This window comes from Rhinolophus ferrumequinum, chromosome 7 (assembly GCF_004115265.2).
Source record: "Rhinolophus ferrumequinum isolate MPI-CBG mRhiFer1 chromosome 7, mRhiFer1_v1.p, whole genome shotgun sequence".
NCBI lineage: Eukaryota > Metazoa > Chordata > Mammalia > Chiroptera > Rhinolophidae > Rhinolophus > Rhinolophus ferrumequinum.
The window spans coordinates 21,513,877-21,658,055 of record NC_046290.1 but is presented as its reverse complement, the minus strand read 5'-3'; the positions used below and the strand labels follow the sequence as shown (position 1 = coordinate 21,658,055).

The window sequence follows — 144,179 nt, the reverse complement described above, 5'->3', positions numbered from 1 at the left end:
GATGTTGCCCACTATTACTTCTTTGCCTAACATTATAATGTGTTTTCCAACTTTGACTTAGTTGACAGTATTTAAAAATGGGAAGATTTCATGTGAAAATATGGATTTGAGGGTGGCCCCTCAGTGACAGCTGGCTGCCATGTCTACATAGTGTTTGTCTTCTAGCCACAGCTAGTTTATGTTACTTGCTTGGCCCCCGTATAATTATTTGAATTTGACAACCATGTTCTACATCTTTTCCTATTCTCCCCTCAGCTCTGTAACTAAATACTTATTTTTCTCTATTTCTAATTTTGCCTTTCTTATACCTGTAAGAATTCACCAACTACCAGAGCCTGAAATTGCCTCTCCTCCTCTCTTTGTATCACTATAGCACAGTAAAATTAGCATACGTCTTCCAGAAATCAGATCAGCGTTGTACTCTTTCACTTTTCTCATTTCTTCAGTAGGTAAAGTAAGGTTCCAGAAAAGTGGCCAGTGGTATTCTCACAAATGGTGATTGACAGTACTGGCATTCCAGCCCAAGTCCTATGATTTCAGGTTTTGTCCTTTTTCTTAATGGTGAGTTCTTGCTTTACCGGTTTGTGCTGTCTTCTGCCCTGCAATCCAACTTAGTTCAGCAAACATGTATTGAGTACTTAATATGTTCAAGTAACACACTGCTCTCTGACCTGGTGTCATTAAACATTCTCACCTAATTATTGAGAATTCTCATTCTTTGACTGGATACCTACCCATAGAGTGAAGATAGTACAGATAAAGTCTCTCCTTTTCTTAATATGTAATGAGCATCTACCTTGTTTAAGCACCATGCTATATCCTAGGCATACAGTGGTAAATAAACCGAATATTTCCTTGCCCTCATCGGACTTCAAATATATTTGCCTTTAAATGTATGTTCTGTTTTTCTAACAAATTACAAATTCCTATAAGTTAGGAGCTGAGCCTTGATTCTCTTTGAATTATGCAATGGACTGGATTATTCTTTAGGCGCTTACTTTTTGTTATTGATGACAAGCGTCCTCAGTTACCAGGTGGAAGCTGTGGTTGTCCCTTCCTTCTCTGCTGCCCTCCAAAGCCTTCCTCTGATGACTAGCCGCTCGGGTCCTTATAGAACCAGGATTCCCAATCCTAAGAACAAGAATAGGTCGTTCCAGCCTCATGTGCACATAACAAGTGCTGTCCTCCAGGGTCCTGTACTCAGACTGGCCCTGTGCCTGGCTTTATGCTCTGCTGCTACCATCTTGAAATTCTTTAACAGTTGGTAAATTGGTAAATTGGTCAATTTCATGGCCTGTCCTGATAACAGAGTTGGGAATGTCAGCTGATACAACGTTAATATCAACACCACGAGTTTGCCAGTAGGCTCATCTTCAGTGTATCTTTAGTCCTGCTCAAATGCAGAAAACCAGTAGGACATAGTTTGAAAGATGTGTCCATATTTAAAGCTATGGATATTCCCTGGTGCCTCACAGAGTGCTATGTTTTAAAGACCCAGGAGAAACAACGATGGCAGATAAGATAATGATGTCATTTTTGTTCCTCTAGAGTACTAGCATCGTTAAGTTCAGTATGACAATGGTTCCCAGACCAGCCGCATAAGCATCGCCTGGGAACTTGTTAGGCATGCAAACTCTTGGGCCCTACCCCAGACTTAGTGAATAAGAGATTCTAAAGGTAGGACCCAGTTACCTGTGTTTTAACAATCCCTTCAGATGATTCTGGTGTGGGCTGAAAATAGGCAATACTGGGTTGTGGCATTGTCGAGAGCACAATTAGTCTCCTGCTACCTTCTACTGTTTGTCAACCAGGTAGGGATTATTCAGGACAGACCCATTGAAAGACAACTGGGAGATGTGGGCTTAGAGAACTTTAATGAGTTTGTATGCATAGAGGGGAAAACAGCAGAAGTGATTGGGCTTGTTTATCCTGCTCCTTTGAAGTCAGAGCCAATAATGTAGAAGGCTTTGGTGGCTAAAATTTGACATCTGAGCAAAATAGAGAAGCCTTCTTTTAATTGCTCCCTCACACACATTTTGGAGAAAACACCACAGAGTCCTTTTGCTAAGGCCACTTTGCAAATGAGAAAAATCAAGGCCCAGAGAGATTAACTAACTGGCCAGAGGTCACGCAATTTTTCCCCTGGCATTCACTAAGAGGGAAAGGTGTATTAAGGTAAAAGTCAGAGTCACCTTGCTCACAGTTTGGTGCCGCCCTTGGTGGCTGGGCCCTTAGGAAAGCAGCCACCCTATGCAGAAGCTCCGTTAATTACATTGCCATTGAGCATTCGTTTTCTCTGCTTTTAGGTGGTATGATCTCAGAACACATACGTATTTATAAAGAGACACCCTTCACATTCTCCTCTACTTTTGAATGTTCAGTTTTTCCTTTGCAGTTGAACATCTTACCTCAGGAAGACAAGACGATGGCCAGTTGATGACCAACTCTCACCTTTTGGGAGGAAGATGAGCCCTGCTTGTAGGTGGCCGAGCTCAGCTCCAAGCTGCCTCTCTCCACACCTGGTTCTCATTTGGAACACCGAAAGTATTTCATGCTTATTAAGCATCATCTGGACCCAATTTTTAAGCCACAAGTTTGGCTTGGTTTGTTTTTAATAAGCGGTTACAACGGAGTCCACCTTTTCAGTGTGGTGATGTCTCTTAGACCGAGCTATTGGCATCTTGGAGATTTAGATTAATGTGGTTGTTTGTTATGGGAGGTTAAAAACATGAAGAACACGAATCCTGACATTTCTGACTTTATTCTCCCTAGATATGACATTTATTTTCAACACATGTATTTGAAGAAAAGGATAATCGTGTTTAAAGGAAAGTGTGTAATGGTCTTTACTTTTGTGTGGTAGTCCACATCTCCATTTTTCTTCCCCAAGTTTGAATTGAAAGAATTCCTAGATTTTGTGCAAAATGAGTTTTAGGGGGATAAAGTCAATAGAACTCTTGATCATTGCTCAATTTCTAGTTCTCCATGTTTTATAATTGGTATCGCTTCGTTTTTTGACAGCCAATGGTTCTTTATGTGGTATTTTGTCACTGCACTTGGCCAGCATAAGAGAGCAGAGTTAAGACATTCATCTTTTAAGAAGAGTGAGTCAGGAGTCTGTTAGTTCCAAGTTAAATATAATTGTAAAGTCACAAGTTTTAAAAAGGATATGTAACTGATAGTTAAATTTTAACAGGATTTTCCAGGTTTCTTTATAATGCATTTTTAAATGCCTGTTGCCTAGTATTAAACACCATAACCATTCATGTATTGAGCAAGAATATTTTAATTCTAGCATGTGAAATTTTTTGATGTTGGGTTAGTATCACAGGTTTGGGCCAGCGTGGCGCAAGTGTGAAGCCATCTCGATTCTCTTTCCTTAAATCAAAGGCCAACCTGGATTGGTGGAAATATTTACTTTTTCTTCTAAAATAACTGTAACGGATATTTCCAAGTTCTCCTACCCTCAGAAGAAACAACCTCCATATGAATGACCAATAACTGAGTCTAAATTCTCTTCCTGTGTGATTTCAAAAGCTTAGTCCTCTTCATGAGTATTTCAATAAGCTCTAAAACACGCTTATATGTTTCACAGGTCTGTCCTACTTTATTCTACCCTATTGTTCTGATTTAATGGTCCAGTGCCGTACACTCTAAGCTACAAGAGGTCAAAGTCCTTTTCTACCTCTTTACTACTGTATCCTCAATGCCTAGAAAAGTGTCAGGCACATAATAGGTAATAGATTAACCTCTTGGGTAATGGACTGAATGAGTGATTAAATGAATGAGTGAATGCTTTAGAAACAGCTATCATGGTGATCTATCCTCAAAATTCAAAATTTAGATTTTATATGAGAATAGGAAAAAAGTAGGGAAATAACATGAACAGTAATCTAAATTTCTATATTATTCCTAGGGACTGTCTCTAAATTAATATTACCATTCAGTAATAATACATTAATTGAATTTATTATTAGATTATATGCTCTAATTATCATTGCAGTAATTCCTATAGATAGGGGATTTGTTTCTTCAGTGTTTATGAACTGCTGTGTGGTATTTTGTTCATAGCTAATCTCTTAATATATTTTCTCATGGGCAAAATCCAAATTGTATTTTCCTTTCCCAATGGGTTGTGCAAATTAGTGGAGGGATACAAGAGCTTTACAACTGTTCAATAACATGTTTATATTTTTGTTCCTTTTGACAGTCTTACTTAATGGCTAAAAACGATCACAAAGAAATTGTCTTTTTTATGTCTGTCTATCCTTTTACATTTCAAAATTCCAAATTAGCAAATCAAGAAGACCAAAAAAGATTATTGCTATTATCTTTCTTTGTGATAGATTCCTCTATCAGTACTGTCAATAAGTACTCTACAGTATGTGTCAAGCTCTTGAATCTTTGAATAAAATATGTTCCTGCTAGTCTCAACTTTACACTTCTAGATATTGGCATTCAAGGTATTTCTTATCTCTGGAGCATATATGGAAGATATTTTCAAAACTGTTTTTTCTTTTAATATTCACCAGAACTTTCAGGGTGATTTTAATCCCAGTAAGAAATGAAATTGTCCTCTTTTGGGAAGGATTCTGATTTTAGATGTTGGCTCTTGTAAATTCTGCTCTCTTCTGTATCTACTGTATCTTTAGGGGAAATCCTAATCTTTATGTACAATTAAGTTCACGAACTCACACTGGAAAAAGTGCTACATTCCTCATTGCTAACTATCACTATGTTCACTTTTGAAATACTCCCCTTGGGAAGCTATGCACCAATGCCAGCTCCTAGTCCATCTTTCAAAGCAATTTTGGAACTCTCTTTCTGTAATGGCCATCAGAGCTGTAGTCATATTACCCTTGATGTCCTGAATGTCATCAGAATGTCTTCCTTTCAACATTTCCTTTTTCTTCGGGTAAAGAAAAAAGTCTTTGGGGGCCAGATCAGATGAGTAGGGAGGGTGTTCCAATACAGTCATTTGTTTACTGGCTCAAAACTCCCTCAGACAGTGCCGTGTGAGCTGGTGCATTGTCGTGATGCAAGAGCCATAAATTGTTGGCGAAAAGTTCAGTCCGTCTAACTTTTTCATGCAGCCTTTTCAGCACTTCCAAATAGTGAACTTGGTTAACTGTTTGTCCAGTTGGTACAAATCCATAATGAATAATCCCTCTGATATCAAAAAAAGGCTAGCAATAGTGTTGCAACAAGTTCACGAACTTAATTGTCAGACCCCATATTTCACGTTAGTGGCCAGAATAGAACATGATGAGTCAGCTCAAAATATCCAAATACCTAAAAAGAATCAGATTTGCAATAAGGCACTGGAAAAGTCTATTAAAGTATATTAAAATATCTTCTCAAGTAGTATGATGACTTCCTGTATTCCCACTCAAGACTCGACTTTTTTTTTTTTCACTGACCCTTCTTGGTGTCTTACATTCTTACGAGCACACAGTGCTTTTCCATATATTGTCTCATTTGACTGCAGTACGGTTCTGTAAATTATAATGACAACATACCATAATGGTTAGGGGCATAGGGTTTGCGGTAAAACTGAGGTTTTACCTCTGATTAGTTTTGTGAATTTGAGCAAATTAATTAACCTCTCTGAGCTCAGTTTTTTCATTGTAAATAAATAAGAATAATACTATTTATCCCATATAATAATTAAGAGAGTTGGGTAGAGGAAGTGAATGGATCACAGGGGCTACATCTGTTGAAGATGAGGTTCAGTTATTACCTACATGTAAATTTGTTCAATATGTGCTTTGGCTTCAACAGTGTGGCTTTTTCACTCCAGTATATTTTAGAACTTTATGCATGTTGATACAAAGAGCTTGCCCTCCTGCCTTTTAAACAGCCATATAAATATTTCAGAATATAAAAGCGCTCCCATTTGGTTTTGTTTATGTTTATGTTTTTGCTTTTGCTTTTATTTTTGGCCGTTCCCCTATGGATAGCCATTTAGGTTGCTGCTAACATTTAGCTATCACAACAATAATGCAATGAACCTCTTATGCATATTGCCTTGCAAATCTGTGCTAGCATTTAATAGGGTAAGTGCCAACAAATGAATTTCTTAGCGTAAGGTGTACACATTTTTAGATTCGATAGATAAACTGCTCTCCAGAAAGGCCCTTCACAATGCATTTCACCTCATCTTTAACACGTCAAATGTCAGACAATTATCAAAAATCTTATACCGAACATAACAAACTAGGAGTAGAAGAAATGTAGCTGAACATAATAAAGGTCATTCACGAGAAGCCACAGCTAACATCGTACTCAGTGGTGAAAGGCTGAGAGCTTTCCTTCTAAAGGAGCAAGGTAAAGATGCTTTCATTCCACAGAATATTGGAAGTCCTAGCCAGAGCAATTAGGTAACAAAAAGAAATAAAAGGCATCCAAGTGGGAAAGAAAGAAGTAAAACTATCCCTGTTCACAGATGACATAAAACCCTAAAGATTCCCCACGAAAAACCTTAAAAATTGTACACACAAAAAATAAATTAGTAAACAAATTTGGCAAAGTTTAAGGATGCAAAATCAGCACACACACACAAAAAGAAAAAATAGTTGCATTTCTATAATTTAACAATGAATAATCCAAAAAGAAAAATTTAAAAACAATTCCACTTATGATAGCACCAAAAAGAATAAAATACTTAGGAATAAACCTAACCAAGAAGGTAAAAGACTTATACACTAATATACAAAACATTACTGAAAGGAATTAAAGAAGACTCAAATAAATGGAAAGACTTATTTGGAAAATTCAATGTTATTAAGATGTCCATATTACCCAAAGTGATTTACAGATTCAGTGCAATCTGTAAAATTGCACTATCAAATTTCCAATGTCATTTTTTGCAGAAATAGAAAAATTCATCCTAAAATTCATATGGGATCTCAAGGGAGCTAGAAAAGTCAAAACAATTTTGAAAAAGAAAAGCTAAGTTCCTAATTTCCTAATTTCAAAACATATTACAAAGGTACAGTAATCAAACCAGTGTGATACTGGCATAAAAACAGACAGATAGATCAATAGAATAGAATACAGAGCCCAGAAATAAACCCTCCCATATGTGATCAAATGATCTTCAACAAGGGTGCCAAGACCACTCAATGGGGAAAGGACAGTCTTTTCAACAAATGGTATTGGGAAAACTAAGTATTCACATGCAAAAAGGTGAAGTTGGATCTTTATCTTAACCCATATACAAAAATTAACTCAAAACAGTAAGACCTACATATAAGACCTAAAATTACAAAATTCTTAGGAAAAAATATAGAGAGAAATCTTCATGACATTGAACTTGGAAATGATTTCTTAGATATGACAAAAAAAAGCACAGGCAACAAAAGCAAAAATAGACAAATGGAACTACATCAAACTTAAAAACTTTTGCATCAAAGAACACAATTAACAGAGGGAAAAGGCAACCTATGGAATGGGAGAAAATATTTGCAAATCGTATATTTGATAGCGTGTTAGTATCCAGAATACGGAAAGAACTCCTACAACTCAACAACAAAAGATCAAATTTAAAAATGGCAATATGGCTCTTCCCTTAAGCGGCCTGAGGTGACCTCTAAAAATGGTTTGCTACACCCTTGACCCAGAGAGAACCCCACAAAATCATGTAAATCAAGAGGTTCAGATCTTCATGTTCACTGTAAGAACACCCATGAAACTGCCCAGGCCATCAAGGGTATGCATACCCGAAAAGCCACAAGTATCTAAAGGATGTCACGTTACAAAAGCAATGTGTACCATTCTGTCGTTACAATGGTAGAGTTGGTAGTTGTGCCCAGGTCAGACACTGGGGTTGGACACAGGGTCAGTGGCCCAAAAAGAGTGCAGAATTTTTGCTGCACGTGCTTAAAAATGCAGAGAGTAATGCTGAACTTAAGGGTTTAGATGTAGATTCTCTGGTCATTGAGCACATCCAGGTGAACCAAGCTCCCCAGACACGGCACAGGATTTACAGAGCTCACGGGTGGATTAACCCACACACAAGCTCTCCCTGCCACACTGAGATGGTCCTATCTGAAAACGAGCAGATTGCTCCTAAACCAGAATGGGAGGTTGCACGGAAGAAAAAGATATCCCAGAAGAAACTGAAGAAACAAAAGTTTATGGCCCCAGAGTAAATTCACCATCAAATAAATGCTAATTAGAGTTAAAAGAAAAAATGGCAATGTGATTCCACTTATATGAAGTACTTCCAGTAGTCAAAATCATAGAGACAAAAAGTAAAATGTTGGTTGTCAGGAGCTGGGGGCAGGAGGGAATGGGGAGTTATTTAATGGGTCCAGAGTTTCAGTTTTGCAAGATTAAAAGACTTCTAAAGATAGAAGGCAGTGATGGTAACACAACAATAAGAATGTACACTTTAAAATGGTTAAGACAGTAATTTTTATGTTAGGTATATTTTATCACAATAAAAAAAAACTGAGGGAGAATTGTGCAAAGGACTTGAATAGACATTTCGCCACAGAAGTTACACAGATGAACAATAAGCTCATGAAAAAAATTAAAAAGATGCTGAGTTTGTCAAGTAGCATTAAAAACGTTTTTAGGGGATTTTGACTGTTATCTCACTGATTTTATTGATTAACTTGAGGAAAACCGACACCTTTACAATATTAAATGGTTCCATCCACAAACATGATATACAGCTCTTTTTCTTCAGATCTTCTTTCATGGTCTTTGATAAACTTTTATAGTTTTTTCTGTAAAGTCATGCGCACCTATTGTTAGACGTACTTCTAGGCACTTTCAAGTTGTTGCTATTATGAATTAGATCTTTATTATGTTTTTAATTTACTATTGCTGGTGCATAGTGCTTTTTATGTGTTTAATTTCTTTTCTGGCTAACTCAGTCTATTTTCTTACTAGTTCTAATAGTTTGTTCATTGATTATCTTGGGTTTTCCAGATGGATGATAATATCAAAGTTCTCACAAGACTGCCATCAAGGTGTCAGCCAGGCTGCATTCTCCTCTGGAGACTCAAGTGAAGAAGAATCGCATCTCACGCGGGTTGGCAGAATTCATTTCTTTGTGGATGTGGGACTGAGGGCGGAGTTTCTTGTGTGGGCTGTCATGTCTGCCTGCAGTTCCTGTAGGTTAGCCACAGGGCCTCGCCAAGTGGGCTTTTCTAACGTGGCCGCTCACTTCATCAGGCCAGCAGCAGGAAGGTGTAACTAGAGTCTGCTGGTAAGACGGAGTCATGTGTAATGTAACATAGTTATGGGAGTGATGACCATTAATTTTTTGCCGTATTCTATGAGGATTACAGGTCCTGCGCACAATCCAGGGGAGGGAATTACACAAAGGCATGAACACCAAACGTCAGGGATATTATAAAGGGAACTGCCTTAGACTCTCCCTAGCATAGCCTGTATATGATATCAAATTAATAGAATTTGTTAAGATTGCCTACTTAGGCTACTATTTAGATGATATTTTGTAAATAGTATATTATATGTATTTAAAGATAATGTGTAGTTAAGTTTGAAATTCTACATTCAATGATCAGATCATGGTTATTCAAATCCTCTCTAGCCTTACTTATCTTGTTTGCTTGATCTGTGAGTTTCTGAGAGGTTTTATAAAGGTGCCTAATTATTATTGTGAGTTTACAAAATTATTATTGTAGTCATTTTTTTCTTGATAAATACTTAGAAGTTATGTGGTTAGTTATGTTGTTTGGGATGGCTCTGTCTCCATGGTGGGTTATTCCTTTTATCTGAACTCTCTCTTTTAATACTCTTAGTCTATGTGTTGGCTTTTGCCTGGTGTTGATATTACCATGCTTTTTTATTCCTTTTCGTTACAAGGAAATATGGATGTATTAATTTATTAATAATTAGATTTTAGTTCTTTTTTCCCCTAAAGCCAAATCTTTATTCTCCAGTTTGAAAAGGAGGCTAAGTGGTTGTCTGTTTAAGATTTTGATTGTTTTTCATCAAAGATATATTTTCATATGATTCAAAAAGCCAAATGTTCCCACAACACGCTTGTGAAGATACTCAGTCCCTCCTACTTCCCCCCCACACTCACTATTTTAGGGTCCGTAACCCCTTTCAACTACTTTTCATTCAATAGCATACTCATAATGCTACTTCTTTACTTTTCTGTTTTAGTTATAAAAATGAAAATATTTCTACACACACACACACCCCTCATCCTCATCACTTGGATACACTCTTACTTCCTTTTCCCTTAATAGAGCTAAATCATACTATTGATTAAATCAATTTTTAGTGTTTACATTATTCTGACAATGTAAATGCTACTTAGAATTATATATTATACTATAATGAGCTTTTCTTATTTAGACTGCTTTTGATTTTTCCTGGAGTTAATAATTGCCTTGTATTTCCACCTACTCATTATTTATCACCAAACTCTCCTGCAATTTGATAAATCCCTCTGGATGCACTTATAACCTTTTATTCCATTTTCCTTCTTGAGAATTTCTCTCCCAGAGCCTCTAACATACCCTAATCTGGGCTTGTTGAGCTTTCAGCCTGTCACAAGGCTGTCCTCATAAATGACCTCTTGGTGTATCACTCCCTTCCCCATCCGTGGGACTACTTTCCCTTCTCTCTTGTTTAGGTGTCCTGTTCCCTACATCACAATCTTCCTCTTTCTTCATTATTCCCACTTTTTAATGGATGGAACAGTGTCTTCCAGCTTCTTTACAAAAGGTGAATAAGTAGTAAATTTTTTGAATCCTTGAGTATCTGAGAAAGTTGAAAGGGCACTGTGCAAGACAGGATGTCAGTAAGAATTCTGGACTTGAGTCAGAAGCCTTCTTCTCTTCTACTCACCGTCTCTTGGGCAAACCACAGAACTCCCTGGGCGTAGATTTTTCTTTCTGTAATGGCTAATAATCAAGCTGTGCCTGCTCAGAGAGTGCATGGGAAGGTGCTTTGTATGGTGAAAGGTATGTACAAACAGCATGTGCTAGAACCAACTCATGTTGGCCAATTGTTAAACTACTGATAGCTGGAAGTCGACCATGGTGGGAATATTTATACTGTGGAAATTGGCAGCTGTTACTGAGACTTTTTTTTTCTCTTTTTTGAGAAGAACTGTTTATGAGCACACCATTTGAAATGATTATCACAACTGTTTTTATTGCTGTGCCCTCCTGGGCATTGCCTAATGTACAGCTCAGTTGTAGCAGTGATCACATTGTAACACTTTTATATAACAGACCATGAACTCCTTGAGACATGAGACTGTGTCATGCAGGGATATGTCTCCCCGGCACCCTACTTCTCCTAGTACCTAACAAATCGACTGGTACTTAGTTAATATTTAATTCTGTATTTGTTGAATGAGTGGCAATAAATGTTTATTTGTTTTTATGAGTTGGAGACAAGAATAAGGAGAGGAGACTTGAGGAAAGGGGTTAGGAAAGGTGTAGCACATGAAATATATTTTAAGAAGAGTACCCTGAATAGCTGTCCTTAATGGGGAGTTTTCTATGAGCCAGCCATCATTCTAGGTGCTCTATAGATATGATCTTATATAATCTCCATGATGACTTATGAGGTAATTGTTACAATCATTTCACCGATGAGAAAGACGTCTGGAGTTAAGTAATGTGCCCTCCATCACACAGGCTGTGGTTCAAATCTAATGAATGCCTGTGTTACTTAACCATATCCCTGACTGGAGAGTAGCAAACCACAATATCTATGAAAATATAGATTTTTAAAAACTTGAGTGAAACAAATCCATTTAAATTAAGGCAGAGTGGTGAGGACTATAGCAACCTCAAGAGCCCAGTCCATACCTAAAGGGAATAATAGCTTTATGACATGAGGAAATGTGCCCATTGAAGGTAGAACTTTGGATTTTTTGTTTCATGAGAAGCTGAGAATCTAAACTTTCGCTTCCTGAATTTCAAATGTTAGTAACTAGTTCTAATTAAAAATTTAAAAGACTCTTGGGATAAAACATCTGTGAACAGGCTATCAGTTTGCAAACTTTAATATACTGCCTCCCCCCAAATAAGTTTTGAGCAGCCAGGGGGCAGCATGAGGGTGTAAGTGCCATTGGAGGACAAAAGGGATAAATTGAAAAGCAAGTCTCGTCGTCCACTTCACAGTTTGGCACAGAGTGCAGACGCAGGGAGCAGGGAAGTCCAGCTATCACACTGCACAGCGAGGGCCCACAGAGGCTGGAGGAGGATGACGTAAGGTCCCGCTGTCGGTGCACATTCCGGCTTCTCCAGGCGTCCCTGGGGAGGGCACATTCCTCGTGGTCAAGCAGCAGAGCTGTTGATTTAAAAGATTCTTAGAATATTCTGTGCAATACCCCAGTAGGTTTTTCTTACCTTAGAAACAATATACCTAGACCATACCTTAGACTGTGGGACCTCCGTAAAAGTGAGAGGGAAGTGTCACGACTCCAGGCCCCTACGCAGGATTTCCTGGACCTGGCAGCTCCTTTCCCCATTGATTTCTTTTTTCCTTCCCGGGGAAGGGTACTGGTCACACCACCAAGTCACAAGCTAATTCTCCATTCTTTCCCATAAATTTTAGCTTCTGCAGAAAATTGGAGATTGACTATCGCCATGTAGTGAATCTGCAATTTCTTTTTCAATGAACTTTTAAAATAGTTGCAAAGTTACTTACAATTACCTCTTGAAAATATAAGTAGCCGACCCATAAGTCCATCCTTTCTGAATGCAACTGGCTCTCTGAGATTGTTTAGGGAATTTGGGTTAAAGACCAGATGAGAGATGATGAGGACTGCAAAGAGAAGTTTTCGACAGGTCCAGGTATGAGAAAAGAACCACCTGACTCAGAGATTTGACTGCCAGTTGTGAAAGGAAAGATTAGGCCTGGATGTGATCAACTGCTTCTCTCAGTGGGGGACCAGTTATCAAAGCCCACTTACATAGGCTGCAGGCATGTGTGTTTGAAAAAAGCTTCTCTGCTATTTCTGGTAGCTTCTCTCCCCCCTCCCCACCCCTCCAAACCCCCCAGCCCCCCTCCCCACCCTCACCCCCCACCCCTGCCGGAAAGCCCAACTGAGAATCCCTGTAGTAAAAGACAAGAGAGATGAAAACGTCATCATGGGGTAGCAGGGCTGTGGATTGGCCAAGCTGGATTCAAACTGACGAGTGAAATGGCTCCTAGGAAAAATGTGAAACATCCTTACTGTTTACTACAATCTCACTGTGACTCGGTTGTGTCCTTGTAGTCCCTAGGCAGATGACAACTAGATACAGTGCTTTACAAAGCAATACTCTTATTGTTCCCTACAGCACAAGGCTCCTCAGAGACGGTGCCCTAGGGCTGTAACCCTAATTTCTTTTTAACATTCACAACCAACCCAATCGTGCTCACAGATAAAGACCCCAAAGACATTGTGCTACTTTCTCAGGGAAAAAGAAGAATTGAGGCTATGCTAAGTTCCGCTGCAGAACAGAGCACAGAATAATACATTCCATTATGCATTTATCCCCTCTGCTGTGGGCATGTTCCCTAAGCATGGTCCCAACATGCACACGCTCTCCTCCTCCATCGGTGCTCCTCCCATGCCCTCTCCATCCCACCTTCCTGCTCCAGTGCGGTCCAGACAATGACCAGCAGAGGCTGTGTCCCCACTGCCTCCGTGCACCCCCTGATCCCTCTGGCCGGCAGCAGCACCAGCACTCTCCTTTATGACTCTCCTTTGTGGATTCCCCTACTCTAGGCCTTAACCGCATTCTCTCATTTAATCCTCATACCCGTCTTAGGAGGCAAGACCGCTCTCATTTTACAAATGAGGAAATTGAGGCTGAGAAGTTAAGGGAGTAATTTATCCGGAATTACAATTTGTTCAGAATGCAAATCCAAGTCAAGTAAGACCCCAAAGCATCCCTTTTCCCATCAACTTGCACACCCAGCCCCTTCCTGTCTGTTACACACCTCTGCTCGCTCAGCAAACACACTCTCTTTTCAACATTCAGTCACACTTTCTCTGACCCCTTTCTCTTTGCTTCCTCTTGCTTAGTTCCCTGATAAAAGTCCTCTTAGTTTTTTCATTCCTTCTTCCTTGACTTGTTCTATGTTTGAAGAAGTGGTACTAGGCAGGTACCTATCAAAGAAAACGAAAGTTGTGCCTTTACAAGTAAAAATAAACATCATAAACAACAGCAGTATTCAAAGATTGAGGGATACCAACAATTCTTCTAGAATTTCTACAGGAATGTACATCCACTTTGTCCTCCTTCTCAAATGAAATACTCGTCCCTTAACCATCAGCAGTAAGTTGTATTATTTTCAGCTTGGTTTAGTGTTTCCTCCAAAATTCTGATATTTCGGGTTGAAGAGACCTTTGCAGGCTGATCTCGGAACCCAACCACCAAACATGCCATGATAACTCAGGGGGAAAAGAATTTCAAAACCCCATTTTAGTGGGTGATTGTGTGCACAGTTTGTGGAAATGTGTATGTATAAGGTCTTTCATGAAAGTTTGTTTAAGTCAGTACAGCAAACCTCCCCTTTCCCATAATCTTACACACCAAAGAGTCATCACTTATTTTCTTCCACAAGGGTACTTTTCTAAATGTGTTTATCCTCTTATCCCTTTCAATGATCTGCCTCCTTGATCAATTGCACAGTTCATGCTCCTTCCCTTAGTTTCCTGTTCTTCCTCATTACTTCAGTCCTGCTCTGTCACTGACGAGCTTGCCCACACAGCAAGGTGGGGAGGGGCAGAGCGTGCAGGACATTATAAGTAATTGAGAGATGAAATGAGATCCAGAATTTCATTTCTTACACCCTGACTCTTATTTCTTAGTTTGGTGTCAGGAAGACACGCTTTGGTGTCCTAAGAAACTACATTTTGTCATAGATGTATTTTTATAAAGGTCTCTTTTATTTATTAATTCAGCCTCTACTTTTTGGGTACCTTTTGTAGTACTCAAAAATGGTACTTGCTCAAAAATGGACTTCTGGCCTAGGATTTATGAGAACTTGATGCAGTTCTGTTTCAGGACCGTTTGTGTGACCTCAGGCAATAAAATAATTCTGTCATCCTCTCTGTGAATAAAACACAGTTGCTTTCCTCAAAAGGAACCTGGCACCATGGACTTGTGTTTCAGCCTCTGCCCTCATAAATCTGCTTACACTTTATGTGGAAAGATTAAATGCATACGTGAAAAACAGAGAACAAGTCAATACAAACTAGAATCAAACTCTAAAAATAGTCATGTCTCTAAAAGTGCTATGGAACGCCAGAGGATGCACGTCCCTGTAGGCTCACATGCTCAGCAATGACTTTAATGGAGGAGGGGGGTTTGAGATCAGTCTAGAAGCAACGGGGGGGGGGGGGGGGGGCGGTGTTCGCCTGCTAGGGCTGCCACAGCAAACCACCAGGAGTTTATTTCTCATAGATCTGGAAGCTACAAGTCCAAGATCAAGGTGCCAGCCAATTCAGTTCCTAGTGAGGCCTCTCTTTCTGGCGTATAGACGGCCACCTTCTCATTGTGTGCTCACGTGGCCTTTCCTCGGGGTGTGAGTGAGAACAGAAAAAGCGAGCAAGTTCGCTGTTGTCTCTTCGTAAGGACTAATCCTAAAAGATCGGGTTCCCATCTTTATGACCTCATTGAACCTTAATTACTTTCTTAGAGATGTCCTAACATAGATGACATATGAATCTGGCAGGGGGATACAAACATTTAGCTCATAAAAATAAGGTATGACTAAAAAGTTGTGAGGGGGACGTGGTTCGGACCAAGGACAGCATGAGAGAAAATGAGGAGGTTAAAAAAAAAAATGTGTGTGTGTGTGTGTGTGTGCACGTGCATGCATAAGAAGTCATTAATTATTTCTGAACAAATACTTATTGAGCACCTGCTCTGGACCAGGCACCGTTCAAGGCGCATGGTCTGTCCTTAACGGAGTTATTTCCAGCAGGAGAAAACACACATAAGCATGACAAGTCAATTATTTAATAAATGTTATTGGATGTGTAAAAGTGATGAGTGTTGTGGAAATAAGAAGAAAGTAGAGCCGGAAATGGGGGTCAGAGGTGGAAATGGTGAGGGGAGACACTGAGAAGTTTAATTAGTGTGGTGAACATAGGCCTCCTTGAAAAGAAGAGCCCTGAGCAAAGATTTGAGGGAGTTAGTGAGGTGGATACGTTGTAAAAAGCATTCCGGACAGAGGGGGGAAAAGCAAAGGCCTGAGAAGCAGAAAATTCTTGACGTTCAATAAAGAACGAAGATGTCGTGTGGCCAGAAGGGAGTGAGGGAGGGCGGGACCTGTAGGAAAGGTCAGAGTGGCCTCAAAGGCCACTACAAGGGCTTTGGAGGTTACTCTGCACTGAGGGTCTGAACAAAGAGTGACAAGATCTGACTTTTTAAAGGCTCGTGTTAGCTGATGTGTGCAGGGTTAGAGCCAGCAAGCCTATAGGTGTTTATTGCCATGAGCCAGACAAGACATGATGGTGGTTCAGACCAAAGTGGGAGCAGTGGTCTGACTGTGGGTCTGTACTGACAGCAGAGCCAAGGGAATTCACTGACAGACTGTGAAAGAAGGGGAGAAATCAAGAATGAGTTTGAGTATTATGTCCATATGTTACACGAGATCATTTCACTATAGTTACACCACTTCTACCTTCTCTTTCCCAACTCCTCCTCTGTTACCTGATAGGTGAGAAATGCAGGACTCAGAGAATCTCACTGTGTCATCTAAAGTCTCTGTGTTAAAGGACTTAGAACCTTCGTAATAAATGGTGCTTGCTCAAAAATGGAGTTTCATTTCATATTGGCTTACTGCAATCTATATCATTACATAAGGGCATTCCTTATTCACTTTGAAAAACTGCAACCCACTTCTCCCTATTTCCCTTTCTTAGTTTATTTTTCTCTCAAGCAATTGCCAACATCTAATGGGCTGTATACTTTATTTATATATCTTATTTATTGTCTGCCTCCTCCCACTAGAATATAATATAATGTTTTTCTCATTTTGTTCATTGCTAGATCTCTACTGCCTAAAAGAGTGCCTGGTATATGAAGGGTATTTACAAATATGTATTAAATAAATGCATGCATGCATGTATGTATGAATGTGTGGGAAAAGGAGAGAGGCAGAGCGAGCGAGGGAGGGAGGTCGGGAGGGAGGGAGGAAAGAAGGAAGGAAGGAAGGAAGGAAGGAAGGAAGGAAGGAAGGAAGGAAGGAAGGAAGGAAGGAAGGAAGGAAGAGAGGGAAGGAAGGAAGGAAGGGAGGGAGGGAGGAGGGAAGGAGGGAGGGGTAGAGGAAAAGGGTAAAACTGCATTAGGAGCACACATTTCACAGTTCCCGTTGCTAAGGGACAAAGGAAATTCAAACTCTCTAGCTTTTTAGGCCTCATATATCCACCCAGATATACAGAAACAAAATAATAGAATGAAAATTAAAAAGGAATAAAAATAAATTAAATAAAAGAATTGCTAGTTTTAAAAACTAAATTCAACTTTTATGTATTCATTTCCCACAAACAATATTGAGTCTGGGCACATTTTTCTTTACCCAAAAAGGTTTGAAATCCTGCCAGTTTCCATTGGGTGGGAGATGAAAGCTATAGTAGGAGTTAGAGAAGCTATGATATAGATTTTTTTTTTTAGTGAGCACTGAGCAGATAAATCACGTGACACCATTCTTCCAAATAATGCTGAGCTGTATCAGCAGCATTTAGTGGCTCAGAACTCTGAAGTCCCTCACAGAAGAAAATGTGCCATGTGCTTGTGTATGAACCGAAGAACTGAAATTCCAGAGCACAAGGTCATGACTCCAAAAGCTGGCCTTTCCAACCTCTACCCCCTTCATTAATCAAAATGTAGTATAGCCAGGAGGCATGGGAGTGATTTCCTGCTACTGAATCAGTAACACTCTGCTGCAATTCTTCCTAGATTTGGAAACAATTCTTCCTAGAATTGTATGAAGACCTACCCTTGGGAACTGTTTAAGTGAATATTTTCAATTAAACCATATGTAAGGCATGTATTTCAGTTTGCAGTTTACAAAGCATGTTTTATGTATCTTACCCATCTAGTGGGCTAGGCGGAACTCCCTTCCCCGGGTTAGAGGCAAATCACTTAAACTCTTGAGTCTTTCCATGGTCCCTGTGCTGAGTATCTCCTTTGCCGTTCCACACCATTCTCCACCCCTCATCCCCACCCCCTTCTCTGCCTTCTGTGTCTGGAAAGCCATTGGCCTGAAGTAAGGACATGTTGGGCTTCTGGCTTCTCACCAGGCGAGGCCAGTGGGAGATACCGGTAGGAGAGGGGAGGATGATGGAGGCTGCCCTCCTGCCAGGTCACAGCGAATGAGCTGTATCCCTCTAGGCAAGCCGCAGTTCCTTCTGGTGGCCCCTCTGGGTTCCAGACTGACCGCTTCCCCCTGCCCCTTTAGACCTAGAGATGGCATCATATCAATTGCCCCAACTACTGCACTATTTGTTGCTTTCCTTGAATTCGGCCCTTGCTTTGTACATAGTCCCACTATTAAACTGCCCTCATATGGTATCACCTGGTTTTAGTGTGTCCTCTATTTCCTGCTAGAATCCAGACACACACACACACACACACACACACACACACACACGCTTAATAAATAAGAGGAAGAGCAAGATTTGCGCCCAGATCGGCTAACTCCTAGTCCTGGCCTCTTCCCCTGCTTGATAGTCGAGGTGATTAGATGATAAAGCCATACGCCTTCTGGAGGAACCTGATGCCCCCTTCATCCTCTAACAACACCAAACGCCTCTACCACTTTCAATCTCATTTATTCAACCTGCCCACCACCACTTACTAACAGCACACTCTGTGCCAGGAACTTCCCTGGGAGCTGGAAATACAAAGATGAATAAGGCACACACCCTGACCTCAAGTTGCTCAGATCAGGTGGAGGTAGGTGTGACACACTGGGATCCTTGGCAGCCGGTTCTGAGAGGGAGATCAGCGTGCAGGAGATGAGTGAGGGGGTCTTAGAACCAACACACGTGGAAGGGCAAGAGGGAAGCAGGATTAGGAGCAGGGAGAAGACGAGCTGTGATGCAGTCTCGGTGGAAGCCACAGCCGACCCTGCAGAGAGCTCCGAAGCTCAGGTTGTTTCAGACTTGAACCCAATGAAAGGGCTGAGGCACTTCTGTGCTGACTCGTCACTGGAGTCTGACCACCCCAGAGAAGGGACATGATAGCTCAGGCAGCTCTTTTCAACAAGACCAATCCCTGCAGGGAACTGAAGGCTGTCTCCAGTGACACTTCCAGCATCTCAAGGAATCTATTCTGCATTCCTGAACAGGAATCAGTGTTCTTCGCAGTAGGGAAAGGACAAGAGACAGATAATTATACAAAGATGTCATTAAGTCAGCCATGGCGTCATGCACAGAGTATTATGGATGCCCAGAAAGGGAATCCTATTCAGTCTTGGGAGTCTTGAAGAAACTTCCTCAACAAGATGATATTTAACCTGAATCCTACAGGCTAAAGAAGACATTAGACAAAAGAGGCGTGCACGCAAGGCCATCGCTGGCGTCGTGGACAAAGACAGAGCCTGAAAAAAAAAAAAAAAGACAGAGCCTGAAGGTGACATGGTTCATCTGAAGAAGGGATGCTGGTGCATAAAGTTTGAGACTGGAAAGGCAGGAACTTAAGCTGGGAAAATCAGCACGACCATTTCAGGGAGGCTCCGAATGCTGTGCCAGAGGGCTGGGGCTTTAGACCACAGGCCGAAGGGAGGCAGCGTGAAGGGAGAAGAAGGCCTCCCCAGGACACTGCCTTTCTTCAGAATATGCAGTGGCCGGGGAGGCCCTGGTTAGGACGTGTTTCAAGTTCTCCTCAGCCCAATCCATATTTATGCTATGATCACATGCAGCTTGTCCCTTTGCTGAACTCCGTCTTCTCTACTTCAAAGGATGTCCTTATTGAGAAGGTGTCTGCACAGTGGAGGGCTTTTATCTAAATGTCCATCTCCAGACTCAGGTCTAGGTTCAGCCCAAGGGGGTGCATGCAGGATGAGGCACAAGTACAGACTAGTGGGAGCTCGGAGGGCTCGATCATTCCGGAGGAACCACCGTTCCTTTCCGTGCAGTGGCATGCGTGTAAATCAGTCCCACCTACGATGCCCAGAAGGAAAGGATTCCTGATTCTCATGCTTTTGCTCTTCCCCGACAATAACCAAGCCCAGCACGTTAAATTCTTCTCTATACGATGCAAAACTGGAGTGAGGAGATTTAATCTGAATAGAAAGGATGTCAGGATCCTATGGTAGCACCTGTCAAACACAAAAAGATCTCTTGGTAAACCAGGTGCAAGCACGGTCCTGTGCTCTGACACATTCAGTCACAGCCATGGAGACAGCCTGACATGTTCACGCCTGACATACATTTTGTTCCTTCATAAATGTTCCTGTCATGTCAGATTGGCTTGTGGAAGAGTGTTACTCTGGACAGCCAAATCTTCTCATGACTCTATTTCTAAATGACTGTTTAGAAATGCGTATGACAGATGACTGTGGCCTTTAATTCTTGTTAACAATCTTGATTTTAGTTGAACTGTAGAGGATTTGTTTGTCCAAACATAAGTTTTTTTTCCCAAGTTAGACAAAGGCTCCACATTCAGTGTGTTTGATTGAGACGATTAAAGTGTTAAATATTATATGTCTATGAAACTGTGAAAAAGAACAGACTGCACACCTGGAGCCCTCCACTTTCCCGAGACATGGCCTTGAGCTCTCCACACTGGCCACAGAAACTGAAAGATAAAATTCCATGCAGAACATTTTGCTCTCTTCCAGGGAGTAAAATGAGAACGCCAGGGGGGAAAGGAAAGCAGCTTTCGCCAGGGAGGAGCCCTGCGAGGGTCAGAGTTGAGAACAACCTCAATTTGTCCAAGCTGTTGCTATTGATATAAAATATATAGCCATGCAGTATTTTTGGCTGATTTCCCAGGGGTATATATGCTCCAAATTCCTAGCCCATCTATCAAGAGCTGTAAGTTGTTTAACGTTGCTTAAGACACTTTGGGTGCTGCCAAACATTCTTCCCTTCAGGGAGCATTTTTCCCCTTGAATATTTTCATCTTGGCTTGTTTGAGGCAAAAGCCTTAAAAATACATCAAGTGCTTTGCTCTGGGGGTCACCACACCCTGACTGCTCCTCCTTATTCTATACTCACCACATATAGAAACGAGTCTTTTCGTTCTTTCTTTCATTCACTAAGTCTTTAAGGATTGTATTTGTTCCAGATACTAAGCTTAGAGGACTGAGACAAGTGAAAAAGATCAACAAGTCAACACAAAACCAGAATCCACGTTGGTTATTGCTAAGATATTTAAAACAAAGTACTTTAGGAATATTTTTCAACAGTCTTCTCCTCAACTAAATTATGGGCTCGTCCCAGTGATTTTGCCTTCTCAGACTCTTCACTGTGCCCCAACTATAAATACCTCTCCTTGAGTGCAGTTCTTTCCAGAAGAGAGAACATTATTGTCTATGCTTTCTGAAGGATGAGCCTAGAAAATCTAAGTATGTTGTATACAAAGCTATTAATTCCTCCTTCTATTATAGTTCTGTTATGGTCCCCATAAAGGTCATTGGGAGATTTTTGACTCTCTCCACTAAGGTACCATGTTATTACAAATAACAGTAAAGAAGCACATGGGCTTTTTGCCATGAAATTCACTCAAGATGAGGAGAGGCCTTCGTCTTCAAGGATTTTGGGCAGAATATTGGAGATGTGAATTCAGCCATCGGCCTCCGAAGCAGAGGGTTCTTTCAAAACAGGAAGGAATGGCAGCTAAATGTTCTTCCAGTTAAATCGTCTGAAAGCATAAACACAGGAATTCCACTTCCTTATCAATTTATTTCCAACGCCTCTGATGGACAAAAAGAGGTGATCTCATATTATTCATTTGGATAGGTAACTATTTTACTTGACCTCTCTTGCAGCAAGACATTATTTGGAGTACGTTAGAGGAAAGAAAAAGTAATGCCTATTCTTTAGAACAATTATGGAGGAGCTGGCATTTCTTTGTAAACAGTTGGCTTCAAATGGTCCAGAGATTAATCGACTGGAAGCAGGAATGGCCTCATCAGCTTTCACCTTGACGTCAGGAAACCACTATTGCTTGCTCTTCCCTCCCTCAGAGGGACTCAAAGCTCTTGGGGAGTTTATATCCCTATTCTCCTCCCCAAAAGCCCTCGTACATTTAAATGACAGTGCCTCTCTCAAGGGCACCCAGCCCTGCTGAACCAGGAAGAGGGAGAGCAAACAGACGCTTATCTGACGGACCAGAGGAACAAACTGCTCCCTGCTCTGAACCTGAGTCTGCAGCTGAGCCGGCACCACAAGGATACTGTCTGGCAGGAGGCCATTGTGCGGCCCTCTGCGGAGGCCCGGCGCCCTGAAAGACTTCATTCACTCCACATGGGTGAGCAATTTCCTCCCAAGTGGCTACTCACCAATGGCAGACCCAATTACAGACAAGATTGATGGGTCTGCCTGGCATGCCGAATCTACCTTAACTCTTTTTCCTTTTTGAAAAAAAAAAATCCTCACACACAAGAACTGAAACTCGGGGACAAATCTTGTCTCAAATAATGGGACGATTTCTTTAAATGGAAGGGAATAGGAACAAAGAAGAAAGCCACAAGAAATATTGTAGAAAATGACTCAGGACTTCCACACCTCCCCTCTCCTACACACACACACACACACACACACACACACACACACACACTCACGAAGGGCAGTAATTCTCAGGGCCAAGAGTTGAAGCCACTTTCTTACCAGTGTGGGAAAAGCCATAAGCTCTGCCCACTGGAATGCCATGGGCTCTGTGTGCATTCTCTCCCTTTCTGGCTGGATTCCTGCAGCCTGGGCCTGAAACTGAGGGGGTGAGTTTGCCTGTGTCCTGTTTTATCTAGAATGACTACTCAGTAAAGCGGTATTAAAACCCCAAGCCCTCTGAATTTCATGTACTCACATTTTTCTTTCCAAGGCTTGCTATATGATTTATGGGGCCCTGTGCAACATGCCAGTGTGGGCCCCTTATCCACAAAAGCAGGAACAGAATTTGTCTTTCTTTTGATACCTCTCTTTCAGCCTGTCGAAAAACACCTGTGAAGGTGTTTTTTTTTTTTTTAATTTGCTATTAAGTGCTACTCCCTTGAGTGCAACAGAGAACTCCAGGGCAAGTGGAGACCTTCACAGGTGTCCAGGCCTCACCCCGCAATGTGGAGTGCATATGTTTGACCCAACCCCCTCTCTACCCACACCCCTACCCCACCAGGGGTAGAAGACAGCAGCAGTAACTGAGCAGTCTCAGGGAGTGGGAGGCAGAGAACACAGCCAACAGGGGCTCCAAATCCCCTGTGCATGCTTGATTGTCCCATCGGTTACAAAACACAGATTCAAAGATGAAATTATTAAGAATTTCACGATGATGACCACAGAGCATTAAACCCCAAGCACGAACCCTTTTCTGAGCACGGAAATCTATGCAACTGCACCGGTCGCCAACTCATGAAGCCAGTCCTGTTTTCCTGTAATACAGGAAATGTGGATATGAAGGTAAAAATACAAGAGTTTCCCCAAACATGGAGATTTACATAAACAGAGGATACGCGCACACATACATTTACGTGTGTGTGTGTAACCAGCTCTTCCCTGCATTGTTTTCTTAAACTGGCTGCTCAGATGCAGGATTACTGAGACAAAGGTATAAACATTGTTGGCGCTCTTGATTCCCATTGGCAGATTACTTGGCTGAAGGGTGTGGTGACTTCCAGCAAATCCTGGCAGGACAGGTTGAATATCCGTTTAGGCACTGGACGGTGGCGGGGGCAGGGGGAGTAAACAGTTTTGTGTGCTGGTAAACAGTTTTGTTCATTTAATATGAAAAAAAGGTAGCCTAATTTCATTGGGGTTAAAATATTGTTATATTATTATCTGAAATATTTTGCAATCTTTAAAAACCATCAAAACTTTTTAAAACATACTCTGTTTAAGGATGTCATACAACGGATGTTATTTTAAAATGTCTCCTTTAGTGTTGATCTTAATGGACAGGTCTGTGTCCAGCAAAAAAGGAGAGGAGAGGAGAGGAAAAGAGAAAAACGGAAAGGAAAGGGAAATTTAACCTCAATCGGAAAGTATCTTACCTTAAAGTTATCATTGTGAAATGTGTCGGATGGATGTATCAGTTTATCATTGTGCTGGACAAACAGATCTGGTCCCACAGCATGCATTATTGGTGTTCATCATAAATCCTTTATCACGCGCTGCTTTTACTCTGGTTACTTTTATGTATGTTTTATTCCCCGTCCTTCCACCCTCAAACAAATCATAAGCCCCTTGGGTTTTATGAAGTTTTGCATGATCTGACAATGCTTCGCACAGTGATAGGTACATAGTCGTCAGCAGAGTTTCTGAAAGCAAAAGGGAAATTCGGACAGCTTAGCGGTGGTCCCACATCCTCTGTCACCCTCAGGTGTAGCTGTGACTAGATTTGAGTTTCAGGTAGAATCACATAGTAACCATGAAGTAAAACATAAAGAGACAAATCCAGAAACATTTGTGATATATATATATATATATATATATATATATATATATATATATATATATATATATATATGATATATGCATATACATATATACATTTGTGTGTGTTTGTGTATACAGATACAAGAGAATGACATTTTGTAAAACTTCAATACCTGCATTATTCAGAGGACACAATATTTGCATTTTTACCTAAATTATTTCCTAATTAACATCTAAACTCAGGAAATTTAGTATGTAAGGGAAGAATGGTTACTTTTTTACTCAGCAAGTAAAACTGTATATATTAAAAGTTTACAATACATTATACATTAAAAATTTACAATTATTATGATGAAGCTAACAGAAAATTGAATTTAAACATGTATATTCAAGTATTTCAAAACTGAATACTTTCCTTTTTCTTAAGCCAGAGCTGAAATCAATAATAATAAATATAGACAACTTAATGCAAAACACTTTACAAATGGAGAAAAATATTTTTTTAAAGGCGATTCATCAGACAATGTGCTTCTACTAGATGCAAGTGTCCTGGCCAGTAAGAAACTCCACATATAGATACAGATGCTATCGACAGAGAGCAATTATGGATAATTCAAAGGATTAGCATCACTATGTTCTCTGGGAAGAGGAGGTACTGTGTGAAAATACTAACGTAAACACAAAGTTCATTGAGCATTTATCATGTGAAAAGTATTCTAGATTATTTTATTTATTTCTCACAACAATCCTAACGAAGAGACTTGTTATCTGTTGTTTTAAAGAAAAGGGAACTGAGACTCAGGAAGGGGAGGTAAGCTAGTAAGGAATGGAACAAGAGTATGACCCCAAGCACCAGTCCAGCTTTAGCTTCTACATTTGCCCGCCTCCCGCGGTGTCATTAGTGGATTCATTCTCCATCAAGCTTGGACCAGGCCACCAACTGCTTCTTGCCTACTAGGAGACCAGCTGATAGGGTTGCCAGATTTAGCAAATTTAAAAATACAGGATGCCCAGTTAAAATTGAACTTCAGGTAAACAATGAATCTGTTTTTAGCATAAGAATGTCTCAATATGGCATGGGACATACTTACATTTTAAAATGATGCATTGTTTATCAAAAGTTCAAATTATCGAATATATGGTGATGGAAGGAGAACTGACTCTGAGTAGTGAACACACAATATGATATATAGCTGATGTTTTACATAATTGTACACTTGAAACCTATGTAATTTTACTAACTATTGTCACCCCAATAAATTTTAATTAAAATAAAAAAAGTTCAAATTTAACAGGGTGGCCTATATTTTATCCGGCAGCCCTAGTGGCTTGCCATCTCCGAGTACCGCTGAGTGACTATCACAGTTTCTGAATTGGCAGCGATGTGGCGTTTTGAGAAAGATACAAGAGTAATTCTAGGTTGAAGTTGGCATCAGAGACAAGGACAGACCCTGTTTCATAGACAAAATCCCCACTTAATAGCAGCCAAAATGAACATCTCTCTTAAGCTTGCAGATTGGGTGAAACCGCACCAGTGAACCCCTGTGTTCCTAGACCCTGTAAACCTTAATCAATATTTACAGAGTGAGGGCCTTCTGACCTTCAGACTTCTCACCTTGTAAATAATGATAATATTTCACTGAGTTGTTTTGAAGGTCAAGTGAGGTTATGTATGTAAACATTTACCGTGAATGCTGTTTGGGGACTCATGTTTTTGGACATATGAAATTAAGAAGTTATGTTATTTTTTTCCAAGAACCAAGAATAAATGCTGTTAATCCAAGCAACTTTCAGTGAACATATAAACCAGGAAGCCTAATATTTAAACAGATAAAGATAAAAACTAACATACTTGAAAGTATGTTTTTCAAAGATTTATATTTTGAAATCAGCTGTAAAAATCACTTAGCATCTGTTCAGCCAGTTATGTACAAGTAAAAATAGTCCTTTATATATGATATATATATCCTTTATTTCCATTGTTATGCAATGTCCACTGTTTTTAAATGATATATCAAAACCAAGTAATATTATTAAAGATCATCTTTTTTCTCTTTTTAATTGAAAAGTAACCAAAAATAATTACATATAACAAAAATTACATAAAAACTATGAGTAGCCAAGAGTATTAAATGAGAAGAGGGAAACTAAACATATGTATACACACAGGATGATAATGAAACAATGATTGTTGAGTGACTATTTTAATTTACCAATATCTTTCAAACATTTGCTCAAGTTGTTTTTTAGAATCTTTTGTTTATATATATAAACCTCCTCTTATCTGCAAATAGGAATTTCAGAGACTCTTTTTTGTTCAGAAGGAGGCATTTTTCTTTAAGAAAAAGAAAACACCTCTGAACAAAAGTTAATTGTACAGAAGACTCAAATATTCAAGCTGGATTGATTGGCCAAAGCAATGTGTTCCCCAGAATTCCTTTGTAAATGAGCAACCCTCAGTCTAACCAGAGTCATATTAATTGAAATATAACTCTACTGATAGATACTTCTGAAAGAGTTTGGAGAGACGCTAAGGAGTTTGAACAGAAATGATGGAGATAGAGAGAAAAATCGTTGAGAGAACTATAGAGAGAAATAGTTGAAGCTGATAGATCTGCGTGTAGTCCTGAGACAGCTGAAAAGATAGGGTTGTGAGGAAAATAATACAGACCTTGCAAGGCAGCAAAATCTGAATTCTTGTCCTGGCTCCACTACTAACTTGCTGTGTGATACTGGATGAATTACTCAACCCCTTCTGGGCCTCCATTTCCCCATTTTCAAAATGAAGACCGAAATACCTCACAGAGATATTGTGAGGACAAAATGAGGTAATGTGGCAAAAAAAAAAAAAAAAAAAAAAAAAAAAGCACTTATTTAAGGTTAATAAGTGGTTGTTATAAAAATAGAATGCTTAGAACATTTTCAAGGGAGTAAAACCTAAAAGCTAGATAGATTCATTGAGGGGAGATATCACAGGCAGAATTCAAGAACTTAATACACTGGAGTTCATTTAGGTGCAGGGAGAGGAAATGGGATGGAAAAGTAGCTATGGAGTCCAGAAAAAGATTTATAGTTCCATAAAGCTCTGATGTTAACTGGAACATAGACCTAGAAATTGTTGTAAAGGCTTCCATTGTCTGTGCACTCACAGCTAAAGTCATTGTACATGTAGCTTATCCTACAAAATCACTCCACCCAATAATAACAACCTTATTTGTGCTGTGCCTGAGTCTGTTAAGTGGAGACACCCAGAATGGGAGCAATGATTCAGGAGAATATAAAGGAAAGTGTATAGGTTGGGAGGAGAAATCCATGATTGGATGTGATAGAGGAAGGTTTCCCAAGTGTCAACCAAACCAGATAGATGCATTCTGTCTGGATGATTTCACATTTTGCAATGGCTCCAATTAGAAACTGTTGGCAGACAGTCAGAGAGGCAATCAAGTCAAATAAAATCAAATTATAAGTTCAGTCTCATCTCTTCCTTCTGCTGTCTTGCAAGTACGAATATGGGATGAATGAGGTACCAGGCACTGCATTCCCCAAATTCCAGTGGATGCATATAAAGTTGTCTGAGTGATTTTCTTGAAGTCCTTTCCCCACTTGGTTTAGGGTAAAAAGGAAGTGTTCCCTGCCCCCACCCCAAGATAGGGGTTCTCCCCGCCATGCTAAAAGTGTTCCCCTGAGATGTGCTCCTATTGACCTTGTCAACCTTCTCATTAATTCAGAGCCTTTTTTAATATAACTTTTTATATGAACTAATAATGGCAGACCTAGATCACTCACACCACAAATCCTGCATAACTATTCTGGTAACCTCACTCTAGAATACAAGTGTTGGCACTTACTGTTTTATTCTTGACTATATAGGCCTCTAGCAAAACCAAGACATCAAGAAAATTCTCAGTTAACACCCCATTTCATTAGTATGTTTGTAGAAAAATCTAAAGGAATATGCACAAAAGTATATACAGTGATTTTCAATGAAGTGAGGGTGATCACAATGGACTTTAACTTTCTACATGACATAGTTCTACAAAGGTCAGACTTGTTGTATGTACATTTCTTACTTTTGCATTGGGGAAAAAATCGTTAATATGATGTCCCCAGGATCTTAGGTTAAGGTATTCACAGAGAATGTTGAATTGAATACGTCGTCCAAGGAGAAAGTGGACTCTGGCTTCAAGGCATAGTGACTCTGTAGGTTCAAAAGATGGTGTCAGCTCCCCACCCTCTCCCCCTTCAGTACTCACCTTTACTTTCCTCTGAGTTGGCTTCATTCCCAGGCAGACTGTCTCCACGGGAAGCAAATGTGCCTCCCAGAAGTTCCAAGTTCACCTGGTTTCTTGATGCTCACAAAGTCAAGAATAGAGAGAGTCTCTCCTTCATAGAGTTCATATTGAAATCCCCCACCCCAAAGATTCTCAGTGGCCCTGCTAGGACCTTCAGATCAATCACTGTGTCCAGGGAGTGGAACACTTTGATTGGCCAGGCTGGATTGTAGCTACCAAATGGAAGGTGAGAAAGGATTCACTTTATTGTCAGCCTCGTCTAAATACTCATACATGTAAAGGGGAAGAGGATGTTCCCTAAAGTGATATACGGCAGACAAAAAAAGAAAGGAAGAGAGGGAGGAAAGAAGGAAGGAGAAAAAGGAAGGAAGGAAGGAAGGAAGGAAAGAAAAAAAGAAGGAAAGGAAAGGAGGGAGAGAGGGAAAGAGGGAAGGAAGAAGGAAGAAAAGTAAAAAATGACTACTACCTCAGAGACTCAGCATCTATAGGGAGTATTTATTGACTGCTTACTGCATGCATGGTACTGTGGATCCCTGGAAATCTAGAATTTGACATTGAAAGTTTTAGCTATAAGGGACTTCAAAGATCCAAGCTATGATGGTATATAATCAATTATATGGTGGTAATGTTTACTACGTCAGTGGTCCCCAAATTTTAGAGTGTGTCACAAGTGCTTGGAGGGCTTGCTGAAACACAGATTGCTGGCCAGGAAGTCTGCGGTGGGGCATCAGGATGTCTAGCAAGTTCTCAGGTAATGCTGAGATTGTCAGGACCACACTTTGAGAATCTCTGCCCTACATCAAAGGGTTTCATGACAACAAATTGGATACTATAAGTAAGGTGGCTACTACTAATTTGAATCTCAGGTTCAGCAAAAAATGGTAACCTTACTTGGTGAACAAGTCAATTCAACTTCCGTATCTTTTAAGATCACCCTGAAGTTGATTGCTGTATTCTTCACAATTATCAGGGTTTGGTGTTCAAGGAAGTTTAACCAGGGGTCCACCCTAGAAAACAGTGCAATTTAAAGTCAATTGCAAGTTTTCAGACTGAAGCTTAAAGCTTGATGCAAATGGCCCATCCTGACCTTTCCCCCGTGCTGCCCCAGTCTGTGAAAAACAATGCAAAGCATGGCCAGTTCAGGGACACCATTAGAAAGAAGCCAGTAAAACAGGCAGAAAAGACACAAAGAGCTTTAAACTCAAGACACTTTCATCTCCAAAACAGCATGTCCTTTCTCTTTGGTTCGCCCAGGATTTCTGACGGAAGTGAAATTCTTCTCTGGCATCCAAGAAAGATTTATGACTGAAAAAAAAACAGATTTTACCTGGCAGCGGGTGCCTGTGAGGTTTGTTCTCTTTCATAGCAGGCCCAATTGCTCTTTATTTTGCAGATGCTAATATTAGACTCAGTTAATCATTGCACATTCCTTTTATTAGGTGAGGAGCTACATTCTTGAAACCACTCTCAGGAAAACAATCCTTTACTTCCAGACCACCCTGAGTTGTAGACTTGGGGTTTCGGCAGCGGTAGCACTGCTGGGCCATGTGGCAGACGTCTGGGCAGCCCAGAGACATCTGCTCTTCAGCCCCAACCCTTTGCAAGTGGTTCGGGAACTTCCTCTTTTCTTGTTCACTTGGCCCAAGGTTGCTCCTTCTATAAACATCCAGAAGGTGTTAGTACCACCAGAGTATCAGACTTTATTGCTTCTTTTCCCATGGGCAAATTGGCCTGTAATGAGGGCACGGCTGTTGGAATAGGATGCATTCAATATACTTTATTGGAAGGCCCTCATTCAGGCAAGTTAGATCCATCTGAGTTCTGTGCAAAATCTGAAATATGAAATTGTTAGACCATATTCAGTTTCATTAGTTCTCAGTGGCTATGCTTGATTCTCATAGTCATTTCTAAGTCAATTATTGGCAAATTAGTAGCCAATTTGCCATAGAAACATTGTGGTTAGATCCGGAGCCAACCCCCAGATGCTGCCTTAACTCATTTTGTGCCTGGAGTATAGTACTGCACTAATGCTACCGTGAAATCTCATCACCGCTTCCAACTCTGCTTTTGAAATTAAAACACCCCAAGTTCCCACTCAGGACTTCAGTGGCTGGTTGCTGGGGTTCTCCTTCATTCCCTTCTGTTCTAGTCAGGGTCGTCTACAGAGCTCCCAACAGTGAGATGGGGAGCCCAGAAAGCAGAAAGAGGATTCTAGGGGGAGATTTGGGGTGATAGCAGAAGTCTAGGTCTTCAGTGAACATTGGCAAGCAGTAGAAGTTGTACACATTTTACATGGTGGTCCCAGTTCTTGCTGAGTGACAATGGTGGTGGAAATGGGAAGTGAGGAAAGACGAGGAGAAAAAGGTGGCCCCTCAGAGAAGCCAGGATGCCCGCAGAGAGATAAGCCTCTGGCTTGGACTCCAATTCATAAGAAGAATATAGCTGGGAGCCTTGAAAAAGGAAGTGGCCTATATGCTGACCACAGTGGAACCAAAAATATGTTGCCAACAAGATCCTTAGAAGACCCGCTTAATAATAATAATAATAATAATAATAATAATAATAATTTGTAACTGACACATCAACTCGAAACATAAATTCCAAATATGCTTCAAAATCATTTATTCCCTTAAGTCTTTCATCACCTACTTCTCTGCTTACTCCAAGTTCCATTATCAAACCACACCCAGCAACTGTTTACTGAGTACCTACTCTGTGCCAAGACCGACCTCATGGATCCACTATTAGTTTATACAACGTACAGAGCATTTGCTGTGTATCTGAAATAAACTCATTTTCCTCTTTGTTTCCCACATAATGCCTTCTGGGCCCCTTTTTCTCTCCTCGCTTTCTCTTTCTCTTACCTCTCTAAGATTCACTCAACCTGACTGGGCCTCCTCGGAGGACCTAATGGTTACTGCTGATTTCCGAACTCCATTCTAGTCATATGCCAAGCTCAGATAGATAAGTTCTGCCCTGCTCCCAGGACATCAGTCCTGCTTCTGACTGTGATGAAACAGGATAAATGAAGCCTACCATTGTTTGGAGGTAGGCAACTAGGTGTGAGAGGAATAGTAAGATGTGCTTTTTCTCTTAGTCAAGGAAGGAGGAAGGAATGGAGGGAGGGAGGGAGGGAGGGATGGGAGGGAGGGAGGGAGGGAGGGAGGGAGGGAAGGAAGGTTCCTTTTCTTCTTCTTCTTCTTTCTTTCTTTTTTTTCTTCCTTTCCTTCCTTCTTCTTTCCTTTTCTTTTCCTTTTCCTTTCTTTCTTTCTTTCTTTCTTTCTCTCTCCTCTCCCCTCCCCCCCCTCCCTCCCTCCCCCCTCCTTCCTCCCTCCCCTCCCTCCCTTCCTTCTTCCCTTTCTTCCATCCTTTCTTCCTTCTCTTCCTTCCCTCCTTCTCTTCTTCCCTCCCTTCCTATTTCCCTTCTCTTCCTTTCCCTTCCCCTTCCATCTTTCTTTCTTTCTTTTTTTCTTTCTTTCTTTCTTTTCTTTCTTTCCTTTACTTCCATTTTGTTCTTATATCCTTTCTTTCTCCTTCCCTTTTATTCTTCCTCACTTCCAACCTTTATCTATGAAACTCTTGCATCCTGCTAAGTGGTATGGTGGAGCAGGGAAGATGTTAAATATATACATGCCCAACTCACACCGATGAGAAATGCACATATTTGGCTGCAAGTAATGAAAACGGGAATCCAGAATTACATTCCCAAAACAATTCTACTTGGGAAAGACTCCTTACAGGCATTCATGGAAGGCTCCAACCTCTTAGATTTCATCTACATTTCATAGAGTTTACTGAATTTTCTTCAACTGTCTCTCCAAACATCCTTCTCTTGTCCATAAACCATTTCCAGTGAAACTTGGATCATATTTGGTATAATTCCTGTAACGTTGTGAGAGTCTGAAACAGAGCATTCATTCCTAAGCAAACCTCTCTGTTTAGGTCATGCTGGCCACGCCTCAGTCAGCAGTGCCAATACCATCCTTCCTCCTTCTGATAATCATGGTGGCCCGTATCTCCCTAAAATGGTACTTCCTGGGACCCTGCTTGCCACTTTTAATTCACTGCTTCTTTATAGATACATACTTCTTTATTAAGCCATGAACAAGTCCAAACTGCAAGGGGCCAAACATTGGAGAAATGCTAATACCCTTGGATATTCTCAGCCTTCCCCTACCTATTCCTTTTAAGTAAAATTCTTTCATACTAAAATTTATATAACAGGTAAGACTTAGAGGTGACTTCTTCCAGTATATTGTATTTCAGTTGTGGAATGTCAGAGAGGGAGCATCAAGATTATGTTCTGAAAGTCTTGATGGAATACAAGGTAATCACTTCCTAGCGTCATGAGTGCTCTGAGAAGTCAGAGGAATTGCTCACTGGCCCACTGCTTCCTAGAGTTTCACTTTTAAAATGATCAGGAAGTAGTTAGGAGGCAGCCTGATCCTTGAAGACCACCTGAGACATGGAACTTCACCTGTAGGAGCGGCACCAGCTCTGACTTCACCTCTCCTGAGACGAGAACACACAGAGGCAAGCGCCTCTCTAAGCCACCTGGGAGAAAGTCAGACTTTCTCCTGGAGTCTAGCCAAGGAAAAGAACATTTTGTTGATCATTACTCATTATCAATTTGGCCAAAGAATTGTGGGGTTTTTTTGTTTTGTTTTGTTTTTCTATCTGGGTGGCACAGACTCTGGGCAAATTTCATCACATCAATAGCCCATTTACGATTCTGGGTGGTTTCCCTGGGGCAGAGACTCTCAGACTTGTTCTTCTGAATTACCAGTGGGATCTCTTTCACCTTAAACCGGTGATAGACTTAGTATTTTCAGTGATCTTCTTGACTTGGTAAAGTGGAATTCTCCATGCATCTTTTCAGAGCTTTCTGGCAAGCAAAAAAAAAAAAAAAAAAAAAGTTTCTGCAACCATTTTCCTATACATTTACCCTAAAATGGAATAATCACTAAAAATACTTCTGTGAGTTCTGCTCCTATCACCTGGTGCCATAGACTCAAGGGCTCAGTGTGCCGTTGGGGATAGGAAATGCTTTGCAACACTAGTAGTGGGTCTAGTTTGTCTTCCTCAAGATTAGTTGTTCAAACAATGACCTTATTTGATTTAAACAAGCCACGTTGGTTCTTGTGCCTTCAACAAATAGAAAAGTCCAGTAGGAAATCCACGTTTTCTCCTGTGGATGACAGATATGCATTATTAATGACTCTACTCCTCCGAAGCACTTAGAAACACTGAGTCAAGTTTTCATCTCTTATAATGGTCCCTGGGAAAATCTCAGGCAAAAGCCATTTGCTTAGATAGGCAGGAAACAGTTGTTAGTATTTCATTTTGTTTCATTTCCTGAGAGGACTTGGAAAAACTGAGACACTTCCACTCCTCTGATATAGGATATAGAAAAAAAATCAAAATATTCTGCTTAGAACCCACCACAAGGCAGGCTGAACTAGCCAAGATTGTTCCTATTCTAAGAGAAAGCCAACTCAGTCAGGCAAAATCAAATTGTACTTTTCTGTAAGTTAACTTAAGACAGCATTTGTCAAACTTTTGTTTTTACTACAATCTACAGCAAAAATATATTTTATATCATTTACGCACACATACGTATTTACCTGAAATATGTTTTCTGAAATATAACTCCCTTACTGCCATGAACTCTGATATTTTCACCTCTTCTATTCCAGTCTATTTAATTCTATTTTATTCTGCTAGCTGTGACCTATAAAGTTCATTTCCCAATTCACAACCCCCAGTGTTAAAAAAAAGCCTTGAAGGTCAGGGGTACAGAAGTGAATCCTTTTCACAAATCCTCCCACTTCTACTGAAGATGCTCAAAATTTCCCATTGAGAACTGCCTTGGTGAATGGTGTTCTCTCTTATTAAAATGTAAATGCAGCCTGAGACAGTAAGAGATTAAAGCTGGTCCATCATTTACACTTTTATGATGCTGAGTATATTACATCACAGTCACATCACATCACAGTAGAAAAAGGAAGTCAGGTTGGATAAGGGAGGGGGTGGGAGTGAGATAATAATTGCTCCGTATAAGGAGATGGTACAGGGCCTCTTCTGAGGTTAGATCATCCTAGATGATCCTAGACCTTTGCCCTGTCCCCGTAAAGGGTGGCAAGAACCTAGACTGAATGTCTCCTCCCTCAGCACACCCAGAGTTCCCTGGCCCCCGTACACTCCTGCACGTGTCATGAGGCAGAAATGGGAAGTGCAGTGTGGAAATGGAAGGGACCGAATCAGAGTACCTGAGGCCTGCAGGAGGCTTCCATCAGGCTCTGGAGAGATCCAGGAGCAGGAGGCCCCACCTGGCCCTCCCTCTTTCCCTTCAGTACACTGTCCCTCTGGGAATGTTCCTCCCATTCCTCTCCACCTCGTTCACCTTTTCCATGAAGAAGTTTCCAGCTTTGCCAGCCCTTCTCTGAGCCCCACGAGCACGTTCTGCTGTACTTTCAAAGCCACCTGTGCACACGTCCATCAGAGCACTGCACACAGAGCGTCATCAATGTTATTAGATTGTCAGTTCCTTGAGGATCCTATGTACCCAACACAGTGACCTTCCCCCTCACGCATTCATTTATCTTTTATGCACATAATAAATATTAACAGTGCTAGTACACTGGGCCAGGTGTAGGGAGGGCAGTGAGGGCTGCTCTTGTAGAACTTGTTGTCTGTTTGCTCATGCTGTCTATTTGTTGGCTGATAAATATTTGTGGCAGGGATGAAGGAGTGAATAATAGAAACCTATGCTGCCATATAGTATCTCACTGCTTTAGCATACACACCCATCCATCCCAGGACAGTTTTAATTCTGAGGAAGTCCTCATACTGAATCAAAGTCTGTAGCCCTGAAGTTTTGTGTATTAGTCCACAAAGAACAGGAGCTGCCAGTGACAGCTGCTGTGTCCCCAGGCTCCACCTCTCCAGTGTAAACATCTTCAGTGCTTTCACTGCTCAAGATAGATACATCAGCAATAACATGGAATGGTTTGAGTTGACCCAGCAGATCTACTTGCTTCCCTCAAAACGCCCTCCATTTGGCCAAGAATCTTCTGTAAGTGTAATGAATAATGAAACCCTAGTTTCCAGGTGTGCTAAGCTGCTACAGCCTAAACTCTACATCCACAAAGCTCCATTGTAGAACAGAAAGAGTTCATCCATCCTGCACTAGCAGAGCCAAACACTAAACACCGAGAATTACAGAGGAGAAATACCGGTTATTTTGTTATGAATGGTGCCATCCAGGAGAATGAGAAGCCAATGCTCAAAAGCCTGAACTCCCCAGTGGCGAGCAGGTTACAAATTCTATGGGGCAAAATCACAAGACACCATAGGTTAGGGGTTCAAGGTCGTGCTGGGAGCTTATTGGTTGGAGGCGATGAAATAAATCATTTCTTCAGGCCTTGAGGACAGCTCTGAGGTCTTTTCCAGCGTCCCTCTGTCTTGTCTCCCTCTGTCCAGTCTCATGGGAAAGTAGCCAGGGGAGTCGTTCCAACTTAGGGGTCAGGAGCTGAAACATAACTTAGGGCAAGATGTTACCTTCAGCCTGGGAGAGGTCAGGACTGTGTGCCCATTAGTCAGGTTCCGGCTACTGTCACCTGCTGCCTTGGGGGTTGCTGATTATGGGAAAGGCTGGTCTCTGAGGGGCATGGAGGTGGAGGGGGTATGATTTCTAGAGCTAGGATTTAAAACTAAATTTAGTCAAAGTCATAAGGACGCTCGGTTTCACTGTCACATCAGCTGCTCTGAAAAGCACGTTCTCTCACTGACTTAATAATATTTGCAACGCAGACCACCCAGTTATACTTGGGCCGTGTAGGGTGATTTACCCAGTAATTCCCTTTACTTCTTGAAATTTAGTAATGACCCTCCTCTTTCCCCGTCCCCATAAGTACATTTAAACGGCTATTTGAAAACTGACCTTTTTCACAAGATTGTGTTTTACTGGCTACGGGAGAGCCCTTACCCGGTTTCCTAACAGAATTCTTCCACAGAATTTGTCTGAGCCCCTCTCAAGTCCAGTAGCAAAAGTCAGAAGAGGTTACACTCACAGCATTTAAGGGCCATAACCCTGCCTGGTATGGTGGGATGATCTGCCGTAAAAGAAGAAAACCCAAGGAGAGAATGCCACCCAAAGAGAAGTGGTGGAGACTAGACTAGAGAGCCCCAGGGCTTTTGTGTCCCTTACCCCATTTATTCCTGAAATCCAGCAGCCTCCCTTCCCTCAGTCTGGTTGTTCTTGGATTCCAGGAGCCAATAAATTCCCTTTTTGCCCTTTTGCCTAATTCCAGTTGGATCTCTGTAAGTTGTAACCAAAAAATTCCTGACTAATACAACCCCTAATTTTTTCTTCCTGAGTGCTGCCTTGTTGTTCCTAAACCAAATATCCGCATCCTGTACTTACGTGTTTTTTAACTGAAAGGCAGGAGCTTATGTTTACTGCTGTGGAACATCACCTTGTTTTATTTGATTCATAATGCTAGTGTAGCTGGTCACAAATTCGCACACACTACTGTCAGTTGTGCTAAGAAAATCTGGCTATTGTAAACTTTTGGTAATAGAGTAGTCACCCTCATAAGACGGCCGAGTGGCAAGAAAAAAATAAATTTTCCAGTAATGGTGTCTCGTTCAAAAAAGACTTTTAAGACAGAAGAAATTGATTTGGTTCTTTTGAGTGAGTTGTCAGTCCTTTGGAGACTCCAGTCCTACTCCAAGATGTAGACTGGCTGAAGGAGGGAATCATGAGACCTCATGATGATGGCAAAGGGGCCCCAACTCCAAGCGGCATCCTCTGGTTCTTATTGATCTGTATGGTGAAGGAACTTGAACCATCTCGTCCCTGAGCTGTCAGTGACCCACTCTGAGCCTTGGCTTCTCATACTGGCCTGCATCAGTGGCCTGGCCATTTGCCTCTGATCATAAATTTACCACATGCTGTTGTCAAATGAAAACAAACCTGGAATTAGGAAGGAGAGACTTTATTCAGAAGGATTGTTGCAAAAGGGGGCAGGCTATTGCAGTAGGAGGACAGGCTATTGTAATAGGGCTGACGCCTTACCCGTAAGATCTACAAGTATCTCAAGAGTTCAGCAAAAAGTGTTTTTCTTTTATAGAGAGGAGTCAACAGGCCAAAAAGAACTGGATGTGGGGAGGTGGAATGAAAGGGTGGTGTGATAGAGTTGCAGATCAGAGAATATTTTACCCTGAGGCCAGCCTATTCTTAAAAGGAGTTGTATGCTAGCTCAGGCTGAGGGTGAGCCAGAGTTCAGAGACGTGGGGGAAGGAGAGCGTCCTAACTCTAACTCAAGTTTGGCTAGCCAGTATTTTGTTCCCATTGATCAGTGGACAAAAGCAGTTCAGCTAATCATTTATGAGGCAACATGGGAATTTCAAAGGTGTCTGTCTGGCTTTCTGGTAGGTAACTAGGTGGCATCAGAGTCTTATCTAGGTCTTATGGGAGACGGTGGTCCTTTGCAGTGAGCCCTTTCCTGGAACACAAAAGGATGGGGGATTTCTTACCCTGCACTTGTTTTCTAGGATCACAGGGGTCCAGGTAAAGTCCAACATTATCACTTCAAGCCCTCTCAGCATCTCCATGTGCCCTCCCTGGGGTTTATAAGGTTTTCTGGGCTCCAAGAATGATACAAACAGGTCACAGGAGGCTGGAAGTGGTGCCTTGGGTCCATCTATCAAGCCACCTCTCAGTCAGTGATACACCACATTGGAAATTATGGCTGCCCACCAATTGTGAGACCAATTCCAGAAGTTTGCAGGTTAGCTCAGGCTACACCTAAGTAAACTGACCAGTCATTCCAATGTGACTACAATATGACTGGGTTTCCATATACCCACCTATCTGGATATTTCTGGAGCCCTTGAATTGTTAGCCTTGAACAAGTTCCCTACGGGCCCTAACACCTGACCTCCATGTGCTGCACTGGCTCCGTTCTCCTTCCCACAGCCCTCTGAGATTGCACGGATAGCTTTCTTTCCTTCCTTAATGGCAGAGGCTTCTGTGACATCATACCTAAGTTCCCTCTGCCATTATTTATATTAAAATCCAATGATAAAACGTATTACTGGTAGCTAAAGAAGTTTAAAAAGTCTATTCTCTCTCACCAAAGCCTGTCTTTCAAAATACCATCAGTCTGTGAACTCAAAACTCCCATTTTGGAATTTATAGGTTTAGCATTGCTTTTGTCCTTGCATTCCTGCTGCAAAAATCCCAATTTTCCCCAAGTCAAATGGATGCCTCTGGCAGAACAAGAAGTCATATACAAGGAAATTCAAATACAAAAATCATTTTAATGTAAATAAAAAATATTATTCCCCATTATGCTAGGATAGAAATAAAAATGGAATCTAATTATGTCATCCAAATTATTTGCTAACACTCTGATCTCATTCACCCATAAATTTGAAAAACTTGTCTTTTGTATCTTCATAAAGTCATTGATAAAAAGGATGAAATTATTGAATGAGATAGAGCATAGAGCTTAGAGACACACTGCTAGAAACATGTTTGCAACTTGACGCTGATCCATAGTGAAAATGTTGCTTGCCTGGAATTTATTCCTATGTTAGCCCTGGGGTTGTACTGGACACAACGAAACGATCCTCGTCTTCTGATACGCATGCCCTTGTTTGGGTGCTATGTGTGAGTTGCTTCTAACCAATAGAATATGACAACAGTGATGCAATGTCTCTCTCCTTGGTTATGTTAAGTTATGTGAGACTCTAGCTTGCTAGACACTTTCTCCTTTGCTGGCTTTGAAGAAGTGAATGGGCATGTTGGAATGCTCACATGTCAAGGGGCTAAGGATGGCGTCTAGGAGCTGAGGACAGCCTCCGGCCAACCACCAGAAGGAAGCTCAGGCCCTCAGTCTCATGGCCACAAGGAAATAAATTCTGCCAACAACTTGAGAGCTTGGAAGAGGAGACTTCTCCAGTTGGGCCTCTCCATGAGAACACAGCCTGGCTGATACTTTGATTGTTGCAGCCTGAATCCAGAGAATCAGGCTAAGCCTTGGTCAGATTCCTGACCCTCAGAAATAGTAAGATATACACAGTACAGAATATGTATATAGTATAACATATATTATAACATAATATATAATAGTGAAATAGTAAATATATATTGTTTTAAGACACTGTGTGTGGCGATGTTACATAGCATGGAAAACTAATACAGGGTCATGCCATGAGGAAACAAACTCTTCAGACGTGTGCATTTGTTCTGATCCCTGGAGCAGGGTCTGTTATTGTCTTTTATTGCCTCTTTAAGCAGTACTCAGAAGATCTAAGCTCTAAAACCAATCCCATTAAATTATGACCAGGAATTCCTGTTCCTTCTCTGTGCCTCATTTTTCTCATCTGTAAAATGAAGACATCCTAGTAGGTGAACTCTAAGGGATCTTTCATTTCAGCTCAAAGATTTTATGTCCTACGTTATCCCCCCGCCCCCTGCCCAAAAAAAAAACAGACAGCCTTGAAATGCATTTGAACTGAGGTGAATCCCAAAGGAATGAGTTTGGAAATAATGGAACAGAAATGAGCAAGTATTGAAGACTTGCTTCATCAAAAGGAAATTCAGCTCTAAATAGAAACTTCAAAAGGCCCACATACTGATATCCCCATAGAAGTCGATGAAATGAAATGTCTCAGACAAGTTACAGACTTGATGCTGGCCCGCCAGCCAAGTAAGCAAGGGGATCCTTCAGTACCTCCCAGATGGGTTTTGTGTATTTCATTCTGAAGATATCTATTGTTTGTTTTTATTTTTTTTTAAGAAAAAAAAACTATCTCAAATCTTTTCCAGTGAAAGAAAAAAGAACTTCCCCTCACCCCAACTCTAAGAAACTTAGCGTGGAATTTCTCTTCATGTTCTCCACCCCTAATAACAGACATTGCTCAGTTATTAAACCGCTGTCATGACTTCTGGTTTGTCTGAAGAGCAGAGCCAATGTTCTTAGAAGTAAACCAGAGCAACAAACTCATGTGAAATAGTTTTGTGGGTCTCCATTTTCTCATGCTACATAAAGTAAGGCTTTGAATCGTGCTGGGTTCTGGGAAGAACCATGGTGAGTATTTTCTAAGATTTCAAAGTCAATGGGGTATATAACTGAGAACATAAATTCTAAAACCATCATAAGCTGAATGTTAGAAAAAGAGAAGCAAGTGTTCTTTTCAGCATGAAAAAAAAAAATCCTGTTCATTAGAGCCTTAGAATGAATCTACTCTTACAAGTCTAATCCATGAATAAACTAAGAACTAGAACTTTGCTGAAAAATTCCTCATGGATTTACAAGTTGCTATAAGTCCCCAAGGAGTGGGGTTTGAGCTGTAAAATTTCCAGAGATATACAGGTCTGTACAGTGTAGTGAGAATTTGAAAACTGACATCTTTCCACAACAAAGACACTACTGATACCAAAAAAAAAAAAAACAGACTTATCTGGCTTTCTGTCCCCTGTGTTAAAATAGTACTTAGTTTGAGTTTAAGAATAACTTAATGGTTGCTGGCTTAAGAAAGAGAGAATTTTTGAGGGACTGTTGGATATGTGAAAGCAGAAGAGCCAATCTAGATTTATTAATTTTATTTTAAGTTGATCATTATAAATGGCCTAATAACGTTCAAAATCCATATTAGTTAAAACATATAGGGAGAACCAGAAAACAAATGTACATATACCTTTATGCCTCTTGTCAAGTGAAATAACAATGTTTAAGATTCCAGCAAATACAAAGTATCAATAAATGTAGGCTTTATTTCATCTTCCATTCTGTGCTTTACTAAACTGTCCCATAATAATGGACCAATTTTTCACCAACTCTTATATTTGGTGCTGACCTCAGCTGAAAGTTAATGTGTTGGTTTGGATGGACATCAGTTAAAAACACAGTCACTAAACTGGACCACAGGAAGACTAACCTGATAATATTGACTATCCTGCAGATTACACAAGCTCTAAATCACACAAGATAAATTACACAAAATACTAAATTCGTTCATGAAGCCTGCTTTGGCGAGACGCAATATTCCTTTCTTCCTCAGTTGATGCAGGATCCAGTTGGGAAATACTGTAGGAGACAAGAAAATGATCAACTTTGAGGGCATAAGAAAGACTGGTCAGAGTAAGGAGTATTTTATCTTCTGTATGTTTTGATCATCAGCCTGTATCAGAACACAGGAAGCCAATGATTGGTTGTGACCTTATCACTTAAACAGACAGCTGGGTGCTCATCACCTGGAGGACTCCCGAGCAATGTTCCATGACCCTTAGATCCTTTCAGGATAAATTTTATATTGACCTTTGAGTTCAACCAGACTTCCTGGCTCATGTTCAGAAATTCAATAAAAGAAACATTTTAGCAATTTCATTCAGTATTTTTGATTACCTAGCAAATACTGTCACCAAAGAATGTATTAGTATCCAAATATATTCAAAACACCTTGCTAATTTGGGAGAGCAGTTTGAGAACAGAGATAAAGAAGCAAGTAATACCTAATTCCTGGCCTCTAACAGCAGTCTACTGGGAGAAATGGGACGTAATCACACACAATCACAGTATAAGGTAGGCATGCAATAAGGTATAAGGTAGGAGAACAGATAATATACAGTGTGAGTTCAAAGGCACAGGGATTATTTGAGATTTTCAGGATTCAAAAAGGTTTCAATAGTATTTATCATTGATGCCACAATATGTAACAATCAAAATTATCTTAGAATTGAGGATCTCAGAAGTAGAATTCTGAGAAATCAAGTCCAAATCCTCTATCCCACAAATTTTTTTTTAATTTATTAATTATAGTGGATATACAATATTATATTCATCTTAGATGTACAACTGTCATGCAGGGTGACAGGCGGGTTCTCTAGTTCCGCTCCCCACATAAGAACGCAGGATATGGTAAGGCCAAAAAGGAACACCCACGGAGCCATAGGTAGGGGAGTCACACCACTATAGTCTCACTGGCGGCTGGGTTGGAGACAGAGAAGGCAAGAGCCACACGATCCACACAGCGCCATCCACTTGTCTCTGCCAACCAACCTCACTTGCTAGCTGCAATCCGCCTCTCTGCAATCTGCAATCTGCAATTTGCAATCCACACTCCACACTCCACCACGCCCCGCCACTACGCCACCACTTTGCTAGCTGAGCCTCGGCAGTTATATCGGTGGCTAATGGCTAACCGGTAACAGCCGATGGCCAACTAGTCACAGCTGATGGCCATTTACTACCCGAGCCAGCACCTTTCTACGTCAGGCGAGAGCCTGGAAACTGCTCTCTGGGACTCTGTCCCCACAACAACATAGTGATTCAATATTTACGTACCTTAGGAAGAGATCACCATAGTAAGTCTAGTAATCATCTGTCACTGTACATAGCTATTACAATATGATTGACCATGTTCTTTATGCTGTACATTACCTCCTCCTGACGGATTTGTAACTGGAAGTTTGTACCTCTTAATCCCCTTCCCCTTTTCCATCCATCCCACTACACCCTCTCCTCTGGCAACCATCGATTTGTTCTCTGTATCTATGAGTTTGTTCTGTTTCATTTTTTTGTTAGCGTTGTTTTTTAGATTTTACATATAAATGAAATCATACAGTGTTTGTCTTTCACTGTCTGACTAATTTCTCTTAGCATAATACCCTCTAGGTCCATCCATGTTGTGAAAAATCGTGAGATTTCATTTTTCTATGGCCGAGTAGTATTCCATTGTACATATAAACTACATCTTCTTATCCATTCATCTTTCGATGGACACCTAGGTAGTTTCCGTATCTTGGCTATTGTAAACAATGGTGCAATAAACATAGGTGTGCATATATGGTTTTGAATTATTGTTCTCATTTTCTTCAGATAAGTACCCAGAGGTGGAATTGCTGGATCATATGATAGTTCTATTCTCAATTTTTTGAGGAATCTCCAATGGGTTTTTGTTTTTTGTTTTTTGCTTTGTTTCCCCCCCTTCTTTTGCCTCCCCCCCCACTCTGGTTCCAGCCGCTGTTTCTCAGTCTAGTTGTGTAGGACACAGCTCCCTGGCCCACGCTGGTGTTATGAGCCTTGCACCTTCCCCCTACCCGCCCCCCCGCTGAGGTAGTCAGTCACCAGTCATCAGTCAGCCGCTCACGGCAGCTCTCGCTGGCTGCCGACCACTCACGCTGGCCACCAGCTGCTCCTGGCAGCCCACAGCAGCCCACGGCAGCTCACACTGATGTCCAGCTGCTCACAGCAGCCCAACTCCAGGGAGCGCCGTTGTTCACAATCTTATCTGTAGAGGACGCAGCTCACTGGCCCATGTGGGAATCAAACCGGCGACAACGGCGTTAGGAGCACGGCGCTCCAACCACCTGAGCCACCGGGCCAGCCCTCCCATGGGTTTTTAAGTGGACATCCAAGGGCTGACTTTAGGGTGTTCAGTTCCTCTACTTTACCTCTCATTCTCTATCTCCTTTGGAGACTCATCCTCTTCTATACTGTCATTGAGTATTGAAGCTCCTCAAGGATTCATCCCAAGCCCATCCATCCATATTCATGACTTCAGTTTCTATATATATATATCAATGACTCCTAAATTTAGCTCTCTGGACAAGATCTCATTTCTGTATTGCATATATTTCACTGCATACTTGGCATCTACACTAGGAAAACTTAAAGGCAGGTAACACTCATCATATCCGAGATGTACCGCAGAATCTTCTGCCTCAAACCTGGTTCTTTTATCCTTACCCCCTACATCCATCCTTCACTACTACAACCTCATCTCCACATACTGGAACTAAATTAGAACATCTTTTTCAACCCACAATCTGGCCATGTCACACTTCTCTTAAAACCTTGTAGCAGCTTCCCATTGTTCATGAGTTAAAGCCCAAACCCTACACAGGCTTTCATGGTTTTGGACACTTTGGGCCACAAATAACAGAAAATCCTCACTCAACTGGCTTAAATAGTAATGATGTCACTTAACAAGAAGTCTTCAAAATGGTGGCTCCAGGAGGATCGTCAGCATCTTCGAGGAACCAGTTTCCTTCCACCTTTCTTCTCTGCCATCAGATTTTTCTTCAAGATTTCTAGTTTATGATCACCATAATTTTGGTCATGAAGGAAAAAATTTCTTTCCATATTAATCCCTCCTTGAACTGTTATTTAAAGTGCCTTCATTTTGTCCCTGAATTATGGTAAGGGTACGTTAGCAAGGTATTTTCAAGTGTGAGTAGGTAGGGTGAACCTACTGTTGCCTCACCAGGGTGCATAACTTTGAGAACTACCATCCTGGTCTCATGACCAAAAAGTACCATGCTCCCAAACCAACTTTGTAAAGCATCAGCAGTTAATGAGTTTCGATGTCAGAAGCATTCAGTTGTACTGGACTCAAATGTTTAATGTTGTTTGGTCAAGCGTAGGTTGGCACACTGTATTGCCTTCAAGCTACCTCCCAATAAGATAAAATATTCATCAACTATGAACTGTAAATTATCTCCTTGCCATGTATTTTGCTGTGTTGAATGGGTACAGGGCTGTAACTCAAGACATAATAAGGAAATAAAAGGGAATGTAAGAAGTATGATTTCTTATTTTAGAGCCATGAGTTAGAAGAGAGGCACACCAGGCAAAAAGGCATCATAAGATACCCTCCTTGGGAGTGGCATGATGCTGACAGGAACACAGGCTGCCAAGCTCAATACACCAGGTTCTGATCCAATATCAACTGCAAATAAAATTTGATAAACAAGAAAGTCATTTGCAGTGAAACTGATATGTTGCTTGTGGTCCCTACTTGAAGCCAAGGTGACCTTTGTGACCTTCAAAAAAAGCCAATCACCCCAGCTTGAGGAGGACCAAGACTTAGAATCAGAAGGAAATGGACTCCTGTAGTTCTTGTGTAGCCCAAGCCTATAAAAGACACAGCACAATGACTCCAGCATGAGCTCACAGAAGAAAAGCAGAAGCCAAAATGAAATGGCCTTTCCATCATTAGGAAAACACACAGAAAGCTTGTAAGGAGAGCTCTATAAAGTTTATAGCATGAAACCAGGTGGAATTTAGTGGTGAACATTAATTGAGTGATAATTTTGGATGAAAAGCAAACATGAATGTTCTGGATGTTTTCCACTCTTGATCAGAAAACTCTTAATTTATTACAGCTTCTTTGACTTCTGAAGATCGTTAGAATGCCCATCTGCCATCGAAACTTGAACTGAGCACCCAGGAATTTGACTAATCAGATATTTTCAAAACATCCATAATTCCAGGGATCTTATGAAGAAGTATAAGAAAGACATTGCACCTCACATCCATTAGGATGGCTACTATAAAAAAATAGAAAATAACAAGTGTTGGCAAGGATATGGAGAAACTAGAACCCTTGTACACTGTTGGTGAGAATGTAAAATGGTGCAGCTGCTATGGAAAACAGTGTAGAGGTTTCCTCAAAACATTAAAAATAGAACTACCATACGATCCAGCAATCCCACATCTGGGTAGATACCTAAAAAAATTGAAAGCAGAGTCTCAAGGAGATATTTGCACACTCATGTTCAGAACAGCACTATTAACAAATAGCCAGAGACAGAAGCAACCCAAATGTCCATCAACAAGTGAGTATAAAAACAAAATGTGGTATATACATTCAGTAGAATATTTGATCTTAAACAGGAAAGAAATCCTGTCACATGCTACATGTATGAGACTTGATGACATTATGCTACGTAAAATTAGTCAGTCACAAAAAGACAAATAGTGTATGATACCATCTATATGAATTATCTAGTAGTCAGATTCATGGAGATAGAAAGAAGAATGGTGGTGAGCAGAGGCTAGGGGAGGGAAAAGGGGGGAGCTATTGTTTAATGGATATAGAGTGTCAGATTTGCAAAATAAAGAAGTTCCAGAGATCAGTTTCACAATGTGAATATATGTAACTCTACTGAACTGTACACTTAAAAATGACTAAGATGGTAAATTTTATGTTATGTGGTTTTTACCACAATAACAAGAAGATGTTGCCAATTCTCTCGTTGGCAATTAACTTCAGGAGAGATTGGGTGAGAGACAGATAACAGGAAAATGGACGGGGAAAGAAAGCAGAGTTTTCTGGACCTGTCGGACCTTCCCAGTAACGTGGAAACTATTGATAGGCTGCGGCTTGTAAATGAAGTTAGAGCTGAGATAATAACCTCAGAATACAAAAGAGATTGAAAACGTTTATGCGAGACCTCCTTTCTGCTAACTTCAGGTCTCCTCAATTCTGAATGTCTTGATAGAGCCGCATCTTTTGATAGCACAGACCCACCCACTCTGTCCTCCTTAGAATCTGTACTACCTGAACTGTCAAAGCAGAGTCTTCATCCATGCCAGAGAGAAGACCCAGAGAAAACAGTACATCGTGGGAGCTAAACCACAAGACTGGATTGGGCCTGGAGGGGAAGCTGGGGATCAGTGAGCCATCTAAGGGTTGGTATTCATGGTTCTTTAGGTTGAAGCAAGGTAATTCTTCAAAACAGTCAGTGAGAAACCACAGGATAACAAAGAACTTAAAACAAGGCCACCCGGTGGGTCAGAGCCTCAGACACTGAGCCTAGTAGTAGTGAGTAGAAACCTCCATTGCCCAAGTGGGAAGTATGACCAGTGGAGGTTTAGGGACTCAGTCTGGTGGTCCAAGCAGCAGACCCAAGAGCCCTGCAGCAAAATGTAACTGATGCCTCATCAAGAAGATCTTCCAGGAGTAATACAGACCGTCCCATACAGAAACTCACCTCACCTCACGTCACCTTAAAGACGCGGATTCAGGACCTTGCCAATGCCTTCCTCTTCCTATTAAGGGTAAGAAAAGGCACCCATTGTTGATCTCTTTCAATCCCATTTACATTAGATTGCAAACACTTTATTTCTGGCAGTATGGAAGATATCATTACCTGGAAACTGCCCACTACACAACAGTTAGACATACTGGACATATGTAACAAACATTCCTGCAAATGCATACCTGAACTCACCAAAAAATTAAAGGAAAGCTCCAGGGGCCCAAAATGTGGCAGGAACTGAATGAACACCAGAGCTAAGAGTGTTAGCCAGAGGGCCGCTGCCTGGGGTACAGAGAGGGTGGCAAGTTTTCCAGTTTACAGAAACCAGGACTTGGGCTTTAATAGCCATGCAGGAACAGAGAATGAATATTTCAGAGAAAATTTGCTATGGTTAGATGTCTCTTGGGTGACCTTGGGTGACTCCTAGCCCCCACATATTTCTTCCCACTGGCTGGTCCTAAAGATGAACATAATGAACTTTCTTTGGTGCTTCTTCCGGAAATGTTTATCTCAGAAAGCAGAGGACGTCAGAGCCTCTTAAGTACAATAACAAACCCTGGAGACCCTCCAAGTCCTCCTGCTTTTAGTCACCCATAAGCCTTCAGCTCATCTTCTCACCCAGGTTCATAAAGTTTAAAGAGACCTCTCCCCGACTTCCCCGTTACAAGGCTTCTAGGTTCTGGAATCTATAGACCAGATGATTCTGAGCCTAGAACCTACCTTGCCTTAAAATGCAGTCGAGCCTAGAATGATCTTTCAGAAAAATTACTCCTTTTAAAATGAAGGAGGCTGCCTATTTTTTAAAGCCAAATATGATGTCTCTCCTTTAACAAATCTCCATAGTGACAGCTTTGGTCATGGCCACCTCAAATCTGGAACCAGCACCCGGGAGAAGAATTAGAGGTCTCAGGTAATGGCACCAAACTGTCCTGTCCGGAAACCAGTAGACACCTAGAAAGAAAAAAAAAAAAGAAAAAGAACACCCAGATCCAGTAAAAACAGGGCTCCTTATCAGGGATGTTTACCCTCCTCAAACAAGAAATTGCGTGTTTTCCTGAGAAGGTAAATATGAGGTCATCAGCCCTGAGAGGACTCACTGAAATGCACCAGAGTAGCTGTACGTTCACTGGGAGACCCCCATTGGCATTGCAGGCTATAAATTATGGTCATTCCTTAGAGGTAACAAGAGAGGTTCTGTCAGCTGTGCAATTACTTTGTTTTGGCAGGACACTTTGGAGTCAAGAAAACATTGGCTGGAGTTCAAGGCCAAGATTTTGGATCAGCTGCCACCATAATTTTTCAGAAATGTGATGACTGTTCCTCAAGAAATAGTTTCCTAAGTAGGCTGCAAGAATGTCTCCTGTACATGTTTGAAAAGGATTTAAGGAATGAAACCCTTGGGGAGTTAGCAGTCCAGCCGAGCTACCATGGGCTCCTCAAGCAAAGGGTGAGAAGTCCAGGTCATATCAGGAATCCTCCTTACCAAGTATAGTGCAGGAATTAGAAAGCAGCTTTCATTGACATAGGACATGCCTGGACTCTGTATCTTCTACGTGACATATGGGCACAGCAATAACCAAAGCCCATCAAGGTTATCCGGCTAGATCTCCTCTCTTCTTCACTGAAAGTTCCGTGTTAAACTAAACAGTATAAGCTTCTCACACTCAGTATTACGTTTGGACACAATAATAGTGAAGAGGAGATCATGTGAACATCTAAATGAAACCCCACCCTCCAGAGGGCCACAGGGTGCACTCTGGCCATTTCTGGCCTAGGCACAGTCCTTCACTGATATGTCAGAAAGCATCACTCATAGTTAAAAAAACTCAGGGAATTATTGCAGTTTGAACACTCAGGTCTTTGGCTTGGCATAGAGAACATTCTTTGCCCATTTTTAAGTAGCATACCATTGACTCTAGATAAACACTCTGTTATTAACGCTGTCTATCGTGCTTGTCAAGGGAAACATTTACAACGTACGTGGGTTCCTAAGATAGAAAAAAAGGTAAAGTTCAGGTGGTGGGAGGCTGGGGGTGAAACTAAGAATCAAATATGGAGTCAGAAATACCGTTACAGAAGTATGGCAGTGACCATGGTTGGCCAGTGAGGGTAGAGAGGAAAAAAAACCTATTTTTTGAGGGCAGTAGCTGGGCCATGCAGATAACATCCTGAAAAAAATGAGGCAAGCCATTAATTCATTATCAATTACTAGATTTATTTTATTGATTTAATGGGATAAAATTAAGTATATTAAAAACACTGCTCTATAAGTGATTAAAAAAAAGACACTGGTGGTTCTCTGAGAGTTCATGTAGTTAGCACAAATGGTTTCCAAAATGGAAGCTGATGCTGAATTCCTCATTCTATGTAGGAAATTACATTCATTTTTCTTGAGGGAGCCTGTAAAACTTCTCTGCTCTACTATGACTGTGCTTAGATTGGTTCTACATTATAAATATAATATTTAAAACGTCACAAGAGAGTATTGTGCAAACAGATGTAGACTGAAGGCTTCCTTGGAAGGCCTACTATATTTCAATTGTTTCTCATTGACTTTTTATTTTCTATACTTTTTATCATGTTTCCAACTTTACCATATGTGCCATCTATGGATATGTGGTGTGTGGGGGTTGGGGCTGTAAATTTAGGAGGCGGTAGAGGGTCTAAAAGGTTCAAGCTTTCAGTTGTACGCTCAGTGATTCTCATCCTCTGTGGCACCCTCCCCTTCCCATCCCCCAACTTGCAATGCGTACACAAACCTCACTAACTGCGGGTTTCTTGTGAGACGTCAATTTGGGAATACTAGCTGAAGTCATAAAAGCATCTTTGTATTTTAAGGATTTCTGTTACAGGAATCAAAATGTTTGATCTCCCGGCAGACCCTCAGGGCACAACTTTCTCCAGGGCCATTAGTAAGCTGGGAAGTTCATCCTAACTTCCAAGGTTCTTTTTAGGGTCTGAGATGTCCTTCATTCTCTAGCATGAAAAGAGCACTGGGTAGGCTTTTAAAGCCTGGGGCTCTAGTCCTGGGTTTACTGTTTATCAGCTGTGAGATTTTTAATAGATCATTTAACTTCTCAGAACGTCAATTTCCTTATCTGTGAAAGGGAAGCTCATTGATGGATTGAGTTCTGAGTTCATCTGGTAGGAAGAAGGGAATGGTAGACAGTGGTGTGTGGGTAAGCATTTAACACCCAGGTCTCTGAAGGGAATGTGCCATGGTTTGTAGCATTTGTTGATTTCTGTGCTATAAATAGCGCAGAAACAAATATTCATACGATGGCTGATTTCAAGCTACCAATGTGATATCACTGAATATGGAGCTGGGAAGAGATGTATGAAGCACAACATTGTTTTGCATTTCCATATGGATACTTTACAGATAGAGTAGATACAAATGACCTGAAATGTATACACAATAGTAAAATATAGTGAAATAATCAGAAAGTGATGCTTTCAGTATTTTTCACCTTTGCTTTTAATACAATTTAATTGTGAGTTTATATAATTTAGTTTTAAGGAATGGCTTTGTTTACCAACCATCTCACAAAGTTCCAGAATATTTAACAACTTGTTCTCACGAGCTAGTACCAGCCAGCTCCAGCTCACCCAGTAGGTTTGGTTTCTCTTATATGACAGAAATGAACCAGAGAACAGCAATTAAGTTCTAAATAAAATTTAAGAAAGGCTTTGGGCCAATTCTTACTTGAATAAGAAGATATGGGATCGTGGATGGGTAGAAATGAGACTAAAATGCAAGAAAAGTACTGATATGCAGGGTTTCGACATGAGGTACTTTACTTTTCGACTCTTCAGTCAAAGCAGTTCAGTTTAGAAAAGACATAAAGTAACATAAAAAAAGTTGTAATGTTTTCGTTTGGAAGGATACACTAAGTGGAAGTCTGTAATGTGCTGCGGCGGCGTTATTATCACGATCATTACTGTTGTTATTACAAACAGAGAAGTAGTGATCTTTTTCACTATAGAAGCTGCTTGTAAGTGTAGCTGAAAGTTCCACACTGGAGGCTGGTTTTGAGGAACAGCTATGAAAACCTTTCAAGGGAAGAGCAGTGGTCTGAGTTGTTTGTATTGCCAACAGTTTTGGTTTGAAAATGACTCGTTAATCACTTGACTACTCAGAACAGAAGAGATCGCTCAAAGGAGGACAAAGAGAAACTATTTGTCAAGTAAAGACATAAAAGAAAAAGCCCACTAACTAGTATCACTACCATATAATAACAGAAAAGATGTTCACAACCCAGACACAAAATCACAGTTATAATCTCCACGGGGGGAAAAGCCAGTGCTTTCAACATTGAATCAGTTTTTGTTGATGACGTGTGCCTATCGCTGTCCTAGTTTTTCTTACTGCAGCACAAACTGGGAAAACTCCCTGATGACACCTGTCCACACTTGGCATTTGGGAAATTCTGAGCCGCAGCCCTGTCTTTGTCGTATCGTCACAGTTGACATGTGATAGGGCAGGGGTAACGGAAGGTTACAGGCAGAAGGTCTTTGAGGCTCCTCTAGGGACTCAGGGTGTGGATGACAACACTGAGGGTGAGTGTGGGCTCCGGAGCCCCATTTCCCACTTCCACTCCCCGGCTTTGTCATTTCCTGGCCAGGGTAGCAAGGTGCTTAAGCGCTCTGTGTCTCAGAGATGACCATGCCTGCCTCACAGCGCTGTGGTGGGGACTGAGTAAAATACAGGCGTCAGCCGGTGCCTGGTGGAGGGTCCCCACCACACACGTGAGCTTTCGTCATTGCTCTGTGCCACGAACTTCATACACACAACCTTCTGTATGCCCCGGCGCCCTCGTCTATGAAATGAGGGTAAGGGTTAGAAAGACACGTATCTCCCGAAAAGTCCATGCCCAAAAGACCCCACAGCCAGTCTTGACACAAGGAACCTAAGAACTTGAGTCACTCCGTAGGGCTGCCTCCTGAAAACAGTGCTACTCCCGTTCACTGAGCTTCCGCTGCAGAGCAGCCACCACTTACAAACTCTACAAAGGAGTTGCTCTTTTCCTGATTTACAAAGGAGTAAACTGAGGCTCAGAAAGAGCTGCGATTTTCTGAGGTTCCACAGATAGTAATTAGAAAAACAGGGATTTAAGCTCAAGGGTCCTTCTTAACGGGAGGCCATTTAAGAATATCCCTGTTTTAAGAAAATTTCAAAGCAGAAACATTATGGAGTGAGTATTAACGTTATAATAACTATAAGGAGTTTCTTTGGGTAACAATTCCCCTGATGCAGGAACTATTTTATTTTGGAATCACTTAATATTTGACAAGTTAAAGGGTGACAGACAAATCTAAAGTGTCAGGGAATTCTTTGAAGACCAGCAGCTTGGAAATTATGATTTAGAGGTCTATAAACTGAGGGGAAATAAGGAGAAATAAGGTGGCAATAAAGAGATGCCACCATGAAGACCTACGTGATTATCCATTAACGGTACAAGCAGAGTTTGCAAGCCCGAAGCCCTCACAGAAATCAGTGAAGAAAGCTGGATGTAAGAATGTCGGGAGGGCAGGGTTTCTGGCAAATTGGAGAACATTTGTCCATCCCAAGGCCTTCAAATTCCTTTTTTTTTTTCTAAACACTGGCTGGCCAAACAACATCCGCCTGCAGACCACCCATTCATAACCCCTGAAACAATAAACACCACAAAATAAGGTAGAGCTCATCTGGGGCTAGGGTGGACAGGGATGCTTCCAGAGGAACTAGGATGTGGGCTGCAGATGAAGGATGGACCCGACTAGAAAGCAAAGGGTTTTCCAGGCGGCAGGAAGAGTGGGACTAAAAAGTAGCACGTGGGAATACTGAGTGGGTGATGAGTACATCCCTTGGAGCAAGCCAAATTCAGCACAATTTGAACCAAAGGAATTGTGACTAATAAGTTAACAAAGCAAGATTGAGGGCATAAAGCTGTGAATACCACGCACAGAATATGGAATCTGATTTGGGAGGAATGGGAGTAATTGAAGTTTATTGGGCAGTAGAGTAATATCACCAAAGTCATAGGAGGACGACACGGCAGCGGTGAGTAGAAGAGGAGTGCTTACAAGTAAGGAGAAGAGTTAGGAGGCTGCTCTCTGCCAACGTGGAGTCAGGTGATAAAGACCTTGTTTAGTGGCCGGGAACAAGGGAGAGATGGATAGCAATCTGATTGGATGGAGAAGGTGACATATAAAAGGCTGAAAGTGACCCGTATCTACTGGAGTGAGTGGCCTGGCATAATCGTTGTCTAGAGGCTGCAGCTTGACTTCAAACCCCAGTTACGCCACTTAGTAGCTGGGCGCCCTTGGGCAAATTACTTAACCCCTCTGTGTCTCAGTTTACAGACCCCTAAAGTGAGGACAATGCCTCAGTCCTACTTCATAGGAGTGACAGGTAGACAACCATGTACAGCTAAATAATGAACACACTTAAGGTACTGAGCCCAATCTTGGCGTGTGGAGAACACTCAATGAAGAGCTACCATTATTGAATTGAGAAGAGCATAAGCTCTTCTTCATTCTTCATTTTCCTTCTGAATAAAATGCTGACAATAGTCATCAAGTGGTATTCAGTTAAGATACCAGGTGGAAAGTTCTATTTAGATACAGTCTCTTGCTGGATTTTTGCCTGAAAACATAAAATACCTTTGACACCACCCGAGATGTTCCTGCCCAAGAGCCTGGGTCTTTCATGTGCAGCTGGTTTTTCTCAAGCATTCCATGAAGCCAGGCCATCCCCACCCACAAGCAGGTACCCAGCACTGGCCAAGGGACTAAGGGAAATGGAGAGGCTGACTGCCTGGAATGCAGCCTCCTGGATCTGCCTACCCTACCCTCATTCCGCCTGCCAGAGGCCCTTTTGGAAGAGTTGTTTTGTCTCCATCTGGTCTCAAGAAGGCTCCCACAAGTACCACGAATGCTGTGACTTTGATGCAGTCCTTTTCCGGCAGGCTGTATGACACCTGGTCTCTGTTGACCCACTGGAGTAGCAGTGGAGTAAGAACCCCCTTTTGTCTACACTGGAAAATCCCCCAGCCACTGGCACCTTATGAGATGCCACCTTATGAGATGTCACCCTGGGACAAAATGCCAGCATTGTCAAGGGGGACCTGGCGTGACAGCAGCCACGGGAGGGAATGATGCTCTTTAGGGCACATGAGTGCTCTTTGGCTTGTAAGGGAGCAGGCGCTGCTCTGACAGATCACGGCTGCTGACTTCGTTTTCCGAGGGGCATGAAGTTCAGGGAGCAGTTCTGAGGGCCCTCTCAGCTGGGGGCAGAAAGCAGGAGGTGTGCGGCAGGAGGGACACGCTGGCCCAGCGGTGGCACCTCCACTCCAAGGAGAAAGCAGATTTGAATGAAGCTGCTCTGGCCCTCTGAGCTTCTGAGGCAGTGTGGCTGCCACTGGCCCCCTCTTGGCCCTTGTCTGGACCCTGGGGAGGGGACAGTGTGCAGAAAGGGATCTCTTCCTCCTTGTTGTATCTCATCTCATCCTCCAAAAGGGCAGGACTACTAGTCATCGAGCCACATCGTCTTGAAAGCCCTCAAAAATGGCCAACTGACGGTTTTGTCTCAATATCCAAGGCCACAGGAGATTTTAATAATTATCCTATTGAATGCTTCATCATGTGCTAAGTTCGAAGTCCTCACAGCAGCCCCGTGAGGTTGGGGCTGTGATTATCCCTATTTTCATACTCTCTGCACAGCCGCAAGTATCAGCCAGGCTACAAACCCAAGGAGTCTGGCTCTGGCGTGTCCTCATCTGTGAAATGGGAACGCTAGAGCTTCAGCAGCCAGTGATGGTCAAGGATACACAGAGCCTGAAAAAGGAATTATTTTTCTTGGTTCTAGTCTGGTGCTAATAGATGATTCATTAAATTACTATTTTTTTAAAGACATGCAGCCATGGGTATCTCTCCCAATCCAATAGTAGTTACTGGTATCAGTCAACCCCAGAAGTCCATGATTTCGGGTTAGGGTGGGGCCCTAAATCAATGGCATTTGGAGCGCCCTAGGGCTCCTCCAAGGGACACCATCCCCTACCCCACCCCCCGCCACTAGCCATGGTCACGAGGCATCTTTGGCCCATAGTGGAATGTTGGGTGCATGTGAAGAAGTTCAGGAGAAGTGGGAAGGTAAAATGGGGGGTGGCAAGATTCAAGGAAGCCATGGTTCCCAAGGTGATATGGGAAAATAGTGGGATAGTCTGTGTTATGGACTCAACATTTGTGTTCCTCTAAAATTCCTATGTTGAAGCCCAAACCTCCAGTGTGGCTGGATTTGGAGACGGCATTTCTAAGGAAGTAATTAAGGTTACATGAGGTCATAAATGTCGGGCCCTGATCTAATAGGATTTGTGTCCTTATAAGAAGAGATACAAGAGATCTCTCCTTTTCTCCACCAACCAAACCCCCCACCCCCTGCCCACCTCCAACACACAAGCAGGAAAAGCCATGTGAGGGTCCAGTGAGAAGGCAGCGTCTACAAGTCAGGAAGAAAGCCCTCACCGGGCACCAAATCTCCCAGAACTGTGAGAAATAAATGTCTGTTTTTTAAGCCCTGTAGTCTGTGGTATTTTGTGAGAGCAGCCCAAGTAGATGAAGACATCTTGTGTTTCCTGGATGTTTCCTGGCCCAGCCTTCGTTCCTGCAGTGCCCTCCACACCTTGCCCCCAGACCCCACTCCCAACTCAGCATCCTGCTGCAGAATCTTCCAAACACTGGCCCCCAGTGGGAGTGGCTATAGTATTGTCAGGACACCTTGTTGGTGGTGGCAGCCACAGCAGGACCCAGGGAACACTGCTCCAACCGTGAGAATCGCCATGTGTTTCTGGGGCTTAAAATAAACCAGGAGTAACATCCCACATAGTGAAGCAACTTTTTACAACCCAGAGGCAACTGGGGATGCTTGAGGCTGGTTAGTCCGCTTAGCACGCCGCTCTTCAGAGTGACTAAACCAACTTAGGGCCTCTTCCAAGTGGGTAAGGGACATCACGATGAGTCAGTGAGGCCAGCTGTGTGACTATGTGGTATTCTCAAACTGTGGAGACTTAAGGTAATAATATTCATGAAGATTTCATCCCTTGCCTGCCCCTCATTTTAATGTTAACAATATGTTCTTTCCTTATTTCTGAAAATTTACCTTTGCTGGGCAGAAATACTTGAGTTCCTTCATAGGTACCATTCAAACAATAAAGTTCATCACACCCACTAGTTGACCTTTTGTTTAAGCTCATCTTAGAACAGTAAGACCTCAGAGAATGTGGATATGTACAGTGTATGGTGCTTGAATTATAAGCAGAAAAGGCTTGTTGTGGGATGTATTTTTTAATGAGAACACGTTGTTATACTGTGAGCATATGGCATTCTTGCTTAATAGAAACATTTACAAGAACACATACACATTTATATCCAATCACCAAATGGAGTAGATACTTTAAATGATCAGTTTGCACCAGAAATAAAATATATTATACAAAACAGGGGTTATATCCACAGTCATTAATTCTCATTTTCTACACAACACAACAATAAATTAAATCACATTATATGCAGATAGTTCTACTTACATTACAATAATAAACTGTATGTAGCTTGTGCAGCTTTTACTTTTCTACCAGACTCATGGTAGGTTTGTATGGTTTGGTAGTCTTATATTTAACTTAACAATGACTAGTACGGCCCAGAAGACAAGGGCTGCAGAAGTAACCCTCCACAGTGTGTATACCCTGCCCGCTTGGATTCACCTGTGCACCGTGCACAGGAAACAAATCTCAGAGTCCCGTGACCCTGCAAAAAGGTCTGCACACTCAGCAAGCCTCTCCAGACAGCACCTCATTGCTGTCTTGTAAGTAAGACACACCACACGGAACATTTTCAGAAGTTGGCACCGAGTAATAAATAGGACATCCTGTTTCAAAATCCAAATTTGCCTGTTTCTCAATCTTCTCTGCCCAATTACTATGTGCTCTGACAGCTTTGTCCTCCGAGCAAATACAAAACAATTTGGTAGGCTATGCTGTGACTCACACTGATGAATGAGCCCTTTATTCCTCGTTGCACAGAAATTTAGGTCCCGAAACACGTGAATCCAAGCAATGCAGCATTTTTGCTAACTCTTAATTCTGCTTGTTCCAATCTCTCCCCTAGGAATCATCCCACACCTGATACATCAGAGAGCTCGTATAACATGTGGATGTTTGCTTCTGAGACTCGGCTCCCACAGAAGCCCTCCCCGTGTTTGAAGTCGCTTAAAACACGAACATCAACATCATCAGCTGGTTTAGAATCGCTTCGCCTTTGGTATGAATTAACATTAGTGGTTAATGAGAAATTTGAACAAACTCCAATCCAGCACCTTTGGAAAGTCATTTTAATCCTAGAGTCTGGCTGTGGGGTACGCCTGCAAGAGATATGTGTGAGATTGGCGTGCTGAAAACCAAAGCCAGGCTTGTTGGAGGCTATGTACATCACAGGCTGGAACTAACCCCGAGAGCGTGTGCGGTCAAGTTAACTAAGGGTTCTGATCAAAAGCCAGCTGCATTCTTACAGTCGGCACCGTTTTGTCTTCTTTCCCTCTGAGGAAGTATGGAGGTCCCACTACAAGTTTCTGCCTGACTGGGCAAGATGCTGACACATCTCCGGAGCCATGATGGATGGTGAATGAGGATGGTGAATGGATGGTGAAAGGGGTGGTAAAGCTTGCACGTGTACCCTCTTCAGTTTATTTTGGAGAACCAAGTTCCTGATTCCTCTTTTTGGGTGTGGCCCAGGCCTCTTGCTGAGGCTGGCTGTTGAAGAGGGACTAAATTATTGGTTATTCTGTAGTTCTAAAGAGCAGCTAAAAAAAGAAACAGATCCCCCTGGACACCACCATCTCAAATTCTCTCTGCTGCCACACTGCCCCTAAAATATATTCCATGCTTAAGACAGTTGCAGCTTTTTTCACTGAAGAAGTTCAGTTTATTATCAGCTTCCTCATGAAGCACTGAACCACAGGGCATAACTAAACGAAACTCATGAAACATAGATTAAGGAGCCTAATTTTGGTCGGATTTGGATTTATGACTGCATCCACTCAGCATCTAAGTTCTTTGTGTCCCAAGAAACATAGGTATGTGTTCCTTTCAGATACTTTATAAATACTCCCTTATTATGTACCAGTAGCATAATATTGTATTTGGTCTCCTAAACAGACTTCCACAAATAGCCACTGTATCCTCACTCAGAAGGTGATGCCACTGGAACCTACTTTCTGAATTCCTGTCACTGTCTGTGTGAGAACTATCCAATGGCCTTCATTTCACTGCCAGTGGCATCTCTTACACTCCCCAAATGAGCGGCAATCAGAAGGAAAGTGGTAAACTAGAGGCAAAGAAGGCACAGGTGCCTTGAAGAAGTTTATGACCCTAGAAGCCTGTGAATAGGGAGAAGTGTCTGGACATAGTCTTTGAACTTTAAGGAAGAGGAGAAAAGGAGGCATTCTCTTTCCATACATTTCTCCCCTCTCTCCATTACGTATTGCTTCTGAAATGTAAAGAACTATTTTAAAGCCTGTGGAACCGTATCTGCGGTTCAGGAAAGGACAAGCTAATGGTTCTTCTGAGAAAATATAATGTTTACAGGGGTTTCCTTGCAGAACCTGTGGTCAGTCTGGGGGAAACTACTCACTCTATACAGAAAGTGCTTTCTGGACAGAAGTGATCATCTGGAGAAAGCTTTTGTTTATGAGTCCAGGGGGAAAAAAATCTAAGGTGACAATGATGACCATAAAACCTACAATTATTTCTAACACCATGAGTATATACAAGAAGTATAGACTCATTTTGACCTTTATCAATGTCAGCTGATGTTTGGCCAGTTAAGAAAATACTGATAAAGTATACCTTTTTAAATCTGAGCACCCTAAAAATTTATAGAACGATTTAAGAACTAAAGCCCTATTTATTTGACTGTATGAAATATGGCTACTGGCAAAGTAGGAATGACTAGTTGTCAAAGATGTTGCTTAGCAGTTAGGAACTTAAATCCCAAATTATAATCTCCACAGGTCTTAACCCAGGGTAACCTTAGGCCAAACACTTACACTTTCAGTAAAGATTTCCAACTTTCTAGAGTTTTCAAAACTTAACAGAGTTTTGGTAACTCATATGATGATTTCAAGGAAGAAAGAATAGACAACTGACATGTAAATAGCAATCAATCTTAAGAACATTAGGATTGCTTTAAGATTGGAAGAGAATGGCATCCACATATGAGAAACCTCGTGATTTGTTCTGCCATTTTTAAAAGACGAAATTCCTGCTTAGTTTTACGATTTTATCTGGGGATATAATATCTAGTTTAGAACTATTCCTCTACCTAAAGTAGAAATAAAAGATATTTACTTTAAAAATGTTAGACTTAACATTGGGCCCCTACATAGATTCTAGAAAGGTTAGAAATGTTTATACCCAAAGACTGTAACCAGGTAGAGTGTTTTCCTCCTGCAATAAGCGCATAGGCTCGAAATTTAAATGTTTTTTTATAAACACAAGATAAAAGAAAATGAATATCTCTAAAATATACGGAAAACGTCACTGAAAAGTAAAAATGCGAGAGAAATAAGCTCTCAATTTATAAAGATAAACTGGATGCAAACCTTCTATTCTGTTTTCACTTTGAGGAGTCCTGAGCTGTTAAATGCTTTGCTTTCCTGGGTTTTACTTCCAAAACTCTCTTCCTACATTAGAATTTCTAGAGCTTGCCTTTTTGGCCTTCCTTATCCATCCTTTTTTGAATTCAGCACTTTTTCCTTTGTATCCAACATGGAGAGCTACAATATAGTTGTTTCAGTTGATCATAGTTCATTCTTCGATCATGTTCTCCAGCTGCCTGCATTCCATTTTTAAACAACAAAGAAGAAATGTACCTCATAGAAATAATCCATTCACTTAGACTGCCTGAAGTAGGAGTGACAGAGGCAGACTTCTCCAGGGAAGCGAGCTGAGGCCAACTTCCAAGACAGTCAGCTTTCACTCACTCTGCCTTCTGCGTTACCTGTGTGAATTATGACTTCCTTTACTACCAAAGAATTGCTCCAACTGCTCTATTATCCTCCCTACACATGGTCTTTTATAAACATCAATGTAATTTTTAAGACTATTTTATTTTCCAGATGCTCAAAATGTTATCAAGGACCTAGTGACATAATTACAAAATGCAGTGCTAATCCAGCAACTTCACATTCTTCCCTCACTGTCTATTTTCTCCACAAATTAGAAATGAAAGTGGCAACCTGGATTTAAATCTATGTGCAGAGTACTGGGTGCAAAGGAGGCATTCAGTACATACTTATTCAACTTTCTCCAAATTCCTTATATCCGCACCCAACCCACTGTTACATGGGTGACTACAAAGCTCTATGGAGTTAACTGAAAGGGAACATAAAGGCTCTTTAGATTCCCTCCTGTAACCAAAATCTTTACTGTAAATTTTAGTGAAGTGTCCTGTGTGAATTTTTGTTTTTAATTTATCATTTCTGTGCTGACTGTCAAGTTCTAACTCTATAAAGTTCTTCTTGAGGAAAAAGGGTTGCCTCCCTTTGTAAAGTCCTACTTAATTCTAGTAAATTTCACCCTTGATCCTAAAACTCACCATTTGGCCAGAATTGGAAGGGTTCTCGCGCTAAAATAACTTGGCTTTATTACAGGTAATTCGATGTACTCCTGTAGAGTCTGTAATCTCAGTACATTTCTAGATCTCTGTAATTAAAGCAGCAATTTGCATTTCGATGTGGCCAAGGGAAGAGGGAAACAGAGGAAAGAGAAGCATCTTTCATCATTGTTGGTTTGTTGTACACTTTACCCAGGCCTTTAAAATATAAGTGAAATTTAATCTTCAAAATGAAAAAATAGACACATTTTCTAATAGCAAAATATATGATTAAAATACTTAAAAATAAAATGTTAGTGTGAAATAGGGCTTTTTTTACATTAAAAAATGAAACATTTTAGATTTGCTTTTCTTGTATAAGTCCTCTTATCTCGTGAATAGTTACAACTGTCCAGAGCAGCTTTTATGAGACACTGAAGGAGACAGGGAGAAAATCCTTTTTCAAGATACGAAGTCAGGACCTGAATGTACACACTGGACAGAGCCGTCCTCAACCTCAAATCGGCCTGCCAGCGCTACAGAAAAGAGCGCGGTTATTTCCAACCTTGAGATTTTTCATTCTATTTTCCTCTTCTTGGGTGTTAAATTCTTTCCAAGAATATTCTACTTGTAAAAATGATTTTATTCTAGCTATAAAACATTTCATTTAAGAAAACCACATTTTATAGCTTTGTGTGAAATGCCCCCAAAAGCCATCAAGACATGGAGACATCAGATTTTCAAAACATAAATCTAATCATATGCCCTTGAAACAGTATGAATGTCTAACAGAGTGACGTTATATTCTTACATTTGTTTGTCATGAGATGAAAGACGGGGGGGCATATGGTGATTAATAATAGTTCCTGAGCTTCTAAAGAAATTTTACAAAAAAATGACTAACTGCTTAAAAGAATGAATTCTTCAAGAGCACCCCTTCTGTTCCATTGATGTCTTTCACTCCATCAATCTCCTTAGAGAATCTCAGGCCGAAAGAAAAGGCTTCCTTTTAAGCCACCGAAAAATGGGATCTAATGGAATCTTCCCGTAACTCCCGATGTTTTCCAACGTTACGTTCTTCTTGCTGGTTTCGCCTCTCAATGGTTATTCTGTATTTCTTCCTGGGTAAAGGGAAAGTGAATGTAGTAATAAAACCTCACTTGGCTTCAAACTACTATGGTTTCTCTTACAAAGAATGCCCTCAAGGGACATCTGGGTTTGGGTTGATAAATGAGAAGTGACAGAATATGAAATCCTGGTCAAAGATTAAAGTAGTGTGCCCCAAGGCGTTATGCCCTTATTCAAGGAGGAAAATTGGCCTGCTTTCCGAAATGCCATAGAACAAGCCTTCCCCTTCTTCCCTGGGCGCCTGGTGGGTTAAGTCTTGTCTATTCTGCCACAGAAGCTCTCCCCAACTCCCAGGATATGCCCTAGATAAAGATCAGGTTAAGAGTACTGTGACCAGAAGAACAGTAAGACAATTGTTCCCACAGAGTCACATACACCCAGAATTACATTTCCATGCAGAAATGAAGAAATCATGGTCTAATGACTTAAGAATAAGCCACAAACTCAGTCACTGAAAGGTACAAAGGAATGGACCCTCCTCCTGGTGCAGAACTATCGGTATCTCAGACACACAGAAATATTACAATTTTACAAGCCTGAGGGCTTAGCCACAGCGGCAACTAAGTGTGTAGGCTCTCCGAATACAGAGCACAGAGCAGCCTGCGAGCGTGGCCTGCTCAGAGCTGCCTCCTCCTCTTCAGGAGTAGCCAGGCACCTATCTGAACTGGAAGAAGCCTGAGAATGGGGTAACTGACTTCTCCTTTGTCCAGATTCCCTCTCCACTTACACATTTGGTGGGTGGTAGGAGTTGGGGTGAGAATATTTGTGATGAAAGGATAGCAGCTACTCTGTGGCCTACAGTGTGTGTGTGTGTGTGTGTGTGTGTATGTGTGTGGCGGGGGGCGAGGGGGAGGATATAAACACCTGCCCCACTCCCTCGTAATGCTAGCCCACTGACCACCAAACCAGGGATCACACCAAAAGATGGCTTTGTTCTTCTAACCGCCATGCTTTTGGGGTAAGAGCAAGATATGCACACGTCACAGGAAGGATCATGCAAAGACAAGTGACAAAGGCAAGAAAGTACAGTGGATTTTTAAACCCTATAAAGAGGTCCTAACCTGAAAAAGTAGAAGGCCATTAGCAAACCAGCTCCTAGCAAGGCTCCCACTACAATTCCTGTCACTGCTGATTCTTCGAGGCCACCTGCTTGAAAAAGAAACATAGATAATCAGAGTTCATTTTGAGAAATAGTTAGCAATGTCTCCTTCTAACTTTTCATTCATTGAAAAGTTTCGTCCATTGGAAGGTATTTCTCAATTTCCCACTTGACGCAAATTTTGCTTTCTTTCTAAGAAAGATTTTCTAGGGGATCCTGCTTCTCCCCCTCCCCCCACCCCAAGTGCAAAGCATATAAGAAAGTACCAGGTGAACAAACACACCGCTACCAGAGAGTGAGCACAATAGGAATAAAGCAGGTTCAAGAAGGATTTGAGGAAAACGGGAAACGGAAGTTTTCAGATTTATCCACACTTCTTGGAATTTAGTCAGAGAAGGCAACTAGACAGACATGGGACTGACCCAGCACTTCACAGATGGATGGTGACACTTCAAAGTGCTGGAAGATATGGTGAAAAATTAATGTTCTGTTTTTAGATGTTCTCTCACCAAAGCCAGAGTTTCATGTCAAAATGTCCTATATAGCTTTGTGAAAATGTGAGTAACCATTGGAAACAATCGAGTTCAGTGGTGTCCCAGTTACTATATAAAAATGATAGATAGCTAGCTTATTTATAAAGAGTTCAGGGCACAGCCTTTAATGCATGGTCTTATTTAATCCTTAAAATAGTCCTAAGAGTTTGGGACCTCTCCTTCGTTTTACATACAGGAAACCAGAAGTGAGGCTTACAGAAGTGAAGGAATGCCCCTGAGCTCTCAAAACAAGGAAGTGACAAGGGTGGGACTTCAAGCCCAATAACTCCAGAGATTGTGTTCTTAACACATTTGTGCCGTACTGCTTCCTGTAATTATTGCATACACAAAAATACCCCATAGTTTGAAGGCTGTTCCCAAAACATAACGTGCATACATATCTTAGCCTAAAGTGACCAACTGGCCTGAAAGACACATATTCGCTTTGTTCTCCCTCACTAGCTTATAAAAGGGTCTTCCTAAAGCAATGATTTCCAACAATTTTCCTATTTGCAAGCTCCTTAAAAAATGTCCAACTTGCTTCAATAGTTACGACAGACTTTAAAGAACAGACTTTACATTTATTTGCCAAGTTGTAAATTTGTAAGTGTCTAAGGGACATCATCTGTTTGGTTCTGAGGGATAGGAGGATAGCTACAAACTTTGAAAATTAGAATAAGACTTGTTACAAGAGATCACTGAGTGAGTGATGTCTAGTATGTAACATATTGATTTTCCCTAAAAGGGTAAACCTCAAATACTGAATGTCACTCACTTACTCATCTCTCGTGGCAACTGTCACTCGGATTTTCAAAGTTTGCTTTTGGTAAGGTTATAATAAGAGATGTAAAAATAGGGAGAAGCCTTTTACCAGTTTGGAAAAGAATGGAAGAGAGAAGGAAGACCTAGAATCCTCTGATGAAGGCGGGACACCAGTTTGTGAATTGTTCCCCTGGGTTTTGCCGCATCAGAAAAAGAAATCTGAATGTTCAGAATATGAGCTCCTGGACACTGCCTGTCTTTTAAGCTTGCATTATACTGATATTATAGATGAAGAAGCACAGAGCAAATTAAGTCTCTAAACTTACATGATTTGCAAGGAGAGCTGTTTGTGTGCTCCACAATTCTGGTTTCATCTATTCTCAGTTTTAAAGGTCCCCAAGGATATTTGACGTTGGGCCGCATTTCAAAACGACCTTCTTTTCCGAAGTAATCACCAATAACCTATATAAGGGCAAAAAACAAATATACAAACTGAAAGGTCAAAGTTAGTACTAGGTTGGTGCAAAAGTAATTGCAGTTTAAATGGTTGGGGGAAAAAATGCAAAAACCACAATTATTTTTGCACCAATCCAAAAGGTTTCCAAAGGAGGCATAGGGTGGGCTACCCTACCGGTCACTCTGACCCTAATGGTGTGTTTCTGAGAATTTTCTAAGTCAAATTTGCAGTAACCCATGGTGCTCTTAAGGTGAGCATAACTGAGAGAGAACTGTGGCTCCTCAAGGCAAGAAAAGTGGCCATAGAGAAAACACTAGTCTTAGGACTCGTGGCCTGTCCCTGGCTTATCGGAGAGGCTCCTGCTCCGCCGTCTGCCACAGAGCAGCCCACTCGGTTGGCCATTTTGTAAGGCCCAAGTTACTGCAGGGCTGTAAGAGAAGGTCAGGGTCCCTCTTATACTTAGGTTAAGCATATTACAGGTACACGGCCTCACCCCACTCAATCAGCTCGGCATGTAATTATAGCATTAAAGAGTATCTTTTAGGAACTTCCTGTTTCACCCTCCTCTGGTTGGAAAGCTATTCCCCATCCTGACTTCGGGGGTTACATTCTCCTTGCTGACGAATTTACCCTATTTGCACCCCCATTTCTAGGCTGAACTCTCTCTTTCAATTGGTTCCTCTGGCCCCCCAAAAAATCAGTATCCTTTTAGGGCTCAAGTCAAGGTTCTTCCTCAGTTTCTCGTTTAAATGACTGTTTTATCAGCCACCCGAGCCCTGATCTAGAAATACCTTCCCACCCAGATTCTCAAGATAGGTTGCTCTTTTGTCCAGGCTCCAGGACAATGCTCCTAAATAGCCTGTGACATCTCTTCCCCTCTCTGTGCTGAAGGAGGCCCAACAAGCTCTCACAGGCTGTTTCATGTCATAGCAAAAAGAATTCTAGATAATCACCAAACTATAACAATCACTGGCATGTCCTGGAAACTTACCAAGTACTTTACACACATTCACTCCTGAATCCTCACAATGACCTTAGAATAGACAATTACTATCCACCTTTTACAGAGGGAGAGATTAGAATATACACGCGACCCAGACCACGCCACGTAGCCTTATTTGACCTGAAACACGGCATATTTGTATATCTTTACTTATATCTTCATCAGTTAAAGTTTGTATAATACTTTTCCAGGTTTCATTGTGTCTGGTGCTCACAGTAATCATGTGGGATCAACAAGGAAGATATGATTTCCACAACAGCCAAGGAAACTGAGGCAGAGGACTCACACCCCAGTAAGTGTCAGAGACTTATCGTTGTGTCCAGGGCACTCTTTTCTCTCTTTTCTCTTCATGATGCTGTCCTGAAATCCCATCATATTTTGAAATTTAAACTCGTGACCAGCATGTAACCCCCCTCCAAAAATTTTTTTTCAAATGTCCAGAGAGGAAATAAATATAGTTTCGCTTTACGTTTCATCCGTTGATCCTTCCTGCATCTTAGGACTGAGATGTGGTTCATGGCCATTTGAAAGGTAGGATGTCCCCATTTGGGATAAACATGGAACCATTTCCTGAAGTCTTCTCTGGTACCCCCAACCAGAAGTGAGCCCTCCCTACTTGGAAACTCCTGGGGTTTTGGCTCATTTTTATATGGAGGACGCCTTGGGGACTATTTGGACACCAATAAATACATTCCTTGGAATCTCAATAAGCAGAAGAGCAGCTGGGGCAGAAGCCTCACTCCCTTACCTCCTGGGTGCCCGCTTCTGTGTCGGTCATGGCTATCACAGAGAAATCCCCATACCGGTCTCCGTTGGCATCTATGGATACCTGCCCAGCAATACCTAGAGGATGCGATGGGAAGAGCTCCAAGTCAGTTACTTAAAATACCTCTGTCTGCCAACAAAAACAAGAAAATGAATTGACAGGCTTTTTTAAACAAGCTCATGCCACAGGGAATCTCATCAGACACTGAGCATTTGTGTTGGCATTTGGAAAGACATTGTAATTTCATCTGTGTCTGCATTCCTAAATTCTTAACATTTCTCCATTTGAAAATGAAAAGAAAAAGAAATAAATGACCTTCTTTGGGGAATATGTTTTAAAAAAAGAAGAAGAAAAGATTAAGGCTAATCCTAAAAGCAGCATGCTTATCCTAGAGTTTTGTATTAATTTAAAACAAAAACAAAACTGCCAAGAGTGACAAGTGGTGTGTTCCTAGATTTCTCATGGGTTCGTATTATCACTGGACAAACATTATAAAAGAAAACCCATTCCAGGCCCTGGACTCGGTGATTGTGCCTTACTCTGGACTGCTTTGATGCACAGGAGAGCAAAGGGCCTGCCTCAAGGACCACGGGACCCAAGAGCTAAAGAAGGGCTAGTCTTTATCCCATGTGTGTTCATTTATTGTTTTGTTTATGGTTTTGGGGTGGTTTTTTTCCAGTTTTATCTAAATGCAATTGACATACATTACTGTAGGAATTTCAAGTGTACAGAATAAAGGTTTGACTTCATATATTATGACATGATCACCACCATAACCATAGTTAACGTCCATCATCTCACATAGATACAATAAATCATCCATTGTTTATCCACATGTTTTCTAGGTGATTACTAGATGCTGAATTTAATGCTTCCACTGAGGCAAAGATGAACTGGACACATTCTCTGTTCAAAAGAGGGGCAGCCTGGACTAGGGATTTAGCTTGTCGGCAGTGGAATCTGAAGGCTTGCATTTGAATCCCAGCTTTCACATTTACTAGCTCGGTGACCTTGAGCAAGGACTTAGCCCTCTGAGCCTCAGGCTGCAGGACTGGAAAAGTCATAACAGTACCTCCTTGCCAAGAGGCTGTTGAGGAGATGAAAGCACTTTCAAAACAGGTTTCAGAGAAGTTGGTTGTTTTCTTCTATTGTTATCACTACTATCGCTATGCCTGGAATCTGGGAGAGGGCATCTGACGGTGCTCATACCACTCAGAGGGGGAGCTGGCCTATCTCGTTGGAGACTCAAGGTGGACTCCGTGAAAAAGCAGGGCTTTTGTAGGAATGTTGCTGAGGCTATGATCTGGACACGCAGCCATCCAGGAGGCATAAAGGCTAGCCTTGTTAATGTTCACAAAGACACAGAAGCTGAAAGGGAGCAGGGGCCCATGAGGTTTTGGGGAGGTGGCCCATGTGTATGGAAGGGATCAGTGACATACCGTATAAGGCTGGAACAGACTGGCCAGAGCATGGAGAACCCTGAATGCCCACATGAAGGGCTTAACTTTGCTTTAGCTAGCAATGGTAACTTAGAGCAGCTAATCAATAAGAGCAAATATGAATCATTAGTTGATATTAAATATAGCTATACTGTAATTTCCGTTAAGTAATAGAGTGCATATGTTAGCCACATTCTGAGTAACTAAGGCTATTTGTTTCTTTCTTTTTAAATTGTGGCAGAGTACAGTGTAATTCTTAATTGGCGTTTTCATTGATTTGGTTCTCTCCGGAAGTAAAATGAATGTCTGGGAAAAGGGATCCCAAGGGAAAGTTCCATCCTCAAGTGTGGTTTGGAGAGGGCAAGTATTTGGGTTTACTGTCCTTGGATTGTGGTTCGAAGGCCCGCTTATTTTTCCAGACTTTGGTCTACTTTGCCAGAAACAGAATGGAATTACCTTTCATTTTGATGTTTTGTCTTCTTAATATAGACGGGTTACAAAGGATACACCTATCTCAAACTTGTTTATCCTTGACAACCTATACAACTTTCAAGTAATAAATGTCATTTTTTTAAAACTTGACTGATCTCCAAGCATAATGGCTATCCAAAAAACCTTTTTTCATTCTGTTTACAGGAGTTTATGATGATGTGTTTGTAAGTGTTTTGCAGAGTATTTTATAAGACAAGGTGGCCCTGGTAACCCAAGACCTCATTACACTTTAAGCTATTACAATTCTGCTAAGAAATAAGGTGCTAACCCTTAGGGTGACCGATTAGCAAGTGAGACTTCACCTGAGAAATTGTACATAAGGTGAGATTGTCAGGCTGACAGCAGAATTTTCCTGTACATAAGTAATGAGACTTTCCACCCTCATTTCTATGGGCCTGTAGTGCAGCTTAAGGTCTGAGCCACAGGCCTATTTACCTTGTCACTCTGACCTCTCACACAGAGAGGAAATTTAGCTTCTTCTCAGGCCATGGTTGAGAGTTGGTCATAGGTTTCTCGGTAATAAAATCTAAATTTGTCAAATAACATCCAGAGTATTTTTCCCTTGAGAAACTTAATGGTCACTTACAGTGACCATTAAAATTAAAATTGTTTTTAATTTTAGGAAGGATAGAGTTTTTCTTACAGTTCTTTTGGGGGCTACCCTCAACTTGATCATTGTTTAGCAAGTAAAATGGAAACTTACCCGGGCTTCCGTTATCTTTACATTTGGACAAAGGAGATTCTAAGTTTAGACCGAACTATGCAGTTGATTGTTTTAGGGATCATTTCATACTGCCTGTGTAGGCCTGGCCCTAGAATGGAAGACAGCCTATGGGAAAACTTAGTCCATGCCCTCCAAACAAAACTGAATTCCAGCCATTGTGGACACCTGCCCTTCCCTTAACAAGCTCCCTCAGAAGACCAAGAACAAATGACCACACCACGTAGTGAGGAATAGCTAAGAACGGGATGTGGCCTACCAAGGTTGTGTCCACATACACACCGGTTTCTCAGTGTATTGGACATAACTTCTGGGAAATTTGACTGTCCTAATATGCCCCCTGAATTATCCTATTTGATTCCAGCTCCTCAGCCAAAGCAAGACAGAGTTTGAGCAAGACCATCCTGGAGGCTTATTTGTTTGTGTCCTACAATCTGTCTAAAGTTAAGGCAGACGTCACTCTAGTTTTGAGTAAGATATGACATCCTCTAAAGCCACCAAGGAGAAATGAAATCCACCACTTGTCACCACAGCTTCTGCCCAGACTGTTCCAACTAGAACCTGACTCGTCTGCACTATGCTGCCCCTTCCATTAACTGAGGGCGCGATGAGGCAGTGGAGTGGGTAGGAATCCCAAATGGGAAGAAAAAAGGGGGGGGAGGTACCCCCAATCTAGACTTGGCAGTACTTGTTCCCTCATTGAAAATTTCATTAGTTGGATTGCAAACAAACATAAACATAGCCTCAATGCATTAAAGGTTTCAACGGAAGAGTTAGAATGACGCAGAAATAAAAGGGCCCTTGTCGGTCATCAACTAGTCCAGCCCCTCAGTACAGGTGAAGAAAGACACGCCCAAGTGATTGGGGTTAGAGTCATGGCGAGGAGGCAGGCCTCCTGGTCCAGCGATCTGCAGCCTATGTCGGTGGCTCTCACATGATACCCATTAGCATGCTATCGTTTATTTTCCACATAGCGCCCAGAAGGACCCCTTTTAAAGACTCAAGGCAGATCATGTCTCTGAAAACCCTCTGGTGGTTTTCTGTCTCACTCAGGTTGGGACCCAAAGTCCTCGCACAACTGCCAGGTCCCCGTGATCTGACCCCCACCACTTCTCTGACTTCGGTTCCTATCACACTGCCCCTCATGTGCTCAGCTTCGGTCACACAGGCCTCCTGGCTCTTCTGGGGACACTCAGCACTCTACCACCAGAGTCTCTGCATTGGCTGCTCCTTCTGGAATGTTCTCTCCTAAACATCTACATAATTTCTTTCACTTCCTTCAGGTCTCTACTCAACTGCCGCTTATCAGAGAGACCTTCCCCGACCACTCTGCCTAAGTTAGCACCACACCCCTCCTGTCACTTTCCATCTCCCTGTCCTGCTTGACTTTTTATAGCCCTGAAATGGCATATTTATTTGTTTATCACCTCATTACCATGGCAGCTCAGTTAATTTCAGGGAATGTCTTTAGTTCAATGCTAAATCCTTAGCACCTTGAACAGTACCTGGCACATAGTTGGTGGTCAAGAATATTTGATGAATGAATGAATGAATGAATGAATGAATGAATGAATATGAAGTTGACATCTGCAGGGCTCCAGCAGCTGGATCATTCTCATACTGAGCCTCATGTTAATTTTCTTTGAGTGCTGATGAGGTGAGAGGAAACCAGCATTCTATACACTATTTGTAAGAATACAGACTAGTAGACCTTTCTGGAAGATATTTGGCAATATCTAATGCACTTTAAAAGGCACCAACATACTTTTGGACCCAGATAGCCCACAACTAGTAATGTTCCAAAAATGCATCAAGATGTGTAAGATGTTAGTAATACTATTTTGCATAATCGGTAAAAGACTAAACAACCAAGGTGTCCATCAGTAGGAGATTGGTTAAAGAAAATCCTGTACAGCCAGACGGTGGAAAAATATGGAACTATCGTTTTAAAAATGTGCTGAATCTATGAGTGCTTATATGGAAAATTCTTGGCATACAAGTAAAAAAGGTAAGATGAAGAATGGCATTCATAGTATGATTCCTTTTATGTAAATTTTTTAGATAAGATATAATACAAATGCGTATGTGCTGGCAGAAGGCACAAAATATTTTTAGACCGAATCATAGGGAATTGTTCCTAGTGACCACACTGGGGAGAAGGGACTAGGGCGTGAAGGAAAACTTTCACTTTTCATTTGTACATTTTTGTACTGTTTTTATGTTCCAGCCAAGAGTAGTCTCATTCTTGTACAGTTTTTAAATGTCAACACATGTTGCTTGAGTGATGAGATGACGGGCCATTTTTTGGTTGTTGTTCTTATACTTTTCTGTGATTAAGAAAGCCACAGCTAATATTCACCATTTTAAAAATAAAATAAAAGCAGAGGGTTCTATTGGATCTGCTCATCGTCTCAAACCACTCAAGTTTGAACAGAGAAATGTATATCTGGGTTTTTTCCTCTTGAAACTAACTACAGAACTCTTCACAAACTGCTCGTTGGTTGTGAATGAAGCTTGGGATAAATTTAATTTTAAGAAGCATCGGGTTGTGACCTAACAATCGGAAGGAGACAAGCATTTCCTGTTTCAGTGGAATTCTTTCAAAGCACTTTCACATGCTTTATCTCATTTAATTTTCCCAACAAGCCTGTGAAGTGGTTTGATCTTGACTTATTATCCTTACTATACAGCTGAGAAAACGCAAGATCCCACAGTTGTAAGAGAGAAAAGACAGAACCAGCAAAGAAGCAGCTCAACCTGCAGTGTCATCACCTTACAGACTGAATCTCACCTTCAAATGTTCTGTTCCAAGTCTGCTGGATAATTTTCCCTCCATCCTTCTTGCTATAGCCAGCTCTGAGTACTTCGTGTAAAGCCAGGACATAGAGGAGAATGGCATCATGGAATCCTTCAACAAACATGTTAACCTGGAAAGGAAACCCCAGTTGGGTGAGACCAAACACCAAATGACTCATGTTCAGGAGTAATGTAAGCAAATCAAAATGGTTAACAAGTTAGGCTCCAGGCCCATAAGCAAGACAGAGGTGGGCAGAAGAGTACCTAACAAGAATCATGCCATGATTGTCCTGGCAGTGGCTTAGTGAGGAAAACCTTTCCCCAGTTTGGGCATTTGGAAAGAAACAAGATATTACAGAAGTCAAGGAAATGGTACCTGTTGACTAGGTTAAGTACTCCAGGCGCGTCAGCTTTTGCCCGTAGTTCCCTCTGCACAAGTACCCTCCATCTTCCCCACATTGCTCTCTCCCTCAAGCCAACTTGAGCCCAACCTCCCCCTTGAGGTCTTCTCCACCTTCAGCAGCCCTTCTGATCTCTCCATGCTCTAAATATGGAACATAACTAAAAGATCGATAGGGATCCATTCATTCATATCCAAAGACAATTGAATGCCTACTGGAATGCTAAGGATGCAAAGAGGAGCGGGTACTGCCATTCCTGCCTGCCCACTGGTGTTCTCTATTCTACCAGCAATAATACCTCAGTTTCTTTCCAATCTGCGTTCTGAGTAGTTCCAGTACATCTGACCACTGCCTGCCTCCATCCTAAGCTGCAAGGCCAGGAATGGAAACAGGCCTGGATCGTTGGTTTATCCCAGTTGAGTCCTGGCTCAGGTTAAGATAGCCCCTGCCCTCTAGAAACTTACAGCTGCCTGTGAACTCAGGGTAGTCACTTAAATCTCTTTGAGCCTTATGTCCTATAAGCAACATTTGGCAAGTTCTAATACCACATTTAAACCCACCGTAACATTCACTGAACATTAAATGAGAAAATACAATCTTGAAATACTGAGTAGCTTACAAATTCTGTATGAAAGAACAAAAAACAAATCGAACCTTCTTATTTCAGGAGAAAGTGTCACGAACGGAATGTCATGCCACAGAATGAATTGGGCATCCCATGGACGACCCTGGTGAGGCTTTATGAGGGCGATTCCTGCCCCACCCCTAGAAAGAGATCCCATGGGAAGAGAACCACAACTGGTCTGCATCACCTGGTTCAAATACACAAACATTCACAGAAGACATGGCTCAACATCCTTCTCTGAAGGACGGTAAGTCCTGTTTGCATCCCAGAAGCAAATATTTCAGATTTGCCAAAGCCTACTGCTGACAAGCAGGTTAAAATAATGGTTAAAGAGCCTGGGCTCAGCACCTACCTGCCACTTCCTAGCTGTGTTTCTGCACCACTCTGGGTCTCAGTTTTCCCCATCTGGAAAATGGGGAAAATAGTAATACCTATCTCATGGGGTTGCTGTTAGATTTAAACACATTAATAGATGTAAAAGATTTCTAGCAGTACCTGACAGTCAGCACTCACTGTTGTTAGCTGTTGCTGTTGTTCTTGTTTAGAGATAACATTATAAACGTACGGCTCCTGGGTAGCTTCTAATTCCGAAAATATTCAGAAAATATGTCATCAACTTACTGGTATAACAAACCTTACCGACCCGTTTTACACTAAGACTCCTTGTTCCTGCTTTGACACCCCAAGGAATTCTTTTACTTCCACAATGTCATGCCCTGAATTCCACCCCAGTATGACGGGTGCAGCCCCGCTGGTCAATTGCACAGACCCTCTGGGACAAGTAAGGGATGGTAGAGAGTGCTGGTTCACAGGCGAGCTCTGAGCTCCTGCTGGACCCCAAATCAAATCCTAGCCCTGACACATTACTTAATCTCTCTTCAATTTCCTCATGTGGTAATGGGGTTTAGTACCTACTCATCTCCTAGAGCGCTTCTGGGGATTAAATGAATGAGTGCATGTAAAACATCTAAGCTAATTCCTGGGACCATGAAAGCAAATGGTAGACAATGGCTCTTACTCTTTAGCCGTCAAACATAAGTCTCAGACTCATTATTTTCTTAGGCAAAGCAGAATGTGTAGAAATAACATCTACTAGTCAAAGATAATTTTCTGCTGATTTGACTATGCTCATTCAATTTTCCAAAGGAATATGAAATTTTGACTTAGACCATGAAGTCATCGTGGCTTGAGAAAGTATGCATGCTGATGAGTTAATGACTTTTAATAAGTGAACGTTAGCTGGGTAACAATTCTCAGGCCACAGTTTTAAAAATCTTTTCTAAAGATCTTTGTTCTCTTTGATAATTATGTAAAAACCACCCTGCTACAGAGGGAAGTCACAGAATCACAGAATCGTGGAAAACAGGAGATGTCAGGTGCTTTAGACAAGCTCTGGTCTAATCCTCTCTTTACCTGAAAGACCCAAAGAGCATACTCTCCCTCAGTCCCCCTGCACTCTGTGAAAGTTGTTCCTGAGGCGCCTAGGACAGCCCCTGCTTCAACTGTGACGTACCAACCGCTGGGCATCACCCGTCTGCCTGTCTTCCTCCTCCTCCTCCTGACTTCTCAAAATCCTCACCCAGGGCCCCCATGCTGCCGCTGGCCACCTAAACCACTGGATGTATCCCCAGCACCACCCCTCGTCTGACCCTTCCCCTTCCTTCCTTCTTGATATGCCCTCCGAGGTGCCCCTTCCACAATCCAGGATGGGAAGAACGATCATCTAGTTGAGAAACATGAATTTGAACTACTTTTGTCCTAACAGGTTTCATGGCAGAAGAGAATAGATAGGTTCTGAACACATGCGCAGGTCTGAAAACTCATTCTATCCTGATTGGCAAATGAATCACAAAATTTACCTTCTTTCCTTTTAAAGTAGCTGAGTGTCTCCCTCTCCTGCCAAAATTAGCAGAAGAGCTGTTGACCCCCACCAAGGTTCGCTGGCACCCCAGCCTGTTGCGGAGGAGGTTTCATAACACCTACCTCATAGGACCTCAAGCCAGAAACAAAACCCCAGAGATCGTCTTTTCTCAAGGAGAACATTCTCACATCCACGTGTGTTTTTTAATGGGAGGAAAGCCCGTTAGCACATTAGAGACACTGAAAATTGGAACTGCAATTTTTTTTTAAATGGGGGAGAAAAAATATCCATAGTATTAAGTTGTCTTTGGAACACTTTCCACTGGACCTCCAGGCTAAAAGGAACAAGGTCACTGATCGGTCCCACTGCCTCTGGTCAGAACAACACTTGGACCTCAAAGTCCTGACTGACAGATCATGCTATTCTTCCTGATCACAGAAATTAGGAATCCCCTCTGACCGACCTGTTCCAGTATTTAGCATCATTTCTAGCCAGAAAGCTCGTCCTTACTGTCATTAGCCATAAGTCTTAATTAAATTCCTAGATGCAGCCAATCCTCTGCTGGATGCTGAACAAGCAGAGTTAAGAGAACAAAGAGTTACGAGCCCCTGGCACTTTAGAGTCTCAACCAAACAGGCTGCCGCTCCATACAAACACAGATGGATGCTACGACGGCCGTTGTGAAGTGGACCGCCATGAGGGTAATCGCGATCTGTGCTGTGCAGCCAATAAAAAAATGTCTATCATTCAACAACATGGATCTCATCCACCACCTTCCACTCATCCTGGGGCGTTTGCCAGAACAAGGTAGCACGCTGGCATTAACTCTCCCATCATTTCATCTCAATTCTCTTGCTTTTGCCTCTGTAGCTGGCCAGCAGCAGGTGTGCCAAATGAAAGGATGCCATTTTGGCTTTTGGCCTTACTCTCTGATTGCACCTGTCAGCCATGTCTAGTTATCAGTGTGTAACTCTATCATGGGAAAAGCTAAATAGAAATCGTGTTACTTTTTTAACTGAGCACGAAGAGTTGCCATTCCTGACATGGCTCCTATGTGTGACAGTGGAGTCTCTCATTTTCCTCTGGGGAGGCAAATTCATAGATGGTTCCTCAATGCTTGTGTTCCAGACAAGCTAGCAATGAATGCTGCATGTCTCAGCTGTTCTGTGAACTGAGAGTGCATAACACGGCAGTCATCTACCTCCCGGGGTGGTCTGGGTATCTGAGAAAGCCATCCTGGGCTCAGCTGTCCCCTGTAGCAATGCCCTAGACCTCAGATCTTACAGCCTGAAGCATGGCTGCTGCAAATAGAAGCAGATTTTGTTCTCTCTCATCATCTAAAACAAAATGGATCATAAACAGAAACAGCTCTGGGAGAAGATCATTAAGTCTAGTTACGACCCCTCATTCGTCTCCCAGACTACAGCAGCTGGCTGCCCTTGTAATGGGACAGCAGTGCTGGCATCTGGCTTCCGTGTACACGAGCAAACCTCAGCAAGGAAAGCTGCCCAGGGCCTGCCTATGAGGAGAAACGAGGAGAACTCCATGGAATTCGACTCTTGGAATTGGTGCGTGTGGAGCAAAGCAAATGAGAATGACTTTTTTAAATCCTCCCAATGCTCATGCAGGGAATTTAGTCATCTGATGTATAAGCCTTTTGAATCCGTCACGCACACGGCGTATACCAATGCCTCCTATCACCCATCACTCTTGAAGAACTAGTTGAGGAAATGCACATACATAATGACATAATCATCCCTGGCTTTCAAGTGATCAAAAGAGGGGTATCTGTCTTAGCCTGGACGTCCTGTCCCACCAGGGCCCCGCCACATGTGCCTCTGGAGAGCTTGGTGACCTGACCCCCACAGACGGCTCTGGACATGTGCTGGCCTCTGTCCCAGGGGTCTGCAGTCCTGTCAGGCACAGTGTTGAGGGAGGTAAACACATACACCAAAATCCCACAGAGAAGGGCAGGGGCGGGCCACACAGCAGGTGCACTGCAACCACCCAAGAATGGAAGAGGGATGACCAGCTCACAGGGACATGGACACAGGGGAACTTCTGGCCTCGTTACTTCTGAAAGGCCAAAATCAGAAGGAGCATGTAAATTCTAATTTATCGAAGTTCATAACATCCTTTTAATCTGGCCCTGAGACCTTCAGATAGCTTCCCCTAAATTTCATGTCACTTGGAGATGTGATTACAAGGAAGAAATGAGCAAATATTCAGACTTTGGATAAGGGTAACTTTTTTTCATTTCTGGTTTATATCTTAAAATGAAACCTCTCCCTTTTTATTTAAGTAATTTAAGATCCGGAACCCCGACTCCTAGTTCAAGCATCGCTGATTTAGTCACTCACTGTGAACTGTGAGCAGCCTAATTTTGTTCAATTCTTAATTCAGAGTTTCCCAAGCTATATTCCATAGAGCAGCAGCATTCCTTAAAATGTTAACAGATGGTTCTAGAAATGCCAGTATTGTGGTAAAACAGGTTTATAAAATGCTGGAGTGAATAAAGTCAAGCAGTTCTCTTTACTTCCAGGTAATAATTATAATAGCTACGTAGCTTTTATTGAGCACCTGCTATATTCTAGGAGCTGAACTAAGTAGAACTTAAGTTCTGTTGCATTTAGTCCTTATAAAACTTTCACAGATAGGTACTGTTATTATCCTATGATAAGAGAATAACTAACATCTTAACAGAAAGAAGAGATCTTGGTCAGTGGATGGAGTCAAAACTCCAGAAAATGTTGCGTGGGCATATCCTTAAGTAGGGGTCCAAACCAGGCCTGCCTAGTTATGACATTTGTCCTGTTGACACATGTGTTCAGCCAGCTAATGTTGGAAAGCAGCCATCTGTTCAAGTTTCTGTTTTTAATAGATTGGGCTGGAAAGACCAACGAGAGTCTATGAAAGACCGACAGAGCACTTCAGGGTGAGGGAGGAACAGAACCCACAGCTGGAGAAAGAGTGAGAGGGCAGAAGATGGAAGAAGAAAGAAGAGGAGACATGAGGAAACAAGCTAATTGTCACTTGTCTCTTAAACAAATCTTTAGACCAGCAGCTGATACAGTATGACTCAGATCAAATGAATCGGGATTTCCGATAAACCACGGACCCAGCTAAAGCTGACCTTGCTCCAGCTATGAATGAAAAGACCTACTGTGCCACAGGAGTATCTCAATACATTGGCTGTGAAGGATGAGGGTCTTACTTCAGAGACCAGTCTGCTCCAAGCACATTGGCAGCCAAACCAGGTAATAAAAGATCTACTGATACAATGTTTTCTAACTAGCACTTAATATGAAATATGGTAAGTTTGGTTTGGGAGGGTCTTTATTCTGTGTGGTCTTGATTCTTGATAATCATAACAACCTTGATAAAGAATAATAATACATCTAGTAAAGCTTCATTTACCCAGCCTCCTCAGAGAAAACAAGATGATTCCTATACGCAAATATCCAGGTTCTTAAAGGTTTTTTTTCTCTCTAAGTATCAGAACTCTTTGAATAATGTAAACACCTTTGATACACCTTTGAAACACCACATACATTACTGCCTTGGTGACAGAAATATGCCAAATGTGATATTAACTCACTGTGATTCTCTATATGTAAGGCTATGACAATGAACCATCAGTCCAGCAGCCTCCGTCACTACTGAAGAGTGGATTGTGTTGTTTACACCTTGCTGACACCAGATTGTATGTTTCCAGACCATCTTTCTTTTTCCATGCTGACAGGACATGAGCTGGGGCCCACCTCCCTTCCTGACGTGCTTCCTTCCCTTGACTGCTGATTCTTCTGCATCTCCTCCTCCAGCCCTGCCTAGTGGTGACATCCAGTATTCTCAACAGCTAAAGAATTAAGTATGAATGCTTCAGGATGGTGAAGAACACTCTCCATTGTTAGCCACACCCCTAAATGAACTCTCAGCCCTACACCTTGCCAAAGCTCTTGGATTCTCTGAGTGTGGCGTGGGGTACCTTTACACATTAGCCCCTGGGTTTAGAATGCTCTCCCCAGGGGCTTTGCCTCATCCAAAGCAAACTCCTACTCAACTTTGCTAGATATTCCCAGGTTACCCGCTCCAGATACACCTACTACCCTTCTCTATCAGCTCTGTGCCCTGGAAGGTTGACATGTATGGACAGCATCAACTGGGTCCTCTTGTCCTCTAGCTTTTGGGTGGATTCAGCAGGAGATACCAGTCAGGATGTCAGGGGCTGCACTTCTCCACTAGATGCCACAGGTGGTCCTCCCCAACTGCTACAGGCCTTGCGGGTTCTAGTAACCTCTCCTTCTTCTTGCCCCTGCTGATCTACGGGCAGGAACAGCTTCCCACTTCTGCAGGCCCTGGGGTTCTTTGCCATCCTTTGTTGATTTTCCTTAACTGTGCACACACCTTTGTAATAATACCTTTATTAAGGTCTCTTTCATTCCCTTTCAATGTGTCTTCTGTTTCCTCCCAGGACCCAAATGGATACGTCAACCTTCTGTGAGCCATTCAAATTTGTTCTTGTTGGAACCTTCCCTGAATCATCGAATTCCTCCTTTTTTCCATAAGTACACTTAGTGCAAACTTGTATTATTTCACTCGCGGGTCTATTCTACTTTTGCATTCCTGCATACCCTGACATTCCACCAGCTCCCTGCTGTGCAAGCCATATGGTAGGGATGTTAGTTTCCCCAGAACCCAACCCTGTCTCTAATACAGAGACTCCACTCACCTGAGTTGACTCCATTGTCACCTGTCACTACCTGCTGCTCTCACTGTGCCTGCCTCTAGCATGTCGTCTTCCTCTCTTGTACTTGCTACTACTTATATTCTATAAACTGGGGGAAGAAACCTCCAAGTATGTTATAGCTATACTTAAAATTGAGGTAAATAGGTTCTGAGTGAGAATTTGAGAGCTTCCCCTACGATGAAATTAACAGATTATATGTCCATTTTAACTGCTCAAAAGCCTTTTTCACCTACTTCTTTGCTCTTCACTGGATCCCATAAAGTTGAGATTGCCATAAAAATTGGTTCAGCAGCTACTGCTAAGGGAAAGACTTCTAAGTTTTAACACTAACACAGGACGCTTATGATGAAACTAACAATATAATTCTCCACCAGCGAATGGATGGACTTTTTTTTTTTTTGAGAAATCTTTTCCCAAGTTTGCTACCAGGTAAACAAATGAAACAAAACTGAATATCATCTCCCTCACAATAAACTTAAATCCCTACATTTTGAACACTGTTGATTGATTAAATTAAAGAATTATTGACATTTTCCAGGTATAATAAAAGTATTATAATTATGTTTTTTAAAAAAGAATTCTAGTAGTGGCAGTTTAACTTCCAAAAAAATTATATACTCTTGACAATATATTTTAAAAATAACTAATTTGAAGGCACTGAAAAGTGACCAAAAACAGGTAGAAACTAGAGAATTGACCCTTGAAAGAAGGGACCATATTACATGAGAACTAAATGTAATGGCTTTTCTTTTGATGACATTCCTGGTCCGGGAGGCATGGGACTCAAGCAGAAAGTCACAGTCTTCTTGGTTTTAGAGGTCAGAGGATATAGGTCGGAGCTAATATTGAGGATGTACAATGAGGGAGCAAATCCTGGGGAAAAGAGAACCACAGAGAAGGGACCACTCAAATCTGTCCATAAACTTCTGTTGTCTTGGTTAATTCTTAAATTGCACACACAGGGTAGATACCAAGGAGTCCAACAGAGAGCAACAACTGGAAGGACGAAGAAGCTCAAGAACATATGAACGGCTGCCTTCTGCATAGAAGACAGTTTAGAGCTTGAATACCACCAAATTAGAGGAACTTGGGAAATACCTCAGGCTTCCCAAGTAAACCCCTGTATGTGCTACAACTTAGGAGTAAAGACTATGCCCAAAGACTAAGGACTCACCCTAAGACTAAATGCAAACCAAAATAGAGCCACTTTCTTTCTTGTGAAAAAGAATAAAAGCAAGCTTCCAAAAATTCAAAGTGGCCAGTCAGTAAAATTGCCTGCTAGAACAAAAAGTATTCTTCAGAGGAACATAACTGAATACAATCTCTATAATATATCATCCACAACATCCAATATAAAAATTTTAAAACTATAGGACATGTAGTGGCCAGGGAGGTGATCTATAGTAAAGAAAAAAAAGTGAATAGCAAGTGACCCTGAGATGATCTAAATGATGGAATTAGCAAATAAGGACTTTAAAGCAGCTGTTTAAACATGTTCAACGACTTAAAGGAAAAGACGGCCAAAGAGAGAGACCAAATGGAGAATCTCAGCAGAAAAATGGAAGCTGTAAAGAAAAGCAAGTGGATATTCTAAAATTAGAAAGTACAACATTGAAAAAAGAAATATTCACTGGGTAGGCTTAAAAACAGATTGAGTCCATGATCTTAAAGATATATCGATAATAAATATCCCTATCTAAAGAACAGAAACAAAATCAATATACAAAACCAATTGTATTTCTATATACTACCAACAAACAATTGGAAAGTGAATTTTTATTCTGTTTACAACAGTATCAAAAGACATAAAATTATTAGCAACAAATTTAATCAAAGATATGCAGGCCTGCCAGACAGAAAACTACAAACATTTCTGAGAAAAATTAAAGAAGACTCAAATATATGGAGAGGTGTCCCATGTTCATGGACTGGAAGATTCAATATTTTTAAGATGTTAGTTTTTCCCCAAATTGGTTTACATTTCAATACACTCTAAATAAAAAATCCCAAGAAGGTTTTTTGTTTTGTTTTGTTTTTTTGTTTTGTTTTGTTTTGTAGAAATTGATAAGTTGATTCTCAAATTTATATCACAAAAAGAAAAAACTCAAAATAGGCAAAACTGTCATGAAAGACAAGAACAAATTAGAGGATTCATCTTACCAGATGTCAAGATTTACTGTAAAACTACATTATTCAAGACAGTATAAAAATGATATAAGGATAGACAAATCAATGGAACAGAAACAAAGAATCTAAAACCACACTTATGTAGTCATCTGAGTTTTGACCAAGGCACTTGAGCAATAAGAAAAACAAAGTCTTTCCAACATATGGTGATAGGACAAATTGATTAAAAATATAAGAAAAACTAAACCTTGACTCCTACCTCTCAACATACAAAAATATTCATTTAAAGTAGATCACAGATCTAAATATAAAAATTAATCAATAAAGCTCTGAAAGAAAATAGGAGAATATTTTTGTGTCTTTGAGGTGGCAAACTTTTCTTAAAGAGAATACAAAAAAGCACTAAACATATTATAAAAAGACTTTATCAATAGTAAAAAAAAAACCTCTGCTCATCAAAAGGCACCATGAAAAATATAAAAAAGCAAATGAAAGACTGCAAGAAAATATTTATTATACATATATCTGACAGATCCAAAATATTTTTTTAAAGAATTATTTAAATCAATAGCAACAAGATAAATAATCCAATTTAAAAATGGGTAAAATACTTTAGCAGACAGACCACAAAAGTGAAGTAGCCAACAAGTACATGAAAAGAGAGTCAAAGATCCCTAGTCACTAAGGGAATATAATTGTAAACCATAATGAGATGCCATCTTACATCCATCAGAATCGCTAAAATTAAAAAGCTGACAACACCAAATGTAGATGAGATTGTAGAACACCTGTAACTCTCCTACACTGCTGGTGGGAATGTAAAACCATACTACCTTGGCAGTTTCTTTTAAAGTTAAACATGCATCTACGTTATGACCCAGCAATTCCATCCCTAGGTATTTACACAATAGAAATGAATACATATGTCCACAAAAAGACTTATACCAGAGTGCTTATTGCAGCTTTAGTCATAACAGTCCCAAACTAGAAGAAAAAATGTTCATCAACAGGAAAATAAATAGACAAATTATGGTATATTTATACAACGGACTATTACTCAACAATTTAAAAAAGAAGAAGAATGAATATTAATACATTCAATACCATGCAAAAATCTCAAAAACAGTACATAGAATGAAAGAAGCCAGACACGAGAGTATGTGCTGCATGATTCTACTCACTCAGTAATGCACTATATGAACTCAAGAATGGGCAAAACAAATGCGTGCTAATAGAAATAAGAAGAGTGGTTACATCAAAAACAATAAAATAGTTAGGAATAAATTTAACCAAAGAGGTGAAAGATCTGTACATTGAAAACTATAAGATACTGATAAAAGAAACTGAAGAAGACACAAATGAAATGAAAAGATATCCCATGCTCTTGGATGAGAATTAATATTGTTAAAATGCCATACTACCCAAAAAATCTACAGATTCAATGCAATCCTTATCAATATACCAATGACATTTCTCACAGAACTAGACCAAATAATCCTAAAATTTATATGGAATGGCAAAAGACCCCAAATAGCCAAATCAATCTTGAAAAAGAACAAAGTTGAAGGCATCATACGTCCTGATTTCAAACTATATTACAATGCTATAGTAATTGAAACAGTATGATACTGGCATAAAAAACAGGTAAACAGACCAATAGAACAGAATCAAGAGCCCAGAAATAAACCCATACATATATGGTCAACTAATCTTTGACAAGGGAGCCCAAAATACACAATGGAGAAAGGATAGTCTCTTCAACAAATGGTGCTGGGAAAACTGGCTATCCACGTGGTAAAGAATGAAATTGGACCCTATCACTCACAAAAATTAACTCAAAATGGATAAAAGACTTAAATAAATATAACACCTGACACCCTAAATCTACTAGAAGGAAACACAAAGGAAAAGCTCCTTGACATTGGTCTTGGCAATGATTTTTTTGGACATAGCACTAAAAGCACAAAACAACAAAAGCAAAAATAAACAAATAAGACTACATCAAACTAAAAAGTGTCTGCACACAAGGGAAGCATCAACAAAGTGAAAAGCTAACTTATGAAATGGGAGAAAATATTTGCAAACCTTGTGTCTGATATATTCAAAATATATAAGGATTCATAAAACTCAATAGTAAAAAAAGCAAACAACCTAATTAACAAAATGAACAAAGGACCTGAATAGACATTTTTTCCAAAGAGGACATACAGATGGCCAACGTGTACATGAAAAGGTGTTCAACATCACTAATCATCAGGGAAATGTAAGTCAAAACCACAGTGAGATATCACTTCACAACTGTTAGGATGGCTATTATATTTAAAATATATATATATATAAGTGTTGGTGAGGATGTGGAGAAAAAGGAAACCTTGTGCACTTGCTGGTGGGAATGTAAAATGGTATAGCCTTTATGGAAAAACAGTATGGAACTTCCTCAAAAAATTAAAAATAGAATTACTATATGATCCAGGAGTCCCACTTCTGAGTATATATCTAAAAGAAATGTAACCAGTATCTCAAAGAGATATCTACACCTCACGTTCACTGCAGCATTATCTGAAATGGCCAAGGCATGGAAACCACCATGTCCATTGACAGATGAATGGATAAAGAAATATGCAATGGTCTATTATCCAGCCATAAAAAAGAAAGAAATCCTGCCAGTTGCGACAACATGGATGAATCTGGTGGACATTATGCTAAGTAAAATAAGTCAGAGAAAGACAAATACCTGTATGATCTCACTTATGTGGAATCTAAAGAAGTCAAGTTCATAGAAACAGAGAGTTGAAAGGTGGTTGCCAGGGGCCAGAGAGTAGGGAAATGGAGAGACATCGATAAATGGGTATAATCTTTCAGTTATAAGATGAATAAATTCTGGGGATCTAATGTACAGCATGGTGACTATAGTTAACAATACTGTACTGTACACTTACAATTTGCTAAGACAGTAAATCTTAAATGTTCTCACCACCACCACCAAAAAAAAAAAAAAGTGACTATATGAGGTGATGAATGTGTTAACTAACTTTTAATCATTTCACAACATATATGTGTAACAAATCATTATAGTGTACATCTTAAATTTACACAATTTTATTTGTTAATTATAACTCAATAAAGTTGGGGGAAAAGAAAAGTGGTGGCTTACTGGGGTGGGAATTGACTAGGAAGGGACATGAGGGAACTGTATCAGAATTTATCTTGATTGGAGTGGTAGTTCATGGACATACACATTTCTCAAAGTTGACCAAGTTGTACAATTACAAGCTGTGGATTTCACTGTACATGAATTCTATTTTAATAAAATAATAAAAAGCCTTAACTTTTAGATACATACAAAAATATTTACAGATGAAATGGATTTGCCTTGGATTTGCTTCAAAATTACCGGGGTAGGGTAAGGGTGTGAAAAAGGTTATAGATGAAAGCAGACTGAGTTGATAATTGTTGAAGCTGAGTGATGGGGATACAGAGTTCCACGATACTGCACTCTCTATTTTTGTAAAAATTCCCGTAAGAAAAAGTTTTCTTTATTAATCAATTACCCCAAATGAATAACCAAAGCCTGAAAAATTGTGGAAACCTTTCCACAGTCAGTGCTATTAAAACATGAAAATACTTCATAACACAGTCAACATTCCTGTTCTGTTAAGTCTAGTTGTGTTTTCTATCATTTAACCAATTTTTTTTTAATAAAGTTTTTTGGGGTGACAATTGTTAGTAAAGTTACATAGATTTCAGTTGTACAATTCTGTATTACATCATCTATCAATCCTATTGTGTGCTCACCACCCAGAGTCAGTTCTCCTTCCATCACCATATATTTGACCCCCTTTACCCTCATCCACCACTCCCCTCCCCCCTTACCCTCTGGTAACCACTAAACTATTGTCTGTGTCTATGAGTTTTTGTTTCTCATTTGTTTGTCTTGTTCTTTTGCTGTTTTTGGTTTATACACCACATATCAGTGAAGTCATATGGTTCTCTGCTTTTTCTGTCTGACTTATTTCACTTAGCATTATACTCTCAAGATCCATCCATGTTGTCACAAAAGGTCCTATTTCATCTTTTCTTACCACCGAATGGTATTCCATTGTGTATGTATACCACAACTTCTTTATCCATTCATCTATCGAAGGACATTTTGGTTGTTTCCATGTCTTGGCTAACCAATTTTTTTTAATTTTAAAACAATACTATATAAAGACATTTTTTAAAAAAGACATTAAAAGATTTCAAATATCAACCTAAAGAAATAGGGCAACACACTAAACGATCAACGCGCTCTCAGTCCCATTTGGGATCCATCAGAATGAACTGATCTAAATCATTCTGGAACCCATTTTAAGACAGCCTTTGGAAACTATGCAAGTAATGAGTTTCATATGCTTACTAACTACCAGGAAAAGTAGCCATTCCTTGTAATTATCACAAAAGTATCCCTTCAGGTCTACGGTTTGAGAATTCAGTTAAGTCTTCAAATTTCAAGAAATGCCCCCATAGTTTTCACAATATTGGATCATGCTACATCTTATTACACATTTTGAAAAGACAGATCTCTTTAAGTCCACTTCATAAGAAAAGTGTTTCAGTCCCTTGGGCAATTAAAAGATACTCTATTTCTTTTTTAAATATTTAGGGCAGCATACTCTACTAATATGAGGAGACTCGTTTCTGTTGAGAAAGTTCCCAAAACTATGCAGAGTACGCTAGATGCAGATGTATCAGGACTATCCTGGAGATAGTCCCAATATTTTGAAAGTTAGAGCTTAATAAATATATTGGCCACAACACAAGAGAGACTGCTGGGTACATATCTTAGGGAGATGCATTATTTTAACCTCACAGGCATTCATAACAGCCTAAAAGAATTACAAAATCACAAAAGTTCACAACGTGAAAAGAATTTAGAACTCATAAAGTCCGACCAGCATATTGTGTAAATGAGAAATGAAGCCCACAACAGTTGCCTGATTCACTCGATGTTGCACAGATAGTAAGGACAGAGCTGCAAGTGGAACTCCGATCTCCTGACCCCAAACCAGCACCTTCATCATCAGTGTTCATTTGTTTATCAAGCAAGGCAACTCCGTCAAGACCAAACTCACACCCAGGAATAAAGCACCAAGGATAACCGCCTCTTCTGTCAAAGACTTACTATGACTTCTCTGACATGCATAAGATTCTAAGATATTACATATCTGGAGGGAGAAAAAAAAAGAGTGAGAAAGTTTGCCCTAGCAAACACATTTTTAAGTAACTGGCAGGACAATAGGATCAAGGGAGAGAAAAAGATAATATTAAATACTAGATTGTTAAAGTCAGCTCCAGAATTGCTTTTAAAAAAAATGTATAGGGAGGCCGGTTGGCTCAGTTGGTTAGAGCACAGTGCTCATAACACCCAAGACGCCGCAATTCCCACGTGGGCCAGTAGATTGAAAAAAAACGACGACTTGACTTGGAGCTGATGGGTCCTGGAAAAACACACTGTTCCCCAATATTCCCCAATAAATTTTTTTTTAAATGTACAAATTGACATAAAGGCAGCAGGGGAAGGAAAGGCTTTATTTCTTTATCTCACTGCACATAAAGTCAATTCATCATTATTTAAGGATCTGCTACACTTTTTTTAAGAGCTGAGATATGGAAAAATCCTAGTCAGAATCTCTGTTCTCAAAGAACTAAAATGTCAAAAATCCTTTGTCAAATGTCACTGTCATCTGATGCAAGGACACTCCCGCAAGCCCAGGGCATAATGAATTCATTAAGGAGGTTGGCAGTCAGCTCACATTCTTTCTCTCCACCCACGTTATTGCATTCAAACTGGGCAGTTTCAGTGTCCCTGTGCATTATTCATTCATTCAACACTCTTGGTTCCCTGACCACTATTATTTGATGAATTTCATCTCCACTCAGTTTCATCAACTCACGCACACGCATGTACACTAAACCAATGCTTCTCATACTTTAGTAAGCATACAGCTCACCTGGGTATCTTATTCACATGCAGCTTCTGATTCAGTAGGTCTGAGGCATGGGGCGCTAAGACTGCTCATTTCTATAATTTCCCTGGTGATGCTGATGTGGCTGATCCATAGACCACCCTTTGAGTATCAAGACCCGACACCTTATCATTACCTGGAACTGCTCTACTTCCACAATCCTTGAAAACATCTTTGGCTGCAGTTTCCCACTTCCTGCTTCCTTCTGTATGCAGAACAAATTCTTGGGACTCAAACTTCCATCCTCCTTGACTCCCCGCTATGCTTAGTCCAGCAGAGCTCAGAATGGAGCAGGTGCCAATGGAAGGATGGGGCAGGTAGACACAGAGTTATTCAGCAAGAGGTGCCAGGGGGAAATTGAAAGCGGGGCCTGCCCCTTAGAGAGAGGTTGCAGTTAGAGATATAAATTTAGGTGTTATCCACACAGAGATGAATATCCCACCCAGGCTAGTGGATGTGCTGCCCAGAAGTAGTGTTTAGAGAGAAAAGGGCCAAGGGAAGAACCTTGGGAAACACTAATATTTGTGGAGCAAGTGGAAAAGAGGAGTCATGAAAGAAGACTAGGAAGGATTGCAATGCAGGCGGAGAACTTGGAGACGGTGGTGTCTTGGCAGCCAAGGGAGGGGCAAATTTCAAAAAAAGAGAGGGATCTTTCCAAACTACTCCTCTACAAAATCCCTCCATTCAAGCTAGGCTGTTTTGCTCACTAGTCCCTAAATGTGTCTAACGCAGTCCTACTTTTAAGCTTGGATTCCCTGTAAGTGCCTCACTCGGGAAGCTCATCTGTACCCATCCCTTCTCACAGCCATCTGCACAGGTGCTGAACTAGCCTCACAGAACCTGGCACAGTGCCTTGCCCAAAGGAGGAACTTGGTAAGTTCGCGTTGGTATGCATACACGCTCAAAAAATAACCATCTGCAGGCTTAACTATATGCGAGGCAATACACGGATGGTCAACAAAAATACATGTGCGCCTAGAGGGCATATGAACTGTGTCTGATGTCTCTTCTACCCAAGAAATTCTTGGACATATGGTTACCATAAATATGTCACTGCTGAGGACAGAAAAGGAAAAATGGACTAACGTTGAAATAAATGTAATTTGTGGGCAAACTGGGATGCCAATCTGACACAGGACTACTCACTAATAAATCTCTTTAAGATCTTTATGATAGGGTAGAAACACAGCTATCTAACTTCAGTGATTTAGTAATTACCTCACATAGAGATAACTGGGTAAAAGAAATATTTAATACAGGTCCCCAAATTTAGGTCAATTGTTGAATTGTTTATTATACAAAAAAAAAAAAAAAATCCTCTGCTTACCTCCTCCCTACTGTGTTTCCCCGAAAATAAGACCTAGCCGGACAATCATCTCTAATGTGTGTTTTGGAGCAAAAATTAATATAAGACCCAGTATTATATTATTATATTATGTTATGTTATGTTATGTTATATAAGACCATGTCTTATAGTAAAATAAGACCAAGTCTTATATTAATTTTTGCTCCAAAAGACGCTTTAGAGCTGATGGTCCAGCTAGGTCTTATTTTCGGGGAAACACAGTACCTCCAAATCACAGCCTGTGGAAGTGAGAACTTTACAAAATGAAGCAAACTCATTGCAGGGAGGGGGGAAAAATCAGAAGATCTTTATCTTTCCTACAGTTTGAGCTACTTTGAAATTTCGTAACTGGGAAAGGGGTTGAGTCCCCAACTATATATGATTCTAGTTTCTCTCTTTTAACAACTGGCTGGAGCCCAGAAAGGATGTCATTGAAAGCCGCTACTGTACACAGCTTGCAGGGCCGTGGGATGTTCTGCTCTCGGCTGCTGGGGCTGTTTTCTTTGGACACTATCACTCCCAGCGCTTAAGCTTATAAAACCCCTTTACAATCATCTTTCATAACTTCCAAGAGCAACTCAGTGTGGTTTTCTCCATTTCACAGATTAAAGTCTCTGGCACTCAAGGTGGCATGCCCTGGGGTCATCGATTGTTTTAATGCCCATCAATTAATATTTATTGAACCACGACCTGGGGCTCCTCTGCCACATCCACCCACACGGATAGCAGCATCAATGGCCAGGCCTTATGCACCAGAACTCTGCCCTAAAACTTTAAAAACCTGTGGCTGCTGTCAGCATCAAACACCAGAGTCCTCTGTTAGTGCAATGGCCAAGAAAGCTGGCAGGGGCCTGTCCGCCTCCCTTCGTCCAAGCTGGAAGACTGAACACACAGTCATTCCCGTCTGGTTCCTGTCAAATTACGTGAAATGCAGAGTCTTTTTGTTGCTGCTCTATTAGTAAAATGCAAAAGGGAGTTTAAGTTCCAAAAGTACCACGCTGCTCTCACCATGGGGTGGCCGGACTAAAGAACTGTTATTTCCTGGGGGGTGGGAGATGAGGGTAAGGGGGATCAAATATATGGTGATGGAAGGAGAACTGGCTCTGGATGGTGAACACATAATGTAATTTATAGATGATGTGATACAGAATTGCACACCTGAAATCTATGTAATTTTACTAACAATTGTCACCCCAATAAATTTAAAAAATAAGGAAAGAAAGAAAAAAGAAGAAAGAAGAAAGAAAGAAAGAAAGAAAGAAAGAAAGAAAGAAAGAAAGAAAGAAAGAAAGAAAGGAAGGAAAGAAAGGAAGGAAAGAAAGGAAGGAAAGGAAGGAAGGAAAGGAAGGAAGGAAGGAAGGAAGGAAGGAAAGGAAGGAAGGAAGGAAGGAAGAAAGAAAGAAAGAAAATAGAAAGAAAGAACTGTTGTTTCCTGAGCAAGCTCACTCGTAGAAAGAGTCAAATTCTGGCTCTCGTCTCCTTCACCTGACAGCAAAATACCACCTTTAGATTTGTTTACTTTACACCTCCCTTTTCTAGGTTCCTCCTTTACATGCAATATTCTGGTAAAGCCCATCTACTGAACACCCAGTATCTTTGTGTACATGAGATCCTCACCAAGGAGAAAGAGGGATGCTGAGACCCTGAGGCCCCAGAGCACAGAGGCATTGGAAGAGAGAAAGAACTGCAAAAACAGAAATCTGAGCTTTCATCCTGTATAATTTTGCCCTGTGCTTCCTCACTTACACTAATGGGTATAATTGTTAGACCTGATGCATGTTCTTTCTGAGGGCTGAACTGGTAATGTGTCTGCAGTCCTTATTTTAAGTGATCTGACTATTCTGAAAAAGAATTTAATTTGTGCTTCCATTGTGAAGAATTTGGCCAATGTGCTGAAATGCCCTTCTACTTCCATGCAGTGACAATATGGGGAGGCGAGGGAAGAGGAGAACAGCCTAGTCTTTCACTTGTGAGAAGTATTTCCACATGCATTGTTGTTTCAGTCATGCATATTTGAGTATATTGTCGCCGTTATTGCAAAATATCTTTCTAACTGAAATTACATCACCACACATAATAGAAAAAAAAAGTAACCCCACAATGATTGTCTTTTGAAAGGTCAAAATGAAGCCTAGTGTTTGGAAAAGTCATTTTTCATAGGTACTGGGATTCTTCCTTGAACATTTTCAGAGTATACAGTTCAATACATTTTGCAATTAATATATCACTAGTAAATGGATACTTATTTACAATCAGAGAAAACTTTAATCAGGAGATTCCAAGTTTGTTTTTTTTAATATTCTTATTTGCACAACCAAAGATATTTAAAAGTTACAGGAAAAAACGATTTTAAAAGCAATTTTCTCTATTATTTCAAAAAATTTAAATGTGTTTTGAAAGCCAACTGATACTTCTTTAGCTAGAAAAAAACAATGGCTTTTAATAAGCATTCCTCTTGCAGTGCCCGTCCCGCCTGATTACATTTTCCTAATAAAACTATCTTATTAATATGCGGGCATGTGAACTCATTATTTTTCTGTTGTTAACCACCAACTTGTGGTTTTGCTTTTATTCTTTCAAATACAATTAGCAAAGCTCTCCAGTGCCTGAAAAGACCTTTTCATTCGGACAAATTATTCCCTGGCTGACTTTAAAGAAAAGGGATGAGGGTAAAGTTGGGGTGGGGGTGGGGATTGGTAGAGAGGGGTGTCTCATTCTATTCTGATGGAGCTTCGGGCAGACACAAAAGCCTGCGTGAACACAATTTCACCAGAAGAGGGCAATATGGCCTTATTATCCGCTGCATTCTTTCTCTTTCATTAGTTTTACTGAATAGCGAACGTTTTAAAATTTCAGTAAGAATATACAGTTCCAATTAAATGATATTATGTAAGACAAGAGAGAGCGAAGTGTCTGGCCAAGATTTATTGATGATCTGATAACGTATCAACTGATGTCACCCTCCCACACTGCTTTCTGTGCAAAACCGTGGTCAAAACACAAGTTGCTTAGACAGCTTTACTGCTGGGCCTTCCCCTCATTGAAGAAAATGAAAGTGTTGTTTTTCATCATTTTGGACTTTCCAAACTGTAATGTCTGGTCTATCTAAACAATGATTTATTAAATCCTGTCTCTGTTTAAATGCCTTGGCTAGATAAATCGCCTGTTCCCCAGGCTCCCGTTTCACATTTAGTGTCAGAGGGAGACCTGGGAGAGAAGGAATACCCAAATACATCCCACCTCCGTGACAATACGGCTGTGCTTAGAACACTGCCGGAATATTTGTTTAATTAGTTAAATTTCATTCAGCTTTTTAAATAGGAGAAAAAACAAGCTATGGGTGGCCCGCTAACCTCAAAAGAGCAAATATCCAAGGTTATAAAATCACCCCCTGCTCAGAATACCTGGTTAGAAATAAAAACAGCATTTACAAATTCCTACCCAAGTCAAGAACAGAGGTCGCATTAAGAAGTATGAAACTGAAAGCTAAAGTACTAAGGATGCAGCATTATTTCATTTGAAAAAAATGGACTCCACACACTCTTTATAACTAAAACATTTTTCTTTAACAATAACATCAAAAACCCATCTCTGAGATTAATTGGAGAAATACTAAAAAAAATGCTTGTGATCCACTCTTAGAAACTAAGCTCTGATTTTGTGTGTGTAAAACTACACTTGCAGCTGTATCCTTGCAAACACAAATTAGACACAGACCATTGCAATAACTTAATTTGTGTACACAAAGGTGAGTTTTGTGTATACAAACAGTTACACGCCATAGAATGGTGACCAGTTTGAAGCTGAAGAAAAGTTGGTCCTTGTATTTTAAAGGTGCAGTAATGAAAATTTCCAAGAGATTTTTCTGATATAATGCTACAAGCAGCAGAATACCTTATGGTAATAAAATTCTCCTAAAATGGTGACGGGTGGTGATGATTGTTCCTCTGTGATTTTTCAGTAAAGGATAAGTGAAGTCCATACCAGATAATGACAATGAAAATGGAGCTTCTAATTAAGATTAAATTAGAAAAACACTTTAACATGTAATACAGAAACCTGGGAACAGGAAAGTCCTTGAGGTGGTGGCCCAAATTTGGGTTTTACAACAGAGGAAGCCCCACGATTAAAGGGACCCGACCAAGGGCCTTGTCAACCCAAGTCCACTGCACTACCTAGTCGAGGGCCAGGAGCTCTGCCTTCTCTCCTTCAGCTCCTTTCCCGCTGATTGGGCCTTGGCTCTGGAATAACACTGCCTGCAAACCTTTGGAGACAAATAGGGAGTGGCCTAGTCAAGAGAAATCGTCTCTGCTATCGAGGCTGCATGAAGACAATGAACCCCACATTGGAACTCCTACAAATTTATGTCTTCAAATGTTTTTCAACGTTTTTTCTGAAGTATTTATTATACCATAAAAGATTTCTAATAGATTCTAGAAAGGGTATAAAATTGCTACCACTGCATTGTGATAAATTACAAATACCAGCCCAGACACAAACAGGTCCAATTATTTTATGTAAATTTCCCATTTTTTAACCTTAAACTAAACTGAGTCACCTTGGCTTTTTAAAAATTCACTTTAAAACCTAAACTTCTACTTACCCAGGGAACATGACTCCTAGATGATATTCCTATATACGTTCCTTTTTCAAATGGAAGTAGCACAAGAGCTTTATTAGAGGAAACAGTTTAGCCCTGGACATAAAGTAAAATAAAGCCCTCATACACCAGTATGGCACACCTGTAAAAGAACACCCCTTTTTTAGTGAGTATGTATTGTTAACGTATGTTGCTTCTGTATAATTGCTTTTAAAGAAGCACAGAAGTTAGGTGTGTCTGGGAGGGTAAAAAAGGTAAGCAACTGAGCTAGTAAATCAAGAAAAAATAGGGAAATTATAACCAAATGGGAATTTCTGAAAGAGTGAAAGTATTCTGGACCAAAAGAAACATGCTGGCCTCCCTCTCTCAAACACATACTCTCTTTCCCTCTTCCTTTCTTGCTTTGAACATAACAAGATTACTCCCCTCCCCATCCCCAAAAAAAGATGGCACCACCATCTCTGAACACATCCATGGTATTGAGATTCAACAATCCAGAGAGATTTCTGGTGAATTACATCCATTTAAACACACACTCCCTACTACTCGGCCACAAGAAAGGATGAAATACTGCCATTTGTGACAACATGGATGGATCTTGAGATTATCAGGCTAAACAAGTAAGTCAGACAAAAAAGACAAGAACCATATGATCTCATTCATATTTGGGATATAACACAGAAGACAACAAACAGACAAATAAAAACTCATAGACACAGATAACAGTTTAGTGGTTACCAGAGGATAAGGGGGGAGAAGGGGTGGTAGAAGAGGGAAAAAGGGGTCAAATATATGTTGATGGAAGGAGATTAGACTTTGGGTGATGCAGATGATGTGTTATAGATTTGTAAACTTGAAATTTATGCAATGTATAAATCAATATTATCCCCAATAAATTTAATGTAATTTTAAAAACCCATATAGTCTCCAAAATCCCCAGTAAAATGACAATAGATGAACTTTTTTAACATGTAAACTTACAAGTTGAAAGCATACATGAAGGAAACAGTAATGAGAAAAGTCAACAAATTTTGGAAGTTGAAAAGGAGTAACTGACTCAATAGACCTGAGAAACTTAAACCAAAGTGTTCACAGGAGCATGGCAGAGAACTCCAACAAGAAGCAAAGAATTCCAGTCCAGAGGCTCTAAAATTGGACATACTACTTACCTCTGGAGGTTGGGAGGAGAGGAGGGGTGCAAATAGGATTAGTTGAAAGTCTATATAAAGAGCACTTAAATACGCCTCTACTCCCAAACCTTACACAGAGAGGAAACTGCTCCTTCCCATCCAGGCAGAACACAGACTCATTGTCTGAATATGTTGACATAAAGAAGATCTGAATGGGCAGGTGCCAGGCACAGCTGGAGACTGGGTGAAGCGTGAAACTGAAAATTAAGGTTCAAGTGAAAAGTCTTAAAGGTGAGACTGCCTGTCCCTGGGCTCCCAGAATATAGGGCAGCCTTATGATTCTCAAGAAGGGGGTTGGAAAAGAATCCTTTAGTGAAACTGACCAGTCTAAGAGAAGTAACCTGCAGATAATCATATTTAGGGTAACCCTTTGAAAAAGCTACCTTGACACCTTATTACCCTACAATAAAGTCTAACACTAAGCAAATTCCCATACACACAGACATTCTCAAGAGCTCTTTAATGGCTCACCCTTAAATATAAACAGACAGCTAAGGATTACCAACAGTTTAAGAAAAGTATGTAATACGAAAGAGAAATCAAAATTATTATTTAAAAAAAAAAACTTGATCTTACCATTTGCAACAACATGGATGGACCTAGAGAACATTATGTTAAGTGAAATAAGTCAGACAGAGAAAGATAAGTACCATATGATCTCACTTATATGCGGAATCTAAAGAAGAGAATAAGTGAATGAACTAATCAGAAACAGTTTTGGAGACAAAGAGGAAAAACTGAGGGTTGCTAGATGGGCGGGGGTGGGGTGGGGGTAAGGGGGAAGGTGACGGGATTAGAAAACAATCAGTAACCACAAGATGGCCACGGGGTTTGAAAATTAATCTGGGGAACATAATTTAGTGGTTACCAGAGGGTAAGGGGGTTGGGGGGTGGGAGATGAGGGTAAGGGGGATCAAATATATGGTGATGGAAGGAGAACTGACTCTGGGGGGTGAACACACAATGTAATTTATAGATGATGTGATACAGAATTGTACACCTGAAATCTATGTAATTTTACAAACAATTGTCACCCCAATAAATTTAAAAAAAAAAGAATTAAAGAATAAAAGCTTTAATACTGAAAAAAAAAAAGAACTTGAAAGAAATAGACAATACAGGAAGTAAAAGAAAAAAACTTTATCTCAATAAATATTAGGTACCAGCAATTATAAGAAGCACCTTTGTTTTACACGCACTTAGAAAAATTATGACAGCCTACCACTTATAAAATGAATCCTGACTTTAGATAAATTAAAATGTGAAAGAAGTGTGTTCTAGAACTGATGACAGGGTATACTCAGAAAAAATAAGATATTGCATCCGGAAAACAAGGTCAGGGTGTTATTTTTTTAAAAAGAGGGGCACTCAGAGAACAAAAAGAGCTCTTGGAAATTAAAAAATGATAGCAGAAATTTTAAATTCAATAGGTTGGAAGATAAAGTTGAGGCAATGTCTCAGGAAGTAGAAGAAAAAGGCAGAGTTGGAAAACAAGAGAAAATTAAAGAATTGACTAAGGAGAACCAACATTCAACTTCAAAATTTCCAGAAAGAGTAAACAAAGTGCCCAGCACAAAGATTTAAAAAGACCCACATCAAGACACATCATCATGAAATTTCAGAACAACAGTGAGCCAATTGTCTGCCTACTTGATCTCCAATTCATTCTCCTCCCTACATGTGCTTTGCTCTGCTCTATATCATAGGAGGGTGATTCTTCTAGGTTGCATTTCCCCATCAGCTAACTTCTGGTTGGTTCAGCCAACAAGAATCACTGGTGGAAGAGCCAGGAAAAAGAGAAAAGCCAGGATATCTTTCCCTCTATCTCTTTGTCTAAGGTAGCATCTCTGGCAGAGGTTGTGTTTCTTCTGTGCTTCTACTCCCATGAGCAGCCCTAACTTTTGGGTCCTGGTAAAACTATCTCTCCCCTGGTCCTTCTGACTCTAGAAGTGGTAATGGCTTTTTGCTGTAGCTAATCTCTGGCTTGCCTTACTCTTCTATTTGTCATTTCAGCTCTTCTTATACCTTAACGTTAGTTTCTCCTATTAAATTTCTTCTGTTGAATTATCTGGTGTAGACTCTGTTTTCCTGACTAGACCCTGACGGAAACAATTAAAAATACAGCAAAAATAGTAAAAGCTTCTAGAAATAGATAAAATAAAAATACCATGAAAAAGATAAATAATCAGAATGGTAACACCAAAAGCTACAAAACAATATAGCAATGACATCAAAATTTTGAAGGAAAATAATCTTCAAACTAAAATTTTATACCCAACTAAATAATCAATTAAATATAAAAATAAAATGTTTTCTGATATGCAAAGTCTCAAAAGATTTTCTACTCATACCCTCTTTGTCCTTCAAAACTAAGGTAAAATTTCAACAAAGGAGATTTTATATCCATGAAAAAGAGGATTCAACACAAGAGAGAACTGAAGGTTGTTATTGAAGGAAACAATTACTCTCAACTGGGGCAGGAAGACAAAGGGCTAAAAACAAAACACTAATATCATTATCTAAAATTTTTAACTGAGGGAATGAGAATGAAATAGTGAGAATTACATGGAAGCAAATAAAAGACCAAGGAAATAAATTATTGACTCCAGGGAAAACAAAAAGCTACACAGGAAAGAAAATGTAATCATAGAACACTACATGATTCTTTTATAAATACAAATACATACGGCCACAATAATACTAAAAACTTGAGGTGGAGAGCGTTTCTTCAAATTTTATTTTGTGAATATATCTTTAACTAAAACTTTGTTATAAAATGTTGGGAGGGTAAGATGAAAAGGAAGTATTGGTAGAGTGTGTAAAGGAGTGAAGTCTTTTTCTATTTTAGAAAGTCAAGAGATAATATCAAAAATTTTAATATCAAAAATAGCAATGCAAGTAAGCCACTTTACAAATATGTCCATGCTAGCACAGGAGAGAAACAGCCGAAGAAGCCAATAAAAACATTAAGGATTATTGCTTCTAAGGAATGGGAGTCAGAAGTGGAGAAGAGCAGAACAGAAGACGCATGTTTGCCTTAACTCTTACAGTACTATGAATTTATTTTTAATTTAGTCTGCATCTTTTTGCACTTACTGTATTCAATCTGGAAAGTCATGCATTATTTTGATTTAAACAATGACAATATCAGGGAAAGAAGCAGAGCTTCACCCAATGGCAGAGCCAACTGTTAAAGGGCCAGCCAGTGAATGGATCTCAGAAATGCCAAACACAGTAGGGAGAATGGGGCAAGGCCAAGAGTGGGATTTACAGGACCAAAAAGTCAGAGAGATTACCAGAGGGGAAAATATGTCTCCAACATTGTCTCAGTCTAAACTGAGAAATAGCAAGGACAAATTTAAGTCTACCTCTTGAAGACATAATGTGAAAACCCTGGGAATTGGAAAGACTGGACTGACTCCCTAGTCCAGAAAGAAGAAATGAATAAATGAATTAGTATCTCTTTTATCTCCAGAATGTAAGATTAGGATATATTAGAGCATTTGGGTGTTTCTTCATTTTCTTCCAGTGGAATGATTTTTCAATGCAGCCCAGCATGCATGGCATGTTGACTGGCCATGGTCTAGTTCAACAAGTCTTACCTTTTTGCGACACTGATCCCATTAAGAATCAGATGAGGGGCGCTGGACCCTTTCTCCAGAAATATACACATGTGCACTTACACACAAAATCTTTACACATAGAGAATTAATGCACCTTAAGTCAAAAAACCCTCATCCACTTAAAGAGATCTCAGAAACTTGGATGAATTTGGAAGTTGCTTCCTACTAAAGCACTAACTGAACCTACTCCATTGTGTTTAATTTCATCTCTCTGGGAACATGGATATTTTCAGATATGTGTCACGTTTGGTCTGCCACAACATAAACTGTCCAGACCTCTGTGAGAACCATCACTGGGCCAAAGTGCTTTACACTGAGGTGCATGGTATTTTATGTCCGTGCTAGCACAGGAATGGAGCTCTTGTGAGCTCCCAGAGTTCATGGCCATGGATATTTATAGACCTGCTTAAGTATTTTTAGGTGATGAGGATCTCATCCCAGATGGGACCACTGCAGGGTCCAGGATCAAGCTCACAGCCATGCTCCCTGGGGAACTCAATAAATAGCATCTGACGATCTAGAAAATGATGGTTTACACTTCAGAAGAAAACAGAATACAGGACGCTGCAGATGAGAGGAGACAGAGTCCCAGCCAGACTTGGTCAAGTATGTGAAAGAGTAAAGGGAAATTGATATCTTAAAAGTGGGCAGGCAGGGTGCAGGGAAAGGAAGGAAGTACTACAGCCTTTGTTGCTTGCCAGGCTCACTTGTAGAGCATGAGACACTTAATCTTTGGGTCATGGGTTTAACCCCACATTGGGCACAAGGTTATTAAAAGGGTCAGACTGATGTAGTGGAAAAAGAAAGCCACTGAACCAGGAGCCAGGGGATGCAACTAATCTTGGCTTGGCTACCATTCAGCGCATTCTAAAACCAAACACCAGGACTCTAGAATTGGAACCACTGTGTACCAGAGGCCAAACACCTCCATTAAGTTACCCTAAGTCCAAGCCACTGCACATGTGGCCACCCAATAAGAACCACCAGAGAAGCCCAGGCAGGCAGTTGGCAAATGCCGTCTGAGCCACACGAGGCGCCCCACTGATACTTGACGGCCCTTCCTGTGGGGCTTTACTTCTAACTTTAGATTTCTGATGACCCCTCATAGGGTCTTCAGATCCCTCATTGTGAAAACGCCTTACTATCTCCCAACACCATCTCTCACGGTATCAATGAAACTGAACTCCTGGCTTTGTGTACTTGATAAGGTCTAGACATAGGACTCTGTCACCACCCAACATTGTTGTATTGATTGCAGCATACTGGTTGCCTTTGGAAAGGCCACCTCGCCTCCCCGGGCCTTGGTTTCCACCATTGTACAGGGAGTGGGGTGGGTTCTATGTGCTCTGGTTCAATAATAACTAAAATAATAAGCATAGTAATAATGGCTTACTTTTATTGGCTGCTTCCTATGTGCCGAACATACAAGAAGGGAAAGCAAGAGTGAGCAGAAATGGACATGGTTCTTGCTCCCACACAGTTTATAGTCTGGTAGAAGAGGCCCAAGTTAATTAGAAAATCCCACACATGTGTGTGTGATTACAGCCTGAGAGGCATGCTATGATGGAAAGGAGCAGAGTGCCATGCGTTAGTCCAGAGTGTCAGGAAAGACCATCTTGAGAAAGTACAGTATCTAAGTTAAGATCTGAAGGGTGAGTAGGAATTCTAGGTATATTAGGCATGCAGAAACATCATATGCATTGGTCTGGAGACTAAGGAATGAAAATAAGAGAAATAATAGCTACCTTTCATTGAAAATTTACTAAGTGCCTGCCATTGTGTTAAATATTCCCTATACGTAATTCTTGAGTTCTTTTTTCAACAGCCTTGTCAGTTAAAAAATTATCATCCCCATTTTATAGTCAATCAATTAAGGCACAGAATTCAGAAATGTGCCTGAGATAAGAACAGTAAGAGGCACCGCCAGGTCTATGAAACCCCAAGCCTGCATATTTAACCATTAGGCTGTACTGGCTCCAATGTGGACCACTGGGCCCCATTAAAACATGACATGTCAGAATGGAATAAGTTTCCACCTGGTTTACTAGCAAGAGGACAGAGGTACTGTTAAAAATATTATCACATTATGCATAGAAATGGAGACACTGTCATAAGATACATGTACAAATAACTAGACCATAGCAGCACATGCAACACATACAGCCCCAAAGATAGCCAGGCTCTTATTTTCTATCATACCACACTCATGTATCCACCCAACCACCCACCAGAGATGAATGAAACAGAACTAGATATTTGACCCAGAGATGCTAATGTATAGGCTGCCATAGCCTTTGAGACAACCCAGCCTGGAAACCTCCAATTAGGCAAATGTGTATAGATTCAATCGTAATTATATCTCTAAAATATGGCCTGGGAAATAGAGAGGCTCAAACTCTTGAGGTACAGAAAGACCAGAGTTATTCCAGGAGTGCAGAGATTATTAAAATTAGAAAAATCTAGACAGAAGGCGATCAAAAGGTACAAACTTACAATTATAAGATGCGTTAGTTCTGGAGATCTAAGGTACAGCATGGTAACTATAGTTAACAATACTGTATCATACATTTGAAAGTTGCTAAGAGAATAGATCTTAAAAGTTTCATCACAAGAAAAAAATTTCTATAACTGTGAGGTGATGGCTGTTAACTAAAATAAGAAAAATCTAGTAATGCAGCAAACTATACTGTAACAGAATAAAGAATAACACATCTGATTATCTCAATAGGTATAGAAAAAGTATTTGATAAAATTCAAACACCCCAACCTACACAGGTGATAAAATTGCGTAGAACTTAACATATATACACAAATACACACACAAACGCATGTGCGCACGCATGAGTACAAATAAAATTGAGAAAACCTGAGTAAGATCAGTGTATTGTATGTATCAATATCCATATTGTGATCTTACATATAATTTTCTAAAATGTTATCGTTGGAGGAAACTGGGCGTGTATACAAGCAATCTCTCTGCATTGCATCTTAAAACTGCGTGTAAATCTGCAATTATCTCAATAAAAAAGTCAATTTTAAAAAGAGAGGGCAAGAGATGAAGATGGAGGAAGGGAGAGCGGTAGAAGGAGGAAGAGGGAGGGGGAAGAAAGAGATCTATTTTACAGAAACAAAATTGCATCATCCATCAAAATTTGGTAAGTTAAAAATATAGAATAATAATTTTATTTTAAAAACTCATAGCCACTCCATCCTTCCAGTATTTCAGTACAGCCTTATAAAAATTTTAAAGTTTCAAATTTTTGCAATTTTGAGATCATAACCTTTCCATGGATGCTGCCAACATGCTAATACATTAAATGTTATACTAACATGTGACATAGAGTCAGGGATATAATAAAATTTATAATGCATACAATAAAAACCTGTATCCAAAGCCTTCCTTTAATCTGTATTATATAAACCTTGATGTCTGTTATGCTATTTTTCTTTCATTTATCCAAATAAAAGGCGTAATTTTGCCAAAACAAATCTTCAGTGAGTGAAAGGGAATTTCCATAACCTCATGAAAACCCTCCCAAGAACCCCACAGTAAACATCATGCTTACATGGGGAGATGAACAGATTTGAAATCTGTTATACCGTGTTTCTCTGAAAATAAGACGTAGCCAGACCATCAGCTCTAATGCATCTTTTGGAGCAAAAATTAACAGAAGACCCAGTCTTATTTTAATATAATATAAGACCAACTCTATAATATAATATTATATAATATAATACCGAGTCTTATATTAATTTTTTCTCCAAAAGACGCATTAGAGCTGATGGTCCGGCTAGGTCTTATTTTCGGGGAATCACGGTGTGTTCTTCACATTAAAGTTAAGAACAAGACAAGGAAAGGGTGCCCACTATCACTGCTTATATTCAATACTGTATTGAGATCCTAGCCAGAGCCATCAAAAGTTTTAATTAGTTATACTTAATGTAATTTAATATCCTTAATTAAGTATACTTTTAATTAAGCAGACTTTGGAGAATTAAAAAGCAACAAGTTTGTCACTCTTCATAGGTCGTGTGATTGTTTAGAAAATACGTGGTAAATTTTAGAACTAATCAGGGAGTCCATCTAAGTTGCTGGGTTTGAGATCAACAGCTGGGGCTGAAGAGCACATGATGAGTGTCACGATCTAAATAAGCAGATGAAACACCTATTAGTACAAATAAGAGGAGCAGAAAGACCTTGAAGAGAGCTGAGCTCTAGAATGAAGACCACCAAGTCTTGCTAGCCTTGTGAAGCACTTCCTGCCGCAGTTAATCAAAGTCCAGCCTGTGCGATCGCAGCCACACGAGCTCCTAGTTCCGGGGTCCCATATCTCCCTCTTCTATGACAATACTCATCACGACCAACCAGCTAAACGAACCTGATAAACATCTGCAACTGGACACTCAAAAGAGCCCAATTATAACACGCATAAATATGAAAGACAGACACATATGCAGAACTACAATAAGTCATTACAATGAGCTCTAATTTCTACTTAAAATTTTCATTTTTATGTCTTTATAAAGTCAGTTTTAAATGATCCCACCATTGGAGAGAAACGGTATTATAATCCACAACTACAAATAATCTCTAAAGCATTTAGTTTGGAAAGTATTATGGATCTTTGTAGTAGGTATACCTTCCTAGTGAGATTTCTCTTAGACGTTCCTTAAAATCGGATTTAATATTCTGAATACAGAAAAACTGATCACCAAAAAGAATGCTGTAGTAGTGTGTTGGAATGCCAGCTTTTGCCAACTGAGTATTATTACGTTGGACAACCTGTACTGAAATATTGGAACTTCAACAACATCAGGAAGGATGCCAGACAAAATGACACCATTGTTGAGTTTTTAAACCATAAAATTAATATGAACCTAGTAAAGTAAAATAATACAGTGGCATATGTAAAAGACAGATGCTTTCAACATTGGCAGAGGTCACCTTCGGCTGCACTGCAAAAGGAAGCTCAGTGCCATTTGTGTTCATTCATATTCCTCAAGCAAAGGATTTGGATGATGACAATGTTATCATAGGTTTCCTCAAACTTGGGCTCTATTGCAGAAGCCCTACTTCTTCCATAATTCAGAACACACTGTCCAATATAGTAGCCACGAGTCACATGTGGCTACCGAGTACTTGAACTGAGGATATGCTGTAAGGATAAAATACGTATCAGATTTCAAAGACTGTGCACAATAAAAAAAAGAACATACAATCTCATTCATAATTTTTACATTGATTAAATGTTGAAATGATATTTTTATATGTGAGCTAAATAAAATGCTTTGTTAAAATTAATTTCACCTGGTTATTTTAAGCTTTCTAAATGTGGCAACTAGAAAATGTTAAATTACGTATGCAGCTCACTTGTGGCTCACATTGCATGTCTATTGGACAACGCTGATTTAGAAAGTCAAACGGTATTTTAAATTATGTGTGTATAATATACATATAACATTTAATACGTTAATAAATATGTTTATAAGACCCTTTCTATGTCGTTTAATAACAAATTCCTATAAAAACAGGTATAATATTATAACAATGGTATAAAGAGGCATCTTTCCTTGAGTCCCAACTTGTTGACCAGGATAATGCTTAATGCTTCAGACAGATTATTTATAATCACCCCAACAGGGAGGAGTAATTGTTTTGTTTGTTTTTTTTGTTTGTTTTTTATGTTGACATTCAATATTATTTTATATTAATTTCAGGTGTACAGCACAGTGGTTAGACATTCGTATAATTTAAGAAGTGGTCCCCCTGACTAATCTAGTACCCACCTGGCACTATATGCACAAGTCATTGCCATATCATTGACTATATTCCCTATGCTTTGCTTTATACCCCCATGCCTATTTTGTAACTACCAACTTGTAAACCTTCACCTTTTGCACCCTGTCCCCCAAACCTCCTCCCATCTATCACCCCGATAAATCTAGTACCCACCCGACACCATCCATAGTTAGTACACAGGGGAGTAAGTTGGATCAAGGAGACGAAGTAATTTGCCCCTGATCGCACTGGGAAGTGCTAGGCCCAGGCTCTGAATGTAGGTCTGTTGGAGGCCAGTGCCTGTACCCGCAGTACTTCAAATAAAGAAACTGGGAGAGGCCCGTTTGGAAGTGACCATCTCTTGTGAAATTGGTCATTATCCCCCTTGGGCAGGGACTATCTAAGCCATATATCTGTCATTAAGAAGGTTCTCCTATTCTGCTCTGGATGCTGTGGAGTGAATAGTTTTGAAAACCAACACACCTACCCAACCAGCCTGAGGGACCCACTGCTCATCCTCCTCTGAAAAAGGGGTTACCGGAGGGACACGGAGGTTTGAGGGACCATATTGCAAAGTGTGCCAGAGACAGCAAAACAATGGCACCAAGTCAGGTATGGTCAGCTGTCGTCGGTGCCACTAATTAGATGAGTCCCTCTATTTAATCCTTCGCCTGGACTAACCTTCTGACTCCGGTCCACTCTTGGGAAATGCATCAGTAACAGGAGCACTAATTGAGTGGGAAGCTTTGAAATCCCTGAGTAGGAAACAGCTCGCAACCAAAGGGGGCAATGACACTGCCACAAGAGAGAAGCAGACTGGCCATAAAGCTAAGACAAACTGCCAAAAGAAAGAGCCCTCTAAAACCCAAAATATCTTCTGCCACCAAGCTTTGGAAAAATTAGGTATACAAAACTTTGGCATTCTTTCATCCATCTTCTCCCCCAACACGCTCCGAGCCGAATAAGTGATGGAAGTCTACAGACATCTGCTCAGTGTTACCACAAGTACCCACAAAAAGCAATTTTCCTTCCTGCAGCAGTTGGAAAAGCGTTAAGTGAAGGGTGGGGGTCATGGGGGTGTGGTGGGGGAGGGAGGGAGGGAAACTGGCCAGAAAAAAACACACACACAGAAAGCTTAGTGACATTCAGACATGAACCTAGGAATTTCTGAATGGTTCAGAAGGGGACACTTTGTCACCTCTGATTTAATTAGAATGTTTTCAGAATGCTAAAGGTCTAGGCTCATAATCAAGCACTTACGTAATCCTCCTCATTGAGTCCTTGTTTCTCAACAGAACTTTTCACCTCCATGGAAAACTTCTCAAACTCAGGTTTCACTGTCCTCAGTAGAGTGATTGTTTGGAGGGATGAGTACGCCTGCTTAGCTTCAAAGTCGTGTTTGTCTCCTCTCTTCCACGAGCCATCTCCTACGGGAGAAATAAAAATATTTATAATTCCAAGCCAGTCACCATAAAAGGGCCATTCTCCCTTTTCAACTGCCATGTGTCTCTACATGTTATTCTTGGCAGCCAGGATAAGACGTATTGTCATAGTTTTGCACTTGGGTGTAATGTAACAATGTCACGATCCTCAAAAGAGGAGAAGGCCCTTTGGACATGTGTTCCTGTGAAATGTGGGAGAGAAAGAAAAGCACTGTGGAGTTAATTGCCTTATAATAACCATGTGATGGTAATTTTCAGCCCCCAAGAACTGCAGCACTGCAGGAGTAAGAAGTAAGCTTTCTTCCTTCTCATTCACACTTCGCCTTTAATACCTAGAGTCAAACATGGCAGTCAAACATGTTGCTGGTGTTATGTAGGTGTGGAGTGGCAGGAATGGTTGTATAGGACAATGCGTATGCACGAGTGTGATAAAGTTGGCACTGTTAAAACAAAAACGTTGGAGATTATTGATACTTCTTGAAATATTTCTGGATCTCTTCAGTATGAGAAGTAGCTTGGGTGGATGTGAGGGCTTGTATCTCTCTAGTGCTGGCAACATCATAAAAATTATTTATTGGACAATGTTCACCATGCATCAATAGTAATACAATGAAAATGACTAACATTGATTCATCCAGTATATAATAAAAGCTCTATTTATTGAGCACTTTATAAGTAGAAATTCATTTAATCCACACAAAACCCTGTGGCAGGGGTACAATTATCCTCTCTATTTTACAGATGAGGAAACCAAGCCATTGAGAAGCTGGGTACCCCCACTGCTCCCTTTCACAAAAGCAAAGGCAAATTATGTGGATAAGAATCGTTACTCTTCTCTTTATTATTTCATTTCTGAGAAAACACATGACCTACAGGGCCCCAAAAGGAAACGTGGACCTCTACCTTCTGACAATAAGCTGCTGTTTCTATGAATTATCATTACAATCCCTGGAGATCTCTGGAAATACAACAAGGAATTCAACCTCTGGAGTTCAACACCAAAGTCATTTGTTCGAGCTGAGCCCCCAGTCCACGTCAGACAGTGGAAGGCTAGCAGCCAAGCAGTGAGGATGGTTCTGGAGTGTAAGACCAGGGCTCCATGGCACTTGCTCTACTCTTACAGAAAACGTTCAGCAAAGAGCTGGAGGCCTTGGAATTTCTATTAGAGCTTAAGTCAGACAAACACGGATTAACTGAACTATGTCCAAAGGTCTGGATGGACATCACAGTCGATATCACAAGTGTCTTAAACAGTCTCCACCACCTTCTAGAGAGGGACTTAAAGAAGGACACGCAGACAACTGAGGTGATTACAGGCTAACAGTTAGCTTACTGGGGGGGGAGGAGTTTGGGAAGACAAAGAAACAATGCAGAGTAAAGAGGAAGAAGCTGCCAGAAGCAATGAGGGAAGGTTTCATTGTGAAGAGGCAGCATCAGCCTGGTCCTAAACGTGTGACTAGGAGGAGAGGAGGACGGGAACGTATGCTTGCCAGAGCCCACAGCACGGGCCAAGGTGAAAATATGTGTGACATCTAGTAGGCAGCTGGGAACCTCGATCTGGAGCATGAGAAAAGGCAGAGACAAAGAATTTGTTTGTGGAGGCCTCTGTATAATCATAATCCTAATAATAGCAACTGTTTATTAATTGCTTACTATGTGCCAGGGAGCTGTTAAAAGATAAATAAGACAGAGCTGAGGACAGAATTCATTAAGGGCTAGATCTGTTCTCAGTGAGCACAAGATTAAATTTCAAGCCAACGAACAAAACTTGACAAAGTCCTCCTCCTCCCACGTGAAACCTCCCAAACACCGAGGAGACCAAAGCATGAGAGCCAGTGAGCAGCGTGGCACTGCCTCAGCCAGGGTAAACCCAGCTGGGTGCTCGAACCACACACCATGGCCTTTGTGAAGGGGCCGAATCCATCTGCCAGGAAGACCCCAAAGTCATGTCTAGAACATCTTCTTCCGTGGAGGAACCCACTTCTTATAGGCATGCAATCAATACTTATTGATTCATTTTTAATTGACTCAAGCTCTCAAGACTTAGCAGGAGTGATGTGTCTTAGAGAAAGAGGGTCAGAGTCTCTCAGCTCTGGAAAAAAAGTTATCTCCAGGGCATAAGACAGGAAATACTTAACCCTGTCGTGTGTTATGCTGTGTAATTAGAAAATATACACACAACTGGAAACAGTAACTATCTCTGTTACTAAAATGGGAAAAATTCGGGGTTTTTTTTATTTTGGAAAAGTGAAATCCAGTACAGTAAACTTGTCTACCACAATCTATAAGATAATAACTTTGGAGTTTCGTTTCTAGAAAAAAGAATGCAAACAACAGTACTGAATAAATTGAAGCCAAATAAATAGGTATCTATCTAGAAACATAACTGATACTATGACTTCCTGCTTTTGTGTTTCTCATTGTAATGTGTCAGTAACATCTCCCATATGGGGCTGTTGAGTGCTAGGAAAGCAGAGGTCGGCTTGGCATGACGCCCCATCAGTAAGGACAAATTTAATTCAGTAGACAACTGGGTGCCTGTGGAGATTTATGAGTGGAACAGAGGAATGACATGATCAGAATCATGCCTTGGGAAATAGCAGTGGATTAGAGTGGGGAGACACTGAGGGTTCACAGCCATAGTAATCCAGGCAAGAGGTTACGAGAGGTTAAAGTGGAAGTCATACCCCCCAAAATTAAACATGGTTCACTGCCTGGTTAGAATCATGGCAAGTTTCCTTTTCTTTTCTTTTTCTTTTTTTTTTTTTTCCTTTTAGGGTGTGCGTGTGCGTGTGTGTGTGCGTGTGTGTGTGTGTTTCTGAATCTAGGAAATTTTCAATAATAAATATTTATTGCTTTTATAATCATAAAAAGACGGAAAGCCCTTGAGAACGAAAGTAAAGGACTGTGCAAGAGAACTCTCAAGACTCTACAAGAGTTAGGGAATGAGGGACAACAGAGAGAGGTGCGTCACCAACGATGCAAAGAGGAAAAGGAAAGCAGGTTGTCATTAGAGAAAAGAACAGAGCCAGATGGAGGAGGAGGGGTTAGGTGGACGTGGAAATTATGATTGCATTTAGGGTCATGGTCAGTCCAAGGTGACTGACTACAGATGCCCAAGTGGCAACACTAGGCCGGGGTTGGAAATGCTGGTTTAAAGCCAGAAAGAGGAGTGAAGGCTCAAGAGAGTGTTGAATGTCATTTCCATATGGCTTATAGTTAGAACCAGGGACTAACTGCACTGGATAAGAGAGTGCAGAGAAGGGAGAGGGTTGAGCACAGGCACTTTGGGGGGGGGGGGTGTTTTTAGTAGGCAGAAGGAGTAAGAGGAGACAGAGAGGAGCTAACAGAGGACCAGAAGAATGCTGTGACATGAAAGCTAAGAAAAACAGGATTTCCGAAAGACATGGGTGGAAACAACATTCAGTGCTCTAGGGCTATGTGTCTAATATAGTAGTCACTAGCCACATGTGTGACTCTTTAAATTTAAATTCAGTAAAATTCAATAAAACTAAAATTCAGTTTCCCAAGTGCACTTGCCACATTTCAACGCAGAACAGAACACAACCAGCATTGCAGAAAGTTCCACTGGACATCACTGCTTTACAGGTGTGGTCGGAGGTAAGGCTAATGACCTTGGTAAGGAGGTCACTGGTGACCTTAAGGATAGCACTTCCAGGGGAGTGGTGGGTACTAAGATCATATTCTTACAGTGGTCCCGAAAAAGGGATGAAAAAGAGGAGGAAGAAGTCTGCTAGTGGAAAGTAAGACAGAGAAGATGATTCTTAACAGTTGTTCAGTAACAGTAATAAGGGCAAGTGAATTTGCTTTACTTTATTCTGCTTTGTTGTTTTAAACATCATAGAGTCCCAAGTCTGCATTTAGAGTGAGAAGGATACAGGATATTTGTGAAAGAAGAAATAACCTGCTCAGCACCAAGTACTGTGCACAGCAATCCTGTGGCCAGGGAGCTGGCCCTGGTAAGGGCTGGTACCTACAGTGGGACAACTGTAGGTCTCAGTACTTACCAAGGACCCAGCACATAGTAGGCCTTCAATAAATGTGGGCTGAATGACTAGCTGAGACATCACAGAATACGTCCAAGAAATGAATGCCTGAAGTTTACCTGGGCTGGTTGCATAGCACTATGTATGGCTCTTAACCTCTGGTGGCCATGTAAGTGAGAGAAACACGTTGGCCTCCTTGCCTCTCCAAGTGTCTAGGTGTTACGTGCGTGCCATGATGTAGGCTGGTGCAGTTACTCCCACCAGTAAAAACAGCACCACTTACTGGGGAATGCCATTGTGAACAGCTTTGCCTGTAGCATTTCACTCTTTAATCCTCATAAAAATTCTACAAGGTGGATTTAAGTATGCTCCCCAACTCACAGATGAGTAAACTGAGGCTCAAGAGGTTAATGTGCCCAAAGTCATTTAGCTAATAAACAACAGAAGCAGGATGCAAACGCAAGCCAGAGTCCCAACGCTCCTGCCGTGCCTGCTCCATACACATTTCATCAGAGTTTGAGGTGTTGCAAGATTTAAAACGGCAATTGCAGTGGGATGACAAAAATGTTAAAAGCAAAAGTAACAGAGGATGAAAGATCGGAAAAGGAAGTGTCTAAGTGTGGTTTAACAACTGTTACAGTTGAAAGGTTGCGTCCGGTTTTCCTTTTCTCATTTTCCCAAACTGACTTTAATGTGCATATATAACTTTTATAGCAAAACATAGTAAACCTAATCCCGCCTCAGTTTTTCTGCTATTTTTCCACTTTTAGCAAGTCAAATAATTTATGTACATCGCCTAACTCTCCTGTACTTCCATCCTCACCTTAATTAGTTTCCTCTGAGTTCTCAGGAAGGCAGCAAAGCTCTACAACAATCTTAACAGTGCCAGATGGATTTGCCCAAATAACTTTCCACCTAACTTACATCCTAGGAAGACAATATGAATGAGAAGGCCAACAGATGCTATTAAAAACTCTCCAGGGCAATATATATCATCTTCTCTCTAGATATTTTTAAACCTATCCTTTCAATCTTATTTTCCATCCCTTGAATTCCACCATAATATATTCTGAACTCCTGTAATGATATAATTTTGGCAGATCTGAGAATATTTTTGAGTGCTCACCAAAACCAAGCAATCAGTAAATATAGAAACACTATCAATGTGGTTTGTGGTTTTTTTTTTAATCAAATAAGAATGAAAATAGAGCCTTTTCTAGAATGGGTATCGAGATTGGTGTGAGGAAGCACAAGATGACAAGGATGTTGAAGAATTTTTCATGAACATACATCTGCTTCTTCAGGCACAAAATCTCAGAAAATACCCTTCACTAATGATGGATGCCAGAACCTTCCTCGAGGTCACTCTGCCTGGCATAGGCTTCTGTTTACTGCTCCTACTCTGAGGAGGAGAGGTGCTCCAGGGTCTGTGGCAAACGTGGACAGTGTACTCCCTGCACCCGTTCTCCCTTCTTCCTGAGTAACAGATCCCCAAGTTGATGTGTGGTAGCAGTAACTCCAGCAAACATTTCCTAGTTTCCCTCACAACTAGGAGTAGGCACTGACATGTAAGCAGAAGTTACCAAGTGGGGCTTCCAGAGAGCTCTTCAAACAGAATTAAGTCTACTGAGAGGATCTCTTTTTGCCTTTCATCTTCCTCCCTTTGTCTTGCCTAGAATTATGACACCATCCCTGGAGCCCTAGCCGCCATCTTGTGATCTTAAGGATGGGAGCAGGAAAACAGAAGAAGTTTGGTTCACTGATGACATTTGAAGCCACCATCCCTGCCCTGAACTAGTCACTCTGGACTTCTTACAGGTAAGACAATAAACTTCTACATTTGTTTAAATCACTATCGTTGGGGTCCTTGGTTATTTGCATGCAGATGTAATTCCCACTGCTCCCAGGTCATTAGGATGTATTAGATAAAAGTTGGTTAATTTGGTAACAATGTAGGGCCTATATCAATCTATAAAACTACACCACAGAAAAACATACAGATTTAACTTATTTTTATTTTTTGAACTTATTTTTAAAGTGCAATGTGTAATGGTCAAAGTAAACCAAGATTAATAATAAGTATAACTAACGTTCATTAAATATTCAAGAAGTTTGCTATATATCTCACATACATCACCTCATTTATTACTCAGTCTGATACCATGAGGCAAATACTAAATGCTATTATTATCATGAGAGGAAACTAAGGCTTGTAAGGGAGGACAAGATTAGGTCAATTTGCCACGAGCTACTGCGTGGCACAGCCTCTCAAGCAGACTAACACCTGAGCTCAAAACCTGAGCACAGGCTGTAAAAGGGAAAAGAAAGGGGTATCTAATCAGAAACATCACAGATATTTTGTAGGTTGTATAAAAGCACACTGTATAAATATGTAATTAAATTTTCAAGAAGCCCAAAAATTGAACTCAGAAAAATTAATTTTAAAAGCCCCAAAATCACCGACAATATGTCATATGTGTGTGCGTATACTTGTATACATATACATACATATATATATATATATGATTCTTATACATTGATATTATGCAGTGAAGACACAACTTCACTTTTGCAGTATCCTTACCCAAAAAAAATAAAATGTATAAACTCAATCTTATCATGTAAAAACACCAGATAAATCCAAATTGAGAGACATTCTACAAAATAACAGACTCATCATAAGTGTCAGGTCATAAAAGACAAGGAAAGATTGAAGAATTGTCACAGATTGGAGGAAATTAAGAAGATACAGCAGCTAAATGAATTGGATCCTGGAATCAAAAAAAAAAAAATATGAGGAGGAAAGGTGGTAAATTTCAAATAAGGCCTGTAGTTTAGTTAGTAGTATTATACTACTTTTAATTTTCTTATTTTGATCATTGTATTATGGTTATTTAAATTGTTAACACAGAGGAATCTAGGTAAAAGATATACATGAAATTTATATTATTTTTGAAAGTTTTTTGTAAATCTAAAATTATTTCAAAAATAATTTTTTTTTAAGTTTTCCAAAAATTACCTCTAAAAAGAAATTAGAATCGGTAGATGACTGGATTAAGAAACTGTGGTACATTTATACAATGGAGTATTATGCAGCCATAAAGAAGAAAGAAATCTTACCATTTGCAACAACATGGATGGACCTAGAGAACATTATGTTAAGTGAAATAAGTCAGACAGAGAAAGATAAGTACCATATGATCTCACTTATTTGCAGATTCTAAAGAAAAGAATAAGTGAATGAACTAATCAGAAACAGTTTTGGAGACAAAGAGGAAAAACTGAGGGTTGCTAGATGGGCGGGAGGGGTGGGGGGGTGGGGGGGAGGGTGAGGGGATTGGAGGGCAGTCGGTGACCACAGGATGGCCACGGGTTTGAAAATTAATCTGGGGAATGTAATTTGGTGGCTACCAGAGAGTAAGGGGGTTGGGGGGTGGGGGATGAGGGTGAGGGGGATCAAATGTATGGTGATGGAAGGGGAGCTGACTCTGGGTGGTGAACACACAGTGTGATTTATGGATGATGTGATACAGAATTGCACACCTGAAATCTATGTAATTTTACTAACAATTGTCACCCCAATAAATTAAAAAAAAAAAAAAAGAAATTAGATGCATATAGAGAGTCAAATTGTTTCCATCTTTCAGGAAATATTCTTATGGTATATAAAAAATGCATAAAAAAATGGAAAGTGTCCCAATTAATTTTATAAAGCTAACATTAACCTGATGTTAAGATCTGGTGATACCACCTAAAGGCAAGAAAACTACTGTCCAGAGCTGGCCCGGTGGCTCAGGCGGTTAGAGCTCCATGCTCCTAACTCCGAAGGCTGCCGGTTCGATTCCCACATGGGCCAGTGGGCTCTCAACCACAAGGTTTGCCAGTTCAATTCCTCGAGTCCCGCAAGGGATGGTGAGCTTCGTCCCCTGCAACTAAGATTGAACACAGCACCTTGAGCTGAGCTGCCGCTGAGCTCCTGGATGGCTCAGTTGGTTGGAGTGCGTCCTCTCAACCACAAGGTTGCCGGTTTCGACTCCTGCAAGGGATGGTGGGCTGTGCCCCCTGCAACTAGCAATGGCAATTGGACCTGGAGCTGAGCTGCGCCCTCCACAACTAAGACTGAAAGGACAACAACTTGAAGCTGAACGGCACCCTCCACAACTAAAATTGAAAGGACAACAACTTGACTTGGAAAAATGTCCTGGAAGTACACACTGTTCCTCAATAAAGTCCTGTTCCCCTTCCCCAATTAAAAAAAAAAAAAAAAAAACGGAAAAAAAAAAAACCTCATAGACACAGACAATAGTTTAGTGGTTAAAAAAAAAAAAAGAAAGAAAACTACTGTCCAATCTCACTCATGAATATGAATCAAAAAATCCTTAAAAAAATATATTAAAAACTTAAAATCAGAAATGCATCTTTAAAAAAATCATCATGACAAAGTATACTTAGTTCCAAGAATACTATAATGGTGCAATATTAGGAAATTTATTAAAACTGTAGGTCAAATGTATTTGACAACATTCATCACTAATTTCTGATTTTTAAAACCACACTAATAAACAAGGAATAAAAGGATACTTTAGCATCTACCTTGAGGTCTGGTCAAGATGGTGCAGTAGGTAAACACTTTGCTTATCTTCTCGTACAACCACATCAAAATTACAACAAAACTACAAAAAAAACTATCATTGAGAATCAGCTAAAATCTTGCTGAACCAAAGCCCTACAACTAAGGTCGTGCAAAGAAGCCACCCTGAGACTAGTAGGAGGGGCAGTGACGTGGAACAGGCTGGTGCCACACCCACATGTGACTATTAAAAATCGGGAGGGATATCTCAGCTGTGGAGGTCTACCCTGCTCCCCGCCCCCAAAGCAGCAAGAGGTCCCACCCCACCCCAGCCCAGCGTTCCAGCGCCAGGGAGAGACATCCCCATAATTTCTGGTTGTGAAAACCAGCAGAGATTGTGACTGAGAGAGAAGGAAGGCAGCTGGTGTCCCAGGTGCTTCTCTTAAAAGGATTATGCACAGACTTACCCACCAACAGGATTACTGGCTCTGAGCTCCAGCGCTAGGGCAGCAGCTGGAAAGGCAGCAGGGACGTATGATGGGAAACTGAGTTGTCTGGCTTGGGATGGGGGCTGGAGGGCGGTTTCTCCTGGACAGGGGAGCTGGCGGTGGTCACTGCTTTTTTGTTCAGCCCTCTCCATTCCCTGAGTGTAGATGCAGGCAGCCGCCATATCTGAGTCTCCATTGTGCTGGCTAATACCATTCATTCGCCACACCCTGGTGATTCAAGACCCTGCTCTTTTGGGCAACTTTTGGGCACACTCAAGCCCCTTCAGTGGCTTTTTCATACAAGCCACCTGCCTTAGCTCATGCTGCAGACTTTTCTAGGGTCTCTCAAAGGTTCGCGGAACCCAGAAAAGCAGCATCTGGCTTGAGCATGTCCTTTTCCTCTGTCTGAGCAGCCCTAAGCTCAGCACTAGTGACAGCCAGCCTTGGTTTGTAGTTTGGCCTCTTGAGGCACTTCCAAGCACAGCATGGGTGACACCCATCTGTGGATTTCTTTGTGGCTCCTGCTATGTGGTTCCGGTAGGGCACAGGCTGCAGCTGAACTTGACATGCAGCAGATCCTCTCCAAGGCGGTCCTGGGACTAGCGCCCCCAGTGGCCAGCTTCAAAAGGAGCTGGAGCATCACCCAGCTGCCTCCAAGAATGATACACCCAAGGGGCAGATTGGGCAGGGACCAGAGCCCTGCTGAGTCAGACCCTGCTCTGTAGAATCATTCCTTGCACCACAATTCCTCCACTAATCATAGCCAATCCTCACAACCAATGAGCCTGAGGGCCAATCTTTCCCATTGATGTGCAAATAGCAATCAAGGCTCAATTACAAGAGGAGGGCACACACAACCCACATGAGGAACAAATCTGGAGTGACAGCTCAAGTGACTAGGAGGACTGCGCCACTGAACCCCACAGGGCACCTACTACATAAGGCCACTCTACTAAGACTGGGAGACACAGCAGCCCTACCTAATACATAGGAACAAACACAGGGAGACAGGCAAAATGGGGAGACAAAGAAACACGTGCCAAATAAAAGAACAGAACAAAGCTCCAGAAAAAGAACTAAACAAAATGAAGACAAGAAACCTACCAGACACAGAGTTCCAAATACCGGTTATAAGGATGCTCAGTGATCTCAGGGAGAATTCAACAAAGAGATAGGAAACATAAAAATGGAGATAGAAAACACAAAAAAGAACCAGTCAGAAATAAAGACTACAATAACGGAAATGAAGAATACATTACAGGGAATCAATAGTAGAATAAATGAAGCAAAGGATCAAACCAGCAATGTAGAAAGTAAGGTAGCAGAAAACACCCTATCAGAACAGCAAAAAGAAAAAATCCAAAAACTTGAAGAGAGTTTAAGGGGCCTCTGGGACAAGATCAAGTATACCAACATTCACATTATAAGGGTACCAAAAGGAGAAAGGAGAGAGCAAGGAATGGAAAACCTATTTGAAGAAATAATGACAGAAAACTTCCCTAACCTGGGAAAGAAATAGATATACAAGCCCAGGAAGCACAGAGAGTCCCAAACAAGATGAACCCAAATTGACCCACACCAAGACACATCATAATTAAACTGCCAAAGATTAAAGACAAAGAGAGAATCTTAAAAGCAGCAAGAGAAAAGCAGTTAGTTACCTACAGTGGAGCCCCCATAAGACTATCAGCTGATTTCTCAACAGAAACTTTGCAGGCCAGAAGGGACTGGAAGGAAATAGTCAAAGTGATGTAAAGCAAGGGCCTACAACCAAGATCACTCTACAGCAAAGCTATCATTTAGAATTGAAGGACAGATAAAGAGCTTCCCAGACAAGAAAAAGCTAAAGGTGTTCATCACCACCAAACCAGCATTACAAGAAATCTTAGAGGAACTTCTTTAAGATGAAAAAAATAAAAAATATGAATAATAAAATGGCAATAACTACATACCTATCAACAATTTCTTTCAATGGAAATGGATTAAATGCTCCAATCAAAAGATGGGGAGGAGCTGAATGGATAAAAAAACAAGACCCTTACCTGCCTATATGCTGCCTACGAGAGACACACTTCAGATCAAAAGACACACACAGACTGAAAGTAAAGGGATTGAAAAAGATATTTCATGAAAATGGAAAAACAAACAAACAAACAATAAGTTGGGGGCAGTAATACTTATATCAGACAAAAAAAACTTTAAAACAAAGATTATAACAAGAAACAAAGAAGGACCATTAATCCCACTTCTGGGTAGTTATCTGAACAAACCCAAAATACTTCAAGGGGACATGCTCATCCATATGTTCATTGCAGCATTATTTACATAAGCCAAAATATTAAGGCAACCTTGTGTCCCTGAATGGATGAATGAATAAAGCAGAGGTGGTGCATATTTGTATATACAATAGAATATTATTCAGCCACAAAAGAGAAAGAAATCTTGCCATCTGCAACAACATGGGTGGACCTAGAGGGTACTGTGCTGAGTGTAATAAGTCAGACATCAAAAGACAAATGTCATATGATTTCATTTATAAGTGGAATCTAGAGAACAAAATAAACAAATAAAACAGAAACAAACTCATAGATACAGAGAACATTTTGATAGTTGCCAGATAGGAGGAGGGTTGGGAGTGTGTGAAAAGGGGAAGGGACTAAGTACAAATTGCTTGTTGTACAGTAGTCATGGGGATGTAGGGTATAGCATAAGAAATATAGTCAATAATATTGTAATAACTATGTATGGTGTCAGATGGGTATTAGCTCTCTTGGGGTGAAAGATGGGAAGGGGTGGGAGGCAGAGTGAAAAAGGTGAAGGGATTCAGAAATACAAATTGGCAGTTACAAAATAGTCATAGGGATGTAAGGTATAGGGAATATAATCAATAATATGATAGCAACAATATATAGTGCTAGGTGGTACTAGTCAGGGAGATCACTTCCTAAATTATATAAATATCTAACCACTATGCTATACACTTGAAACTAATATAAAATAATATTAATGTCAACTCGAATTGAAAATTTTTAAAAGGGGGGGAAGATCAATAATATTGTGATAGCGTGGTACAATGTCAGATGGTTGCTGGACTTATCATGGTGATCACTTCTTTAGCATAAGGGATATAATCAATAATGTAATAATAACTCTGTAGTGCTAGGTGGGTACTGTTGAATAACTATGATGTATATCGGAAACTAACATAATATTGTATGTTAGCTATATTTTAATAAAAATCTTTTTTAAATTTTTTTAAATATCTACTTTGAGACAAAGTCAGAAATTAAATTATCACCATTGTTATATAATATTATGCTAGAGACTCTTGCCAATGCAATAAAAAAAGAAAAAGGAAATAAGATGTTCAACTATCAAAATAAAGAGAAAACTTATTATTTGAAAATTATATAAAAACTATTGGAACAGAGGAATTCTTGAAAAATAAATTAACACAACTCACAGCTTTTCTAGATAACAACTACAATTACAAAATGCAAATAGGAAAAGATCATGATCATAATAACAACCAGAAAACACAAAATATCTAAGAATGAACTCAACAAGAATGGTGCAGAATTCAAGTGAAGAAAAATGCAAAACTTTGCTTATTGAACAAGAAATTCAAATAAATATAATAATTTAAAAGTTAGATGATGCAAGGTTGACAAAGATGTAGGAAATCAGTCTCATACACTGTTGCAAAAGTGTAAATTGGTAAACCTCTCTAGAGGACAACTTGGCAGTATCTATCAAAATTTAAATGCATATAACCTTTGACCCAGAAGTACTACTTCTAGAAATTTATGTTACAGAATATATATATTTGTGCTTGTGTGTGCACGTGCACACGCACGCACATGCATGCACATGCAAAGCAACACAATATAGCATTGTTCTTATAGCAAAAAGCTGGGAACCACATAAATATTTAAAAATAAGAGACTGAGCAAAGATGGCATATCAGCATTATAAAATACTATATGTAGACAAACTATAAACAGTACGATCACTTTATTGAAAAATATTTTTTGTAAATATATATATTATAAAATAGACAAGATGTACACACTTCTAAATATTATAAATGTACCTTTATCTTGGTGATAAAGTTATGGTAACTTATTTTCTTCCCTGTGCTTGTCTATGTTTCTCAAATTTCCTATAATACTCATGTACTATATTGACCAGGGAAAAGGAAAACAAGCTTTATCTGTGGATGAAAAGAATTCCAGTACCTAATATTTGTATTGCACTTGCCCGTTTATAATGTGCATTCACATGTATTGTCTCCAAATTCTATGGTTGCAAATTGCAAAATTCAGAATAAATGTTTTTCATTTTCACCAGTCTCTACCACTATCTCAACAAACTCAGTATTGCAGCCAATACCATAATTACATTCTGATCTTCGGTCAAGAAATGAAACTACCCTTTTCGGCGGCCGTGAAGCTTGAGAGATCCGGGCCGACCGAAGACTTGGGATCTCATCATTCTCCCAGCCCTTCGACCCTCCCCCGAAGGTTCTCAATAAAATGGTTTGACCCCCAAAAAAAAAAAAAAAAAGAAATGAAACTACCACTCTGCTTGTGAAAAGAGAGAGGAAAGATGATCAAGGCAGCAAGGAGGAAAACACTGAGTGTTTATCCTGCAAGCCTCAAATCTCCCATTTTATCCACTACAAGGAAGCAGTGGCTACTTTTGTTTCATCGACTATTCCTTATCCCCATGAGTAGTGTGTTTTACTATCTGTTTATGCACAGTGATCTATTGTTTAAATAAGCCAGGATAACAGAGCAGGAAACTGAGGTATATGTTGTAAGGTTTAGAGTCTGTCTAAATATGTCTCAACAGCAAGAACTAGGAAGTGGAGCTCAGCATAAACGTGCCACTTGTGACATGCACTCCTACAGTTCCCCTAAACCGCCAAAGTGTAGTATCTGAGAAAGTGTTCCATACATAGCCTGACAGTGTCTACTGCAGAGAGAGCCCTAACCACATTTGAGAAAAATGTTTTGTACCTGTGGTCTTGATGACCTCCTGAAACACCCTCCATCACAGGAACCCTGGGAACTTCCCCAGATCCATTGTAAGAAATTAAATGCTTTTAATCATATATGTTGATGGCATCTGAACTTCTATATGGGAGAAGCTTAAGGGGCAATAAACTGAAATGAAGGGGGGCTGGGAACAGTGGCTTTCAAAATATTTTACCTTAGTTTACAGTGATGGTTATTTTATTTATTTCACATTGGCTGCCCGTTACATGTGTAACATGCATAAATATATACACACATACAATCATATTACTAAGATAAAAGCTTTACGAAACAATACATATGCTACACGTGACACACTTTGACATGTTCTATTCTATTACATTAATGTGTTCTAGTCTGCTCCAAATCTCACTAAAATTATTCCAACAGTCCATCATGGTGGCAACCTGCAGTTGGAAACGCACTGGGGAGGGGTCTTTAGGGCCTGGATTTATGATCATATGGAGATAAGTCCCTTGGCATCACAGATACAGTGGTATCTTTTGGTTCTATTTGAGTTCTTTGAGAAGAAAAGATTGAGACCTGGGAGTGTTCAGAATCACAAATTTCTAAAATCTTATTTACGGAAATCAAATCTGTTGACGTAACTCCCGTCATTGGCTCTTTCTCACAACCCCTTTCTGACACCCTGGTAGCGGGAGGGGAACTGGACGCAGAGTTACCGTAGGAAGAACTGTTGAAAAGCTCGATGTTGAAGAAGGCGTAGTCTCCGCTGGTCATCCCGTGCCGGTGCGCGGCCAGCATGATGCGGCGGATGGTGTCGCTGCTCGCGCACATGATCACCACTGCGGAGGGAAGAAGAAACGCGTGAGACGCCCCCCGCAGAGCACAGCGAGGACACTGACACCACTGGGGGACGTCTCACAAAGAACAGGCTACTTACATAGTCCTAAAGTATCTCCTCACAGATTCCGTATTAATTACAAAGGGAGCGAATAGCAACTTTACAGTGAAGAAACCTAGCAGATGCCACCACAACCATGCAAGGGATGGAAGCCAATGTCACCAACCATGGGAACAGACTCTAAAGCCTCCTGATGTAACACACCCAGGACCAAAACCATCAAAATGGGACCAAAACCTGAATCTAACCAGGAGGAAGCGCCACAAGGCCCGCTTGGGGGACAGTCTGTAGAAGAGTTGGCCTATGCTCTTTAAAATGGCAAATTTCGTGAAAAGCAAAGGATGAAGAATGTTCTAGACTAATGAAGAATGTTCTAGACATGTAGAGGAACAGAAAACTAAATGCAAGGTGTGATCCTGGATTGGATCCTGGACCTTAAAAAAATAATAATAAAAGTTTTGCTATAAAAGGGCATTATTGTGACAACTGGAGAAATTTGAATCAGGTCTGAAAATTAGATAATAGTATGCATTTGTGTTAAAGTTCTTACATTTTCATAATTCTGCAGTGAATATGTAAGTGAATGTCCTTGTTCTTAGGAAACATTCAAATATTTAGAGGTCAAGGAGCACGATCTCTGTACTTACTCTCAAGTAATTCATAAAAATATAGTAATATTTATGTGTGATGTATATGTGTACATATTTGGATGGGGGAGAGGATGAGGAAAGAAGGGGAGGGCCAAGGGAGGGAGAGATTTGGAACGATAAAGTGTATGTGGCAAAATATTAACAATTGGTAAAAATCTGGGTGAAGTCTATAACAGATTTTTTTTATACTTTCTTACATCTTTTCCAAAAATGTAAAATGTAAAATTATTTCCAAAAACTATTTCAAATGAATCACCATATTTGCCCAATATAAGATAGCGAGGAATGCCAAATGCATTTTATACTTATTAGCATGGTAAATACATTTTCCTGGAAAACACAAACCGAATGGTTTTAGGGAGAACCTTCATTTGGCAAATGAAAGGATGCAGTGAGTGGTACAGGCTTTCGGCTGTCTGAATTTTGGAACATTTTTCTCAAGCTGTGTCATCATATATAGGAAATAGTTAACAAGATTTCAGGTCTCTCCCCATATTGTCTCAGTTGATTCCCACACTGTCAGATTCGAGAGGCTTTAAGCCTCTCCAGAATAGTGTTGCCTGCCTCATTAAGAGCTACAACAGGCTAGAGTGAAGTGGAGACCTGGCCATTACCCAGTTAATTTGATCACTGTTGCTGACCCTTGGTCCTCACGATGGGCACCACTGTGTTTTGCTGCATACACGGAGGAGAGAAGAGAACTGGAGAGCTGGGTGCCGTAGCAGCGTTATCACCACGCATGCCAGCACACAGAGATGTGTATGTTCTTTGTAAAAGCATGGGTGCTGAAAGACGTAAAACAAACTTCAGGCTGCGCCAAAGCTGCCTTGGCAACCTGCACAGAGGGTTAGATGCTTGTTGATATTTCGTTTACTGCAACGTTCATTCAGAGTGTTAGATCATGACTCTGACATTTCTTACTGCAAGGGGGCTCAGTGTACACGCTAACAGCTCTGGAGAACGAGTTTTATAAACAATACAAAACTCCTAAACAGCTATAACTGTGGGAGTAGGTGTTGTTTGTGCCTGGAAATATTAATAGTTATATATTTAAGATACATAATCAAATTCCAAGATGCCTCAGTAAGGAAGCTTTCGAAGAAACTCCTCATGACTCATTATGACTTAGACCCTTGTTTTAGCTCTGATTCAATTCTAGCCCCTTAAGTGAAGAAAAAGAGCCAAGGTGTCCCACAAAACAGCCAATAAGGGGCTAAGGCTGCACAAGTTTAAAAAGTGTGGATTCCAAGAGTGGGCATCTCAAAGAGAGTCCAGTAGGCTCGGGCAAACTGTCCGCTAGGCAACCCTGCTCATCTTTGGTCAATTAATCATAGTCTGAAGTCTGCCTCTAAACTCCAAGGTGCAGAATCTGATTCTGTCAGTACGTAAAGAATAGAGTCAACACTTGAGGACAAAGTCCCAATAACCTAACTCAGATATTTTTAGATAATATGAAATGCAGATTACTTAACTTCTAGGAGGACCAAAATAGTCATGAACATGTCTGTGTCGACACTTACCTAGCCATGCTAACTGGGGAGCAAAATTATAAGTAGTGGGATATTAATGAGGATGAAATCAGAATCAGGGAGGTCAGTTGGAGGATTTAGGCATCCAAAGGCGTCAGGGCTTGATAACTCTAAGTGTCCATCTAAGAGATATATGCCTGGCCTAGCGCCAAACAGTCTGGGTCCTCAGGCCAGAGCATAAGCTTCCCTAAGTCCTGGCTGGGCTCTGCCCAATACTGGCTTCTCTATCACTTCTTTTTCTATTTTTACAGTCCTGGCCCATTTCCTTCTCTCTATTCCCATCACCAAGACCAACCCCTTCTGATGGAAACATTCTTCCTTTAAATGTTAATACCTACTTGGACTGAGCAAGAGTGACCCAAGTGGCATTGTGTCTAACTGATCAAACTTTGAGTATTTTAGATCTCATCCATTGTGTTGACCATGTGGTTTAACTCTCAAAAAGAACGCCTAACTTCCAACTTCATGGGCAGGGTATTGTTTTTCTCGCATGAAACAAACCCATAATGCACTTATCATCCAGTTTAAGTTGGAGCAAGTACTTAAAGATTCTGGCAAATCAGTCATTGGGCAGAATCCTTCTAGATTTGCAGGATATTCCCTAATCTCTTATGGTTGTTTCATTCAAGCCTACTTCAACAGCAAGTGCTTTTAGCAACTTGCCTTTATACAATCTATCAGAACATTAAAATATTTTCATTAAAATAGCCATCTCTTCCTACTCATGTCTCATCAGTTTACATAACTATTTAAATTACTTACTTAAAAATAGTAAGCATAACTGGCATAAACAGATTTGGGGACATTTGGAAAGTATATGGACAAGTGTGAGAAGTATGCAGGCATACTCAGAAGTGTATTAGCTGCCAGTACTCACCAACAGTCAATAAGATTTATAAAGAAAAAGAGAGCCTCAGCTAATCTTGAAAGCTGCGTAAGTGGAGTTAAGACAGTTTCTGTTGTATTTAAGTATATCTAAAAATGTAAATACTACTTTTTGGTCAAACTGTTAAAATTTTTAAATGGGGGGAGTGATGGTGTGATTTTAAGTTTCTGGATAGATTTTTCATCATTCCGCTCTATTTTCTGCAACTTGCCAAAGACCTTGCAATGTTCTATGTCATCTTCCACTACCTGATTTCTACAGTGTCTTCTGTAAGAAGTTTCTCACTACTGCAGCACATTCTTGCATCACTGTAAGAATGCAGAAAGAAGTGCAAAGGGCTGGCTACAGAAGTCAATTCAGAAAACCAAAAACATTCCAGGTAGCATACCTGAGTTGTGGGGCATGCATGCCTTTCCCCGGTTTCAGGTTTCCATTGAGAGTGAGCTCTAATAGGGTGACACTCCTCATCTCTGAAAGTGCCTTCATTTACCCCTCTTCCCCCACTCCTGGAGGAAAAGAAGTGACTTGTCTGATCAGTGAGCCTGGAGTTAAAACTTTGGCACACTGGGCTCAGCCCTTCCATTCTCTTTGATATGTGTCCACTTGCACACATTATGGGTGACTTTTGTCAAGTGGTAAGGGGCCTGTTCCAGAGGGTCTCTGCAGCTGAACAGCACTACCTGTGATTTAGTGGATGACCCTATCTAATTCTGAGGGAAAGTAATAACAAGCAGCCATTTTGGCAGAAGATCTAAATCCATGTTCTCCAAAAAGCTTTGTCAATAATAAAAAAGATATTTTTATATTCTCCATCTGACTCATGCATCCATCTTCCACTTAACTAAACTTAGAAGGGGAAAGGATGCTACTGCATGGAAGCAAAGCAAGATGTGCCATGTGCTGCAAATTTAAAATATGGTAACAGAAATGAAACACCAAAACTCAATAGTCACTTTGGGAGTAGTCAAAGAAATAGCTAAGTAAGAGAAATTTTTTTTTTAAAGACACATGCTAAATAGGTGAAAAGGAAAAAAAAAAGTAGGGTATCAGTCCAGGTGATCTAACATCCAAATAAAACAAATTCTAGGAAGAGAAAATGAAGGGGATAAAATTATCAAAGAAATAATTTAAGAAATTTCCCCAGAAGTAAGAAACATGAATTTCTGGATTGAAGAGGCCTACCCTTCAATACCCTGAAGTGCATAAGGCAAAATACTGGCATAAAAGTAGATCATAATGAAATGTTAAAACATTCGGGGGCAGCAAAAATACTCTAAAAATTTCCAGGAAAAAGAAAATACAACAAACAATAGGTAAAGAAGCTAAATCGATCTAAGCTTCCTCATAGCAGCATCGGAATTTAAAAGACAATCCTTCAAATTGTGAGGGAAAATAATTTCCAACCTATAATTCTGTAATTAAATTTAACCGTAGGGTGAAGAAATTTTCAGTGATGATAGGGTTCGAACTTTACCTCTCATCCATCCTTTCTCAGAAATCTCCTGGAGGATATGCTCCACCAAAACAAGAATATAAAATGAGACAGAAGAACACACAGGATCTAGCCAGAGAGAGAGGTGATGGGAGTTGGAAGAGGATGTTAAAAGAACGCAGAGTGACAACTGTGCAGCATGTTTAGAAAATAACTAAACAAGACAAACAAATGAGAAACAAAAAATCATAGACACAGACAACAGTTTAGTGGTTACCAGAGGGTAAGGGAGGAGGGTAGTAGATGACGGTAAAGGGGATCAAATATATGGTGATGGAAGGAGAACTGACTCTGGGTGGTGAACACAAAATGTGATCTATAGATGATGTAATACAGAATTGTACACCTGAAATCTATGTAACTTTACTAACAATTGTCACCCCAATAAACTTTAATTTAAAAAAAAAAAACAACTAAACTCGAGCAGCTTGGGAGACTTAAAATAGAGAATTGGTAGTAATAAGTCCATAGGAAACTAAGGAAACAAACAAAAATAGACCTTTTTTTTTAAACCCCAAGGAAAACAAATAGGGCAATAAAGGAAATGTAATTTTAGTAGCCTATATGGCTCAGCTACAAATCGCATTTAGAAGGTAATAATAAATGTAGATACTGAATACTACTGATCTAACCAAAAATTTTAGCACAATCATATTGGAAGGATGACTGGAAGGAAGGCTTGAGTGTGTGATTAACAGGTAGTAGGAGGTAACTAAATCATAATCTTCCACTGGGATGGTAAGGGACAAAACCTAAAACTGAGAAAAGTCAAAAGTAACATTTTATTTAGAGGTACAAAGTCAAACACAGAAACAGCTATGAGAGTTGAAAATCGTTGCCTCTGGAAAGTGAGAAATGGGGTGTAGGAGACAGGAAACTCTTGTTCCTAATAAGACTTGTGTAATTTTCTAATTTTTTTTAACCCTCTCCTTACACAGCAATTGGTTTCATTTGCAAAATAGAGATTATACCTTTATTTTTATTGTTCACAAAGCTCCATCTACTCCAAAGGCTTACAGAATGTCCACACAGCAGCCTGCAATGCTTCTTTTTCCCCTGTTGTGTGTTAGTTATTTTATACTTAGCATGGGTTCTTTGCTTAAAAATTCTGCTGATCAACCACTTGGTCATTTACCCCAGCCTAATTCTAAAAATAAATGACTCTGGTACTGATTAAATACTGTTATCTCTACAGTAGTTATTGGAGGCCCAGATTAATAACATATTAACAGCTAATGGGATAAAACTACAGTTCTTCATACAAAAATGTTTGTGTGTATAATACTTCTGGTTCTGTATCTTATCAGATATATAGACAAAACAACTACTGGCTTTTACTGCTTGAAAAAATATTTATTTTTAAACATGTCTTCTTAAAAATAAATTTATCATTGAGTGTAGAATGTTAAGGGCAGTAGTTGACTGTATAATTGAATCAGCTTTAAATAAAGATCTTTTTTTCAATAATATATACTCATGTATGTGTATTTCAGTGGTATTATATGTTGGCTAAAGACATGAGAAAAAAACGTTAATTATTCACTTCAATGGTAAATCTCTAAAATGAAAGAATAATTAATATCCCTTAGTTTTTCTTTTTACAGTACAGCACATAATCCAATGAAATTTTAGTCATATTGTTATTTAAGACAATGGCATTGTCAGTTTTTACCCTTTAAGAGATTCAAACCTTTGTGATCTGATTTTTAAAGACGAACTTAAGTCCAAAAACGGTGCTAAAAATGTTATCTCCATAAGAGGCGGGGTAACTCTCTAGTTCTGTGATGTTTAATGTGGGATTTTCAAAGACAAAAACAAGACCAGTTACATTTTTACACTTGAGTGAGCACAAATCGGGACCGAGGAACCTCAATTTGAAGAGGCCTGATTCTCATGGGCCCTCCCTGTTTCACAGAGGAGAAAATTCAACCTCAGAAAAGGTAAGTGACTTGCCCAGAGCAGCTCCTTAGTGGAGATGCCAAATCCAGAGTATCTGCTTCTCACTCCAGGGTTCTTTGCCCAGCGCATAGCCTCACCTTCTAGTAAAGGTGATTATCATCCTATGTATAAAAGAATAGCAACTCTAATAAAACCTCATGTTTGCTGAGCACTTAGTATGAACCTGGCACTGTTTCAGCTCCTTTAATCCTCCCAGCATCCCCAAGATGGGGGGCCCTCACTAACCCCCACTTTACCTGAGGAGCCTGAGGTACAGAGGTTTGGAAGCCACCCAAGCTCCCCCATCAATGAAAGGCTGAGCCAGGACAGGCTCTCTGGAAGTCAAACTCCACTGAACCCCTATTTAACTCTTTAACGGCTTGTGGTGAAGTAATTGTGATTAGCAAAAGGTAAAAGATCCCCAGAGAGAGCTTTGTTATCAAGCAACTTTCTCTCCTGAGAGTAGGGAATTTCGGGGATGGAGAGTCTAACCGGGGAGAAACTATTTTGTATTTCTGAACATCTGCCAAGTCACTGTTGAAAATATATTTTACAGTAGGAATGGTAACCTTATCACCTGTAAAATATACGACTCAGCCGAGCAAACGTTCACCACGGAATTCAAACTTGGAAGAGGAAAAAAAAAAAAAAAAAAAAAAAAAAAAAAAAAAAAAAAAAAAAAAAAAAACAGGAAAAGAGACATCTACGAAGCTTTTGGAATTAAACAATAATCAGCAGTAGCAGACGGTAGCCCAAGTTCTCTGAAGCCCCCAGACCCTCCAGGGCGCTGACGCCCTCCCTGACCCCTGGCTTCAACTACCCTTGTGAGGCTGAGGGGCCCAGCGGCCGCGATCTGCCTGCATCTGGGCTGACATCCCCACCGCCATGAATCCCAGGCCACGTGCGCAGGGGTCACTGCCGGTATTAAGACCTTCAGGGCAATGGCAGCCCAGACGCGTTGGCAAAACTTGGATCTCACGGCTAGGGGGACCCACCTCCAACCCTAGCGCGCCCTGGGAAGTCTCCAACTCCTAGCTCCCGGCCCTTGAAAGCTGAGAGCTGAAGACTCAGGAATCGGGGACCAGTGCAGCCCGAGGTCTACAGGGGTCTGCAGTAAGCTGGGGACTGGGAGTGGGGAGAGAAGTAGAAGTGGGTTTCTCCACCGGGCGTGACGAGTTCGCAGCCGTTGAATACAAGTGCCCTTTTTCATAATCCGCAAAGCCCGCGCCCCGCCTGCTTAGGGCTTCGGCGCAGACAGCCTGGAGTTCGAACGCTCAAAACTTGGCCATGCACCCCCACTGTCAACACCTCCCTCCTCCTCGCTCTAAAGAGTGCGTTCGCTATGAGTCGGAGATGGCCACATTGGGAAGGGGGTGGCCGCAGCCCCATTCTCTAGGGCTCCTCGGCCCACTCTCACCTGTTCCTGAGACCTCCAGCCTCCGGTTGCGCTGTCTCAGGTGCCGGGCGGTACCAAGTCGTGGACTAGCCTGGCGCCTGGCTCAGCCCCTCTCCCCTTGGGTCTCCCGGCGTTGGGTCGTGGAGAGCTTTACTGGGATTGCTCCACTAAGAATCCAGGCGCGTGCGCGCCTAGCGGGACCAGAGGCGGGATTCCCCCAGCGTTGTGCACCCCAAACCTGACACCAGGAGGGAGGGAAATGCGTTATGCTGGGACCTCAGCCAGCCTTTCCGCTGTACTCTACTGTAAAATGAGCCACATTGGGGGCTTTCGCGACTGCGTATCCGCGACCACCCGCTCCCTGTAGCCATAGCCACCATCCTCAGTCTTGAGCTCTTCGTCCAGTTTGGTGCTTATTCAAACCCCCACAGACCCGCGAAGAAAACGGTGGGGGCGGGGGCGGGAAACACAGGGAAAGGAGGTTCGGCGCTCACTTCTCCAGCGTGCGCGCCCGCAAAGCCTCGCTGCGGGTGCTTTAGAGACCGCGATGCCCAACGCGCCGGGGGAAGTGAGTGTCGCCTGAGTCCAGACACAGAGAGGCATTTTTGGTGGAAACCACATAAGCTCGTTTATAAGGGGTTGGAAGGAATGAGAAGGGCGATAAATGAGCTTTTAAAAGAAAGCTGGGGTCTGTGGAAGGAGCAGCGGGGAAACCCGGAGACCTGAGCTAGCCATGTGGCGGCGTGCGGGCTTTAGAGCGTCTTCAGACGCTTCAGCACAGGAAGGGGTGCAGGTCCGAAAAGAACTGGGTGACAAGTTCTTTTGGCCTCTGCATGTTTTTCAAACCCTGGTTGCAGTAAGGCACCGGGAGTACGCCCCTAATCACCAGCCAGGCGCTGGCGAAGGGGAAGGGAGGAAGGAAAAACCTAGGCAGTTTGACAGCACCTGTCGGACCTGGGCACGCCGGAGCTGCGGGCTCAGACGCCCCTCCCCCAGGTTCCACCACCTTCCCCGGACCCTCTACGTACACCCCGCGACCGCGATGGGTGCTGATTAAAGGTTGTAGCTGCCAGACAGCTCGTTCCCGAACGCGCGCCCTCCCCTAGTCCTTAGTGCCGCAGCTGACAGTGGGGTCCGCAGAGGAGCGGATGGGTGTGTAGGGAAAGCCGGCGGGGGGGAGTGGTTGGGCTACCGCGGGGGCCTGGGGCGCGCGTTGCTCACCTCGCTCACTGGCCTGGATGTAGCGCACGATGTCGTCCACGTCTAAGTCTTTGGTCTCATCGAAGCTGTAGGCGGACGTGTGCAAACCCTCCTCCTGGAAGACTTCGTGGACGCCCTCGAGGGTGAAGTAGCAGTTCCGCTCCAGCTTGTCGTCGCTGTAAAGCAGCGTGGCGCGGCTCCACTGGTGGTGGCGGAACAAGGCGAGCATCATCTCGCCCATCTTGGCGTACGCGGGGGATACGCGCGTGAGGTGCGAGTACTCCGTGTCCTTGTGCTGGAAGCCGGCGGCCAGTGCCCCGGCGGACAGCATGGGCAGGTCCCAGTGCGACGCCAGCCGGGCCACTGGCGCCGCCGCGTACTCGCACACCGGCCCCAGGATGAGGTCCGGCTTGGCGCCCCGCGCCGCTGCCACGCGGTCCACCAGGCTGAAGAGTGCACGGTTACCGCAGTCTGAATCTTCATAGGCCACCTGGAAGCGAGTGCCGGGTAGCAGAAGACGCTGCCCGGTCCGGTTGCCCTCAATGCTGCGCAGCGCGTATTCGATGGCCGGCCGCACCCGGGCCAGGGAGAACAGGTACGAGTCGTCCTGGGGCAATAGCACCAGTACCTCGATCTTCTGTGGCGGCAGCGCCTCTCTCTCCCGGCGCTCGCCGCCCAGGCCCTCGCCCCCGCTGCCACCGCCACCCGTGCTGCCGGCTACCGACACCCAGCTGAGCAGGACGAACGCGGAGAAAGTGAGCAAGGACAGCATCGTGCCGCAGGAAAGCGCCGGCCCTCGCTGCCGACTCGCCCTCTGCCCCCCACCCATCCTTCCTCTTTCCTCCCCACTCTTCTCTCCGAGGTCCCTGCGCCCCCTTGGGCGCTCTAAGAAAACAGAATACCCCCTTCACTGACTCGCCAAAAGATAGAGAGGAAGTGTCCTTCTTTGCAATGTCACTCGTTTAAAAAAAAAAAAAAGAAAAAAAAGAAAGAAAAAGAAGAAAAAGTTCACCGGGTGTAAACCTGTACGCCTGTAATATATTTATACATATATATATATACTTATCATAAATATATATATTCGCCCTCCCTTCATATATACTATTTTGCTTAGAGTGGCTTCTATTTGGGCGTCGCTAAGGTCGCTTTTGAAAGCATATTTGTAAAAGAAAAAAAAAGTTAGACTTGTCCAAGTGCTTGTAATTGACGGTGCATCTGCTTCGCGTTTGATCTCATTGATTCGCGCCGGTTCCTGGATCCATAACCAGCGTTTAAATAGCGTGGCAGCGGCGGAGCGTGTTACCACACAAGGCGCGCCGAGGCCGGCCTTGTATTTCCAGCGGGTGGGGAAGGTGGGGGTGGGGAGTAGTGGGGGCTGGGCTGGGGGAGCCTCTCATTAACATTCTTACATCAGGGCTCCTCCCCGCACCCCTTCCCTTCCCACCACTCCCCTTTCCCTAACCCCCACTCCCCTCCAACTCTCAACCTCTTCCTTAAAGCCACAGTCGCCCACGTCCGCACCCGCAGGAGCCCCCACCGCACCGCACCTCCTCCGGGGTCCCCGCCTCTCCCTGGCCCCGCACGAAGCAGCGCTCTCTCCAGCCCTGGGCTCTAAAAAAAGAAATGCTTTTGAAAGTAAAGCAATGCGCGCAGGCACAAACACAACGTGCAAAAATAAACAGCAGCATTAGAGGAAGGAGTGGTCCTAGAAACTGGTCGTTTCGGTGCAAAAATCCGTAGGTCCCGCTCGCTCTCACCTCTTTCTCACTCCGGCCACATTCCCTCATGACGCGCCAACTCCGGGTGAGCACCCGACCTTCCCTGTCCCCTGGCGCTAGGTAAGGGAACTGGGGCTAAGGACCCAGTGCAGGCGGCTTGATCGCGGACCTGAAACGCCCTACTAGCCCGGGCGTTAGTCGCACCCCTCCTTCCGCATCCCAGCACAGGCCCCCCTCCCGCTGGGCAGCGCAGGTTCGCGCCGGAGTCGCAGCGTCGCTGGGATCCCAGGGATCCCGCGCACAGACCCTCTGCCGCCGCACAGCGAGCAGGAAAGCGAAACTTGTTGCTCCCAAAGACAAGCGAATGGTCTGGCTTCTGGAAGTGGCAAAAAGCTTGAGAAGCATCTCCAAGGCGTCCTCGGGGGTTGTTTGCTAAGCCAGGTAACTAAATAAAGAGACCTTCTCCCCATTTCGTTACCCCAAGGGTCCCCTGGGTGCAGGCGCGCTCTCCGCTCCAACCCGAGCGCTTGGAAATCCAACCGCTTCTCCCTGGGGGAGCGCGAGACGCTGTGCTCTGAGTCCTGCAATGCCGAAAAGGGTCCTGCCTGGGAGATCCAGTCCCGCCACTGGTCACAGCCACAACAGCAGTGGAGACAAGGATGGAAAAGGCCGCAGGGAAGTTCGTGGCCAGAGGAGCCTCGCGGGATTCCGCGGCGCTGCAAAGCCGGTCCGAATGGAACTTGACCCTCTGAACGTGGTAGCACATCCAGGTCATTTGCGATGTGAACGTGCTACATCGGACGGGAGAATTCTGGCACTTAAGTCCCGCAAATTAAAATAAATTGGAAATGTTTTAAAACGGTCTTCCATTTGACTGGGCGTCGTGTCCACACATTTCTATTAGTCTTAGACTAACGCCCTCTTTCGGCAGAAACTTGCAGCCAACTGGTATGCAGAGTGCCGCGGCTCCAGGCTCTGCGTGTTTTGTTTTGTTTTGTTTTGTTTTGTTTGTTTTAATGCCGAGGCCCGAAAGAGCAATCGCTCTCGTTTGTGAGCGTGAAAATGCAAATTGGGGTTTCCGGAGATGTGGCGGCTTGAGGCAGCAGCGCTCGCCGCCTTAATAGCACCCTCCTTACCGCTCTTTCTGGCACCAATAGTGTACGGGTAACGTTTCATCCTCTGGGTCATTTAGATTTCAGGTTATGCACTATGATCCCTGACTCTTCATGTAGGAGCTTCTAACTCTTGGGAGAACTTTTCATTTGTTTAATTAGAGCTGCTAACCAGTAGGAAAAGAAGCATCTGTACAAGGTTTAATTCCACAAATCGGGTAATCCACACACACTGGATACTGAGATTTAGGGTTTACACAGCAATTAAATCCTCCCTGAACTCCTGGGAAGGAAAGGAGGGAGGGAGGAAGAGAAACAGAAAGAAAGAAGGAAGGAAGAAAGAGAACAACGGCTTAATCCGAGGGTTTTAATGGATTTCCAAACCGGTTGCCAGGAAACGTCAAGGAACCGGGGTTTCCTATTACCGTTCGCTATGCCGTGTGTCTGGGGAACACCAGCCAATGGCGATATGATCCTGCACACTGTGTAGCGTGGGCTTATTCGGAGAGTCTGGAGTTTCAGTGGCACCGGGCGTGAACGCCTCTCCTCTCCCAGGCGCTGCCCAGCGGCGCCGAGGGTCACGCGCCGGGCAGTAAGTTTACGTTTGGGTGAGTTTCAGCCTCTCGGTGGCCTTTGGATCAGAGCTCTCAACTTCCAGCTTGTCATTCAAAAGTACCAACAAACCAGGCTGTGGACCGGAAGAGCCCCCGAACTGGACAGCAGAACCAGAAAAGCCCTTAAATTTTTCCAAAGAGCAGAAATTAGGATTTTTAAAAGTTTTTCAAATGAAAATAGGCACGAAAGTATAGAAACACCCCCCCCCAGTAATATAAGTATACGGATTTTAATGTTACCAGTTTGTTTACTTTCCATCAAATTCGATTTTTCCCAAGCAGCTGAAAGTTTGTGTAAATATTATGAATGTCATGGAGTTCTCCAATCTTAGGGCTGGAAAGGACTTTAGAAGTTGTCCAGCCTGACACCTGGCACTCTCCAGATGAAGAACTGAGGCCCAAAGAATATAAATGGCACACTTAAATACCTCTTCATCCCCTGAGAATATTTTCATGTGGAGTTGGATTAGAAATAAAGCATGTACCACCCATTACACCATGTGAAAGAGGGAACAAAGCTAACTTTCACATTAAGCAATAACATTCTTTATGTCAAAATTTTTCTTTGTGTGTAGCTAAGTTTTGAGGATATGCAGCACAATAAGATTACTAACAATTTATCATAGAATTTTTGCAGCATTCTAATCATGAAGATAAACCCAGAAAGAAGGGGGGGAAAGTGAAATAATTCAGCCCTTAGACTCAATTTTTAAATATTGTTCTTTTTAATTCTGTAAAACACTGACATGGAAAAAAAAGAGAGACAAGGAGCACTTTTTTTAACACTCAAAAGAATTGCCAACCTTCTCTGAGTGCATTCTTTCAGGTCACAATTGCTGAATGAAAACAAAAGAAAGCTAAAAGGAAATGCTGCAAAATAAAAAAATAAAAAAAAAGAATTAGCCAAATGAAAGCCTAAGGACAGTGCTAGCCCTAAACATGATGTGACGGAATCTAAGAGACTTTATAGGATTTAGAAATGTTTCATCAATATCCACAAATCATGTTCTTTTTAAGTTGCTAAACAAGTTGGCAAGTTTTCCTTAAAGTATTCAACTATGTGTTTTCAGCTCTGCGAAATGAAATCAGTGTCTGTATCTATTCTCCTGCTACCAGGAAAGACAGCATTATATAGGGAACCTTACTGAACATGCAGTTCTTTGAAATGTGTCAGAAATGCTATCAGAGAGAAGTTTTCTCCACCAATTTTAATAGCCTGTGTGTCCTTCCTCAGAATCCTGAAGGCAACCTCTAAAACAGAGCCCTTCCCAGTTTTCAAAGAGAATCTCTTCTTGGTTAAGCCAGCCCTGAAGTCACGCTGAATAATGTCCCTGTGAAGCGGTAGCCCACAAAGAAAATACCTTCTGTATATTCGAATTGTTGAAAACACACTTCCCCCTAGAGGCAGAAAAGATGAAAGAATATTACACTTAATTCAGGAATATGTCTGTAACTCATTGAGTGTTGAGATTTTATTTTTAACCTATAGATGATGTTTTTTGAGGGAACCATTCAAGATGTGGGAGGAAAATCAATGAATGCCAAAAAATTAAAACTTGGCCTCTAGGTCATAGCTTTCCTTAGCAGAGACTGTTAATTGACCCTTTTTCTTCTATTATACAAATCTACGATTTTTTTTCTGCCAGCACTATAAATAATAGTGATTATATATTTTTTCTATTGAAATTTATTATTCAATTTCATCAGCAACTACAGTTAAATGTGGCCTTGAGGAATGCTTTTGAAACCACAGCTCTGACAGATTTATCTCCTTCTGGTCAAATTTGTTTCTGTATTACTGTCCTCTTACGGTTTCCATCAACTACAAACTTTCTTTATTTCTTTGGAGATTTCTTTGTCTTCTGAGACAAAATGACATTATAAAGACTTCCAGAAAATACAGAGCTGGTCTGTGATTTAACGTGAGTACTGGCATGGGTTTTCTAGGATTTGCAAGCCACATGAAGAATTCTCATATTGCTGAGTTATAGGCAAGTTATTTAATGTAGATTATTACATTCACAAAAACAGTGGATGTGCCTCAACTTCATGCACACCAATACTGACTATATTTAATTGGTTTATTTAGTTGTACATTGCATTATTCCAGAAAGGATTTGAGAAAGCACGTGGAGTTTTAGAAAATTTCCTCAGGGCAAAATGCACAGCCATTGGATCCTACTCTCTTGGATCCTACTTTGTTCCTAAGCCTTTACTAATGGGCCAAGCCTCAGCAACATTTTCCTCTCCCATCTGAGTTTCCACAGAATTCCTAATCACACTCAATTTTCTTTCCACGTACAGAGAGATACGTCTTGGTTAGCATCCAGTCTTCTGAGTTGTATCCCGTGGAAACAGCAGGCATTTAGAAGCCTCACAAACATGGCTGGAGGTTAGTGATCACCTAACCTACTGGACCTTCAGTTTTCTCACTTTCCTCAATGTCCTCGCACCTAACATGGAGGTAATGATATCATCCTGATGTTGCAGGAGTAAGAATCAGAAACAATAGACGCAAAGTGCTTCGAATACAGTAGGAAATTAACAAATGGCAGCTCTTGGTATTATATTCCCTTCGATGACTGGTAAAGAGTATTATACCAAGTTAAGTGTTCAATACATGCTTATGAAGGAATGAGTTCAAAATCCTAAACGATTTAGCTTATGTGTAACATGTTTGAAATTACCTATTGACTGATCACGACAGACCTTATTTAATAATGTTGGTTTGGTAACGGTGGCTTCCCTGAGGCGAACCCTTTGGCTATCAATTTGATATTGGCCCTGGATTCCCAGCCTCAGATATTTCCTGGTAAGCTTGAGACAAGAGCTTGTTCAATATTCCATCCTCTACGTAGTGCGGCAAAGAGAGCAGGAGCTCGTGTTTGCTGCCCCAGAGCTGCCCTTAACAGCTGTAAGGCTCCTTTAGGAACTCAGGCTGCCTCTCGCCTTAGAGATCTAAAGGGAGCCAGAGGAGACAGGGATACATCAGAGAGCAATTTTTTTTAAAGGGAAAAAAATAGAAATGGCTGTGCAAAGGGGCTGGACATGGAGGATGAGAGGGAGGAATACGCAGATTGTATGGAAGAAAAAGAGGGTTATACTGGAAGGAATGTATTTAATATCTAGATCAGATATATTATAATAATGAGAAAAGGGTGAAATGTATCTTAATGTACTAAACACACAGGCGAAGGGCTGAAAAATGTCAGGCGAAGGGCTTAATGCTCTTGTTCAATGCAACCTTTTAAACATCCACAGTATGTCAAGGACCGTAGTGTTCTAGTCTAAACCTATTGGACCAGACATACATTTGTTTTGTTTGGGGATGTGATTTGACCCAAGTTATATTTAAATCTGTGTGATAGTCAATCACATTATGTTATAACAGTCAAATGAGCTATGTTTAAGAGACGCAGTATCAGGACAAAAATATATCCAATTTCAAAAACATCTTATAAAAATCATTTTCCTGATGTTATTACATCACAATATTGAACAGTTTATACTCTAAATTAACCAGCATTAATCATTGGAATACAAACTCCATGAGAGCTGGGATTTTTCTTCTTTAATCCTGCATTCCCTCCTTTAAGAATGATAAACGTTGTAGGCATTTAAAGTTTTATTCCACCAATGATAAACCCAAAGAATGCAAAGATTGCTATAAAACAGAATTTAGATGAGAAATAATGAAGCAATGAAAGGAAGATGATAATCCAAAAAGAAATTAGTACATATATATAAATTCATATGTAAACTTATAACTTTCAGAATTTTCAGATGGTAACATGTTAGATTTATGATTATGCAAACAATCTAATAAACCAAAGATCCTAAATACCAACTTTGAGGTCTTAAGACATTGATATACCAACACCTCATCACTTATACTTAATTCTTGGTTATTTCCTTGCTAACAGGAAAAATGCCATATCCTTAAAAAAAAAAAATCAGTTACATTATCTTTTGTAATGCTATGAACAAAAATTAAAGGTGATAAAGAAAAATTTTTGTTACCACCATGTGCAATGTTGTGAGATATATTTTTTCATTTCTTTCCAGCAAGTACATTCCATTTGTATTCAATCTTGGATAGCTGATCTGGTGCATGAGGCTAAAATAGAATAGAATGCCATGAGGAAAACATCAGGAAAATTCTTGACATCCGCCCTCTCATGGTTTGGGTGATCATCTTGTAACATTAAATTTCACCCTGACATAACAACTGTCATCCCAATAAACTTTAATTAAAAAAAAAAATTTCACCCTGACATTAGTGGAGAAAATTGTTTCATCAAGCTGACATTGTTAATTTTCAATTGTTGGTAAATCCTTTGACATTAAATGTTCTTTACTCTTCATCCATCCTACAAAAATATTCTTTTCAGCCTTTATGTTCTTTTTCCGTTTACTAACTGCCTGGAGAAAAAAATGATAAGGATTATTTTAACCTGAATCCGTTGCTTTGCAGACTCTTGTAAGACTTGAGGTATAACATGGAATGACTTCTTACTTGGGCAATTTCTCATATTCAAGTGTATATAAGTGCACAAGTTACCTCAAATTGCAAATTATTCATGTTCTAGTGAATAACTTTGGGTTTTTTAACCTCAGGTACAAATTTTTTTAATTAACTATATCCTCAATGCTTGGTACAGTCAGTATCAACCTGCAAGCTTCCTGTTTTGTTTTAATTTCTCCCAGTCATTGCTCTCTTTACATTCCTTTTAATCCATAAGACTCTATTTTTGTGTTTAATATATGCTGTAGATAGTTCTACCAGGTCTGACAATTAAGTTCGCGAACTTGTTGCACCAATGTTGCTAAATTTTTTTGATATCAGAGGGATTATTCATTATGAATTTGTACCAACTGGGCAAAGAGTTAACCAAGTTTACTATTTGGAAGTGCTGAAAAGGCTGCATGAAAAAGTTAGACAAAAAAGTCCTGAACTTTTCACCAACAATTCATGGCTCTTGCATCACGACAATGTACCAGCTCCCATGGCACTGTCTGTGAGGGAGTTTTTAGCCAGTAAACAAATAACTGTATTGGAGCACCCTCCCTACACACCTAACCTGGCCCCCATCAACTTCTTTCTTTACCCGAAGATAAACGACACATTGAAAGGAAGACATTTTAATGGCATTCAGGACATAAAGAGTAATATGACGATGACAGCTCTGATGGCCATTCCAGAAAAAGAGTTCCAAAATTGCTTTGAAGGGTGGACTGGGCACTGGCATCAGTGCATAGCTTCCCAAGGGGAGTACTGCGAAGGTGACCGTAGTGATATTCAGCAATGAGGTATGTAGCACTTTTTCTAGGATGAGTTCGCAACCTTAGTTGTCCAACCTCGTATATTGTTGAAATAGAGTGTTGCTTGTGCATGCAAGGTGCTATTCCAATATGGAAATTGTGTTATTTTATTTCATATCTTCACAGAGAGTAGCATGGATAGATCTTAATTATTAAGTGAAAAATCTACGTCATTACTTTGGTTTTGTTTAATTTTTAGAACTGGTAATCTTTATTCCGACTTTATTGAGAAATAATTGACAAATACAATTGTACATATTTAAATTGTACATATTTAAATGGTACAACTTGGTGCTGTGATATACATTGTGGAATAGTTACCAAGATCAAGATAATTAGCACATACATCACTTCATATAGTTAACTCTTTGTGTGTGTCTGTTGTTGAAATCTTAAAATCCACTCAGCAACTTTCAAGTGTACAATACCTTATTATTAACTATAGTCACCATGCTGTATGCTGCATATTTGATCCTAAGAACTTCTCATAACTGAAGGTCTGACTTACATCTCCCTGTTTCCCCTCCCCCAGTACCTGACCCCCACCATTCTATTCTCTGGAATAGAATCTAATAGAATCCAAAGTTTCTATGGAATCGAATTTTTTTTATTCCACATACAAGTGATACCATACAGTATTTGTCTTTCTCTGTCTGGCTTATTTCACTTAGCATAATGCCCTCCAGTTTCCCCCATGTTATGGCAAACGTCAGGATTTCCTTCTTTTTTATGGCTGAATAATATTCCATTGTATATTCATTGTAATATTCCAGTGTGTGTATGTGTGTGTGTGTGTGTGTGTGTGTTTCACATTTTCATTATCCATTCATCCACTGAAGGACACTGAGTTTACTTTAGTATCTTTGCTATTGTGAATAATGCTGGAATGAACATGGGAGTGCAGATATCTCTTTGAGATACAGATTTCATTTCCTTTGGATATATACTCAGGAGTAGAATTGAGGGATCATATTGTACTTCTATGCTTAACTTTTTGAGGAACTGCCATTCTGTTTTCCATGATAGCTATACCAATTTATATTCCTACCAACAGTGTGTAAGGGTTCCCTTTTCTCCATACCCTTGCTATTTGTTATCTCTTATCTTTTTGATAAGAACACCCAAGCATACTACACTAAAATGGTGAGTTTTTGAGTCACTTGGGGAAGAGTTATAACTCTCTGACCCAAAACTGAAACCAAGTAGGACAAGCCTAGAGAAATGCTTGGCTCTTCTGGCTTGAGTCAGCCCAGGAGACTGAGAAAGCACTGAAGCAATGGATTCTAAGATGACACCTCCATATGAAAACTGGAGAGAAGCTCAAGGTACAGACAAAATACTGGCAATGTGGCCTTGAGATTTTGCCAGCGTTTTAGAGCTGGAGGACATCTACTAAATAGGGCTTCTGAGCTCTGAGAGCAATCTGTGGCAGAGAGGGCCAGTTGTCCATCTAGTATCTATTCTCCACTTTATTAACAGAATCTGTTTTATTCAAGGCAATAATCTTCTCTGTTAAAGAAAAAAAAAAACTATATTGATTATCCTCCCTTGACACTAAGTATGGCCATCTGAAACTAAGTATAGCTAATCAAATGTAAGTGGAAGTTGTTGATTAAAAAGATTCCAGGAAGGGGGCAGCCGAATGGTTCAGTTGTGAGAGCCCGAGCTCTTAATAACAAGGTTGCCAGTTCAATTCCCGCAAGGGATGGTGGGCTATGCCCCCTGCAACTAAGATTGAAACCAGCACCTGGACTTGGAGGTGAGCTGCACCCTCAATTAGGTTGAAAGACAACAAATTGGAGCCCATGGGCCCTGGAGAAACACACTGTTCCCCAATATTCCCCAATTTAAAAAAAAAAAAAAAAGATTCCAGGAAGGCTCTTTAAAAGAAGGGCATGCACTGAGGCCCTTGGCCCTTTCTCTTCTACTTTCCTGGAAATTATACATGATGGCTGGAGCTCCAGCAGTCTTATTAGACTATGAAATGACTTGAAATGGAGCCCTCATGCTAAGGGTGGTAGAGTAGAAAAATCAGTGCCTGAATCCCCAATCATAAAAGCCTGCAGGCTTCTTTTACAAGAGTGAATAAACTCATATATTTTTATGCCATTCTTTGAGTTTTTGGTCAATACATTGAACTAATCCAAACTAGTACATCAAGCTTGGTTGATTAACTTGTAATATGTAATTTGGGCTGTTTGTGGCTTCTTAAAATTTGGTATTTATTTTCCTTTCATTGTTTCCTATTATACAGAAAAGTCTATAGACCCAGCAGACCAACTGTGAAATGGACCAGAGTCAGGACTCTATTTATTATCTGGTCTCCCATTTGCTTCCACTATAAATATGGTCCACAAAAATGCTTTGGATTCCCAGAGAGCAATGTCTACTTGTACTCTATGTCCAACAGTCCAACAGTGAAATGTTTGAGTATTCCCTTTTCTCCAGTGATTGGTTATCTTAGTAAATGGCCATAAATCTCGCTGGGAACAGACTAGAGGAATCATTATCATATATATTTGCCATGGTATTGCAGGTTCCTTCCTCCTGGAGACATGGCCTCTGCATAATTCTGTGGTCCTGGGTCTTAAAAATAGCTCAGGTCTAGAAATGGAGCAAGGGATCATGACTTTTCAGTTTGGCTATATTCAGCCTTTTGATCTTCTATCCTTGATTTCTCAATTGCATAAATTAAGCAATACCCTTATTGCCTGTCATCCCTCTTGCTCCTAGACATTTTCTATTCACCAATTCTGTAGCCTTAGAAGTCAGATCCACTCATCCCCCTGCCACTCCAATTCTGTAGCCTCATTGCTTCCGATGATTAAAGACCAGCTGGTTTTTATTATTTTAGAATCCTGTTATCTCCTTGTTATGAGGAAGCACAGCTGTATATCAGCATCTGCTATCCTCAGCCCTGTCCTACAGAGACAAATACCAGTGAGAATCTCAGTGACTCATGCCCTCTCACCCAAGCATTCTTTAATATGTTGATAAATGGACTGTCCTCTGGGCCCTCCCCAGCTTGTGGGCTTTCTGGCCTTAAATTGTATGTGTACTGTAGCATGCCCTCTTCTCTTAGCGTTCTATTTGTCCACTGTCCACCACAGCAGTTCTGGAATTTCTGTTTCACATGGTGTGGGCCTTCTCTTTCTTCAAACTTCCAAGAGCTATCATTTCCCACGGTCACTGCCAAAGGTGTTAAATCACGCATTATGGAAGCATGCTCCCATGATAATTGTCCTTTATTATGTTCTAATTCTCTTCATTCAGCACCCTCAGGCCCCAGCCTCAGATACTGCTCTTCCCAGCTTCTGTTCCCATGTGATGAGTTCCTGCAGTTGCTTCCTCAGAGTGCCTAAGCTTCCTCAGCAGGCCTAGAACTTCCACCGCGGAGTTTTATTGTGATTCAACCCTAATTATTGGCTTGGTAGTCAGGGTGTTGGGTGGAGATCATAAAGGGGCTGCTTATTGTCTTGAGTGGCAGAGGCTTCTGCATAGTTTCCAAGCAAGAGGGAGCATAGTCCTTTAACAAGTAGTGTGCCCTTGCTGCAAGCTCAGGAGGCTCAGAGGACTGTAGGGATTCAAGAGTTTCTAATGCACTGACCCGGTTTCCCCATCCCATGTCACAGGTGCCACTGTTTCCCAGCCAGGAACTTGACTTTAGTGCCACAGACGTTATAATGTTGAGAATTCAACCAGCTCTGGGGCACTGGCATTCTTATAACTCTGCACGAGGCCTAATCCTTTGGTTTTTCTGCTCTCCGGCTGCAGGAGTCTACTTATATGCTGCCAAAGAGACCCTCTGTCTTTCACACTTAGACTTTAGTGATTAATACCCCTCAGTTTTTCATTGTCTTAGTCTGTTTCCATTAATTGCCCTGAGGAATAGCCATCCAGTTCCACAATTCTTATAATTACTACTTCCGCCAAACTTGTCAAACACCTGTGGCATTGTCCTTACCTCTGCGTTCCCTTCCTCAGTGTACCAATACATTCCTTCCCATAGTGTGGCCGACCAGCAGCCACAAGTCAACGAAAAGCCCGAAAGGGGGAGTGGGAATGAACAAAGACACTCACAAATGATGATGATGCGGCCGGTCTCCAGTGATCCTGAAGCACCGTCTTTATTCAAAATCACTCTTTATATACCCTATGGGTACGTGCAGACTAGCAGTCACAAGTGTACATTACCTCACAGAAAGTAAATTGTTAACCCCTAACCAGAAACTAACTAAATCACAAAAGCATCCCAAATCCCATTTCCACAAGACAGGAACCATCAATTATCCTGATAACCATCTGTGCTCTGTGTCCGAGAAACCGGCCATTCTTATCGCATACCTAGCAGCCTGCAAGCACCCTCCAAGTGCAGGCAAGACAATGCCTTAGGAGCTAGAACAGGTTAATCATAAACTGAGCCAGTTCTCAAAGTTCCAAAGTACAGAGAAATCATGGCTCCCCACATCTCCCCCTTTTTTATTTAATTGAAAAAGCAAGGCGACGGCGCCTGTCTTAGGCGTCCCAGGATGTCCTTATCAACTTGCCTGTCTTTGGCGCCTGTATTGCATAATACAAGCCCTGTCTTAGGTGTTGAAAGGCTCCTTAGGACTTACCCGTCTTTGGCTAACCCGTCCCTTCAAAGCTTCGGGAGGAGAGGGGTTTAAGGCTTTGTCTTAAGCTCCAATTGATGAATGTCAGCACGCAAGTCCAGCATTCTATTAATGAAGGCTCTGATGAGGACAGGGAGCAGGCACAGAATCACACAGACACAGATGCCCAATGTAAGAAATACCAATACAGAATGTACCAAATTTGGCATAGAAGGCAAAGAAGGCATAGCATTTTTCAAAGCATTAACAAAATCTGAAGCAGCCTGAGCAGCATCGAATCTCAAAGGCTCGGCCTCTCTCATATTCTTAATTTCCTCATGAAGCCGAAGCATATCAAGAGAGACATTAACATTATGCCACACTCCTTGGAGATGCAAACGGACCCGATTCCATTCATATTGACTTTGATTATACTCTTTGGAAGTTACACAAATCCAATGATATTCTGGATGGCATTCTAAATAAGATTTAACTTTTATACTTTGAATCA

The 144,179-nt window shown here is 41.0% G+C and overlaps 1 protein-coding gene and 1 pseudogene across 2 annotated transcripts; one reads left to right on the top strand and one right to left on the bottom strand.

Moving 5' to 3' along the window:
* The first annotated feature begins 7,597 nt into the window (after positions 1 to 7,597).
* On the top strand, positions 7,598 to 8,153 carry LOC117025150 (60S ribosomal protein L17-like; annotated as a pseudogene).
* A 52,912-nt stretch (positions 8,154 to 61,065) lies between these two features.
* NPR3 (natriuretic peptide receptor 3) lies at positions 61,066 to 132,055 on the bottom strand. Of its 2 annotated transcripts, none has more exons than XM_033110495.1 (8): positions 130,332 to 132,055; positions 121,038 to 121,160; positions 106,069 to 106,235; positions 72,498 to 72,633; positions 67,037 to 67,131; positions 65,155 to 65,290; positions 63,496 to 63,580; positions 61,066 to 62,427 (listed from the first exon to the last, which is right to left on the bottom strand). In XM_033110495.1, the coding sequence occupies exons 1-8, from the start codon at positions 131,137 to 131,139 to the stop codon at positions 62,316 to 62,318; spliced, it is 1,662 nt and encodes a 553-aa protein (XP_032966386.1). In that variant the 5' UTR covers positions 131,140 to 132,055; the 3' UTR covers positions 61,066 to 62,315. The 2 variants fall into 2 exon arrangements, with proteins under 2 accessions (XP_032966386.1, XP_032966385.1); XM_033110494.1 differs by having other exon boundaries at positions 63,496 to 63,583; positions 130,332 to 132,054.
* Positions 132,056 to 144,179: the final 12,124 nt, after the last annotated feature.

Bases quoted from the DNA above. Each gene is read 5' to 3' on its own strand.
- NPR3 (XM_033110494.1), bottom strand. From the start codon at position 131,139: ATGGGTGGGGGGCAGAGGGCGAGTCGGCAGCGAGGGCCGGCGCTTTCC. The intron at 121,161-130,331 runs GTGAGCAACGCG...TTCCCTCCGCAG, and splicing joins CATCCAGGCCAGTGAGCGAG to TGGTGATCATGTGCGCGAGC. The intron at 106,236-121,037 runs GTAACTCTGCGT...TTTCTCCCGTAG, and splicing joins TTTCAACAGTTCTTCCTACG to GAGATGGCTCGTGGAAGAGA.